The following is a 135,682-nucleotide window of genomic DNA, read 5'->3' on the forward strand; positions in this document are numbered from 1 at the left end:
AAAAAAAAAAAAAAGAGAGAGTCCAGGGGCTGGAGCGATAGCACAGTGGGTAAGGCATCTGCCTTGCACATGGCTGACCCGGGTTCGATTCCCAGCATCCCATATGGACCCCCGAGTACCGCCAGGGGTAATTCCTGAGTGCAGAGCCAGGAGCAACCCCTGAGCATCATGGCTGGGTGTGACCCAAAGAAAAAGAAAAAAAAAGAAAAAAAAAGAAAAAGAGAGAGTCCTGGTAAGCCTAGCGGGGAGCAGCCTCCAGGGTCAGGACAGGCCTGAGGTGCGGCTGTGTGTCCTGGCAGGCTGTGTGTCCATCCACTTCTGACCTGGGCAGAGGTAGGCAGGAAGGTGGGTGTGCGCTGCCCACCTGGCAGTCTAGTGCTGGGGCCCCTCTGGGCCGTGGCGTAAGGTCTGAGTCGGTGCCCACGCTGGCTCACGGTGGACCGGCTGGGCTGTGAGAGGGGCCACGCCAGGACCAGGCTGCACGAGAGCCCGGGCAGGGACCCGCTTCCTTGGGCCTCGCGTCAGGGTTGCTTCTCAGAGGAAAGCTGGGCCTGGGACAAAGGAAGGCGCTTGGAGCGTGAGCACGGGCCCCGGCCCGGCTGAGGAGTCCCCAAGTGCTCCTGACCCTGCCCTGCCTTTGCAGCAGGACCTGCTGGCCGTGCTTCTGTGGCGCCCAGGGGGGCTCAGGTGCGGGCCACCGGGAGGCCCAGGACAGCCCCCGTCACACCGGCCTGTCCTCCGAGGGCGGCGCCCAGTGTGCGCCCAGCCTGGGTGGGAAACGCGGCCGCCGGGACACAGGGGAGCCGGCGCGGGGAGGGGCCGCAGGGGCAGAATCCTGCTGGACTGGGGCTCGGACAGGCTCCTGCTTCTGGGGGGGGGTCTGGCGCCCCCAGGCCTGCAGACTGCCCCGTGCTACGCCCCCCCAGGTCCCACCCAGGGCGCCCCGAACCTGAGGCCCCCACCGCGGGGTCCCGGGCTGAGCCCCTCTCCCGTCCTCCCCCCTCGGTGACAGCCGCGGGTGCGACAGCCCAGGGCCTGGGGACGGTCCCCCCGCAGACACTGAGAGTGGGGGGCTCGATCCCGGGCTGAGGGCACGGCCAAGGTCACGGTCCTGGCTGGGCGCTCGCGGCACCCGCGGCGCCGGTGAGCATCTTCCCAGGGCTCAGGACTCGGCCTGACAGCGCGGGGAGAGGGTGGGCGGCCCCGGGTTCTCCCGCTTTCTCGAGCGGTCGCCCGGGGCGGGGGTCCGGGCCACCCGGGCGGGGCGGGGCTCAGGGGCTCCTCCCGGCGGGGCTGGGGGCCGCGGGGGTCCAGACGGGCGGGGGGGGCGGCCCTTCCCGCGTGCCCGGGACGGCGAGAACAAAGCCGGGCCGCGGGCGTGGGCGGCGGGACCCTCGGCTCCACAGACGCCCGCGCCGGGCGCTCGGGGCGCGGCGACAGCGGCCGCCGCCCAGCCTGTGGCCGCGCGGCCCCGGCACGTCGCCGCGTCGCGCGCCCACGGGCCCGGCCGCGCACTGTGACCCGCCCCGCCGGAGCGCCGGGGCCCAGAGAGGCCGCGCGGCCGCGCCAAGGTCACACAGCGCGGCCGCGGCGGGGCCGGGGGCCGCGCCGACGGCGACCCCCCGCGCCGCGCCCACGCGCGGAAGCGAGTCGCGCCGGGCCGGGCGGCCTCGCCCCGCACCGCGCCGCGCGCGAGCCGCGCGAACAAAAGCCGCGGGATCCGGCCCGGGTTTTCCGCCTCGCCCGCCGCCCCCCGGCTCGGGTTCCCCGCGCCCCCGCCCCGGGACCCCTGAGGGGGCGGCCCCGCGCGAGCGACAGCCGCGGGGGGCGGGGCCGCGCCGGATTGGGGCCGCGGCACAATCGCGGGCCGAGGAGCGGCCGCGCGGCCAATCGGCGGCGGGGGCGGGCCCGGCCGGCGCGGCTGTCGCGAGAGGCGGCCGCCCCGCCCACTCGCGCCCCGTCCCGGCGCCCGGCAGCAGCGCAGCGGCGCGCTCGCGGATCCGTCCGCCGCGCGGGAGCCGAGCGCGAGGCCCGCGGATCCCTCCGCCGCCGCCGCCGCCGCCGCCGCCGCCCGCGCGTCCCGCCGCCTCCGCCGCCGCCCGCCGCGCTCGCCGCCCGCTCCCGGCGCCGCCCAGCGCCGCGGCCTCCCCCCGGGTAACGGCCGGCCCGGCCGAGGCGCGGCGGCGGCGCGGCGGCATGGCCCGGGCGGCTCCGTCGGGGGGCGGCCCGCAGTGACGGACCCTGCGGCGCGGGGGGCGATGGGGGCGGCCGCCTCCCGGGCGACGACGACGACGACGACGACGACGCCGCCGCCGCCGCCGACGCGGACGCCGAGCCGCCACCGCCGCGCACCGGCCGCCGCCGGGGACGGGCGCGGGCCAGCCGCCTGCCCGTGAGCGGGGGCCCCGCCGCCGCTCGCCGCTCCCGGCCGCCCCGGCCGCCCCGGGCCGGCCCCTGGCGGGGGTCCCGCCCGCGCCCCCCCCGCGCCCCCGCCGCCGCCGCCGCCGCCGCCGCCGCGCCCCGCCGCGCCCGCCCGGCCTCGCCCGGCCGCGGCCCGCGCGCGCCGCCCCGGCCCGCGGCGCCCCCGGCCCGCGCCCGCCCGCGCGCCCGGCCCCGGCCCCGGCCCCGGCCCGGCCGCGGCGGCGGGGGCGCGGGGGGGCCGCGGCGCGGGCGGCAGCATGGTGGAGAAGCGCTGCCCGCTGCAGAGGGACGGCGTGTACCGCTGGTTCGCCGAGCTGCCGTCGCCGCAGCGCGTGGAGTTCCTGTGCGGGCTGCTGGACCTGTGCATCCCGCTCGAGCTGCGCTTCCTGGGCTCGTGCCTCGAGGACCTGGCGCGCAAGGACTACCACTCGCTGCGCGACTCGGAGATCAAGGCCAACAACCCCGCCGACCTGGGCAGCCTCACCAACCTCACGGACGAGGTGGTGCGCAGCAAGCTGCTGGTGTCGCTGGCGCTGCTGGGCTCGGAGCAGCGCGAGGCGGCGGGCGTGCTGTACCGCACGCTCACGCACATCGACTCCATCATCCACAACTACGGGCTGCAGCTCAACGAGGGCCGCACGGGCGATGAGTTCCTGCTGCTCTTCACCATGGCCTCCAACCACCCGGCCTTCAGCTTCCACCAGAAGCAGGTGCTGCGCCAGGAGCTCACGCAGATCCAGAGCAGCCTGAGCGGCGGCGGCGGCGGCGGCCCGGCCAAGGGCGCGCTGCCCACCTGCCCGGCCTGCCACAAGGTGCGCGCGCGGGGGGCGGCGGGCGGCGGGGCGGCGGCGGCTGGACGCGGCCCCCTGCGGCTCTCGCCTGTGGTCGCCGCGGGGTTTCGATCTGCGCCGCATCTTCCCCGGTGGCGCCCGCCGCGGAAGCGGGTTGGAAGCGGGTTTCCGCCAAGCGCGCGCGGGCGCCGCTGCAGAGCCTGCGGCGGGGATGCTGCTCCCGGCTGGACGCGGCCCTCCCGGGAGGGACTCCTGAGCATTGCCGGCGTGGCCCCTGAAAACAGCCCCCCCCCCCCCCCCCCCGCCCAGCATCCCACCGGCAGAGTTCTTCCAGCTAGCCGGGAACCCGAAGGAACGGATGAGGGGCCGGACCCCCCATCCCGCCCGGCCAGGGTCCTGGTCTAACGGCCACCTGGAGGCTGCCTTGTCCGTCCTGGGAGCGCCTGCCCCCGCGCCAGTGCTGTCTGCGCCTCTGAGCACACAGTCTGGCTCTTCCCTAGACCGACCCGTCACATCCCAACTGCCCTTTGTTGCTTCAAAGTCAAGACCCGACGTGGTCTGATGTTTGGGTGGTTGGCGGAATAGTGTCCCCTGTTGTGCCTCCGTAGTCGTAAGGTCCGGCGAGAGAAACCCTGGGGGCTGGGAGTGATACCAGCGGGAGGGTGCTTGCCCTGCATGTGGCCAACCCGGGTTTGAGTTCAGTCTCTGGCATCCCATATGGTCCCCTGAGCATCACCAAGAGTAACCCCTGAGCATTGCCGGGTGTGACCCAAAAAGCCAAAAAAAAAAAACCAGGAGAAATCTTGAGGGTCAGGGGGAGCACAGCCCCATTGAAGCTTTTCCATTTCCTTTGTAAGCAGATATGTATGTATGTATGTATGTAATAAACACACATGTATAATTGGTTCCGGGCCACACCCAGCGATGCTCAGGGTGGGGCCCCAGACCAATCTTATGTAGACATATGTGTGTATGCGTGTCTGTACACACTCCCACTGTTGTGGTTTTGCTCAGGACTCTGAGTTTAGAGACTGCCTTATCTCGGAGATGAAGACGTGCTGTGTCCTTGGCTTGGGGGCCTCCTGGCTTAGTCCTTCCCGCGGCCGTCCCGTCCTCGCCGAGCCTTCCTGTGGCCCCTGTGCGGTTTTGAGGGATTTTCTTTTGTTTCTTTTGGGTCCTTATTTCATGTGCTGCTGTTTTAAACTGTTTTCTGATGTCGTTATAGCGGCTTCCCCAAAGCCTCACTCTGTCACTCTCTGCAGAGGGCAGCCGGCTGTTCCCGGCACCCCAGGGAGGGACCCCCGCGTGCTCAGGTGTGCCCATCCTCAAGAAATCTTAGTTGCTCTGAGCATCTGTAGGAGTTTAGACACGGAGGAACGTGAACCAGGCGTTTCAGTTGACCAGCGTTGCTGGTGGTCCAGGGAGTCGTGGCCGGGAATAGCCTGGTTGGCTTTACTCAGATACAGGCTGGCCTCTGGGCCAAGTTTACCCTCCCTCCCTCCCTCCCTCCCTCCTGCCCGCCCTCCCTCCCTCCCTTTTTCCCTCCCTCCCTTTCTCCCTCCCTTCCTTCCTCCCTCCCTCCCTTCCTCCCTCCCTTTCTCCCTCCCTCCTCCCTCCCTCCCTCTCTCCCTCCCTCCATCCCTCCCTCCCTTTCTCCCTCCCTCCTTCCCTTTCTCCCTTCCTCCCTTTCTCCATCCCTCCCTTCCTCCCTCCCTCCTTTCCTTTCCTTCCCCCTCCCTTCCCTCCTCCCTTCCGTTCTCCCTTCTTCCCACCCTTTCTCCCTTCCTCCCTCCCTTTTTCCTTTCTCCCTTCCTGCCTTTTCCCCTCCCTCTCTCTGTCCTCACTTCCTCCTCTCTCTCTCCCTTTCCTGTGTTGGGGCCGCCCTGGCGGACGGTGGGACACTCCTCCTTTGTGCGTGTGTAGCTCAGGGATACATGCGGTGGTTAATGGACTTGGAGTTCATGACACCGTGTTTGCGTCGCCCTAGAAGAGACCCTGTCCCCTGCCGTCACTTCCCAGCCCCGAGCCCTCCTCGGACGCCTCCCGTCTGCAGAAGCTCAGGGCGGCCTTGAGCCCGTGGGCACTGCCCGCTGTCTGTGATCTGCAGCAGGTATTCCGGACTGTCTGCGTCTGTCACATCTTTGTTCTGTGTGCTGGGCTGGCTGTGTCGTCCCCCGCCTCCCCTGCGCGGATGCCCTTCAGAGTGCCATCATCGGGTGGCACGCCAGGTGCCTCTCCAGACAGGAAGTGCCTGCTCGCACCCGGGAGGGAGGAGGGAGCCGGGGCAGCCTCAGCTGGCTGCTCTGCCAGGGGGTTCTTAAGAGACGCACACGAGAGGAGAGGGGAGAGGAGAGGGTTGCCGAGAGGAGAGGGTAGAGGAGAGGGTTGCCGAGAGGAGAGGGTAGAGGAGAGGGTTGCCGGGAGGAGAGGGGAGAGGAGAGGGTTGCCGGGAGGAGAGGGGAGAGGAGAGGGTTGCCGGGAGGAGAGGGGAGAGGAGAGGGTTGCCGAGAGGAGAGGGTAGAGGAGAGGGTTGCCGAGAGGAGAGGGGAGAGGAGAGGGTTGCCGAGAGGAGAGGGGAGAGGAGAGGGTTGCCGAGAGGAGAGGGGAGAGGAGAGGGTTGCCGAGAGGAGAGGGGAGAGGAGAGGGTTGCCGAGAGGAGAGGGGAGAGGAGAGGGTTGCCGGGAGGAGAGGGGAGAGGAGAGGGTTGCCGGGAGGAGAGGGGAGAGGAGAGGGTTGCCGGGAGGAGAGGGGAGAGGAGAGGGTTGCCGGGAGGAGAGGGGAGAGGAGAGGGTTGCCGGGAGGAGAGGGGAGAGGAGAGGGTTGCCGGGAGGAGAGGGGAGAGGAGAGGGTTGCCGGGAGGAGAGGGGAGAGGAGAGGGTTGCCGGGAGGAGAGGGGAGAGGAGAGGGTTGCCGGGAGGAGAGGGGAGAGGAGAGGGTTGCCGGGAGGAGAGGGGAGAGGAGAGGGTTGCCGGGGCTTTTGTTTTTAAGAGCTTAGTGGGGGTGGGAGGGCGGCGCCTCAGCCTTTGGCTCAGCCCCGTCTTGTGCCCGCGGCTTCTCTGGCGTGCCCTGGGACAGGTCCTGTGGAGTCGATGCCACCTCTGCTTTCCCCGGGCAGCTGTGGCCTGGGTCTGCGTGCCGGCCAGGGGCTCCAGCTCCGCTCTCAGTGCTCTGGGCACTTGGGCACACGCTGCAGGGTGCCCGGGTCTGATCTGGGTCTGCTGCTGGCGTCCAGGCTGCCCCTCCGGGGGGAGGTCCTGCAGCGCCTTGGGGCCCTTCCTCGGTCGTCACTCGGGCATCACCCCTTGGGGGGGCGGTGCCCCCCAGCCTGCCGTGCCCTCCCCGTGTTGCGCCGAGCACTGGCACCGCCTGGCCCTCAGCTCTGCGCTGCTCCCAGCGAGGGTTGGCCCTTGTGGTTCCGGGGGCCACGCCAGCCAGCGGTTTGGAGACTAGTGTTGGCCGGTCTCAGCCCTCTCCAGAGGTTTGTACGTGAAGAGCCCTCACGCGCGCTGAGAGCGTTTCCTGTGGGAAGCAGGAGCGCCACGGAGAGAACTAAATAGGGGAATTCTCCGGCAGCGCGCTCGGTCCTGGACGTGGCCTGCAGGGCCGGGAGGCTGCCGCAGCGACCGCTGTCCCGTCACCCGTGGCCGGCGAGCCTCAGGCACGGTCAGCAGGCCACGTCGCTGGAGGCTGGAGGCTGTCAAGCCCTGGGGGGTTTTCGGGTGGCAAGTTCTTAGAAAACTCTCTGGCCTGGACACGGTCTGGGCAGGGCCTGTCCGTCCTTCTCTCCTGTGTCCGTCCCCCCTCGCTGCCGTTCTGCTCCCTCTTTCTGTCTCCTCGGGACGTTCCTGGGCCTGGTGTTGGCACTGTGACTTCCTGCCTCCCCTGCCCCCTCCCTCCACGCGTGGCCTCACCCTCTTCGCTCGCTCCTTTCATTCCTTTGAACTGGCAGGGCGGTGGGTTTGGGGGCGCCCAGCTGTAGTCGGCGATCCCTCTGGCAGACGGGGGTCGGACCAGTTCCCCATACGAGCAGGGGCCTTCTCCTGTGTCGTCTCTCCGTCCCGCTTTTCCCTTCCTTTTCTCTGTCATCTCTTGGTCACCAGCCCCTCCCCAACCCTCAAACAAGGACCCGCCTGTCACCTCCCAGATGTCTTTGCTTTTGTTCTGGGGCCACACCAGGCCTGTGGTTTTCAGGGTTCCTGGTCCTCTCGAGGGGTCTCTCCTGCCAGGGCTCGGGGTGCTGTCTTCTCTCCGGCCCGAGAGTCCTGTGCCCTCCTCCCATCTGAGCTAAGGAGCACTCGCACCCTTGGACGCCCTGGCACCGGTGTGTTTAAGCGTTTACGTGCGATGGTGCGAGAGGGGCTGGGGGGTGTCCAAGCTGCTCCTGGTTCCCGAGCTTCCCCTTAACCCTCCCCAAACCTGGAACCCAGCTTGGCCCCAGCTTCTAGCGGTGTTTACTAGAAAGCAATACCTAGTCCCTTTTTAAATTTTCCTTTTCCATAAAAGAATAGTTTGGGGCGCCCTGCCTGGCAGTGCCCCCTGAACAACTCCCGATTGCTCAGGAGTCTGCCGGAAGACCTGTGTGGTGCCGAGGCCCTCCCAGGGCTCGCCCCGTGCACAGAGGTGCCTTCCCTCTGTCTCCCTGGCCCCGGGCGGGACGCGCCCCTGCCTCGCGTGTGTGAGGCCCCAGGAGGAGAGAGGAAGGAGTGCCTAGCAAAGGCATTGCTCGCGCACCCTGCCCCCCCAGACCTGGAAGGTCGCACACGCAAGGTTTCGGCACATCCAGTTTCTTTGTTTGTTTCTGTGTCACACCTCGGTTTGCTTGGGGCTCATCCTATCTCTGCCTTCACAGGTTGCCCCTCGGGGTGCTGCGGATTGGCCCTGGCTTGGCTGCGTGCAGCGTAGGCGCCCTTCCGCCGTAACTATCCCTCTGGCTCCGTCTGATTTCTTTCTTTATTTTCCTTAAAATTTTCCTTTCCTTTTCTTTTTTTCTTTTTGGGTCCCACCCGGCGATGCACAGGGGTCACTCCTGGCTCATGCACTCAGGAATCACCCCTGGCGGTGCTCAGGGGACCCTATGGGATGCTGGGATTTAAACCCGGGTCGGCCGCGTGCAAGGCAAATGCCCTACCCGCTGTGCTATCACTCCAGCCCCTCCTTTCCGGTTTTTTTTTTTAGGGGGGGGTGGTCACACCTGGCGATGCACAGGGGTTACTCCAGGCTCTGCACTCAGGAATTACTCCTGGGGGTGCTCAGGGGACCATATGGGATGCTGGGAATAGAACCCGAGTCTGGCTGCATGCAAGGCAAATGCCCTACCTGGTCTGCTATTGCTCCAGCCCCTACTTTATTATAAAGTTGTTCGCAATAATTTATTACATTCAATATTCCAACACCAGTCTCACCACCAGTACATCTTCCCACCACCAGTATTTCGAATTTTCCCCACCACCACACAGCCTGTTCCAATAGCAGGCCCTAAGTAATTTATTTTGTATCGCTTGTTATGAACAATCTACTAAGAATGATCAGTTTCTGTAGAAGAAAGTGTGTGAAGATTGTATCTCCGCCTGGAGCCATTAAGCCCTTGTGTAAGAGATTTACTCACGTGCTGTTACAGGTTGAGCCAAGATCAGTTACCTTCTACTTGACACCCCGTCCGGATCTGTCAGGTGTAGAGTATGAGATGCTGCGCTCTCTAGAAATTGTAAAATTTTAAACAGGTTGGCACAGCTGGAGTTGTCTCTAACTGGGTGGTGCCTGTGGGGGCCGGAGGCACCTCTGCAGTGTGTTGCTCTCTTGAGAGATTTATTTGTGAGTCTCTGGATCGTGGCCGTTAATGAGCTTATATGGCACCAGAGGCAGTTCCCAGGTGTGACTGCCAGGCTCCCGGAGCAGGTGGCCTGTCCCCGACTCCCTGCAAGCCTGGAGATTTCCGTCACAAAACCCACGTGCTAGAGTTTTCAGCAGATTCACTCATGGGTCTCACCTGGGCCTGTGAAGACGGGCTGCAAGCATGGTGGTGATTTAGTTCTGGAGGTTTCCGGCTGCCAGGGCTCTGTTGGGGCGGCGAATCCCCCTCCTCACTCCCCACTCTGAGCTGCCCTGGGTGTGAGGCCCAGCCTGGGCAGGTCCAGAGTAATGTCTCTGTCTGATTTGATTACTTGCATGTTGGCGACTTTCATTTCACACCAAATGACTAAAACCCCGTCCTTGGGCCGGAGCGATCGTACAGTGGCTCAGGTGCTTGCCTTTGGTCCCGGCACCCCGTATGGTCCTGAACCCCACCAGGAGTAAGCCCTGGGTACTGCCAAGTATGGCCCCTCAAAAGCAACAACTTAAAGACAAAGTCCCTTCTCCTTTCCTCAGCCACCTAGCTTCATCTCCTCCTCTGCTCGTTGTAGAACCCAGGACTGACCTCTCCCTGCCCCAGTCTGCCCAGGCTTGGTCCCGGGAGAGCAGTGCTGGGTCACGGAGCTGCCTGCGGTGGCTGGTTCTGCGTGGAGACCCCACAGTGCTGCTCACGGGCCGCTCCCAAGAGTCAGGGGGACCGTGTGGTTCTGGGGAGGGCACCGGGCCTCCTCACTGTCTGCTGGCCCTGCTGTTGGAAGCCACTCACAGACGGCCCCAGCGGCCCTGAGACGCTGCTGGGGTCCGGCTGTCCTTACGTGGCAGAAATGGTCTCTGTTCTGGATCGTTCTCAGAGACCGGTGTTGCGCACTCACCTTGGGGCAGTGAACCTTCCCCACCTTTGGGTCTTGGGCCTCTGAACCCATGCCAGCGTGCCCGTGTTTCAGGGAAACGGTCCTCTTGCCCCTGACAGGACCTAGAAGCTTGATTTTCCGCCTCTGTGCTCATCTTTTGACTTGGGCCCCGGTGATGTTTCTGTTTGGTATGGGACTCCCACGCAGTGCTCAGTTGGCCCTGGGCCCACTTTTGTCCCCGTCGTGCTCAGGGCCTTGTGCAGTCCTGTTCGGGCTCTCTGTGCCTCTGAGGCTCGGGTCCTGGTGACGTGCGCTCTGCTCTGGCCATGCTGTGGTCGTGACCTGCATGTCTGTGCCTCGTGTGAGGGTCACGCTCCACACGCTTGCTCTCCGCCACGCCGCGCCTCCTAGTGGGTGCGGGCATTCTGTCCCACGCGCCCGTCACAGTGCTTGGCCTGTACTTGTTTCCCAGTGGACGGCCCCGAGGCCCGGGGCCATTTGAGGAAGCCATCTCTCTCCCGGTGTGAAGGGATGTCCCCCGTCTGCTGGGCTGTGCTCTCTGCTTCGCTTCCCCCTTTCTGCCAGACTCCAGACTTCCATCTCACGTGCTGTGGCTCTTCCAAGAGGAAGAACCTTCCCTGCCCCCAGCCTGCCCTTCGTTGGTGCTTCCCGGGCACACTGGGCTGGGGCTCACAGGTCCCACCCTGCCACCTCAGAGCCAGGATGTGGGGAGCTTAAAATCAGGTTTGGCCGCCCAGTGCCTCTCCAGCTGCGGGCCTCGGTCACTTCCTCCGCGCCCTGGGTGTCCTCCTCCCCTGCTGCGTGTTCACAGTCTTCATCTGCCCGATGGCAGGGTGACACTTCCCTGGCTTCTTTCTTCCTGCCTTGCCATCTGTGACCTTCACAGCTGTTTGTCCAGATGGTCCTTCTGTCCTGCAGCTTTCCCAGTGGGAGCAGGTGCCCGTCTCGGGCCGCTCCTCCCTCCTGGTCTCCTCCTGGGCTGTGCCGCCATGCCAGGCTGATGCAGTTTGTGCCCACTGGCTGTGCCAGGGAACCAGGGCATTGACAGAACAGCCCTGAGGGAAGCTGTTCCTCTGCCCAGATCCGCTCACCCTGGCTTCTAAAGCACAGCTTTGAAAACCGGGCTGGGGGCCCAGAGAGAATGCAGTGACGTTGTCGCCCCCCACTGGACGTGCTCTGGTCGCCCTGCCTGCTCGGGCTGCCTGACCCCCCCCCCGGCTCTCGGGACCGTAGCAGCCAGCACACCTGACCCCCCCTGAGTCCAGCTGCCGTCCTCGCCTTGCTGCTGCCTGTTTCACTCTCCGGCCGTCACCCAGGCCCCCTGCTGCCCGGGCACACGCGGACCATGACTGCCAGGGGCTTCCCGTGATGGGAGGGCTCCCGCAGACAGCTGGCTTGGTCTCCCGCTGGCGCTCCCTCGCTCTGGCCACCAGCTCTCGGCACCCTTGACGCTTCTCTTGTCTGGGACTGCTGCACACTGTGGCACCCGTGGGTGTCTTATCCCCTGGAGGCTGGTCTGCCGAGGCCCTGGGGAAGAGCTGAACTCCATAGGCGCTGTTTTCCCAGACGCTGGAGACAGGTTTCGGGACGAGCCTGTCCCGGGGAGGCACCGTGCTCCCAGGAAACTGGTGGGTGGCCAGTGCTCTCCAGTGCCCTGGGCATCGGAGCAGGACTTGAGTCTAGTCCCCTTTGTCCTCACAGTGACAGGTCGTGGGGATCTGCCTGGGGACTGGAGTAAACGGATGAACTTCATCCAGTTAGAGTTTAGTGTAGTGGCAGTAGATTAATTGCAGAAGGAAGATCATCATAGAATTCAGTCCTGATTGTTTGGGGCTTTGATATAAAAACTTCAATAGAATTACTAGAAAGAAATTATGACCTCAGGTTTCATACTGATTCACAGTGATCCTAATTAAAATATGTATATGTAGAAACTAATTGAGTCGAAACTCAAAAGGGTCACTTTCTTTTTCTTTTTTTTTTAATTTTTTTTTCCTTTCTTTTATTAGTTCACCATGTGGAAAGTTACAAAGCTTTCAGGTTTAAGTCTCAGTTATACAATGCTCAAACACCCGTCCCTTCACCAGTGCACATATTCCACCACCAAGAATCATAATATACCTCCCCCCTTCCCCCCCCTTTTTCTTTTTGGGTCACACCCAGTGTTGCTTAGGGGTTACTTCTGGCTCTGCACTCAGGAATTACTCCTGACGGTGCTCAGGGCTGCTATGGAATGCCGGGGATCAAACCTGGGTTGGCCACGTGCAAGGCAAACGCCCTCCCCACTGTACTATTGCTCCAGCCCTGAAAGAGTCACTTTTGGAAAGTGAGAGGGCTGGAGAATAATTCAGCCGGTAGGTCTGAACGTGCATGTCTTGGTCTGCATGTGCCCCCCACCCCCCGGCACCCCACAGGGCCCCCTGACCTCCATCAGGAGTGAGTCTGAGTGCAAAGCCAGGGGTGCAGCGGAAACAAAGGGACAGAATTGGAGATGCAGGTCGTGGAATACAGGGGATAGGGCACTTGCTCTCCGCGTGGCCAAGTGCAGCCTGAGCCCTGGAACCTCGTGGTCCCCATCACTGCTAGGGATACCCTTCGCATCCCTGCAGTAGCCCGGGCAACACGGACCCAAACACAAACGGGAAAGGATCAGCTAAAGGAATCGGCTCCCTCCCTCTTCTCGTGGAGCGTTTAAATAGGATTTGAGAGCTCGGGAGTATGTGGCCGATAGTCAGATGAGGGAGCTACTTACAAACACAGAGAACCAGCGTTCTGTGGGAAGCGGCGTGTGGCTTGGAGCCTCGAGGGAGAGGGGCCTGCTCTCAGGACAGCAGGGGAGGTGCTGGCTTCGAAGTGGCCGAGCCTCCCTAGGAGTGAGCCCTGAGCACTGCCGGTGGCTCCGGAGAGGGTGGCTTCTGCCTCCGGTACTTTTCCTGTGGCTTGTTTGCCAGCAGCACTGGCCCGAGGGGTGCCCGTGGGTGGGGGTGTGTCACCGGTGCTCTGGCCGCAACCTCTGCCTTGACTGGCCTGTCTTTTTTTTTTTTTTTTTTTTGGTTTTTGAGTCACACCCGGCGATGCACAGGGGTTACTCCTTGCTCTGCACTCAGGAATTATCCCTGGTGGTGCTCGGGGGACCATGTGGGATGCCGGGAATCGAACCTGGGTCGGCCGCATGCAAGGTAAACGCCCTCCCCGCTGTGCTATCGCTGCAGCCCCTCGTCTGTCATTTTTAACTGTCCCCCCACCCCCGTTAGCTGGGGCAGCGGGGTGGGGCTACGTGTTCACCCCGAGCTCACACTGACGTGATGCGCACTGAGATGTGTGCTCCTGGGGCACACTGTTGGGGGTCGCCCCCAGCGGTGTTTAGGGGCCCGTGCATCGCAGGGAATCAGACTTGGGGCTCCCACGTCAGAGCATGCAGCCTCGCCCCGGCCCTCTCTGGCTCAAGGCTCTTGGCTGTTAATCAGTTTGCCCGAAAGTGGAGGGTGCTGGTCACCGAGGGACGGCAGCAGCGCTGACTGTGGCTCTCTGCTGGTGACGCGGCAGGTGACGGGAAGGCGGTGTCCCTCAGCCGCCCCCTGCCCTGAGCCCCACACGGCTGCTTCCTGGGAGTCAGTCCCAGCCCCCCGCCCCCTGCAGCCTTTGTCTGGGGCAGCGTCTCGCCGTGGCCTCCTGGGCCGGGCTGTCTGGGTGGCTGTCGTTTTGGGGGAGTTTCTCTGCCTCTGCTGGGACCCTCGGGCTCGCCCTCAGCAGCTGCTTCTCCTTTGGTTCCTGAGCCTCCCGCGGGGCGGCGGCCGCTCCTGTCTGCTCTGGTGCCGGGGCCCGTCAGCCGCCCCGTCCTGTGGGCCTGTCTCCTCCCCTGCACAGTGACTGGGGCTGGCTGGTCCTGAGGTGAGCTGTCCCCCTTGGCCCCTCTGGCTGCCTCCTGCTCGCTGAGGCCCCCCTGTCGGGGCTCCTGCTGACTCCCAGAATCCCCCTCGACAGGGGGCCGAGGCGCGTGGGGCCTGCCGCAGGGCCCGCTGACCTGGTGCCCCTCTTGTTCAGGAGCCCCTGCTGTCCTCCCTCGCTACTGTCTCTTTTCTTTCTAAATTGTTTTTGGGCCACACCCGACAGTACTCAGGGCTCAGGGCTCTGTGCTCGGGGATTGAGCCTCGGCCAGCTGCTCACCGGCACGTGCCCACTGTACTGTCTCTCTGGTGCCGCGACTTATTTACTTATACATAAATTACTTAGGTGTGAGAAGAGAGGAAAAGGAATACTGGTCAAGAGGCAGCACGATGGAAAGCAGCTCAAGGGAGCAGCCGGCCTGAGAGGTGTCCAGGGAGCTGTCTCCTGGGACAGGGCTGGTGGCCAGGTGCCCGGCACTGCTGTGACGCTGCCTTCGATGAGAGGGGCTGGCGGGCTTTGAGGAGGGGCAGTCCTTCCTCCCCCAGCCCCAACGGAGTGGGCCTGGAGTCGGGGGTGGGGCCTGTGGCTCTGGGGGAAGCCGTGACCTTCACCGTGACCCTGTGCGCAGTCAGGAGTCTGCAGTGCTCCAGGAGCAGCAGACTGGGGGCGCACCGCAAGGCGGGAGGCAGCTCCTGGGGCCCCTGGGCGGTGCAGAGGGACAGTTGCCCGAGGACCTTTGGCAGGAGTCCGCTGTGGTCTCACTGTCCAGGAGCCAGGGCTTAAGTACTCAATGTGTTTTGCTGAGATTTTGAACAGTAATTCTTTTTCTTTTTTTCTGATAAGTTGAGCTGTAGGGTAAGAAATAACAAGGAATCAAAAAAATTTTTTATGTGGGAAACAGTTTTTAGTGAGCATTGGCGTTCCCTGGGCTAAGTCAGCGAATAGCTTTCGTTATTAAAGCGTCTGCCCGTTGGGGCCCCGGAGACATGCGATCGCCATTCCGGGAAGATGCTTACGCAGCACTTTTCTTTCTGATTTCATGTATTTTTGTTCCGTTGACTTAGAAGTGTTTAACAGATGTTGTTCTTTCCTCCTTGGAGGTGGTTTGCCTGGAATGTGAGCAGGGCTGCAGTGGCTGCTGGCCCACGCTGGGCTCGTGTTCGCACTGCCGTGTCTGCTGCCCGCGGCGCTGGCAGACCACCCCCCACTGGCTCTGCCCCCTGCCCCGGCCCTGTCTGCTCCCTCGGGCAGCCCCCAGCTTGGCATATCCTTGGTTTGTGGAGTTTGCTCCTGTTTACTTTCGTGCTGTTCATTTCTTGTACAAAGGTGCTTACATGGAGATTGAGCATCTTTAACTTCTCTGGCTCTTGTGGCTGTTAATCACTCAGAGTGGAAGGCCTTTTTTTAAATGTTTGCTTTTTGGGTCACACCCGGCAATGCACAGGGATTACTCCTGGCTCTGCACTCAGGAATCACCCCTGGTGGTGCTCAGAGGACCTTACGGGATGCTGGGAATCGAACCTGGGTCGGCCGCGTGCAAGGCAAACGCCCTCCCCGCTGTGCTGTCGCTCCAGCCCCAGTGGAAGACCATTAATGCTGCATTTTCTTCTTTTTTTCAGTGCCTCCTTGTTGGACATGTGATTGATATGTCAGAAATTGTACGTTGCTTCACTTATCTGTGTATTCCTTTCTTTTTTTGTTTTGTTTTAAATTTTGGGTCACATCATCGATGCCTAGGGGTTACTCTTGGCTTTGCACTCAGGAATTACTCCTGGTGGTGTTCAGGGGACCATGTTGGATGCTGGGGATCGAACACGGGTTGGCCTCATGCTACGCAAATGCCCTCCTGACCTCCTTGTGTATTTCTGAAACTTTTTGTGGAATATTTTTAAAACCACATGATGTTTAATAATACGTATATAAGTTTGTTTAAATATTCATGTTGATGGATAATTATGTGGTTAGACGTAATTTTTATCTTTGTTGAGGTTCTGTGATTTACAATATTATTAATGGGGGTTTCCTGTGTACAATACCAAACCCACTGCCAGTGCACCCACCTTCCTCCCCCAAGTCCCCAACCCCCCTTCTTTTCAGCTCCCCCCAACCCCCCAATAAACTCAGATGTGTGGATCTGTTCTTCTGTTGTGTTGCTTGGGGCACTTTGTTGCTGCCTTGCCATGTGTCTTCACGTGCCCCTGTAGATTATTCTTTTGTATCCATCCCTTGGACTTCACTCAGCTTGAGATCCCTTGCTTCAGCTGTAGCTACCAAGGACATGATTTTGTCCTTTTCAGAACTGTATAGTATTCCATTGTGTGCAAATCCCACAGCTTTTTTTTTTTTTTTTTTTTTTTGGTCTTTGGGTCACACCTGGCTCATGCTCGGGGATCCCTCCTGGCTCTGCGCTCAGGGGTCACTCCTGGTAGGTTCAGGACCATTTGTGGTGCTGGGGATTGAACCCAGGTTGGCTGCGTACTGCGCAAGCCCCCTCCCCTCCCTGTTGTACCGTCTCCTCAGCTCCTCCCACAGTTCAAAATTTTTTTTTAATTTAATATAGAAAAAAGTGGCAACTGTTGATGCAGAGATAACAAAGTTGTGATATTAATATCAGTAGATCTAGAAGACAGGCTTATGTGACCATTGTTATATTCGACTGAAGGATTGGAAGTCCTTGCCTAAGAACTTACTGAGATCTTCATGCTTCAGGGTGTGTCTGCACAGTCCAGTCCCTTCCAGATCTGTGGTTCGGGCTGAAGAGTGGACAGGGAGGCAGGCGTGGTGGGCTGGGAGAGGGTACTCACCCCGACTCCGAGAAAAACCCGGATTCTCAGCCTGGGCGCCGGGACTTGAAATTATTCAGGAATCGGTGTCTGCGAGAGTATCCATGAGGTGGTGGGGTTGAGCCCTTGGCCTGGCGGTAGTGGTGGTCATGTGTGTTGATCCGGGGCCATTGACGGGATCCGGCCCGTCTGCCCCCATGGGTGTGAGGGGCTTTTCAGCAGCGACTTGCACAATTTCTGGGTGCATTTGTATTTGGACACTTGGGTTGTTCCGTCTCCTTGGCTGTTGTGCGAAGCTGTGATGCGCACCGTGTGCTCGGTCCTTGGCATGAATGTTTCTGTGTTCGGGGACGGATGCCAAGAAGTGGTCCTGCCGGGTCGTGGGGGAGTGCCGGCCTGTTTTTTAGATTGTTTTCCGTAGATGACCCAGATGACGTTCCCGCCAAAAGTGGATGAGAGTTTCTTTCTCACACAGCCCACCGACACTGGCTGTTTCCGGACTCTTACGGTTTTGTTTCCGGCCACACGGGGCGGTGCTGGGGCTCGTTCCCGACTGCACTCACGATCACTTCTGGCAGTGCCCGGGATCAGACCCAGGTGGGCCTCGTGGAGGCCAGGGCCCTGCCAGTCTCACGGCCCTCTGGCTCTCTCTTGATTTCTGCTAGCAGGCATTTAAGTTTCACCGTAGAAACCCTTCACCTCCCTGGGTGAGCTGGTTCCTAGCTTTGGAATCATTTTTGTCTGGTCACTGCTTTAAAGAGACAACCCTTTCCGTTTCTTTCCCCTGGTTCTTTATTCGCATGCAGAAATGTCATGGCTTTATGTGTATCAGCTTTGTGACCTGCTGCTGTTCCGTATGGGTCCTTGTGGCTGTATTTCCACCGACTGGGTGCGGTCCCTCTCTCACTGCACCCCTGCCCACACTGGTCATTTCTGGAGTTTCTGGTGCTGTTCTCGCGGTGGAGAGATGACAGCTCAGCACCATTTTCATCATCTTGTAACAAGTGACGTGAGCACGTGTCCCCCCGTGCTTGCCTGTTCTCCGTGTGTGTCTGCTCGGTGATGCTGAACCCGTGTGTGCTGCACAGGCCAGGGCACACGCTGCCGCGACATTCTGCCTCCCAGCGAACCACGTGGTGCTCCTGGGGCTGGAGGGGCCCGCACCCCTCCCACAGCTTCAGCTGGACAGAGCCTCCCCCTTGCAGCGCTGGGCTGTCCCCTGGCCCAGTGACCTTGGCGGGCGAGACCGTGGGCCCGCTGCAGGGACCTCAGGAGGGCGGTGTGTGCACGCGTGGCTGGACAGGCGCCGGGAGCTGTGGGAAGAGCAGCTGGCACGCGTGTTGCCCAGGCACCTGGCACCTGCTTAGACTTAGCTGCGGCCTGCTGTGCCCCTCGCAGGCTCTGCTGCCCCACCTGGCTCCCGGGGACTCCGACCTGGGCCTTCAGTGCTGTGGGGGTGTCCGAGTCTAGAACCAGAGTGTAGGACTTGGCTCGCTGGGAAAGGCAGGCCGGGGGCTTCCCCGGGCGCCGAGCAGCTGCTGCCCGGCTGCGGGGCACACAGGCCTTGGGTTCTCAGAGTGGTCACAGTGCTCTGCGGGCCTGTCCTCACCCCTGGGCCTCTGCGACGCTGCCTGTCGGGGACCTGTTGCCACCTGCCCCTGTTGGGTCACGGGAGGGGCCGGTGCTGGGGTTTGTCCTCCGGCACGTCAGGCAGGGAAGGCGGCTCCTGGGCTCTCGTGCCGTGAGGAGGAAAGGCCCCGTGCAGATCCCTCTCTGGTCACACAAGTCCTGGGGCCACCTGCACTGGACCCGAACCACTGGGCTGTCGTCTCGGGAGGGTGGTCTGGCTGGTGAACTGACCCACGGCAGAGCCAGGACAGCCGTGAGGCGCGTCGGCGCCCGAAGCACCTGCGAGGCGTCACAGAGGGGTGTCCTGTCCCCTCCACTGCTCCGGCACCCCCGCCCTGGGTGCTCCTGAGCCGCAGGGCTGTTACCTGGTCAGTGTTGTCCCGCACGGTGCCGGTGTCCACGCCACCTGAGCCCTGGGCCCTGGGTCGGGTGTCACGGTTGTGCCCCGGTCCCCGTGGACGCTGGGGAACGGCTGTGCTCCTGCTCCGTCTAGTTCGGTGGGTGCTGGGGACTCAGGAGGGTGTCTCGGCACTGCGAGTGTCCCCAGGGGCTTGGACAGAGCGCGTGGCTCTGGCCCGGCACCCGGCCTGGTGTCCAGATGCTTTCTGACCGACCTCAGGGCCACCCTGGCCGTGTGCCCGAGCACGGGTCTCCCAGTCTGGCTCGGAGCCGCAGTGCGCCTGGTCTGTGGGTGGGTGGTGAGTGTTGGCTGGAGCGCCAGGGAGAGCCTCAGTGGGTGTGCCGCACCCAGGCGCCTTCTTCCTCCATCCACAGTGGCACTGAGGTCTGGTGAGCAGCACCCTGCGCGTAAGGTGCCCGCGGGAAGTGCTGGGAGGCCACCGTGGTGGGGGGGTGAGCTTGGCAGCCCCTCCCTGGGAGGAGGGCGTCCGTGGGGGGGGCCAAGCTTGGCAGCCCCTCCCTGGGAGGAGGGCGTCCGTGGTGGGGGCTGGGCTTGGCAGCCCCTCCCGGGGAGGAGGGTGTCCGTGGTGGGGGGCCAAGCTTGGCAGCCCCTCCAGGGGAGGAGGGCATCCGTGGGGGGGGCGAGCTTGGCAGCCCCTCCCTGGGAGGAGGGCGTCTGTGGTGGGGGGCCAAGCTTGGCAGCCCCTCCCTGGGAGGAGGGCGTCCGTGGTGGGGGCCGGGCTTGGCAGCCCCTCCCAGGGAGGAGGGCGTCCGTGTCGGCACTGGGCCTCCCGCCCGGAAGCCAGCGGAGCAGCGGGAGGGCCGTGGTCTGGGGGCGAGCCTGGTGGCCAGCCAGTGGCCACAGCTCGCCCCCCCTGCGCCCGCAGCACCGCCGGGGAGCGTGAGTCAGAGAGCATTTGAGTTGAACGTCGTAGGTCACATGGGACAAATTAACTCAACCAAAAATAACCCCCAAAACAGCCTTTCTGGGAAAGGCAAGGGAAGAGCATTTCCAGTGTAAACAGGCCAGAGAGCAGACGGCGGCTTGGGAAGCGAAGGCGGAGGCCGCGGCTCCTCCCCAGGCCCCCCCCCAGGCCCCCCGTGCCGGCCGGTCAGGTCGCCCCTTCTGCTGTGGCCCTTGCAGCGGCTCCAGAGAAGCCCCCTGCCCCCGGGCACTTCCTGTTCCCTGGTGCTCCCGCGGGCTGTAACTGACCCGAAGGGGTCTGCCCTGTGCTCCCATCCCCCACGTGCTAGCCTTGGGGGTGGGGCCTGCACGCAGCCGGGCTCTCCGGCTGCTCAGGACTCGGTGCTCCGGCACCAGGCACAGTGACTGCCAGCCTCTGTGTGCTGAGGGCTGTCTCGGACCCAGGACTTGGGGTCACCGGTTAGGGTGAGGGGAGCGCCCAGCCACATAGGACAGGACCTGTGGTGAGTGGGTGGCAGGGGCGGTTCCCAAAGGGATGGTGGCTGTCGGGGCCGTGTCCTGCTCTGAGTCTGCACGTGGCGAGGGGCTTCTCTCTGTCCGAGGGGCTCAGACCACCGGCCAGGTCTGAGGGCAGCGACCCAGTGTTGTGATGAGAGGAATGAAAATTCTGACTTTCCTGATGGCATCTTAGTGATTTAGCAACAGAATTGGCTCTGGGGAGGTGTGCTGGGCTAGATTTATTTCCCTGAGTTCATGCGTGTTCCACACTGACCAGGCTCAGGGATGTGTGTGTGTTGAGGGGGGACCTACGGGTGCTGTGCCCTTGGGGAGCCAGGGAAGAGGGGTGCTGGTGGTGTTCGGCTGTCTTAGGGTGACCAGCCTGAGTGCTGGTGCCAGTCACTCAGGAGGCTGTCTGGTGCCCAGGGGACTCGGTGACAGTGACGGTCTCACTCAGGGCCCAGGGGACTCGCTGACACTGTCTCAGGGCCCCCAGGGGGACTCACTGACACTGTCTCAGGGCCCCCAGGGGACTCAGTGATACTGTCTCAGGGTCCCAGGGGACTCACTGACACTGTCTCAGGGCCCCCAGGGGGACTCACTGACACTGTCTCAGGGTCCCAGGGGACTCACTGACACTGTCTCAGGGCCCCAGGGGGACTTGCTGACACTGTCTCAGGGTCCCAGGGGACTTGCTGACACTGTCTCAGGGTCCCAGGGGGACTCACTGACACTGTCTCAGGGCCCCCAGGGGGACTCACTGACACTGTCTCAGGGCCCCCAGGGGGACTCGCTGACACTGTCTCAGGGCCCCCAGGGGGACTCACTGACACTGTCTCAGGGCCCCCAGGGGACTCAGTGATACTGTCTCAGGGTCCCAGGGGACTCACTGACACTGTCTCAGGGCCCCCAGGGGGACTCACTGACACTGTCTCAGGGCCCCAGGGGACTCAGTGATACTGTCTCAGGGCCCCCAGGGGGACTCGCTGACACTGTCTCAGGGCTCCAGGGGGACTCACTGACACTGTCTCAGGGCCCCAGGGGACTCGCTGACACTGTCTCAGGGCCCCAGGGGGACTCGCTGACACTGTCTCAGGGCCCCCAGGGGGACTCACTGACACTGTCTCAGGGCCCCCAGGGGGACTCACTGACACTGTCTCAGGGCTCCAGGGGGACTCACTGACACTGTCTCAGGGCCCCCAGGGGGACTCGCTGACACTGTCTCAGGGCCCCCAGAGGACTTGCTGACACTGTCTCAGGGCCCAGGGGGACTTGCTGACACTGTCTCAGGGCCCAGGGGGAATTGCAAGCTCCCAGGGGGAGTTGGTGACAGGACTGTGTTGGGACCAGAGCTAACTCCTCTTCCGCATTTGGGGACTTTCTTTACTTTAAAAGGATTAAAAATGCATTTTTCTCTACTTTGAGCATCTGATAACTTACACTGATTACTCTGATTGGATAATTATGTTTATTATATAAACATTTATCAAACATTCTATATCATGATCATGTTTATTTGCCCCAATCCTCCAAGCGACGACTGGGCTCTGGCTGTGACCCCCTTCCCCTGCGCACTGCCCTGCAGTTCTCTCTCCGGAGAGCGCGGGCTCAAGGGAGTGCACTGCACAGCCCCCTTCCTGCCAGCCTGCCCCATGCCCTGCCACTGTCATTAGTGGCATCCTGTCCTCTGCGCACCATGACTTGGAGGCGCTGCGCTGGGACGCGTACCCACTGCTCGGGGTCTCCAGGACACGGCTGAGTCTGGCGGTGTGACTAAGTGTCCCGGGAACTGCGGGCTGGAGGAGTGACATTCTGACCCGCCTGGCACGTCATGCGCCTTCCTGTGTTTGGGCGCTGTGTGTCCTGGGGCCGGCCAGAGAGGATGGCGGTTTGTCTGCCCAGAGCCTGCTCCTTGCACCAGCTGCGAGAGAGCGGGAGCGGTGACTGACAGCCTTGTGAGTGCTGTAGTGGAGACGAGGTGACGGTCTTTGTTCCTCTAGGTCGCCCCGAGAAGTGAGGCCCCCAGCAGCAGCGGGAGCAGCAGCTTGGAGAAGGCGCTGCCCACGTCGGCACATTCCACGGAGGAGGCCCTGCCCAAGAGGCCGGGCAGCAAGCACAGCAAAGGTGTGTTCCGGTGCGGGTGGGCGGGCACGGCAGTTGGCGCAGCTGCCGGTCCTGAGAACGTTCTTGAAGGCTCAGAGGGCCAGAGCACAGGCGCTGGTGCGGAGCTCGGCGCCTGTCAGGCCGGGATCCTGAGCACTGCCAGGTAAGGCCCCAGAACAAAGACCGAGAGCTGTGGAAGCTCGCTGCCCCCGCGGAGCTCCTGGGCCTGGGTCTCGTCCCTGTGTGCCCGCCCGCAGGGCCACGAGCTGAGCGTGAGGAGACTCAGGTGGGTCCTTACTGGCCACTCCACCACGCAGCTGGTCTCTGCTCCTGTTCGGTGTGAGTCTGAGAACTGATGCCATTTGACCGTTAGTGCAGCTGCTCTCAGGCGTTCGGAAGCCCTGGGCTTCTGCACAGGTCCCAACGGGAGCCACCCCCCTCCCTAATGGCAGGAGCCCACCAGGACCCACTCCTAGTAAGGCCTGGGAACAGACTCTGCACCCGCCTTGGCAGGACTGGGGGTCTGTTCCTGGTGGCGTGCCGGGACTGCACCCACCTCTTCCGGCACAGCCTGTGCTGCTGCTCGAGCCGGGCCCGGATCCCTGGGCTGTCCTCCGTGCCCAGGACACTGTGGAATGCTGGGGATCCAACCGGGGTCAGTCGCACGCGAGGGAGGCAGCCTGAGCCCTGGCCCTGGAGTTGGTCGGCTCGGGCAGGGGTAGGGCAGCGGAGGCCTCTCCGTGTCACTGCCGGGGGACTCCCACGGGGCTGAGCTCACGCCCCACTTAGCCAGAGAGGCAGGCCGAGAAGACTGGGGCCACATACCTGCTTGCTCCGACATGTACACGGTGTCCCCACAGCCCTGCTATGGAAGTGACACTGTGACCCATGTTTGTTCTCCTGTCTTAGGCCTCCCCTGAGGCCCCTCCAACCTCTCTGAAGAGGTTCTGGGCCCCCCGCCCCCCTCCTGTCACCGCTGGTGCCTCCTGGGTCAGGCTCGGGGCTTCTGTCTCTGAACTGTACAGCCTCGTATGGACGAGAGCTGGGCTTGATGCTGGTCCAGCTGATGTGTTCCGGCTCCTACTGCCCTGGAACTTTCCTTGTGCCCACCTCCGCTGTCCAGCGTGGGCCTTTGAGTCTCCGGCTCTTGATTCTCCCCACCTTGTCTCCAGCGCCCCTGCTGTGAGTCCAGTGACGGTCCTTCCCCACATCCTCCTGTGGCGCCGTGGCCTGGACCAGGAGCAGGCTCAGTGGGCCGCGTGGTCTGTGTGAGGCGCGCCCAGTGGGAGGGCAAGCGTGGTCTTCAGTGTTTCTGACAGAACTGGATGTAACTGCTTGTTTCTGGGCCACACTTGGTGCTTGGACATTAGTCCTGGCTCTGTGCTCAGAGCCGCATGTCGTCCAGAGGCTGGAACCCGCCTCCCGCTGCGGGGCCTATGCCCAGCACGCCAGGCCAGCGCTGCTGCCCTTAGCAGGGGATTTCCTCCCCGTCTCTTGGCTGCCGTCTCAGGGACCAGCACGGCCTGGTTGTGGTGCTTGCCGGGGTCTCCCACTTGCTCGCAGTGCCCCAGGCACCCCCACACTGTCCTGGCGTCACAGGGGCCCCAGGTAGCAATGCCAGCAGGACGCACTTGGCCATGGCCAGTGCCAGCATTGGGTGTGCAGCCTTGTGGCTCTGGGTCGCTGCCAGGATGGCCCCCGGTGTGCCGGTGTGACTGATGCCGTGAGTGTGTGTGGTTCTGCCAGGTAGGAACGGGGCACTTGCCTCCTTCTCGCATAGTCTCTGCTCACGTTTTTTTTTTTTTTTGGCTTTTTGGGTCACGCCCGGCAATGCACAGGGTTTACTCCTGGCTCTGCACTCAGGAATGCCCTACCCGCTGTGCTGTGGCTTCAGCCCCTGCCTCACGTTCTTTTAGCTTCCTTGATTCATTCTCTGAAGAGGCTTTTTATTATTGGAGTGATGGTTAGTAAAAGAAACATCTGACGAGTAACTGCTGCCCCGACCCCCAGTTCCTGCGGAAGAGTGGGTAGGTGGCAGAGCGGTCCCGGCCGACCTGGCCAGGCTCTGGGGCCCTCAGATCCCGGGCTCTGACTTTCGTCCATCTGCTTATGGCCCTTAGGGCAACAGAGACAGGACTGCCCTCCGTGGAAATGCAGAGGACTTGTCCCTGGGCCAGGCTTGGCGGCCTCCTGCCCATCCGTGGGCTTCTGGGATCGTTGTCAGCCCTTGCCGACCCCATGCACGGGTCGCCAGGCACCGTGGACGTGCTGTTTCTCCACTCACCTGGATTTCCTTCTTCTGGCAACATTTATTCTCTCCACTTCGTTCAAACCCCCGTTTTTTGGCGGGACTTCCTAAACGATGCTCAGGAGGCCTGGGGCCCACTCCCAACAGCAGGTCGGTGGTTGCGTTGGAGGGTCTGAGGGTGTGGCAGTGCCCATTTCCTGCAGCACGAGGGCCTGCCCAGTTCACACCCAGTGGTGCCACCGGTGGAACCCGCGTGTCTCAGCCCTGTCTGTCTCTGTAAGGTTCAGGGAGGGTAGCTCCCAGCCGTCGCCAACCCACCCTCATCCCCATAAACGCCCCAGTTAGAACGGCCTTCCCTCCCACCTGGCTCCCTCTGTTTGCAGGCTGGGAGCTGCTTTGGTCGGTCAGTTCACTTGAGCTGTTTCTGTGCCACAGTTGAGCCAGGCACTTATCTCTCCTGGCTCCTCTGCCTGCTGTCCGTGGTTCCCTGAGCCTGCGACTGGCCATGCCCCTGGCCTCTGAGCAGCCGCATACATCTTTGGCATCCTGGGACCCTCCCAGCTTCTCGCTCCTACTTTTCTCTCGCAGCTGCTCCCTGCCACTTGCACAGATGCTCCCCAGGACAGGCTGCTGCGAGGGGAGGCGACTCGGCCATCCAGCAGTCCAGACTGTTGAGGGACTGGAGAGATAGTACAGTGGGTAGGGCACTTGCCTGCAGTTGGCCAACCCGGCTTCGATCTCTACCCGCATTCGGCCCCTCACACTTACCGGAGCCATCCCTTAGCACGAGCAGGACTAAGCCCTGAGCACTGCCAGATGTGGCCCCCAAACAAGACCAGAGTCAAGCAGAGCAGAGATGGTGAGTGCTGGGAAGGGTACGCTCAGGGCCTAGAGGGTTGTTGTCTCTGGATGAGGGGCCGGTGCTCCCCACAGAGCACCCTCAGTGCTCCGGAGTCTCCTGCTGATGGTGTTTGGAAGCCACAGGTGCCAGGAGTTTGTCAGGTTCTTCATTCCTGTGCTTCGGCTACTGAAGGACAGAAGTAGAGGCGTGTTTGGCTAGGCGCCGGAGTGGAGGGGCTGTGCCCGTCCCAGCCAGAGCAGGGTTGCGGGCGTGCCCCGCAGGGAGATGCAGCACACTCCAAGCAGCGGGTGCAGAGGGCACGGTAGAACCGCAGACAGGCACCGCTTCTCCGAGCGCGCAGAGACCTCCCGGGAGCAAGACCGGAGGCCACGTTGCTGCCTGCCTGGGAGGTGAGGTGTGCGTGTCGGCTGCGGGGAAGGGGCCAGGCTCAGCAAGGAAACAGCATCGGCGGGAGAGGTGGGGAGCACGGCAACGCAGAGCCACCTCGTCCTGAGGGTGAGAATGTCTGCGAGCTCTACCCAGGAAGGGCTCATGTCCACGGTGCACGAGGAAGTCGTGTCTCAGCAGCGAAAGCCACGGTCTGATTTGAAAGGGCATGAAGAATTTGGGTATTCCACTAACACATAGGATTGGACAGGGCATAGGAGATTTTTTTTTTTCTCTTTTTGGGTCCAGTAGTTACTCCTGGCTTTGACTCAGGAATTACACCTGGGAGTGCTCAGGGGACCAGATGGGATCCTGGGAATCGAACCCGGGTCCTCTGCGTGCAAGGCAAATGTCCTACCCGCTGTGCTATTGCTTCAGCCTCAGGATATGTTTGTTTTCTTGAATTATAGCAGAAATGAGGAAAGCCACCCAGTTGGGAGAACGGCTGTTCTTATGGAGACAAGAACAAGCAGGTTCAAGAGTATGAGGGAGAAGAGGGCCCGGTCATTCGTGGGGGGAGGTTTCACGCGTCCTGTGGAGAGCAGTCTGGAAACGTCCCCAGAGTCAAGGCTGGGGGTACTTGGGCTCTGAGGGCTCTACTTCTGGGGGCTTATTCGAAGGAAGCAGGAGAGGCTCCAAAGGACTCGTGTGCCCATGTGTGTGGCTGCCGAGATCCGGAGACACACCAGGTGCCCAGCAGGGACGAGGGGCTGAAGGTGGGGGCCGTGTGTGCTCAGGTCTGAGGAAAGCTGATTTCCTGCCACTTGCATCAGTGTGGACGACCTTGAGGAGTGAATGAAGTCAGACACGTGGGGCCTAAGGAGTTGCGGGCAGGGGCCAAGGGAGGCTGTGTCCAGTCCCTGGCACCACACAGTCCCGAGTGCCACAGAGCAGGGAGCTGCCCCCTGAGCACGAGGCCGGAGGTGCCTGGGCAGCATGAGTCAGGTCCTGGGGCACAGTCAGGTCCTGGGCTCCCGGTGGGCCAGATGCAGGCGCTTCCCTGCCCGTGTCCTTGCTGTGTGCCCCCTACCACATTGTGTGTTACGGGAAACACTGACACAGCGTACAGATGTGGAATTGAACCCCGGTGCTGGAACTCAGGTGACCTGGGCATTGGTGGAGGCAGGCAGCTCCCGGCCTGTGTTAGGGGTCTTGGGGCTGCTCCCACTGACCATCCTGGGGGCCTCCTGTATGGCCCTGGCACTGTCGGGGCCTCCGGAACTGCACCCAGCAATGCTTGGTCCACGTGGCACCAGGACCAAGCTGCAGTTGGCATGTGCAAGCCTTCATGCCCTCGTGTTATCTTCCCAGCCCCTAAAGTATTCCCTTTTTTAAAATTAAAATTTTTTTCCCTTTTTTAAAAATTTATTATTTTATTTTATTTATTTATTTATTTTTGCTTTTTGGGTCACACCTGACGATGCACAGGGGTCACTCCTGGCTCTGCACTCAGGAATTACTCCTGGTGGTGCTCGGGATGATATGGGATGCTGGGAATCGAACCCGGGCCGGCTGCGTGCAAGGCAAACACCCTACCACTGTGCTATCGCTCCGGCTCCCTATTATCTTATTTTTTAGTATGGAAGGAGATTCCAGATGTCTCAAGACGTCTCGTTAGATAAGAGAGTTTACTATCTTCTTCCTGTAATTTAGCACAGTGGGTAGGGTGTTTGCTTTGCATGCGGCCAACCCAGGATCGATTCCTCTGTCCCTCTCGGAGAGCCCGGCAAGCTACCGAGAGTATCCCGCCCGCATGGCAGAGCCTGGCAAACTACCCGTGGTGTATTCAATATGCCAAAAACAGTAACAAGTCTCACAATGGAGACGTTACTGGTGCCCGCTTGAACAAATCAGTGAGCAATGGGATGACAGTGACAGTGATTTTTTGTTTCTTTTTGGGCCACACCTGGTTGTGCTTGGGGCTTCCTCCTGACTCTGCTCAGGGCTCACTCCTGACGGACTCGGGGCCATGTGAGGTGCAGGCATCTCAGTTGGGTCGGCCGTGTACAAGGCAAGCACCGTACTGAATTATCACTCTGGTCCAGGTATTCCTTCTTCAGAAGTGCCCTTACAAGTTGTAAAGGACTTACAGTTGCAATTTTGTAAGTGCAATTCAAGTGAAATGAGTTGTATTTACAGACACACTGAACAGGGGCTGGAGGTGGCACAGTGGGCAGGGCCTGCGTCTCTGGCCCCCCAGAGGGCTCCTGGAGCACTGTCAGGAGTGATCCCTGAGCATAGAGCCAGGAGTGAGCCTGAGCATAACTGGGTGTTGCCCCCAAACCAAATACAAAATTTCAAAAAATTTAAATTTTGTTCTATTTTAAAAAAAGAACAAAATACCTCAGACGTTATTAGAGACACTCAGGACCAGCCGGGTTCCCACATGCAGCTGGAGGGGCGGAAACACTCCCCCGAGAGCACCAGTGTTGGTGGTTTTGGTTTCTGAGAAGCACCTGGTTCTCCTCAAGGGTCCTCCTGGGTGCGGGACTGAGCCCACCTGCAGTGCTTGTGCTCTGGCCCGTGGAATTTTCTCTTTACTCCTTGCATCTAATCCAAGAGAGGGTAGCCAGGGTGGGTTGCCGTCAGCGTCTCCTGAGAGCCTGCCGTGGAAGCGGGTGTGTGCAGCCACTCTCAGCAGTGGATGCACGTCCAGCGAGAGGACCGCAGGGAAGGCGCTTGTCCTGCACACGTCTGACCTCAGTCTGATCCCTGGCATCCCGTGTGGCCCCTCGAGCCCCCCAGGAGTGAGCCCTGAGTGCTGCTGGGTGTGGACCCAAACCGAAAAGTGCCAGATGCCTGGATCAGAGGCGGAGTCCCCCACGTATGTGCTGATTGGAAGAAGCTGGGTCCGAGGACAGACACGAGGCTTTCCTTCGCTGCCGGTGCTTAATCACCGCTGGCTGGGCACATTGCCTGCAGCGGGACGCAGCCGGACACTGGATACGTTTGTTCCTGCTGTAGAAGGGCGTTTGCCTTGCATGCAGTCCACCTGGGGTTGGTCCCCAGCATCCGTGTGGTTCCCCAAGCACCGCCAGGAGTAGCCCTGATGGTCGCTAGGTGTGACCCAAGAAATGGAAAAATGAAAAGAAATGCTGTCAGCTAGTGGCTGGCCATGCTCCCTCCTGCAGCTCCGCAGTCTGTGCTCACCACGGCCGTGTGCGAGGGCGGGGCATCATGCCCAGCCACAGAAAGGACAGGAACGGGCGCGTGTGGCCTGTCTGCTGCCTGGGCCCAGCGGGGGGCACGATGGCCATCAGAGTGTCCAGTGTGAACATTCTCTTCGTGCCTGTCCTGACAGTGTCTGGGAGGCGGAGGGGACGTGTCCCCCCACCTGCCCACCTGGTGCTGTGGGGCTGGCCAGCCTGCTCCGGGAGGGCGCCACAGCCAGTGCTTCTGTGGTCACGGGTCACTGTGGTCTCTGTGACATTACGAACAGCAGCAGCTCTTCACGGCAGTACCAACAGCTCGGGACTCCTAGGAGTACAGACGCCAGGCAGGCTGGTCTGGGGACTGTCCTGATGAACTCCTTAATACACCGAACACCCTTTCTGTGTTTGGAGTAAACGGTCCCCAAGAGCGTTTCTGAGAAGGGGATTCCCACTCCTGCTGCACGCCAGGCACTTTCTGGCCGTGCCCCCCATCTGTGCCCGAAACTCAGGCTCTCCATATAGCACCAGCAATTAGGTAGGTGTTGGTTTCAAAATGAAAATTTCTTTGTGTAACAGTCACGATTGAGCTTATTTTGGGGTTTGGTATCTAGACAAAGACCGTTGTTCTGGCTGTGCCCGACTCCGGGCCTCTGCCCTTGACTACAGGCCAGCGCAGTGTCTACCAGCTGGTCACCCCTAGGCAGTAGTACAGCGGGTAGGGCACCTGCCTTGCAGCCGCTGACCTGGGTTCGATCCCTAGCACCCCATATGGTCTCCTGAACACACAGGAGTGATTCCTGAGTGCAGAGCCAGGAGGAGCCCCCGAGCATCTTCCAGTATGGCCCAAACCCTGAAAGAAGAAGAAGAGCCGGTGCTGAAACATCGCTGCCGGTTCCGCAGCTGAGGCGCGGGGCCAGGGCTCTGCAGGCCCGGCTCTGCCGCCGCTGGGGGCGCCCGACATGCTTGGCGCCTCCCGTCTGTGAGGCTGTGGTGGGGGAACGTGGATTCACACAGCAGTGCAGCTCTGGCCAAGGGGAGGGCGTGCCTTCGTCTGCAGCCGCCCCGGGCTAGTCCCTGGCGTCCCAGTGGGTCCCCCGAGCACCACCAGGAGTGACCCCTGGACGTTGCGGGGTATGATTCAAAAAGTCTTTAAAGAAAATACAAGTAAGACTTCTCCGGGAGCACGTGATGGTATGCTGTGGTTTCTGACTCGGTTCCCCTCCGACCTCAGTGCGAGGTATGTCACACTCGCGCCTTGGGGCCGCAGTGCCGGCCTGTGTGTCTGGGGAGCAGGTCGCTCTCCGGCTGTCCTGGTGTCAGTCGGGCCTGCCCCCGAGTGCCTGCTGGCTGTCCTTTCACTCTGCCCCCGACTCCTGGGGCTGGGATCGTGGTTCCCCCAGTCGGGCTGCTGGTGCCCCTGAGGTTTGCGTCCCTTCCTGCTGTCCCTGTCAGGGAGACGGCCACTGCCCGGGCTCCTGTGGACACTCACTCAAACCTACGTTCTGTGGCCGGTTCAGGCAGCGCCGCTGACGGGCCGTTCCTGCTGCTCCTCTAGCAGCGCCTCCCTTCCCCTCCACTCCAGTCCCCTGCAGACCCCGAGGGAGCCCAGGAGCACGTGCGGGCGAGTTGCGCTGCTCCAAACCCGCCCTGGGAAGCCGTGTTTTCTCTTCGGCTTTCCTGGCAGATTTGGAACCACAGCGCCCTGGAGTCTTCCCCGCTGCAGGGCCCTGGGCCCACAGGGTGTCTGTGGCCCACAGAGGCCACTCCAGACACCGGCCCAGGCCCTTCCCGCCTTCCGGATCCTAAACGGCTGAACCCAGGCTAGGCCGTGCCCAGATCCACCCTGGCCGTTCCCATGTGCCGGAAGAAACTCCCTCGTGACAGCAGCCTGCAGGTGAAAGGCGGCCTCAGTTTCTCTCCCCTGCCGTCGTCTGCAGCGCGGGGGCGTGGCTCTGCGAGTACTTGGCTGTTGAACCTGGTTCTCGTAAGTTCAGCGACGCTGTCTGGCGCGTACTGTGCGGCTCACTCGGCTGCTGTCGTGCCAGGATGGATCTTCTGTGAGTCTGGGAAACGTTCAGCTGCTGCCGCTCTGGCCCCCGGGTTTCTTCTCCCTCCCCGGAGACGCAGGCTGCACGGGGAGGTGGGCCCTGGCTTGGCCCCCCACCGCCTGTGTGCAGCTGATCCCGTGGGGCAGGGAGAGCCGCAGTGTGACTGGCTCTTCCCTTTGAGGAGAGTTTCCCCAGAGCGCCAGGTGGGTTAGATTAGAATGCAAAGCTATTCATTGATAAATTACTTACTTGTAATCTCGGACTTAATCCCGAGAGTAAGTCCAGAGGCATGGCCTTTGTCTTGCACACCGCTGACCTCTGCGTGATTCCTGCATGGTCTCCTAAGCACTGCCAGGTGTGGACCCAACAACCCCCTCATAGAGAAGCTCCAGCCTTTTCATGAGTGTTTGAGCAGTTGAGTAGCCTGCATGCAGGCCTTGGCGTGCAGGGTTCCCGCCTCTCCACCTCCAAAGCACCAAACCCTCCGCAGTTGTCCCTGTCACCCCAGGCTCCCTCTCCTGCTCCCTCCCCTGGACTTGTCCCTTGCACCCCACGTAAGTGAGGTGCCTGGTGTCTGCCACCGCCTTGACTCCTGCGACCCCCCGGCTTCACGCTGTAGCTACGGGCAGGACCCCCTTGCGGCTGAGCAGAGCCGGCCCTCTGCCCTGCTGCTCGGGCTGTTTGTGGTCTGCACGGCGCGCCTGTCTACTGCGGTGCTTCTGTGCTCGTGGGGGCGGACCCTCGCTGAGTCACGTGGGAGCCCGTTTCGATGTTGCGGCATGGCCACACTGGTGTCCTTGGAGGCTGAGGCAGATGTGTCTCACCAGCAGTGGGCGCGGGTTCCGCTCTCGCCGAGTCCCGCCAGCCCGGTGGTTTCTGGCCTTCTGACTGTTTGTTGGAGCCACACTGCGTCTGTCCCCTGGCGCCCCTGTCCCCTGCCCTCTCGCTAGCCCGTCTGGGCGGGGGGCCCTGATGGCGGCTCTCAGCGGTCTGCACAGCTCCTCTCCCGTTTCTCTTGGTTTTGGTTTTTGTTTGGGGCCACGCCTGACTGTGCTCAGGGCTCACTCCTGGCTCTGCACGTGGGGCTAACTCCTGGCGGTGCTGGGGGACCGTATGGGGAGCCGGGGATTGAACCCGGGTCTGCTGCGTGCCAGGCAGCTCCCTGCCTGCTGCTCTTGCTCCGGCCCCTCCCCTGTCTTCTCATGGAGTGCTTTGGTTGAGCCTTGTGGTTTCTTGGGGGAGAGGATGCTCCCAAACAGTGCTCCCAGCATCTGGGGACCAATTTGACCCTCCAGTGGCACTGTGGAGCTTGTGTTGGGGCCGCCAGGGCTGCCCTCCCTCCAGGTACCAGGCACCTGGCCGGTGGTACCCTGCCCCGGCTCGCCCACGGGGGGCTTTGTTCTTGTTCAGGTCCCTCATTTGTTGTTGAAATGGGAGTTCCGGCTCAGGTCTTCCTGTTGCTGCTGTTTTTGCTGTGGAGGCGGTGGCGAGGCCGGGTGGGCTTGCTGTGCTGGTAGAGACAGACCCCCCTGTGTTCTCCCCGCAGACACGGTGTGAGGGAGCACTGAGAAGCAGTGAGGCCACGGGAAGGAAAGGCCTCCGGGGAGCCTCTTAGGGCGGGTGTCTCAGAACTGAGGCAGAGTCCGGGCGGGAGGGAGCAGTTGTGAGGGTCTGAGACGGACAGTGTTGGTGGCTCCATCAGGATCGGGCTGGCCTGGCGGACGGTCTCTCTGGTTCTGGGGGGGCTTGGACACTCCTGCTGTCCAGCGAGGACTCGGGCTGGGCCTGCTCTGAGATGTGGCCAGTGTCCTTCCCTGTCACCTGCTTGGTGGCATCCCAGCAGCGGGGAGACGTGAAGGCCTTACCCTGAGCACAGCATGGACGTCGGAGGCTCAGGGGCTCAGTGCTCCCCTGGGCTCAGCCAGCCCGCCCCCACCCCGGCCAGAACCTCCCAAGCTTATCTGTTTACTAGATCACTCTATGGGGGGGGGGAGCGGACTGGCAGTGCTGCTCAGGGGTTACTCCTGGCTCTGCACTCGGGAGTTGCTCGTGGCGGTGCCCGGGGACCGCATGGGATGCCGGGGAGTGAACTGGGTGGGTTGCGGGAGAGCACCCACCCCACTGTGCTTCGCACCGACCCTTACCTGCCCGATTCTCAGAAATCTCTCACGTACACACAGAAAGTGCCCCGGGTAGGTGGGGCACCCCGGGGTGTGCTGGCGCAGGAGCCTCCCTCTGCTCGGGCACCGAGGCTGCCTTCTCCGGTCTCGTTCCGGCGATGGAAAGGGGTCCCTGGCCCCAGAGGCTGATCTCGGTTAGGTGCTTATGGGCTGTCTCAGTGGGCGTGGCGTTGTCCCGTGCGATTGCTGAGTGGTGGCAGTCGGGGGCTGCTGTGGGACTTGCTGCTTTACTGTAACCAAAGATTGAGGGGCCACAGTTGTCCCCAGAGCCCAGCTTCATCCCCAGCCCCTGTCGTCCTCGCAGTTCTGGCCCACGGCTCCATGCAAGCCGGTGGCTGTGGGTAGGAGCCGCGCGCGACTCTCCTTGGGCCAGAAGCCACATCTGCTGGGCAGGACGTGCTTCAGGGCTGGAGGCAGCCGCCTGCCCCCGCCTTCCACGACTCCCATCTTCCCTCTGCTCCCCGCCGTGGCTCAGTTTGCCGACTTTCAGGAAAACCTTGGGCAGACCTGGGCAGTTTGTTGCCCCAGCCCACAGCTCCCGGCCGGATGGGAGTCACCCCGCTCTCTGGCCTGTCTGGGCTTAGGCTCCTGTTCCCTAGGTGTGGTGGCGGTGGCGGGTCCTGTCCTGTGTCCCAGGGAGGTGCGCAGGGGCTGAGCCCGGGAGCACGGGGAAGGGGTGTCTTGGTCCTGCCGGGAAAGGAAGCATTCTTTGTTCAGAGCAGTGCTTCCTGGGAGAGCTGTCTGGGCACAGAATCCTGTGCCCAGTGTCCCCTGCCAGGGCAGGAGCTGAGGTGAGAACCACCCATGACCCCCTGCAGAGCACCCCCGGGGCCCGAGTGCCAGGGACTGGCCTGCATGTGTGTCCCCTGGCCTCCAGCAGGCAGCACTGCCGAGCTCCGGGCAGTGCCAGCTGGACCCCTCTCCCCGCCCCCGCGCTGGGGGAGGGAGGGCCTGTGGCCCCAGGAGCAGGCTGGCCTCGCTTTGCTGGTGCCACCGCTGGGTGCAGCCCTGGTGACCCCTCCAGCGGGTCGGCTGCCACGGGCTCTGGGCCCGCGAGAGACCCAGACTGGCTTCAGGACGAGCCCTGCGACGGGCTGTGGGCCGTCTCGCGCCCGGGCGCCCGAGCTCCTTACAGAAACGGGCCCTCGTGCCCGAGTGGACGGAGCTGCTGTCTCATCCTTTGGGTCATCTCTGCTGCGGCCGCGCCCTCCCCCGCTTCCCACGCCAGGGCGTCTCAGGTGAGGCAGAGGCCCCGCAGCTCTCGCACACCCAGGGAGTCGCGTCACCTGCCGCTTCGTGTGGTTCGGGGGCCACCGCTAGTGCATGGCCAGGGCCCTCCCTGCTCTGCCGTCTGTCCCCCGCCCCTTTCCTGAGAAACGCAGCCCAGGTGAGTGGCCAGAGCCCCTTGGCTCTGGGGTGTGGGCACTGTGGAGCGGCCCCGCGTCCGTCCTGAGGTGTGACGTCCCCGTGGGTTCCCGCCCCTGTGGCGGAGTCGTCGCCTGCGCGTGGGACGCGGCTTTGGAGTCCGGCCGGCCGGGACTCCCGCTGGCCACTGTGCTGAGTCTGCTCCCCGCGCGCTCGGCCCTTCACTCCCGCCCCAGTGCTCACGTGATGTCGTCCGTGTCCAGCTCCTTGACTGCTCGCGCCCGTGCGGCCTGAGAGCTAGACCTCGGGTTGCTTCTTCGCTGTCATTCTGCTCATTGCTGTTGTTTTTGCTTTTGCAGCGAGTGTTGAAAAGATAGACCTGAAGGGACTATCCCACACAAAAAATGAAAGGAATGTTGAGTGTTCCTTCGAGGTAAGGCACCAAGTTTTCTTACCTTTCTCCTCTGAGGGCAGGAAGGGACCCTTCGTGGGTAGAGACTTGCTTGGCTCGGGTGCCAGACAGTGGGGTTGGCTGGGGCGGTGGGGGGAGCCTTGGGGGCCCCTCTAGACAGCCGGACCCCCTTGCTCTGGACCCTGTGCCTGGTCACTGTCACTGGAGGTGGAGGGTCGCACCCCCTATGGAGAGGCCAGGCACAGCGTCCGGACCAGGGGTCTCTCCCTCGGAGTCTGCAGCGGGGACCCTGGAGGGGCAGCTTTGCCCCTTGGAAGGAGCCTGGGGCTGCCCAGAGCCGCAGCCAGGCCCGTGGCGGGGAGCCTGGGGAGCTTGAGGACAGGCGCCTCCACTTGGCTTGAATGAGCTCCCTAAGGCACACCAGGCCCAGACAGGAAGAGCTGGGGACTCTGTGTGTGTGTGTGTATGTGTGTGTGTGTGTGTGTGTGTGTGTGTGTGTGTAGAGCTGGGCGTGTGTGTGAAGAGCTAGGGACTTTGTATGTGTGTGCGTGCGAAGAGCTGGGGACTGTGTGTGTGAGAGAGCGAGCAGAGGCATGTGTGTGTGAAGAGCTGAGGTGTGTTTTGTGTGTGTGAAGAACTGAGTGTGTGGGAAGAGCTGAGTGTGTGTGAAGAGCTGGGCATATGTGTGGGAGGAGCTGAGTGTGTGAAGAGCTGGGTGTGTGTGAAGATCTGGGCGTGTGTATGAAGATCTGGGCATGTGTATGAAGATCTGGGCATGTGTGTGAAGAGCTGGGCGTGTGTGTGAAGAGCTGGGCGTGTGTGTGAAGAGCTGGGCGTGTGTGTGAAGAGCTGGGAGTGAGTGTGAGGAGCTGGGTGTGTGTGTGTATGAAGAGTTAGGGAGTATGTGTGCACACGCACATGTGCTTGCGTCCACATGTTCCTCAGGCTACTGAGTGCTGCTGACCGGACAGTCGCCTCGAGACCTCTGAGGCACTGGCTGTGGCGCGTCCTGGCCGCTCGGGCAGAGGCTGTCTGGGAGTAGCTCCCCGTGTGCACCAGTCGCCGAGGGCCTCGTGCAGTGCTGAGCGGGAGATGTATTTGCACCCGTGTGAGTGTGAGAGTGGCCACAGTGGGCTGGGCGCTGGCCTTGTCTGGGGGTTTGAAGTGACTGCCACCGGAGCTTCCCCGCATCTTGATCCTGTCGGGGGACCCAGAGTTCTGGGGGCTGGCAGGTTCTCGCCTGGCCCTCTCCTGTCTCGTCCCTGGGTCTCCTCCGGGGCCACGGGGCAGCGCTGGCCTTCCAGGTGGTGGCTCTAAGGCATGGTGGGAGGGCCACCTGGGGCTCTCTGCATGAGGTGGGGCGTGGACAGGCTGCTGCACACCCCAGCCCAGGCTGCTTCCCTCTGTGCGGTGAGGACGGGGCCCGGTGCAGGGGGGAGGCGGCGGCGAGCGGCTGCATGGTTGCACGGGAGCGTCACCTCTGCTCATGTCACTCGATGCTGGCGCCTTTGGGCAGCCCCAGCCGTCTGCTCTGGCATCGCTGGGCTCTTCTCGTTGGCCCTAGGAGGCGGCTGTGGGTTCTGACGCTGACGGCGTCTGTGCTGAGATTTGGGCTCAGTGGGGCTCCTCTCTGGTTGTGTGGCTCCTGCCCCTTCCCCTGGTCCTGTGCCCGGGTTCTGACGGGCATGGGGCGGTCAGCACTGGAAAGGGTGTCCCACCCTCTGCCCCTCATTCCGCCGCGGGCTTGCAGTCTGCCAGGGAGCAGGGAGACCAGGGTGAGGAATGCGGCACGCAAGACACCCCCCTGCAGATGCCCAAACGGCCCCGTCCAGCCCTGCCCCGGGAGGGATCTGAGCGTCACCGCTCCTGCGTGACCTTTCCCAGGAAGCGGATGAAGGAAGGCAGTGACCGAGTGAGAGACCCGTCCTGGCTCCCCTGGTGCTCACTGCCCGCTGGCCAGGGAGACGCAGGCGGGGCTGTGGCTGAGGGAGAGCGCAGAGCCAGGGGCTCGGAGGGTAAGTGAGCAGCCCCGCCAGGGGACACCTGTGCCGGTGTGAGGACACGGACGGGGCTCCTGACTGCCCAGAGCCGGCCCCGGGCCCCTCGTGTCGGCGGAGCCTGTGCTGGCCCGGCCGCCCGGAAGCACTTTCTTACCAACGTGGACTCGCCGCAGTGCATGGCCTGCGCCCCTCCCCTGGGGAGAAAAGCTCACGTCCGCGCGTCTGTCCCAGTGGGCTGGGCGCTGGCCTTGTGCACGGGCCGCCTGGCTCCGTCCTCGGCAGCACAGGGGGTCCCAAGCTCCCCGCCAGGAGTGATCCCTGAGCACCGCCGCTGTAGCCCCAACAACAAAGGTCTGCGTGCGAGTGCTGTGACTGTGTGCAGGGAGGTGCCGTCCGCTCTCCTTCACGGGAACGCCGGGGCGCCCACCCCACAGGACAAAGCGCACGGCGGAATCCTTCTGGCGCGGCGGGAGGCACGGGGCCTTGGGCCGGCTCAGGTCCAGGAGAGCGGGCGTGTATGCGCTCAGATGGCGCCCTGCGTTACGGCACCTGTGGATTGCGGCCACATGCGGCCTCCCCGCTGTAGCCCTTCGAGAGGCAGTTCATTGTGAGGCCAGGACGTGGCGCGAGCTGACCAGTCAGCCTTTCCTTCTCCTGACTCGTGATCGGGCCAGAGCAGCAGGTCCAGCTTACCTGCTTTCCGTCCCCAGCACCACCAGGAGTGATCTCCGAGCATAGCGCCAGGGAACTCCTGAGTACTGTTGGGACCCAGAGCCCCCCAAAGCGAAAGCAATCCCTGAAGGAAGGCTCAGTTTCACGCGCGTGTGCGCCGACTTTCGGGGGGGGAATGTGTATGTGTGTGCTTGTGTGTGTGTGTGTGTGTGTGTGTGTGCGGGCGCATGTGTGCGTGCTTACGGAGGTGTGTGCTTGGCTGACTCCAGGCTCTGCGCTCAGGGATCCTGGTGGGCTCAGGGACCGTATGGGGGGTGGGGACTGAGCCAGGTGGGCCACCCTTGGCCCTGTTGCTCCAGCCCCTCAGTTGTTGATCGTATTTGGAAGTGGCTTAGCGGCGCCAGAGTCCGTGCTTGTCAGGGTCAGGGGGCCAGGGGACACAGGTGCTCTACAGCCAGAGCTGCAGTCTTCCTGCCCCGGGAGTTGGGAGCTGGTTTTGTTGTCCTGTCATTTGCTCCCTTGTGAGAAAGTCGCAGCCAGGTACAGAATTGAGCCCTTCCTGTCGCAGACTGCACAGAGGGGTGGCAGCGCCAAGGGGGACGGATTTGTCCAACTTGGGCATCTCGAAGGCCCTTTGACTTTTCTCTGAGACTGTGGGGTGCCTAGAAAGGGCGGAGTCTCTCCCCTGGGGGCCCACCGTGGGCCAGAACACATCTCCCGGTGTCACTTGGGCACTGAGTAGAGTGAACAAGCAAGAGAGAAATTTCAGCGGGTATGGAAATGTGAAGTTTTCTCGAACCCTGCAGAACTGTCGGCTTTTAATTTTCCCTTATTTTGTGTGGGGCTCACCCAGTGGTGCTCAGGACTTGGTGGGCAGGAGGGACCAGATGGCATGCCGGGGCGAAGCTGGAGTGCCCTTCCCGCTGGCCCCATCCAGCTCTGTAATGAAGAGGCTTCCTTCCCCGCAGAGAGTCCCCAAGACACCGGCAGGGCCAGGGACCCTTGCGGAGCCCGTGGTGCCGTCCATCCTGCCTGGGGCCCCAGGCCACTCGGGCCGCTCCTTGGTGGGCTCAGAGGGCCACAGGCCACTGCTCAGGAACTGAACTCAGCCTCGTGCTCCGGCCCTGGGTGTCTCTGTGCTCCCTGCAGTGTACCTTGAGGTGCACGTGAGGGTGGTCGCCACGGCAGACTTGCCTTCCAGTACCCGCATTCTCTCTGCCCCTCGCCCCGCTCTGTGGGCCTGAGGCCCAGTGTTACCCGGGCCCCGTTCTGTCTGGGCTTGTCCCTTGCCTGTAGCGGTTGATCTGGGGCCAGAGACGGGACAGGGAAGGGTGACCTTGCATGCGGCCCACTCAGATTCACAACCCGGCATTGCAGAATAATTCCAGCACACTGCAGGGTGACCCAAGACCCTCCAAAGAAAGAACAGGAAAGGCAAGGCCCTGGGAGGCGCAGTCCTGGCAGCTGTGTCTGGGGCTGTCCCCCGGCGGGGGGGGGGGGGTTCCCAGGCCGCTGCGTCTGTGCCCTTAGGAGCCCCTGGTTTGGCACCGAGGGGCATGCCTCTGGGGGTGGAAGTTACGTTCTCGTGTGCCGGCCCGGGTCTGGGGGAGGCCTGCAGCCCACCCTCCGCGTCGGGAGATGGGCGCGGGGGCTGCCGGGAGGCCTGCGCTGTGCAGAGACCAGGGCCAGGTGTGTGAGGGAGAGGAGACTCTCCCGAGATGAACCCCAGACAGGCCCAGGGTGCTTGGTTGTTTCTGGGGGGAGGCCCACACCCAGCAGTGCTCAGGGCTTACTCCTAGCTCTGTGCTCAGAGGTGGAACCCAGGTTGCTGCGCGCAGGCAGACACCCTCCCTGCTGTACCAGGTGACCTTGGAGCGGCTCATCCCTGGCCGGCTGCCGAAGGGCACCTTGCGGGCTGGCCAGTCTGGAGGCGGTAGGCAGAGCTTGCTGGCGCTCCCCCGCGAGCCTCCAGGGCTGCTCTCGGCAGGGCGCCTGCCTCTCCCAGCTCCTCGCTCACAGCAGGGCAGCCGTGCCCCTACCCATCCTGCCCCCGCGGTGCCTGGCGGGATGTGTCTACTTCTAAGACGGTCGGTTGGTTTGTTTTCAAGGTCTTGTGGTCTGATTCCTCAGTGACGTCAGTAACCAAGTCTTCTTCTGAAGTGACCGAATTTATCTCAAAGGTAAGGCCCAAGGCTGCCTCCCACAGTTCCTCCCGCCAGCCGGGGACAGCAGGGGGCCAGGTCACACCCTCTATACGCTCCCGCACCTGCACACTCACCCGCACGCGGGCACCTCGGCCCCTCTCCCCTTCCCTCCCTCCCTCCTTCCCTCCCTCCCTCCTCTTTGCTTCCCTCCTCTCCTCCTCCCTCTCCTTCTCTGCCCTGGCCCCGTCCCTCCCCGGCTCCTCGATGCTTCCTGGCCCTGAGCGCTCCTTGGGATGCTCAGCCTCTTCCGGAGAATCAGGCCCTGATGCGTCCTTCCGGTCCGGGGCCCACAGTGAGCGGGTGGCACCTATGGGGGTGCCCGTGTGGGTCGGCCGACAGCCCACCTCGCTCTCGCCCCGCAGCTCTCACAGCTGCACCCTGAGGACAGCCTGGAGAAGTTCACCCCCTGCGTGGCTGGCGCGGACTCTTTCTACGGAGGGCGCAACCACACGGACCTGGAGGCGGATCTGAGGTAGCGTGGGCAGGCCCGGTGGGCTCCTGAGGAAGGAGGCCTACCCCCGCGGCCCACCTGGGCGCAGGCGACCCTTCGCGCTGCGCAGTCCCCTCAGGGCTTGCGAGCCTGGGGACTGTGAAGGAGGAGCGAGACGGGGCCCCGCCGCCTCGGCCTGGCTCCTGAGGCCCTGCTTGCTCCCAGGTGTCTGACCTCACTCCCCGCCCACGTCCTGCGGAACGAGCACGCCAGGGGCTTCTTTAGCACCTCGTCTCCCGCCCAACAGCTTCAAAGTCCAAGTGAGTGTGTGGCAGGGCGGGTGTGGCCGGGCGCCTTCTGCCAGCGTCACGGTCCTTGTTCCCCTCCAGGCCCCAGCACCCCAGCCCTCGCGAAAGTTGGCACCACCGTGGGCACGTCTGGGAGGTGAGCGGCTGCTCCGTGTCTGTCTGGGGACGGGTGACTCGGGGGCCAGCAGAGGTTGGGCGAGAGGGGAGGGGCCGGGGCTGACCCTCAGCACCCAGAAGCAAAGTGCAGGAAACGCCTCCGTCCTGTCGTGCCGTCCCACAGGGGACCTGGCCTCGGGCTGCCTCCAGAAGGAGGGGGGGTGCACCTCCACAGCACACCTCTGCCCGCAGGGCCCCGGGCAGCCTGAGGGCTCAGACACGTGCACAGAGCGTGCACACCGACACGCTCACAGGCACATATGCAGATGTGTATGCACACGCAGATGCACACATTCACAGGCACATGACAGATGCGTGAGCACACGCAGGCACTCTTACTCACACGTGCGGACACGCCTGGACTCCGAGCCTGGCTCAGGGGGGTGTGACGGCCGCTAGCCCTGTGCGGTGTGTCGCCCACAGGCCCGTGTGTGGAGTGGCGGGGATCCCGTCGGCCCAGAGCAGCGCCCAGCATCACCTGCAGCACACGGCCAGCGCCGCCGCCGTGCCACACTGCTCACACTCGGGGGCGCCTGGCGCGGCGCTGGCTTACCGTGCGCAGATGGACCCCTCGCCCGCGCTCCTCATGCCTTCTGGCCTGCAGCCCGCCCCACCCCAGGAGCAGAACGGGATCTTAGACTGGCTGAGGAAGCTGCGTCTGCACAAGTACTACCCGGTCTTCAAGCAGCTCACGATGGAGAAGGTGAGTCTGCGGGGCGGGCTCTGCCCACCCATCGCTGTGTCTGCATTTGCTTGGAGTGCATAAAGGAGCCAGCTTGCCGTGGCAGCAGCCTTGGGGGCAGAGGGCACGGGCACTGGTGCCGCACCCACTCCCCAAAGCCCGGCCCTGCCATTCCCCCCACCTGCCCTGTGATCACTGTGCCAGGTCTCCGGCAGCCGGTCCTGCGGAGGGAGATGGTGCCCAGTAGCTCTGGCCTGCACCCTGCCTGTGCATGCGGATGCCCGCAGTCAGGCTCCCCTGGACAGTGCCGGGGTCTTCACAGACCAATGAGACCAGACGTGCTCTGTGTCTGAACCCTGAGGGTGCCCAGTGAGGTGCCGCTGTACCTTGGGACAGTCATGGCCCCTGTCTGGGAAGGGGCCTCTGCTCTGCGTGACCTTCTGGTAACTGTGTCTTACCTCCTTGTGAAGTTTCTGAGCCTCACTGAGGAAGATCTGAACAAATTTGAATCCCTCACCATGGGGGCAAAGAAAAAGCTCAAGACTCAGCTGGAGCTGGAGAAGTAAGTGGGGCACTGGGCAGGGGTGCGTCCCGGGCTGGCGGGCTCGCCCTCACTCCTTCCTGCTTGCTGGGCACAGGGAGAAGTCGGAGAAGCGGTGCCTGAACCCCTCGACGGCGCCCCCAGTCAGCAGCGGCGTGGCCCGGGTGCCCCCCACCAGCCACGTGGGCCCCGTGCAGGCTGTGCGGGGGGGCAGCCCCGCTGCCGGTGAGTGTCCCTGGGAGCAGAGGCACCGGCTCTGCGGGAGGGCGCGGGAGAATCGGAAACACGAGGGGTGAGACGCCCAGGGAGGGGCCGAGCGTCCCGCGAGACTGTGCTGGGTCTCCCGTCTGCGCCCGGCTCGCCCTCCATGGCCCGGGGCCTGCAGCCGTGCCTGTTTCCCGCAGCGCTGCGGGTGGAGGTGGAGCCGCCCCCTCACCAGGCCGCCCGGGAAGGCAGCTCGTCTGAGTGCTCCAGCTCCTCCCCAAGCCCCATGGGGGTGCAGGCCCGGGAAGAGAGCTCCGATAGCGCTGAGGAGAACGAAAGACGTAAGGCCGCCCGCCGGGCCCTGCCGCCATGCCCCACCCCGCCCCGCCCCGCCGCTGTGCTGACGCTGTCCCCTGTGCAGGTGTGGAGCTTCCCCTGGAGGGCGCCTGCGACAAGGAGAAGCCCGTGACGCTGCTCAGCCACTTCGCTGCGCCCTCCACCAGGCCCACGGCCCAGGTCCTCCCGGTGCAGAACGAGGCGAGCTCCAACCCACCGGCCCACCCGCCCCTGGCCCCGCCGCTGCTGCCCGCAGCCCCCCACCTGACGCCCCTGCGCATGCTGAGCTCCGTGCACAAGGCCGAGCGGGGCAGCGCCGACACGCAGCTCCTCCCGGCCTCGGTGCACTCGCTGCTGGCCCTCGAGGACAGGGGCAAGGTCTCGGGACCGAGGAGCGGCCTGAAAGTGGACAAGAGCTTCGGCAGTGCCGTGCTGGACGTGCTGCCCACGGCTGCCTCCCACCAGCCCGTGCAGGTCCTCTCCGGACTCGCTGAGGGCAGCTCTGTGCCCGCCACCATCTCCTTTGGACCCCGGGCCAAGGTCATGCCCGCTGCTGCCCTGGACAGAGTGCTGAAGCCCGCAGCACCGCCTGTCCTGGGCACAGAGACCAGCAGCGCAGCCTCGGGGACCGCCAGTGCTGTCTTCCACGTGGCCCGGCCACCTGTCAAGCTGCTGGTGTCGGCCTCTGTGCCCGCCGAGTCTGCGCCCTCGAACAGCGTGCAGATAAGCGTGCCCCCGGCCATTGTCCCCCCGCGGACGGCTCTGTACACGGCCAGCACCAAAGCTGCTTTCCCTGCCATGGGCCCCCTGCAGGGCAGCTTCTGCACGGGCAGCGGCTCCGCAGCCCCCAGCAGCCACGCCCCGGCCTCCTTCTCCAGCATGGCCGCGGCGCCCAGCTGCCCGGCGCCCAGCTCCAGCCCTGCGCTCTCCTCTGCCCCCGACAGCAGCTTCTACAGCGGCGGCAGCGGCTCCCCCGGGAACATTCCTGCCTCCAGCCAGGGCCATCACCACCACCATGCGCCTGCCCCGCAGCAGCCCGCGCCCGCCCCGCCGCCCGGCTGCGTGGTCTGTACCTCCTGCGGCTGCAGCGGGAGCTGTGGGTCCAGCGGCCTGACCGTCAGCTACGCCAACTACTTCCAGCACCCCTTCTCCGGGCCCTCGGTCTTCCCCTTCCCCTTCCTGCCCTTCAGCCCTGTGTGTGGTGGCGGCTATGTGGGTGCGCAGCAGTACGGCAGTGGCGCCTTCCCGGCCGTGCACTCGCCCTACGGTGGCGGCGTGGCGCCCGAGCCGGTGCTGGGGGGCCAGTCGTCCTTCGCGGTGCCGCCCATGCGCAGCTTCCTGGGGGCGGGCATGTACCAGGCCCAGGGACTGGTGGGCACCAGCAACGGCTCTGGCCACAAAAAGAGCGGGAACCTGTCGTGTTACAACTGTGGGGCCACAGGCCACCGCGCGCATGACTGCAAGCAGCCGTCCATGGACTTCAACCGGCAAGGTAAAGGCCGCCGGGCAAGGGCAGACAGAGGCCCGCGTCGCCCTCTTAGCACAGACGGCGCCTTGGGCCGGCCAGGCTGGGCTGTCCCCACGGCCTCTGGTTCTCGTTCCGCAGTGGGACCGGATGGCAGGGAAGGGGCCGGCTGCCCCCCTGGCCTGGGCCTGTGAGTTCCTTCCCCCACCAGCATAGCCCAGGCTGCAGGTGGCTCCCTTCTCCTGTGGCCTGTCACCTGGCGTCACGCCTGTACCTGGTACTGTGCCCCCCTCTCCTGCTCCCTTCCCTGCCCCCCCACCCCGTGCCCGCTTGTCTCCAGAGTGGGGCTGGGGGCTTCTCATCATCTTTCACTGAGTCTGCTTCTTGCCGTTGGGTTTGCGGGTGAACATGACACGTTCAGTCACTGCCACCTTGGTGCTCTGCTCAGAGACGGCTGAGACGCGGCCGCGGCTGCTGTGCGGGCTCTGCTGAGACGGTCTCTCTTCTCTGCAGGTACTTTCAGGTTGAAATACGCGCCTCCAGCCGAGAGTCTGGACTCCACAGACTGACGCTTCCGCGGGCAGCAGAACACTCCTGAGCCGTGGGGACACGAGGAAGGTCGAGCACAGCCCTGAGGGTGCTGCCTCACGCTTCCTCTTCTTATCCCAAAGGTGCTTCACTTCACTGGACTGGCTGGAGGCCTGGCACGGGCGAGCGTCCTGCTGGGCACTGCCAGCCCCTGGCCGGAGCTGGACGGCAGGACTCGCCCAGCGGGTGGGCTCCACAGCCCCAGGCTCACGCAGTTCCAGGGCAGCTACGAGGCGGGCTCGGGGCTGAAGGGGGGAGACCTCCCAGGCCCGCTCCGCTCAGGGACGGCGCCGTCTCGGTTCCGTCTTATTCCGAAGGTGGTGGGCTCTCGGGGGCGCGCTGAAGTCTGTAGACCCCTGCCAGTCTCTGCAGCGCGAGCACTCAGAGAACCCCTTTTTAAAGAGTCGGCACCAGCAGGCGATGTGTCCTAGTCCAGCAGACACTTAGGGCCCCCCCGCCCTCCCCAGAAGCACTAGCAGCAGTTCCAGTTGGAAGACGTTTCTCTGCCAACACAGCCCAACCCCAGCGTTCAGTAGACACATCTGCTCGCAGCACCTGGATTTCTAAGGGTCCAAGTCAGAGTCCCGCGTCCTCAGACCTCGGGGTCACCGGGGCCCTCAAGGGTGCGACGCGGCTCGTCCTCCTCAGCAGAGTGGGCTTGTGCCCTCACCCCCGAGGACCTCCAGGACTCTTGCCAGTCACCCAGACGGATGCTTGGACACTGTCCACTGCAGTAGGAGGGGCGTTCTCCCGGCAGCTTCTCTGAGGCTGTGAAGAACTGTCCCGCCTCAAGGACCAGGAAAGCTCTGCAGGAGGTGCTCAGGCCCGGCCGGAGGCCACCCGGGCAGGGCAGCCCCTGGCAAGTCGGGCTCGGCACACGTGCTCCCCGGCTCCAGACCCCGCGGCCGCAGGGAGAGCCGCGAGGTCCGGAACGGGGCTTCCGTCTCCAAGGCTAAAGGGAATTTTCCTGGTCAAATAATGTTCCTTTAGATGCTAAAAGCCTTCGATATTAAAATACTGACTGGGAAGACCTGCCCAGGGATTTTTCTAGTTGAATGCTTAGAAAAAGAAAGTCACGGTTCAGAATCTTCTTCAGTGGGACAATCAGCCTCCTGCCTGCTGTGCCTCGGGCCTGCGGTGGGCCTGGGCCGGCCTGGCGGGACGAAGCAGAAACTGGTTGCTTTTGCAAAAGGCTTTTAGTGGAGTGTTTTCATTTTCTTTCAGTCCTTTTATTTCTATGCAATACAGCGGTGGCGGGCCTGTGTCTCTGGCTTCCCCGACACGGTGTCAGGGCTTGGGAGGAGGCAGGGCAGCGGCTTGGGGGGATGTCACATTGGTCTTGTGAATGATGAAACAGACAAAATGTCAAATTAACGAGATGTGACACAACTTTGCCTTAAAGAGTACCTGACTGGAACTTGTCGCATATGTTCAAGGAAGATTTAGAGTATTTGCTGATGTTTACGATTTTAATATTTCTGAAGGCCATTAACAGTGGCCTGGATATGTGCTGAGAGCCAAACTTTTAAATTTTTTGGTTTTTTAAACAAAGAAATATTTTAAATAAATCCTATTTCAACAGTGAAATTGTTGAAAACTATCTCACGACGAGAAAAAAAAAACCTAGGTTTTTTTGTTTTAGTGGTCAGTATTGGGGAATGAGTACCTGCTGTTTCTCTTCTACTGTGGTGAATACCAGAGGTTGGCGTCCAGTGCAGCGGAGGAAGAGGAACCTTGTGGGTGGAAGATGCCATTAGGATTGAGGCGAGCGCATCCGGGGCCTCGGGAGCTGTGGGGGCACTCGCGGGCACAGGCCGCACCGGCCCATCTGCTCATCTTCGTCGGTTCTCCTGAACTCCGGGTGGGCTCAGTGCCCCCTTGCTCAGACCTTTGGACAGACCCATCCCCTGCCTCCCTAGTTTTCATTTCCGGGAACAGGGATGGTAGAATGTACAGACCCACGTGGGCAGTGGGGCAGAACTGTTGACCCTTTTCTTGTTTTTAAGCAAACCCTCCATTTTCTACCTTGTTTCTAGTAATTATTTCCTGGTTTAATGTTGAAAATCGGAAAGTCTGAATGTTCCCCACTCCTCGTTGCTAAGGAGCACGGAGGGAATGGGAGCCGGCGTGGACCGCGGGAGATTAGGCATTTGCACGGTGAGGGTGCCCGCCCCGCTGGGACCCACGGCAGGACACCAAGCCCCAAGGTGGCCCCTCCCTCCTGTCTGGTCACTTCTGCTTCCGCAGGGTCAGCTGGTCCCTGCTCAGCCCGTCCACCTTCGAAGCCTTCCCAGCCTCATCTGCTGAGGTCCCAGCGTCTCTGACGAGCCCTCGGCCGAGGCCAGAGGGCCCTGTCGCTGCCAGGAAGGGGCCAGGAGTCTGCAGCCCCCTGTGACAGTCCCAGCTGTGTGCCCGAACAGGACTCTGGCTGGAGCCATTGCAGTTTCTGTGGACATTTTGTTTTTAGGAATGAAGGAAAACAGCGCCGTTCTTGAGCCATTCTTTCATGTCAGTTCTACAAGATTGCATGTAACTTTATAAATATTTTTAAGAGATATAGTTTTGTAAATATTTAATATTCTGCTAATTTGATTTTGAATTGTAAATGTCAAGTATTCTGTTTTTGGGGTTTTTATGTTTTATTATACTTTGTTAAAAAAATTGTACATTTTTAGAATGTTTTTATGAGTAAATTTAATGTACTGAAAATTAAAATGAAAAAAAAAAAACTGTTCCTTGGTTATTTGTCACAGAAAATGAAGCACATTTTCCCAATTACAATAATTTATCTCCAAACTAGGGAGCCAGCCCTTCCTGCCTTCTTCCAGCCCCAGAAGGCACACCTGCCCGTAAGCCCACCCAGCTTGATTCGAGACGTGCCCTGGGTGTCGGGGAAGTGCACGCACCCCCACACACAGCTGCACAGGCGTCTGAGTGCTGCAGGTCCCTCATCCTCAGGCATGTTCTCACTGTCCGCCTCCCCACACCCTCAGCTGGTCTGGCCGGGGTGGCAAAAGGGGCTGTCTGCCTCCCCACACCCTCAGCTGGTCTGGCCGGGGTGGCAGAAGGGGCGGGTGATGTGAGGCGGCTGGGTTGGCTCCACACACCAGAGGCTGAAGCTGGAGCCAGAGGCCAGTTTCCTTTTCTTTTTGGTTTTGGGGCCACACCCAGAGGTGCTCAGGTCTGACTCCTGGCTCTACACTCACGGGACCACTGGTGGGCTCAGGACCGTATGGGGTGCTGGGGATCAAACCTGGCTTGGCCAGGTGCGAGGCAAATAGCTTCCCTGCTGTGCTGGCCCGGGCTGGCCAGCCGGATCTTCCGGCCTGTGGCTCAGCCTCTTGGGTCTTTGCACTCTCATCCCAAAGCTGTCTGCCCGCCTTGCCCGCCCAGATCTCCTCGGCGACCCGGCAGCCTGCCGTTAGGTGAAGCACAGCTGAATCTCGGCCGTGACCCACCACAGACCTTCAGCTGTGCTGTCCTGCCACCTGGCCACCCCCATGCCAGAGCCAGGCCACTGCTGTCCAGCAAATGACCACGGCCTCACACTGACCAAACAAGTTCCGGTGAGTTTCTAGTGCCCGCATTCACTCACCTAAGTTTGTGAGAAATGTCTTGCTTTAAAGATGCAAAAGCCCTGTTTTAAAACTTAAAATGATGGGGTTGGAGGCTACTCCACTGGGGAGGACGCCAGCATCCTCCACGGCCTCCTGGAGCCCCGCTCCCAAACCAAAACTCATCTTGAAGTTGCCTGCTCCCTCTGGGGACCATCACCCCTCAGCAGGGTTTTTTAGAAAAACAGGTTTCTCCTGCGACTCTGGTGCTGTGGTTGTACGGTCGGCCCTGATGAGTTCGTCTGAGCAAGGCGGGCTGCGTGCATGTGGCGACGTCAAGCCAGCTCATGTGCCTGCCGCCCCACCTCAGCTGAAACCACGTGGGCTCTCCAGGAGACCCCCACAAAACCAAATGTGGGACCCAGGCGGGAGGTGCCCAACTTTAGCTATGTCTCAACTGGATTTCTTCACAGTGGATGTGCACTAGCCAACGGGGTTCTGGGGGTTCCGTGGGCCCCTCCCGGTGGCGGAGCCCAGAGGGGAGAGCATGCCCTCCGCACTCGCCGGGATGCACCGCCCAGGAGGGACAGCGGCGCTTTCCAGGGGGCCTCCCGCTACCCCCCCCAAAGAATGGGTCTTACTGGGGGCTCAGGGCCTCGGCCTGACGACTTGGTGGTCCAGTGGCCTTTCTCTGAGCTCGCGAGAAGACCGGGCCGCGTTCAACCCTCAAACTGCAGGTCTGGGCGAGCCTGGGAAGAAGCGGAAGGCCGAGTGTATTGGCAACTGAAAGGCAAAGGACTTTATTTCTGAACTTCTACCTTTGAAAACGAGACAGCCGAGTTAAATAATAAGTCTCCAAAGCGTGATGTGCTCATCTGGAGCTCAGGCTTCCTGCGACACACAAGAAACTTCCTAAACTCCCAGCAGAAATGCTGCGGCCGGGTGGTCCGTGGCTGGTGGCGGGGCCCCGCCAGTGACATCCCTGTCTCCTGGGCTCGGGTCGAACCGTGGAGGCCCCAGGCCCCGCCTCACACGCGCGGCTCAGCCCCAAACGTCTCCTGCGAGGCGTACACCATGTACAGGAAGCCATCCTCGTCCTTCTCGCGCTCATACACCTCAGAGATGGGCGTGGACACGCTCACCATGCTGTGTCCGCTGACCAGCAGGAAGAAGGCCTGGTTAGCGTTGAGCTGCAGTCGCCGTCTGAGGAAACAACGTGAAGCACAGTGAGTCGTGGGCGCCGAGAGACGACAGCCAGACTACCACAGCGCCCGTGCCGCCCCTGGAGGTCACGCGGCCCACAGGCAGGAGGAGGGGACGTACCTGATGATCTTGATGAGTTCACTCATGTTCACGTGGTCGGGGACGAGGAACTTGGTTTTATCCAGAACAGGAAGCTGCTTCTCCCCCTTATATCGCTCTATGATCACCTGCAGGAGCCAGAAAGGGGGCACGGGGGCGCCACTGACCCGGGCACCAGCGCCCTCCGCGGCCTCCCAGCACGAGAAGCGGACATCGGCCCACAGTGGGTCCCCCACCAGCGGGCAACGAGTCCCGTCTCCAGAGTCACCAAATCCACCTCAGAGCAGCAGACGAGGCAGCACAGGGACCCCGAGGTCAATCCTGGCACCGCACTGTCCGAGCTCTGCCAGGAGCGGCTCCAAGCCCCCCGCCCCCGATAAATGAATGTCTTGTACCAGTGCTGCTGGGCTCAGGGGCCCGGCCTGGGCTGGCTGTGTGCAAGGCAGATGCCTCGCCTGCTCTGCTACAGCTCCCGGCCTTGGAAATGGGGAGAAACAATCTGACTTGGGGCTCAGGGAGCTCGTACAGCAGAGGAGGGCATTTCCCCTGCGCCCGAGCGTGGGCACTGCACGGCAAGCTCAGAGACTGGACCAGGAGTGCTGGTGGCCCCAGAGGCAGGCCCCGCCACCTACCGGGATCTTGGCGGGGTGCTGCTCCCGGATGAGGCGGACATCCTCCACTCTCTGCTCTGCAGGGAAGGGAGAGGCGGCTGTCGCGGCTGTTCATGTGACAGCCCAGACTGACGACGCTGAGCTCAGTTCCCTGCTCAGGCCCCACGGGTCACCGGGACCCCACAGGGCAGAGCCGAAGCAGGGGACGCCGGGCTGCGGCACGGAGTGCACCCACAGCAGACGCCCCACCTGCCCATCTTGATGAATCTCGCTGTGGGAGTCAGTACAGAAATCCTTCATAAACCACAGGGATGCTCCTCCAGGCAGTGCTCCTGGATTACCCTAGCCTTCGGTCCTTGCTTAGACGAAATGCCCAGAGAAAGGAATGTGGGGGAGAGCACCTGGGTTTGAGTTCTGAATCCTCTGCACAAGAGAAACAAGTTTCAAGTACAAAGTCTGGGGGCCAGAGAAGTAGGCGGGGGTCTAAGTGCGAGGGGCCAGTCCTACAACCCCGATTCCATCCCTCTGGCCTGCCAAGAGTGACCCCAGAGCAGAGGCAGGATTAAGCCAGAGCATCGCAGGTTGTGGCCCCAAACTCAAAACTTAAGTACGAAGTTGGACCTGGGCAGCACAGCGGGCGACGGCGCCTGCCCTCAGAGCAGCCAGGCCGAGCTGGGTTCCATCCCTGGCAGCACACAGGGCCCCGAAGCCCTGCCAGGAGTAACCCCGGAGCACTGCTGGGTGTGGCCCCAAAACAAAACAAAAGTAAGGTGCAAAGGGGCCAGAGCAAAAGCACAGCGGGGAGGGCGTTTGCCTTGTTTGCGGCCGGCCCGGGTTCGATCCCCGGCATCCCATATGGTCCCCCAAGCACTGCCGGGAGTAATTCCTGAGTGCAGAGCCAGCAGTAACCCCTGAGCATTGCTGGGTGTGACCCAAAAAGGAAAAAAAAACGCCAAGTCCATTGGTGAGTGTTTTCAGAACGTTCCTGCATCCTCCCTTTCCCCGGAATCGCTGATTTAGGTTTTTAACAACTGTACTCTGGGAACAGACCCCCCGGCCCTGCTCTGGGGAAGGCCGTGTCCGACAGGCCGTGCAGGGCACAAATGACGACTTCCCGAGGTTTTCGCAAAAGCACCTGGCTCTGCTCCGGGGCCTTCCCGGCGGGTCTGGCCAGGAGGGCGTTTACCCGCGGCCGGGTCATGCCGACGCCGTCTGGGTTCCAGGAATCCCTAACGGCTGAAGCGGCTCCTGTGCTGAGATCCCCCTTCTGCTCCCGGCCCGGCAGCTCCCCGGGAAGCCATCCTGCGAGTGGACACACCTGTGCCGGGGGCCAGGCCTGCTGTCCACACGGGCGGGTGGGGCGGACTCGGCCCCAGGCCCTGGGCCCAGCCATCGCCAAGGCTGCCCCCTCCTCGCCTATCTGCTCCTCCATCCTGCCTCAAGCCCCCGCTCCCCGGCCTGGACAGAGGCGTCCCCCGCGGCTCCCGCAAGGGCCAGAGGGCCAGCGGGGGCGCCGGCCTGGCACGTGCCCGGCTCGCCCCCCCCCGCCCCCACGGGGCCCAAGCACAGCCGGGTGCGCCGCAGGACACAGAAACACAGACGCCCTAGGCGGGGCGCACCCAGCGGCGCTCGGGGGCACTCCCGGCTCAGTGCTCGGGGTCCCACGGGCTGCCGGGACCGACCCGGGCCGGCCAGGCGCACGAACATCCCGGGCCTGGGCTTCTGACGGCCCGACGGCCCGGCCCAGCGCGGCACCGCGGGCAGCCCCGACCCGGCCCAGCCCAGCGCGGCACCGCGGGCAGCCCCGACCCGACCCGGCCCGGCCCGGCCCGGCCCGACCCAGCGCGGCACCGCGGGCAGCCCCGACCCGGCCCGGCCCGACCCAGGGCGGCACCGCGGACAGCCCCGGCCCGGCCCGGCCCAGCGCGGCACCGCGGGCAGCCCCGGCCCGGCCCGGCCCGGCCCAGCGCGGCACCGCGGACAGCCCCGGCCCGGCCCGGCCCAGCGCGGCACCGCGGGCAGCCCCGGCCCGGCCCGGCCCAGCGCGGCACCGCGGGCAGCCCCGGCCCGGCCCGGCCCAGCGCGGCACCGCGGGCAGCCCCGGCCCGGCCCGGCCCAGCGCGGCACCGCGGGCAGCCCCGACCCGGCCCGGCCCAGCGCGGCACCGCGGGCAACCCCGACCCGGCCCGGCCCAGCGCGGCACCGCGGGCAGCCCCGACCCGGCCCGGCCCGGCCCGGCCCGACCCAGCGCGGCACCGCGGGCAGCCCCGGCCCAGCTCGGCGGCGCGAGGCTCGGCGCCGGGTCACGTCCGCACCGGCCACTAGGCGGACGCGAGGCCCGCCGGGCCCGACCCCGAGCGGCGCCGCGGGCAGGGCCGAGCGGCTCGGACCCCGGCGCGCGCCCCCCGCCGCACGCACCGAAGCTGCGGCGCTGCTTGAAGCTCTTCTCCGACGGCATCGCGGCCAGGCGGCTCCGGGCGGCGGCGCGGACTGCGGCGGTGGCGGCTCCCGGCGGCTCCGAGCCCGCAGCCCGGTCAGGTGACCCGTGTCGCGCCGCGGGGGGCGGGGCCGGGGCTGGCCGCCGCCGCCATGACGGGCGTGGCGGAAACGGGCGGCGGCCGCGCCGTGGGCGGGGCCGGGCCTGCGCGCGTGCGCGCCCCCGCTGCTCGGCCGCGCCGCTCCGGGGGTGGGGCCGCTCCCGGGCGCGACGCGGTCTCCGGGCCCCTCCGCGGGCGCGCGTGGGTGGGGCGGCTCTCCCGGAACCCTCTCCTGCAGCCCCGCGCGCCCCCTCCCTCCCGGCCCTCCTCATCCCTCCCCATTCCTCCTCTCTCGGGCCCTGCCCCACCCCACCGCCCCTCCCCCCGCCTCTGCCGCCCTCCCACTCCCTCCTCCCCCCCTAAGTTCTCCGGTTACACTGGCCCCAGAGGAAGCTTCTGCGCCCCGAATGTGCGCCCTCGCTCAGTTATTTTGTGTGTGTTTTGCAAGGACTGAAACACACCCCGGCCCGCGAGTGCTTATTAAGTACCTCCTGGGAACAAGGCCGGGCGTGGGACCCCCGCGGCTGCCGCCCGCCCCTTAATTGCTGCCTTGCAGGAGCCGAGCTTTTGTTCGGGCTGCAAGGGCAGAGCCGGGTCCTGGCAGCTGGAGGCTCTCCTGGGCCCCAGGCATCCAGCGGCTTTAGGGATCAGCAGGGAGCGCAGGAGGCACAGGCAGGGTCCTGGGGCCCCCAAGCCCCAGCGGCTGTTCCACCCGGCTGAGTGGAGCCCCAGAGCGTCCTGTCCCTGCGTGTCTGCCTCACGGCCTGCTGGAATGCGCCCGAGAGCAAAGGCTTTACCCCCAGGCCTGGGGTCCGCGGCCGGCTGTCCCAGTAGCAGCCACCTGGGCAAAGAGCACTGCCCCGCGAGCATCACCAGCAAATCCAAAGGAGAATGTGTTCTCCTCCCTCCCTCCCCCCTCCCTCCCCTTCCTCAAAGTTTCTAAATAAAATCTTTCAGGGAATAGTGTGTTCACTGGGCGACACGTGTCACAGGCAAAGCTGGCTGCTGTCTGTATACAAACAACCTCCGTTAGGAGGCCGGGCCGGCGGGTGGGAAGCTGCTGGCTTCGCCTGTGCCCCGGGGTCCGGCCCCACGTGGCCCCGAGCACGCCAGGCTGGCCCCCAGACCAACCAGAGCAGCAGGGCAGGGAGGAGGCTGGCCCTGCACACAGCTGACCCCTGAGCACTGCGGGGAGTGGCCTTGGCAGCGCCAGGGCCCGGGAAGATGACTCAGGGCTGCAGCGATAGCACAGCGGGTGGGGCGTTTGCCTTGCACGTGGCCGACCGGGGTTCGATTCCCAGCAGCACCGCCAGGAGTAATTCCTGAGCGCAGAGCCAGGAGTAACCTGTGCATCGCCGGGTGTGACCCAAAAAGAGAAAGAAAAGCAGCTCTGCCCACACCTCACAGCTCCCCAAGCTGCAGCCGGAGAGGCCCCGAGCACTGTGGGCAGGAGCTGGCCCCGCTGGGCGCGCGCACACAGCACCTCGCGCCGCGGAATGGAGCCTCGACAGTGCGGCACGTGTGACCTGTGTCCTGCCTCCGGGTCACGCCCGGCGGTGCTCGGGCTGGACGTGCAGGCAGCGCCCCCGCCGTGTCCCTTCTCACGGACGCGACACCTGTCTGGGGGCTGCTCCGCTCAGGGTCAGGCCTGGCGACGCGCCCCCCGCCCAAGTCGGCAGCTCCCCAGGGCCAAAGACTCGCCCCGCTTCACGGAACCCCCGGCCCGCCCCGCAGGAACCGGCCGTCGGGCGGGGCTAAGGGCTGAGGCGGGGCTGGGTCCGCCGGCCCCGCGCCCGGCCCGCGCCCGCCACACCCAGCATGGCCGGAGCCGCCGGCCCAGCTGGCCCCGCCTCCCGCAGGCTGATTGGGGGAGCGCCCCCACCCGCCTCGCTGTCCGCGCTTCCTATTGGCCAGTCTCCCAGTCAATCCCGGGTCGTCGCCCTGCGCTTCAGAACAAGTAAACAAGTGCGTCTGGCTCGGTGCTGGCCGCCGGGTGGCCGCCCTGTGGCCGCCGGGTGCTGGGGGCTCGGCGGCCTGTGCTGTCGGGACCCCGCCCGCCGGGGCCCTCGGCCTCCGCTCCGGTCGTTTGCAGCTTTCTTTGGGGGCGATCACACCAGGCGATGCACAGGGGTCGCTGCTGGCTCTGCACTCAGGAATCACTCCTGGCGGTGCTGGGAGGACCATGTGGGAATCGAACTGGGTCGGCCGCATGCAAGGCAAACGCCCTGTCCGCTGTGCTATCGCTCCAGCCCCTAATTTGCAGCTTTGAGGCGGTGGTGCCCTGGGCGTCCCCTGGGCTCAGAGCCTGGGGCCCTTCCTGGGTGTCCTTGGACACTGGGCAGCCTGAGCTGGCCCTCGGTCCCCCGATGGGCTCTATCCGAGCAGCGAGCAGGTGGCGCGCGCAGGGCCTGGGTCAGGGGAGCGGACGCCACGGGCCCTGCTGGCCTCGGCCTCTCCGCCAGAGAGGGTGCTGGGACTCGCTGCCCCCTTTCTGCCCTTCCCTCTGCCCGCCCAGGTATGCTCCTGGGGGCTGCAGCTGCTGCTGGGCGCCCGAACTCTCAGGTGGGGAATTTCCCACCCTTTCCGTGGCTTCCCACCGCTCAGCCGCACCCTCCGCAGGGCTCTGACCCACACCTTCTCAGCAAGGACCCGCAATGGCACCCCCGGGCACTCTCAGAGCCGCCCTGGCGTCCCTCAGCACAGCAGCTGGGGGTGTCCAGCAGCACCAGCAAGACGGGCAGATATGGGGTAAATATGGAGATTAAGCCACATCTTTTATTTTCGGGGAGTGGGACACTCGGGTTACCCCTGGTGCCTGCCAGGGGACTGACGTGATTATTCACCCCGTTGGTGGCCACTAGCCACGTGTGTGTTGTCCTGTGTCTCCTCTGCCAGGAGAAGATTGGGCTTTATTATTTTTTCATGCCTAGCTCGGAACCAGAATGAGACTAGCAGTTTCCGGGCCTTGGCCCATCCAAACCCTCCCAGCCTCACTCCAGCCTGGGCGAGGGGCTGGCCGGGCGCCGGGCAGTTCTCCAAAGCAACTATTTCTCTTCCTTGCCTTTTATTTAGTTTATTTTGTTGTGGCCACACCCAGTGGTGTTTAGGGCCTAATCCTGGTTCTGTGTTCGGGGATCACTCCTGCTGGGGCTCGGGGGGATATGGGGTGCCAGGATTGAACCTAGGCTGACTCTGTCCCTCTCGGAGAGCCCGGAAAGCTACCGAGAGTATCCCGCCCGCACGGCAGAGCCTGGCAAGCTACCCGTGGCGTATTCGATATGCCAGAAACAGTCACGACAAGTCTCACCATGGAGATGTTACATGGAGACGTTACTGGTGCCCACTCGAGCAAATCGATGAACAATGGGACGACAGTGCTACAGTGCTTTTTAAATTTAACTTAAAAAATAAACCCTTCTGTTTCAACAAACACTGAGTCAAGCTTCTATTGCACGGCTTGTTGGCACACCAGGTGCCAGAATGCCTGTTGTGAGTGTGGTGACAACAAGGGACCACCTTGGAGCTGGAGCTGTAGGACAGTGGCAGCCTGGCTCACAGGGAGGGCACAGGGTCCTCTGAGCACTGCTAAGATGATCCCTGAGCCCGGAGCCAGGAGTAAGAGATGAGCACTCCTGGGTGTGGCCCCAGAATGGAAAGGAACATCCCTCTCTGAAAGAGACCATCCTCCGTCAAGGGGGTGCGGGGTCTTCTCTGGCAGGGGGGCAGTTGTGGACTTTTGTTCTACAATGAAGTTACCTGTTATCCTCAGTGGCACAGAGCGGGAGGCAGCGGAGACGGCGCTGTGTGAGGGAAGGCGCGGAGCTGTGACAAGCCGGGCTGAGTCTTGGTGAAGGAATCCTGTGGCAGCTGGGTGGAGGTGGATGGGTCAGCAATGCGGCCTGACCTGAGTGTGACCTGGTAAAGAGTCACGCGTTGGCCAGCTCACATGTGACTTCTGGGAACAGCACGGGACGGATGGAACAAAAGTGAGACAGGAGGACACGGGGTGGCGCCACCGGAGCTGGGAGCCCAGGCCGGCTTCGTCATCCCTGTGTCCAGAGATGTGTCTTCTGTCTCCTGCGTGTTTAGGACCCAGGGCTGAGGGACAGGGCAGCAGCTGCCCCGTCCCTGTATGCAGGTCGAGGCCTTGTGTGCGGGGCCGTGGACTTGTGAGTAGGTCTCCTGGTGAGGGGCCCTGGACAGCCGCTGCCCAGCCTCGGACCTCTGACACCCCCCAGTTACCTGGTGCGCCTGCTCTGCCCGCGGGGCAGGAGGGGTCTCATCTCCCAGCTCTGCGGACTGAGCAGGACAACCAGTGACTTTGTGACGGACGAAGGAGCTCGTGGGGGAGAAGCAGTGGTGCAGGATCGAGCCCAGAGCCTCACAGGTGCTGGGCACGAGCCACATTCCAGGTCTTCTTTGTGGTGAGCAAGGCTGTGACCAACGGGGCAAGACCGTGCCACCACACATTCCAGTGGGCGGATGTGCGCCTGGAGCCCAGACATCAGTAGGCAGGATTCCCCGATTCCCCGGCTGTGTTGTCAGTGGGCTCTGGGGAGGGCCACTGTGATGGGGGGGGGGGGGGACTGCACCTGCTGGTGCTTCTCTCAGCCTCTGGGGCAGTCAGCCGCAGCCCCCGGGGAACAGCTGCAAAGGGAGGCCCCTCTCTCTGGAGGCCAGAGCGAGACTGCTGGGCAGTGGGTGTCAAAAGGCTGGGGTGCACGGCGTGTGTGTGTGTGTGTGTGTGTGTGTGTGTGTGTGTGTCTGCTCTGCAGGAATCAGGTGCCCCAAAGCACTGACACGGGATTTGACTCTAAGTACCAGTGGGTGGGCCCCAGAACCAGGACGGAAATATTTGCATAATTCCTGTGATCACTTGAGACAGCCTTTCTGCAGCACCCTCCTGGAGTCCTAAGGACGGGAGGGGGTCTATAGGCATCTGGGGGGCTGTGGGGACGCCTAAAGGATTGATCCGAGGGTTGATCTTCAAATTATGCGCACGTGTTTGTCCGGAAAGGGGCGGCCTCCTGCCTCGAGGGTCACTGCCCTGCGCAAGTTCTGGAGCACAGGGGTCAGCGGGACAGGGGAGCGGGGCTCTCTGTGGGTGGGGCCGGCGACCTCTCGTTCCTCTGGGACGGGGCTCGACCCCACAGAGGTGGGGCTCGTCCCTCGCGTGGGGTCGCTGTTCCTGTGTGGCTCTCGTTTGGGGCGTGTCCCGGCCGTCCGGGGTGTGTCCGGGTCCCCGAGGGGCGTGGCTCTCCCCCAGGGGCGTGTCCCGGCCGTTCGGGGCGTGTCCGGGCCCTCGAGGGGCGTGGCTCTCCCCCAGGGGCGTGTCCCGGCCGTCCGGGGCGTGTCCGGGTCCCCGAGGGGCGTGTCCCGGCCGTCCGGGGTGTGTCCGGGTCCCCGAGGGGCGTGGCTCTCCCCCAGGGGCGTGTCCCGGCCGTCCGGGGCGGGTCCGGGTCCCCGAGGGGCGTGTCCAGGCCGTCCGGGGCGGGTCCCGGCTCCCGAGGGACGTGGCTCTCCCCCCCGAGGGGCGTGTCCCGGCCGTCCGGGGCGGGCCCCGGCCCCGAGGGGCGTGCCCGGCGGGCGGGGGCGGGGCCGCGCGCGCGCGTGCGCAGAGGCGCGGCGGCCGTCAGCGGCGGCATGGCGGTGTGCGCGCGGCTCTGCGGCGTCGGGCCGGCGCGGGGATGCCGGCGGCGCCAGCAGCGGCGGGACGCGGCCGAGCCCGCGGCGGCCGACAGCGGGCCGGACACGGACCCCGAGGAGGAGCGCATCGAGGCGGGCCCCGCGGCGGGCCCGCGCCGCTCGCTGCTGGAGCTGCCGCCCGAGCTGCTGGTGGAGATCTTCGCGGCGCTGCCCGGGCCCGACCTGCCGCGCCTGGCCCAGGTCTGCTCGCGCTTCCGGCGGCTGCTGCGCACCGACACCATCTGGAGGCGCCGCTGCCGCGAGGGTGAGCCGGGTGGGCCCCGCCGCGACCCCGCGCGCCTGCGAGCCGGCCCCCCCCCCCCGCCACGACCCCGCGGGCCTGCGAGCCGGCCCCCGCCACGACCCCGCGGGCCTGCGAGCCGGCCCCCGCCACGACCCCGCGGGCCTGCGAGCCGGCCCCCGCCACGACCCCGCGGGCCTGCGAGCCGGCCCCCGCCACGACCCCGCGGGCCTGCGAGCCGGCCCCCGCCACGACCCCGCGCGCCTGCGAGCCGGCCCCCGCCACGACCCCGCGGGCCTGCGAGCCGCCCCCCCCCCCGCCACGATCCCCCGCGGCCTGCGAGCCGGCCCCCGCCCCCCGGGGTTGTGTTTGGGGCCACACCCGCGGGGACACCCTCCGCGGCCCCTCCGCGGGCCCCGTTAGCGCCGCGGGGCAGGGCAGGTGGGAGCGGGCGGCGCGGCCCCCGCCTCCGGGCTGGCCCCCGCCCCCCACCCTGCGGGGCTGCTGGCAGTGCTGCGCGGCCTGGCACAGGGTCAGCGGTGGTCCCTGCAGGGTGAATCAGCAGAGCTGGGCTTGTTTTGTTTTTGTTTTTTTGTCACATCCTGCGATGCTCAGGGGCCACTTCTGGGGGTGCTCGGACGACCCTACGGGATGCCGGGGATCGAACCCAGGCCGGCTGCATGCAAGGCAAACGCCCTCCCCGCTGTCCTGTTGTTCCGGCCCCTTGGTGCTGCTTGTGGGGTGGGGGGAGAAGGGACCCCCTGGAGCTCTGGGCAAGTCCCCTTGTCCCATGGGGCCAGGCTCTGTCCAGGGCTGAGGGGCTGTGGGGTCCTCCCAGCCGGGCTGGCAGGGCCAGTGACAAGTCACGGTCCCTGGGAGGGGTGCTGGGCACTCTGCCCCTTTGACCCAGAGCCATTTTCCTGCCTCCTGCTCGGGCACTCCTGGCGTGCTGGCGTCCGCCCAGGGCTGACGCGGCCGAGTCCGGCCCAGCCTCTGCGGTGGCAGCGGGTCGGCGAGGCCCAGGGAGCACCACCCACCGTCTCAGGGGACCCTGCAGTGCCGGGACCAAGCCTGGGTCCGCCGCATGCAAGGCGCACGCCCGCCCCGCTCCCGCTCTCAGCCCCCACTGTGACTCTGGTGGCTCAGTCCCTCGTGGATGCAGTCTGCATGCTGCCCCTGGCCGGCCTGCGTCCAGATCCCTGGACCACGGAGGGCCCTCCCTGAGCACAGAGCCAGGAGTACGCCCAGAGCATCTGGTCTGTGGCCCAACGCCAGGTTTTCTGAGAGGAAGGGGAGGAGGAAGGAAGGAAAGGAGGAGGCAGGGCTCTCAGCTGGTGCTCCCGTGCCCGCGTGCCCCTTCGCCCCTTCCCTGTCACCTGGTCATCGGCAGGCGCAGGGCCCACTGGACTGGTTTCGGCTGCAGGAGCACATGCCTCTGTGGCCTGGCACCTGTCTGGATTCAGGCCGTTTTGGTGTCCTGGGCGGCTGCTGGGAGGGAGGGTGGCACCACTGGCCGCTGTCCCGTGGGGACCTGGCCTCCTTTCCGTGCCTTGTTTGGAGCCACACCCAGCTGTGCCTGGGGCTCTCTCCCGCCTCTGTGCTCGGGGCTGACTCCCGGCTCTGTGCTCGGGGCTCACTCCCACCTCTGTGCTCGGGGCTCTCTCCCGGCTCTGTGCTCGGGGCTCACTCCTGCCTCTGTGCTCGGGGCTCTCTCCCGGCTCTGTGCTCGGGGCTCACTCCTGCCTCTGTGCTCGGGGCTCTCTCCTGCCTCTGTGCTCAGGGCTCACTCCTGCCTCTGTGCTCGGGGCTGATTCCCGCCTCTGTGCTCGGGGCTCACTCCTGCCTCTGTGCTCGGGGCTCTCTCCTGCCTCTGTGCTCGGGGCTGACTCCCGGCTCTGTGCTCGGGGCTGACTCCCGGCTCTACTCCTGTCGATGCTTTGGGGCCTCCAGGCTGACTCTGTGCAAGGCGCCCCCCGCCATACTGGGCCCCGGACTCTGTCCCGAGTTGCTTCCAGCCCCACCTCCTGCCGGGACCCTGCGGTGTGCGTGGTCCCCCTCACGGCTTTCCTGCTGCCGTCTGCAGCAGACTCCATTCTGCCTGAGGTGTGGGAGGTGCTGCCACCCCAGGGTGCCCTGGGAGGCCGGAGTGTCCAGGGGCCCAGGGGACGGGGTTGGCCCCCGCCCCATGCTGCGTGGACAGCATGGCCATCCAGCCCTGCGCTGCCCCCTGTTCTTGGGGATCTTCTGGGTGTTTGGGGGCCTGTGGCACGTGCAGGTGCTGGGTGCCCCAGTGTCCATGTCCCTCTGGGTGTCACAGCCCTGGCCTGCTGGCCTTCCTGCTGTGCCCCCCCCCCCCGGTGCCAGGCTCCTAGAAGGGAAGAGCACTGTGTGCGTGTGTGTGCGTGTGCGTGTAGGCACTCTGTGCATGTGTGTGCACTGGCGTTCTCTGCGCGTGTGTGCACGTGTGCATACTGGCACTGTCTGTGTGTGTGCGTGTAGGCACCCTCTGCGTGTATGTGTGCACACGCGGGCACCCTCTGCGTGTGTGTGTTTGTGTGTGTGTGCGCCAGGCACCCTCCATGTATGGGCGTGGACGCTGCCTGTGCGTGTGGGGGCGGGGCGGGTGCCCTGCGGCAGGCCGTGCTGGGCTCCACGCCCATCCCCAGCCCAGCTGCAGAGTGGACCGTGCCCCTCCCCGCTCAGCCTCGCGGTGGCCGTGGCTGTGGCCTCTGAGGCGGCCTTCTTGCTGACCGCCCGGTAGCGAGTGCGGTCTGGGCTCTCGGCGCGGCCCATTGTGGGGTCTTCACAGTCCCTAGAACGTTCCGTCTCCCCAGAGCCCGTCAGTCCCTAGTGCCCGGCCCCCCGAGCTCCCTCCCACCCAGTGGGGAGTCGTGCAGGGCCCTTGTCTACAGCTGCTCTGGGCCCAGCTCCCCGCCCCCCCACGGCCCCTGACCAGCCCCGTGCTCCTCTCCCCAGAGGCCTGGGCAGTGGGCAGCGGCTCTGTGGGTCTGTGCGTCTGTGCAGGGTGGGGGGGCCAAGGGGGGTGGTCTCGGCCGGGGTCTCTGGCGCACTCGTGCCAGCCTGCGCTTCTTCCGTGCAGAGTATGGGGCCTGCGAGGACCTGCGGGGGCTGGAGGTTGCGGGCGTGTCCTGCAGGGACGTCTACGCTAAGCGTGAGTACAGAGGGTGCCCGGGGCAGACCCCGCCGGCCGCAGCCGAGGGCGCCTGTGTCCGGGAGCTCCGGGCACCGGTGCCAAGTCAGCCTTGTGCCAGGAAGTCAGCAGAGACTGGGCACCTCCCCGACACCGCCCCCCGGGGGGCGTCAACCACACGAGCTCAAGGGGCGGCCGGTGGCATGCAAGGCACCCCTGCGTGCTGGCTGAGCTGAGGGCGCGGCCACCGACTGGAGCCCAGGCACTGGCTGTGGGGGCGAGGGAGGCCCAGGGGCCAGGACTGAGTAGAGCCGACACCGGCCCGGCCCGGCCCGTGTGTCCCCCAAGGCTGCGGGCAGCATCCACGGTTCCTGCTCCCTGGACTGGCCTGTCTGCTGACCCCGTCCCCCGCTCACTCCCGCCCCGTCTGCGCCCTGTCACACAGATGCCTTCCGGGCTGGGTCCCTGGAGTCGGAGCCTGAGCGGGGAGGGTGGACGGAGGCCCGCCGCTGCCGTCCTGCTCTGGGAGGCCTGCCTGCCGTTCAGCCTGTTGGGGCCACACCCGGGGGTTGCATGGCAGGAGCGGGGCCCACGCTTGAGCCATTCTCTGCCTGGTACTCTCTCCCCAGTGCTCCACCGCTACAGACACATCCTGGGGCTGTGGCAGCCGGACATCGGGCCGTACGGGGGGCTGCTCAACGTGGTGGTGAGTGCCGGGCCCCGGCTGCTCCGGGTCTGGGTCGCCCCCTCAGGCACCAGCCCTGGGAATGCACAGGTGTTGCGAACCCACCAGGGACTCAGGGGGCCTGTGGCCGGCACGCCTGCCGCATCGGCACTTGGCGTCTCCCCAAGGCTGCGCGGCTCTCGCCGTGAGGGGGCCGGAGGGGCAGGACGGTCCAGCCGCCTCGGGTGCTGGCGCCCGTCCTCGAGCCTCGCCCCCCTGTGCTGGGACAGCTGGGACGGGGTGGCCCTCGGGAACCCCGGGCCAGCAGCCACACAGTGTTTGTTCCCAGTGCTTATGGGGGCGCTTGAGCAGCCTTCCCTGCAGTGCCAGAGTCGGGGCCCACCCTTGGGCCTGGCGCCTGTAGCTGGCCTTCAGCCCTGCCCCTGCACGTGGAGTGCTCCCGTACTCAGGCCCCGTGAGCCCCAGCGCTGCTCCCCGGAGGCCTGGAGGAGGCGCACACAGCTCCTGGGGGTCCCGTCTGTGCCGGTCGAGTGACCCGGGCCATCAGCCTGCCGGGAGGCCCCTGCTGCCCTCCCTGGCAGTGCCCGGGGCTCCTCCTGGCTGTGCACTCGGGAGTCACTCCTGGCGGTGCTCGGGGACCGTATGGGTGCTGGGGACCGACCCTGGGCGGGTGTGCGCGAGGCAGACGCCCCCTGTCCTGTCGCTCCGGCCCCTCACCTCCATCTTCTGGGGGCATGTTTTTGCTGAGCGTTTCTGTGCGGGGCCGGGTTCAGTGGGTGGGGCTGCCCCCCTGCTGGCGTGGGCCCTCCACTGCCCCTGAGCCCGCGTGCGCACCCTTGTGCCGGCCAGGTGGACGGCGTGGTCATCGTCGGCTGGATGTACCTGCCGCCCCATGACCCCCATGTGGACGACCCCATGCGCTTCAAGCCCTTGTTCCGGATCCACCTGGTGGAGCAGAAGGGGGCCACCGTGGAGTGCATGTACGGCCACCACGGGCCCCACAACGGCCACATCCAGGTGAGAGCCGCTGCCCGGGCCCTGTGCGCCCAGCTCCTCCCGAGTCCTGGGGCAGGAGGCCCCGCCTCTGCTTGGGTCTGGCCAACGGACGCCCGGCACGTCGCCGGGTAGCGCGGCTCCTCGTCCTGCTCTGTTGGGGGCGCAGGCTTGGACCGGCCCCCTGCTGCTCCCGTGCTGGCCGCCCACTCGGCACAGTGACGGGCCAGCTGCCCTTCCCTCCTGGCCGTGCAGATCGTGAAGAAGGACGAGTTTTCTACCAAGTGCAACGAGACTGACCATCACAGAATGCCCGGCGGGAGGCAGGAGGTGAGCCCCCTCCCCCGTGCGGCCCGCCCGCCCCGGCCCGCCCCGGCCCGCCCCGCCCGCCGCCCCGCTGACCGCGCCCTTGCAGGAGTTCCGCACGTGGCTGCGGGAGGAGTGGGGCCGCACGCTGGAGGACATCTTCCACGAGCACATGCAGGAGCTCATCCTCATGAAGTTCATCTACACCAGCCAGTACGAGTGAGTGTCCCCGCGGCCGCCGCCCGCACCCCCGCCGGGCCCGCTCGGGCCGGCCCCTCACTGCCTCCCCCTCGCCCGCAGCAACTGCCTGACCTACCGGCGCATCTACCTCCCGCCCAGCCGCCCCGACGACCTCATCCCGCCCGGCCTCTTCAAAGGCACCTACGGCAGCCACGGCCTGGAGATCGTCATGCTCAGCTTCCACGGGCAGCGGGCCCGGGGCACCAAGGTCACGGTGAGTCCCGCGGGACCGGCCGGGGCGGGGGCGCGTCTCCCGGCCCCCCACCCTGGCCGGGCGCGCTCAGCCAGCCCCTGCTCCTAGGGCGACCCCAACATCCCCGCCGGGCAGCAGACGGTGGAGGTGGACCTGGCGCGCCGCATCCAGCTGCCCGGGGGCGAGCAGCAGCACAGCTTCAGCGAGCTCAGCCGCCTGGTGCTGGAGGTGCGGGAGCAGGTGCGCCAGCAGCAGGAGGGCGCGCCCGAGGACAGCGAGGACAACGCGCCCCCGCCCGCCGCCCCGGGCCCCGCGCCGCCCGCGCCCGGCCAGGGCCAGCCCTTCGTGCTGCCCGCGGGCGTCAGCTCCAGGAACGAGGGCTACCCGCGCACCTGCAGGGCCTGGTGAGGGCCGGGGCGGGCCGGGGTCCGCGCGCTGGTGGGCGGAGGGGCCACCCCGTGCGCGCTCTCGCTCACCCGGCCGCCCACCCACCCGCCCCCGCAGCTTCTACGGCACGGGCCTCATCGCGGGCCACGGCTTCACCAGCCCCGAACGCACGCCCGGCGTCTTCGTCCTGTTCGACCAGGACCGCTTCGGCTTCATCTGGCTGGAGCTCAAGTCCTTCAGCCTGTACAGCAGGGTCCAGGTGGCCTTCCGCCACGCCGACGCGCCGTCCCCGCAGGCCTTCGAGGACATGCTCAAGAACATCCAGGCGCTCACCTCCTGACCCCCCGCCCGCCGGGACTCCCCGCGCCCCCTCCCCGCGCCGCAGGCTGCGCGGGACGCCGCCTCCCCGGGCCCGGCCCTTCTGCAGAGGGACACCCCCGCCCCGAGTGTCATGGAGAGGGTGTGTGCACGCGCGAGTATGCATGGACATGTGCCTGCACGCGTGAGTATGCATGAACGTGTGTGTGTGAGCTTGGGTGTGCGCACGTGTTGGCGGCCCCGGGGCCGCGGCCGAGTGAGGAGGGGCCCGGGGGCAGCCGGGCAGCCTGGGGCGGGGTCAGGAGGCTCCGTCGCTCTGCACCTTCGCTTGAGTTGACTTTTCTTTTGCCAGGGACAGACCCTGGGTCCTCGCGTACCTGCGAGCAGCCTGGCTCTGCCCGACCCACGGGCTGGAGCGTTTCGGCCCTGACTCCCGCTTCCGGGGAAGGGGCCACGTGACAGGCCGCGGGCCACGTGACAGGCCGCGGGCCACCGCCTCGCCCTCCGGCTTGAGAACCAATCTCCGCTCCAGCCCTGTGTGCCGCCCCCAGGCCCCTGCGGGCTCCCCACACCTGCAGGGGCGCGGGGCCGGGGCGGGGCGGTGAGAGGCCGCCAGGCCTCGTCCCCGGGAGTGGGCGGGGCTGACACACCCAGTTAGGACCTGGCGGTTCCCGCAGGGGCCAGGAGGGTCCCTGCGCGTCCTACACTCCCCCTCACATTGTAATAAAAGTGCCCCCGCCTTCCAGCACGTCTGAGCTCCTGTGTCCAGCACCACGAGCCCCGCGCACCACCCCAGCCGGGAGTGGTTGGTACCCAAGCGTCACCCCCCACCGGGCAGGGTCTGTCCCTCTTACACTGAGAGACCAAGTCTGGGTCCTGGTGCCCTGTCCCCTCTGAGGGACATGGGGCAGCCACAGGCCGGTGGGGGAACAGGGGCAGTCATAGGGCGCCCCTCAACTGCTCCCATGAGCTCAATTTGCACCTTGGGGCAGTGGGGGGCTCCGGCCCCCCCCATGCAGTGGGTACTCCCCACCGCGCTCACGGGCCCTTCTGGGGGGGTCTGCCCCCCTCCCCATGCAGTGGGTGCTTCCCGCCGCCCTCATGGGCCCGGTGGTCACCATGGAGCTTCTGTCCCCAACATTCCGTGTTCTCCCTGAGGACACTGGGTAAAGCCGGGCGAGGCCTGGCCATGGTCCATGCCCCAGGGTTGATGCTGGCCACTGCAGGGGGCAGACACCAGCGTGTCCAGCAGCGGGCAGCAGGAGGCAGTGAGGAAGGGCAGGGCCACCCAGAGCGAGGCCGCGGGGCAGCATGAAGCCCCTGGTGCTCCCGGGGAAGAGTAAGAGCGGGGAGCCCCGCGGGTTCCTCAGGACTAACGCCCAGGCCCTCCAGGACGCGGGGCTCCTGCGGGCAGACCTGTGACCACTGCAGGTCTGGGAGGACTAACGCCCAGGCCCTCCAGGACGCGGGGCTCCTGCGGGCAGACCTGTGACCACTGCAGGTCTGGGGGCTGTTGTGGCTCTGGGTGCCGAGACGGGTCGCGCCGTGAAGCCCTCTGGGTGTTGGCTGTGCCCGGTGATGGACCCGTGCTCAGTCCTCCGCGTCCCCGGGGTGTCCGGGGGGCAGGGGAGGAAGGTCATGCCACAGCAGCAAGTGTCCGGGGGCCGCGGCGGGGCCGGGGCCGGGCTGGCCCGAGTGTGGAGGGCGGCGGGTCGCACAGGCCAGGGCGAGTGCCCAGTGCCGGTCACAGGCTGCCCCCGCCGGGTCGGCAGCCGGGGCAGCACCGGGTCAGCACCGGGCCCGTTGCAGGGAAACGACGCGCGGCGCTGAAGGCGAACGTGGCCCAGACCCGGCGCGGGACGCCCCCCCGGGCGTCGGCCCCGCGCTCCGAGACCCCGGCCCGGGGAACCGCAGGCCCCTCCGCGGGAAACGGTGAGTGGGCGCTCCGCGACCCCGCCCCCGGCTCCCAGCGGCGCCCGCTCGCCCCGCCCACGCCTCGGTCCAGGCCAATCAGGGCCCAGCAGGTCACATGACTAGAAGTCAGCAGTCGATTGGTGGGGCCTGAACCAATCAACGGCGCCTGCGCCGGGCCGGAAGGGGCGGGGCTCGGGCGCGCCCCCGTTATCTGGGCTGGGGTCCCTCGGGCCTCGCCGCCGCCCCCACCGTCGCTCCCGACCCCACACTGCCAGGGCCCCATGTGCCCCGCGTCCCCGCCTGTCCCCTACAGAAGCCCCCTCGTCCCAGGCCCCTGTGCGCCCTGGCGTCTCCCTGGGCCCCGCCCACGGCCACGCCCTCCCGGGGGCGGGGCCCGCAGAGCCCGTCCCCTGGCAGCTCGCGGTCCTGCGTGTTCTTAGGTGAACCACGGCCCCGAGTTTCCCAGTTTGCGAGCATGCCCGACCCCACAGGTGCAGGGTTGCGGGGTAGGTCTGAGAAGGGGGGGGCTTGCCTAGCTCTGAGCACCCACTGCTGGTCACAGAGTCTGAACTTTCTGAACCTCCTGGTCTTCTAGGAAAAGCCTGGGCCACACCCCAGGGGAGGACGCAAGCCCTGAGGACCCCCTGGTAAGGCAACATCTGGATCAGGCATGCTAGCGTGGGGTGTGGGGGCGTCTGGGGTAAGGGATGTGGGGTGTAGGGGTGTGGGACAGGGCTGTGTGGGTGTCTGGGCTAAGAGGGGTGGGGAGTGGGGTACAGCGATGCAGAGGTGTGGGGTTGTGGGATACAGAGGTGCAGGGGTGGAGAGTACAGGGGTGTGGGGTGCGGGGGTGTGGGGCGCAGGGGTACAGGGGTGGGGGTGCAGGGGTGTGGGGTGCAGGGGTGTCGGGTGCAGGCAGAGCATTTGCGGGGGTGAGGTGAAGCTGGGAGGGGTGGGGCGGGGCCTTCCTGCCCCTGGCCCCTCCCTCCCTCCCAGGTGGCACATGCTTGTTTCAGGGGGCGGCGACCTGCTGCCCCCGGCCCCCGCCCCTCGTGGCAGGTCTCCAGGCCCAGGGCTCTGCCTGACTTTGGGGGCCCCTGTCCCCACGGTGGGGGCCGGCGAGGCCCACGCGAGCTGGTGGGTCTGTTCTGACTCTCGCTCAGGTGTGCCCTGTCTCCAGCAGCGCCGACCGAAGGGCCGCCAGCTGTGGGTGCCTCGGCGGGCTCGGGGGCCGCCTGCCGGTGCCCAGGGCCGAGGTGGCGCTGCCTTACTGGGTCCCCGTGTCCCTGAGACCCCGCCAGCAGGTAGGCGTCGTGCGGTGGTGTGGGGTGGCGGTAGGGCGGGCTGCGGGCACTGCCCTGCCTCCCGCTGCTCTCTGGGGTGCGGCGGGGCGGGGAGGGCGCCTCACTTCCTCCCCGGGACCACCCCGCGCGGCTGGCCACCGAGTCAGGGGCTCGGAGGGCGGGGGCGGCTGGCCGTCCAGCCCAGAGTCCGCGGCCCTGACCCCCTTTGGATGCTGCCCGGTGCTGGACCGGGGCGGGGGAGGGGCCCAGCTTGCTCCAGCTCCGCCCGTGGGACTGTCCGCCAGGTGCTCGGAAATCGGGGCGGGGGCCGGGCAGCCTGGCAGCCACTGCTCTCCCTCCCAGGTCCCGAAGGCGGCCAGGGCCTGCCCCTGCCCCTGCCACCGCTTCGGGGGGCGCTTCCCGGCTCCCCGGGACCAGGCGGTGCTGCCCTACTGGGTGCCCCCAGTCCTGCGGTTCCCCCGGAAGGTAAGAGCGGCTTCTCCCGGGGCGCCCGAGCCCGAGGCATCCAGCTTAACTCCCGGCTCTGCGGTGGGGGGGGGACCCTGCGGGGTGCTGGGCACCGAGTCCGCTCGCCCCCGCCTGCCTCTGGCCCACAGCAGAAACGCTTCTCAGAGGGCCCTGGGCCCCGCGGGGTGGTGGCGGAGCCTCTGGCCTGGCCTCCTGTCCTCCTGTCCTTCCCTTCCAGGCGCCCAGGCGAGCCCCAGGAGCCCAGGGCAGCCACGGCGACGGCGACGGTGACGGCCGCCCGGCTCTGAGCTGCCTGGCCCCCGCAGACCGCCCCCCGGACGCCTGTCCCTGCTACGGGCGCTGGCGGGTCCTGCTCAGGGGGCGGCAGCTGTGGGCGCTGCGGGCCGCGGGCTGGGCGGCGAGTGGCCTGGCCCCGCTGCTGCCCCTCGGCCTGCTCGCCCTCCTGCAGGCCCTGCTGCGCCTCGTCCTGGCCCTGCGGTGAGCGGCCGGCCGGCTGGACCCAGGCCTCCCCGGCGGGTGGGGCCGCAGCCGGGCGTCCCTCTGGGCGTGGACGCGGGTGAGTCTGGGCTCCGGCGGGGCCCCCGGCAGCCCCCGTCTCTGCCTTCCAGACATTTCTTCTGGGTCTGACGTGGGACCTTCAGCCCAGCAGGAGCATGACGGCCGCGGAATGTCGGACGCCGCGGCCCCCGGACCTCCGCCTCCCGGCAGCCTGGGCAGTGCGTCACCGTGATGGGGCCGGGAGCCGGGAGTTTGTTCTCAGTTCTCCAATAAATGTTATTTGCAGAACCCCGGGTGCCCCCCCAGAGCAGGTGACCTCTAACTTCTGACCCCGCTAGCTGCTTCTCCTCTGGGCCCCCGGATGGCGTGTCAGCGTCTGTGCCCGAGGCCCGTGTCCAGGGGGCTCGTGCTGTTGTCTGGGGCATCCCCCGTCCCGGCCCCCAGAGCCGCCGGCCTCCATCTTGCCTTCCGGGCCCGCCCACGGCTGTCACGGCTGCTCTGCAGGGGGACAGACACGCTCCTGGGGTGACGGTCGGGGTCGTGCCAGAGTGTGGGGGCAGGGACAGCCGCCGTGGCCGCCTTGCTGATGCCCGTTGCACCTCCTGCCCGCCTGACCGAGTGTCTCCGTGTGGCCTCAGGCCCTGACAGTGCTCGGGAGAACCGAGTCCAGAAGCGGGGAGGTGCAGGTGGGCGCAGAGCTGCAGGGAGGCGGGAGGGAGAGGCGGGGCTCGGCGGAGCGGCCCGCGGCCACCCTGCCTCGCATTGGGGCCCCCCCGGCTCCCGAGCTGCACCTGAACAGGGGCTGAGTGGTCAGTTCCGCCCACGCGATTCACCGCAGGCGGAGGGGCACTTGCCTGGCCCGCCCCCACTGGGCTCCGTTCCCGGCACCCACCGGTCCCCAACCCCCAACAGTGCGGCTGCCTCATGGCAGCTGGGTGTGGGCCCTTGGGGCCTCACGAGCCCTGGGGGCCCCCAGGGGCTCCCCAATGGCTGTGGGCGTAGCAGGGACCCCCAGTGCCAGGGGTCTGTGTGACGTGTCCCTCGGGGGAGCCCTGTGGCAGGGCTGACCCTCAAGAGTGAGGTTCTGTGTCACTGACAGGGAGGAGGAGCGTGGAGGAGAGCACTCGAGGGGAGCAGGGCAGGGCTGGCTCTGCTCCTCGGGGAGGGCTGGGCTCCTTACCCATCCGTCCAGTCACCACCCACCACCCCGGCCCCCACAAGGTGTGCCCTGCTGGGGCCTGTTGCCGCCAGCCCTGATGATGTCCTGGGGTCCGTCTCAGCCACAGGGGCGCGGGGCTGGAGCCCCGACACAGCTGGGGGCCAGGGTGCCCACCCAGTCTGTGTGGCTCGGAGCCTCGGGAGGGCGTGAAGGCTGGGGGCTCCGGGGGAGTCCGTCCTTTCTCACGTCCAGTCTCGTCTGCCTTTGGCAGGGCCTCTGCTGCCGTGTCACCCCAGGAGCAGGGACCCCCGGCTGCCGCCTCTCGCCGGCTCTGAGCCCGGTGCTGACGTCGGCCTCTGGGGGTCGAATCTGCTGCTGCTGCTGGGTCGGGAAGGGGGCAGGCGGCGGCCGGGCCCATCCGAGTGTCCACTGTGTCCGCGGCACACGGGCCTGTGTCCCGGCCCCTCATTCCTTCTGTGCGGGCCTGGCCTGTGTCCTAACCGCCCCTCGCCGGCCTCGCCTCGGGGACTGCCCTGCGCCCACTGGCCAGCAGGTGGCGCCGCCCGAGAGCTGGGAACCGCCTCCAGCCAGTGCCGTGGGGTCGGGGACAGCGGGCGCCTGGGGGTGCAGGAGTCCACAGGTGCCCTGCGGGGGGTGGGGTCGTGTCTGCAGACCCTGCCCAGGTGGCCGACGGGCCTCAGAGGCGAGACCGTCTGTGTTCCACCGTCCTGTGCTTCCTCCTGGCGCTGCTCGGGACCATCGGACCCTGGCCAGCGCCCTCCCCCGGGGGGGGGACAGGACAGTACTCCCCTCGCACCCGAGTCCCCAGGCCGACCCCTGGCGTCCTGAGCAGAGGGCACCCGGCCTGACCTGGGGCAGGGGAAGGAGCCCCGTGGCGGCCGTGGTGTGTGGGTTGGGCCTCTGGATTCTGGGAGCTGGACGGGGCAGACGCCAGGCCTGGGGCCGGCCGAGGTCCAGCAGGGGGCGTCACTCCCCTCCGAGCCGAGAGGGGCCATCCTGGCCCTCACGCAGCGGCTGACTGCGCCTGCAGCCGGGAGCGGCACTTCCGGCCCACGCCGGTGGCTCCCCGAGATGCCTTCGGCCCTAGTTTCCGCTTTGGGCTCACACCTCGTGTGCTCGGGCTCTCCCGGCAGTGCTCCGAGGGTGGTGGGGTGTGGGCCGACCGTGGGCCCGCGGCCGCGCTGTGAAGTTCGGCCCCGCCGTGTCGATTCACTCCGGGTTTGACACTTTAGGGCAAAGTCCTTTCTCTTTGGGGGCCGCCTCCCGGTGGAGCTCAGGGGTGAGGCGCCATGAGTCGGGTCCTCCCCGCGTGCCCCGCCCCTGTGGGCCCCTTGCAGCTTTCCGCCTCTCACTGATTTTCTCTTTCTTGCTTTCTTTAACGCATTTGGTCTGAGCACGGAGAAAACAAGCATTTATTTAGGGCCTCTTTATTTTCAGGAGAGACTGGGGACTTGAAACAAAGTACAAAGCCCTGATTCAGGTCCGGAGGCTGGAAAGGGGGAGAGGACGAGGCCGGCAGCGCTCAGACGGGGGTGGGGGCCGTGCACACACGGGGGGCACTCAGCTCAGCGACTCCCCCAGAGCCACAGGCAGAGGCTGCAGGGAGTGTCCCTGCCTTGGGCTGGGCCTGGAGCAGTGAGTCAGAGGGTCTTCGAGGGTCCGCACTCTCCCGTGGCCTCCGAGCGAAGTGCTGAGCCCCGAGGGGGGCCCGGACCCTGGGCCTCAGTTTCCCTGCGGTCGCTGCCAGCCTTCTCCCGGAGAGGACCCAGCCCTCCTGGAGCGGGAAGAGGCCGAGGGCCGGCAGACAGGTCCCCCCACCCCCCACACACACACCCGGGAAATCGGCTTTCACTGTTGTGCAGACGGTGACACCTGAGGCGCCCACTAGGCCGCTGCCTCACTGACGCCGCAGAACTGGCCGAATTCACAGGAACCGCCCGTTTCTGTACAGTGAGCGGGCGGGCAGGGGAGCTCTTCCCTGGACGCCCCCCCCACATGGCCTCTCCGGTGCCTCTGGGCTCTGCCTCTGGCGTGCTGCCGGCCCCTCCCAACCCCCCACCGACCTGCAAGCCCGGCCTGGCCTGGAGAGACGGGCACTGGCCAGCTCAGGGCTGCCGGGAGCGGCGGGGGGCTGAGAACACGCCCCCACCCGAGAGCAGCCTCTGGGCAGACAGGAAGCGGTGTTGGCCTGTGGAAGGGCAGAAGGTCGAGGCTGGTGGTTTTCCATCAAGGAAACTGGCCCGGGGGTTGGGGACTCCGTGCACGACTGGGGGCCGTCGCCCGCCCCGAGCAGACCCAGCTCAGGCTGCTCCCACGGCCGTGCCCATGGGCCTCGCGTTGGCAGGGCCGGTGGAGAGGCTGCGACCTTGGCACTGCCCAGGGCCCCTGCCCAGCACCCCTCCTGCCCCTCTCCAGAGCTGGGGCCGAGGAAGAGGGAGGGAACCGTCAGTGGCCAGCGGCCCTCGGGCACCAGCTCTGCCCACTGTCCAAACCGCCGCCCTCCTCAGGCCCGGGTGGGCCACACAGGCACCACTGCCCACCCTCCGGGCGCGGCCAAGTGATTCTCCCAAGAAAGACACTCCGGGATCTGGCCTGCAGGGCTCAGGGGCTCTGCACGTGCACAACCCCCGTTCACTCCCTGGCACTGCTGGGCAGCGGCATTGAGAACGGAACCACTCGAGCATGGCATCAGATCACTGCTGGGAGAGTCCACCCCTGCCTCAGCCTGGCTACAGAGCACTGCTTGCAGAGTCTCAGTCCAGCTTCAAAGCACTGCTGGGAGAGTCTGTCCCCCGCCCCAGCCGGGCTTGGAAAGCCCCCTTCCCCAAAAAAGTATATTTTGCCTGAATTTGGGGGCCTTGGTCTAGAGCACAGCTGAGCACGCTAGCGCCCGCTTCCTGGGCGGGGAGGACCTGCCACGGCGCCCACCACCACACAGCCCCTCCGGCCGGGGGGCCCTGCTGGCGGCACCCAGAACTTGGGCTTGGCTGACCCCAGGCCCAGCCGCCCGGCCGCACCTCCTTCCTGCCCCGTCTGCTCGCGCCTTCCCAGCCCGGAGTCACGCGGCCCCTGCCCTGGTCCGGGCAGCCTTTTCCACAGGAGGGGGAGCCGGAGCCTTCCTCGAGCCCGCACCCCCGTCTCCCGAGCCTGTTCGTCTCCCCAGCACGTGGGACGCCAGGAAGCAGCGGGGGCCGCCAGCGAGCCCTGGGGGGCAGCGGCCTGAGGGCTGGGGGGCAGCAGCCTGAGGGCTGGGGGGCAGCGGCCTGAGGGCTGGGGGGCAGCAGCCTGAGGGCTGGGGGCAGCGGCCTGAGGGTTGGGGGGCAGCGGCCTGAGGCTTTGCTTCCCGCCCCTGGGGCTGCAGCCGGCCAGGAGGAGCGGGCAGGAGAGCGGTGAGCACCGTGAGCACCGTGGACCCAGGGGCCGCGCTCGGGGCCCGGCTTCTGGTCTGTTCTGTCTGGGGGACACGTCCCAGGAGGGGGGGACCCAAGGGCGCGGTGCTGGGGGTCCCAGGACCATCCCGACGGTGCGCCTGCCTCCAGCCCCCACTCTGACCCCCACGGTCTGTCCCTACCCGGCCGCTCCTCCTCGGGCCGTACAGGGGGCGGGCCCGGGCCCCACAAGAGCATGTCCAGGGGCGCTGGGCCGCTCCCATGGGCCCGGGGTGTCATCTGCCCCCGCCCCCCTGGCCCCCCACCTCCACACTCACCAACACCGCGCCCACACTCAGACATGCGTGCTTACACACACACACACACACACACACACACACACACACACGCCCGCGAGCACACGCGTGGTGCCCACGTGCACAGAGTATGTACGCTCACACTCCTGACGTGCCTGTGTGTGAATCCTCTCACAAATGCACATACATGCTTCTCCACATGGATGTGTCCTCACACACTCATGTACTCACGCCAGCTTGCACTCACACACGCCCCCTTGCCGCTCCCTGCGCCCTTCGGTCTCGGCCTCCGTCCCGGGGGGCCTTCCCTCCTGCTCGCAGCCGTGCCGGGCTGTGCTGACCCGGGCTGGCTGCCCCTCCTGGAGCTGCACTTGGGCCGGCCTGGCCAGTGAGTCAGCAGCCCACCCCGGGTGCTGTGTGCGGCCACCCGGGCTTCCGGCTGTGTGTGGGCGCCCTGTTCACCCTTCCCGGTGTGGGGGAGCCGCGGCCCTGCAGCCCCCCACTGCGAGTCCTCAGTGAGGGCGAGAGAGCGGCTACACTCACCTCCGGGGACATTGCGCTGGGCCCGCACACCACCCCCACCCCACCGCTCTCAGGCCGCTTCCTTTCAGCCTCGACTGACCGGGAGCTGGGCAGTGAGGCAGGAGCCCGAGGGGACGAGGGGGGGGCTGAGCCGCCTGTTTGCAGTGACTGATGGGCCCTGGTGAGGAGGCCGGCTCCTCCTCTGGCGCCGGGTGCGCTGGCGGGCGTCTGTCTGAGCTTCAGAGTTTCCTGAATAAATCATGGAAAGGTCTCAGTGCTGCGTGGAATGTCTCCATCGGCACATGGTCCACACCTTCATCACCACCACTGTGATCATCACCATCGTCACACCATATCACTACAGCACTACACGACCTGCCACCAACAGCATGACCACCACCATCACCACCACCACCATCACCACCATCACCATCATCACCACCACCATCACCACCACCACCATCACCATCATCACCATTATCACCACCATCACCACCACCACCACCATCACCACCACCATCACCAACACCATCACCATCATCACCACCATCACCACCACCACCACCACCACCATCACCATCACCACCATCACCAACACCATCACCATCACCACCACCACCACCATCACCACCACCACCACCATCACCACCACCACCATCACCACCACCACCATCATCACCATCACCATCACCACCACCACTATCACCACCACCATCACCATCATCACCACCACCACCGTCACATCACCACCACCATCACTATCACCACCATCACCATCACCATCACCCTCACCACCACCACCATCACCATCATCACCATCACCACCACCATCATCACCATCACCACCATCACTACCCTCACCACCATCACCAGTACCACTACCATTTTTGGGATTTTCAGAATCAGTGAATGTGTCCCAGGCGGGGCACACCCTCCACAGTTCCGGCACGTCTGCCGGGAGGAGGAAGCCCCTGCGAGCCCTGCCGGGATGCCGGGCATGGAGGCGTGAGTGTGTGGCTTGTCCCTCACCTCCTGGGCCGCAGCATTACCCGGCGGGAGGGGCAGGCTCTGCAGCGAGCAGCAGAGGGTGGGCCACGGCGGCCCCCTGACAGGAACCTCTGTCCTCCCCCACGAGGCCGTGGGGGTCCAGTGCAGCCACGGCCCGGAGAGGGAGCCGGGACTGGGCGGGGAGCACGCAGGGGAGGGGGACTTGGCCGGCCCAGAGGCTCGGGGCCAGCTGGGCGGGAGCGGCTGCAGTTCCTGACCTGGGGACCCAGCGGGAACGGGGCTCACTCGGGGCGGGGGCAGCGGGGCCTGGGTCCTGCCTCGGGGGGTTGGGGTGGATCCCCGCCAGGACCTCACGCGGCTGTGGGGTTGCCCTGCCTGGCCCGACCCCCAACTCCTGACGCTGCACCCCGGGAGCCTCCTCACAGAACCCCACACCTCACCCCACAGTGCTCCTGGGGTCCGAGCCTGCACGAAGCCACGCAGAGCTGCCCTCCAGGGCCCCCGTCCCACATGTGGAACGAGCCTGTCGCCTGCCCCTGGGGCGGCCGAGGTGGCAAGCCCTGCACGGAGCCGGGGAACGCCCCCAGAGCCCCTGTTGGGGGCCTCAGCCCGAGTTACCGCCAGGGGCTGTTCCCGCCTACCGGGGCTCGAGAGCCAGCCAGGCCGAGACTGCCGGGACTTCAGGCCCAAAGCGGAAGATACGAAAGGGAGCTGGCGCGGCTGGCAGGGAGCAGACGCCACAGCCAGGTGGGCGGAGTGGGGGGGCCACTCGGGAGCCCCTGTAAGGAAGAAGGGGCGGGGGCAGCAGACGGGGCAGCCCTTCCGAGTGGGGCACCGCGTCCCCTCCTGGCCCCACCCCACGGACCAGCGGCCCTGGTGTGGCTGCCATGGAAATGAGAAGCACTTTGCAAACCTCTGGCCTGGGGTTTCCGCTTCTAGAAACATCCAGGAAGGTCTCACACACACACACACACACACACACACACACACACACACACACACACACACACACACAGACTGGCCACAGTGCCTGCGGCAAACCCGCGTCAGGGACAAGCAGGGCAGGGGCTGCTGCCCGGAGTGGGCCATCCAGGGTAGTGACCGTCCCTGGGTAGTTACCGTCCCTGGGATAGTGACCGTCCCTGGGGTAGTGACCATCCCTGGGTAGTGACCGTCCCCGGGGTAGTGACCGTCCCTGGGTAGTGACCGTCCCCGGGGTAGTGACCATCCCTGAGTAATGACCGCCCCGGGGTAGTGGCTCTCCCCGGGTAGTGACCGTCCAGGGTAGTGACCGTCCAGGATAGTGGGCATCTCCAGGTAGTGACCGTCCAGGGCAGTGGCCGTCCCTGCAGTAGTGGTCAGACATCAGCAAGCAGGAGTCCAGCACGGCTGCAGTGCGGTTCCGGCCTGGCAGAGCCCTCCCGGGAGCCCACACGCCCTCACACCGCCTCTGCTTCCAGCTGGCGGGAACGGGCAGGGGGACCAGACCCCTCCTCCCACGGCGGGGGAGACTCCGGCCAGCTCAGAAGCCCCCAAAGGCTTCCTGTGGCGAGTGCCTTGGCCGGGCCCGGGAGCGGCCGGTGTGTGGCGAGGCTGTGTCGTGTCCAGGCCCAGGCGAGGCTCAGCGCAGCATCAGCCTGCAGTGCTCCGGGAGCAAGCAGGGAAGAGGGGAAGCGCTGACACGAGGTGGCGTGCTGGGGTGGGTGGGAGCTGCTGGACCCAGGGACGCCTCTGGGGACACTGGAAACCAGAGCTGGACGGGGTGACGGACACTCGCGGAGGTGGGGAAAATACTGCCTCTGCACCCCTGAACAAGCGTAGGGACAGCGCAGTGGACGCCCACGACTGCTGGCCAGCGGGTGTGACCCCCCGGGGAGATGCTCAGGCACGTCCCCACTGTGCCCCCAGGCTCGGGCCGGCCTTGTGGGTGGGTCCCAGGGGCCCTTTGCCTGCTTCGCTGAGGCCCACCCGCCCGCCCCTGGGGGTCCCCCCTGTGGAGCTGGCCCAGCCTCAAGCCCAAGGACGAGAAAACAAGGGCTCTGGGCTGCAGAGGTGAGCGTCCCGCTGCGGAACAGCCCCGCGGGCGCCGGCCCAGCCTCACGTTTGCTCCCGCCCCGTTTGCCCTTGGTGGACCTACAGGAAAACAGGGGAAAGATCAGAACATGAGTCGCCTCTGCATGCGGTCCCGCCGCCTGCCGGACCCTCTGCCCGGGTCTGTGGGTCCTGGGGACGGGCCTGGGGGCTGCAGGGCTCGGGCTGAGGGCGGGAGGGCAGGGCGCCACGTCCCTGCCCCGGGGCCGCACGAGAACGTCTTTCCTTTTGAAAAAGAATCTCCCAAACGGTGCTCAGGGCTCCAGGGAGGCTCCGCCCAGGGGCAGGCAGCTCAGTGCCAGGTGCGGGGCGGGGGCCTCTGGGTGCCCCCAGTGATGCCCGGGACCCGGGTGCAGGGGCGGAGCCTGGCTCAGAGCAACCTCTCAGCCCTGTGCTTCCTGACCCTCACCCCTGCGCTTTCACCCAGAAGGAGGTACCCCTGCCCCAGCCCCGTGTGGGTGTGAGTCTCTACACCTCACTGAGGGGCCGGGTGTGTATGTATGTGTGTGCGTGTGTCACTGTGTGTGTGCAAGAGTGCATGTATGTGTCAGTGTGTATATAGTGTGTGTGCATATGTGAGTATTTGAATGTGTGCCTGTCAGTGTGCGTATGTATATATGTGTGTGAATGTGTCAATGTGATTGTGTGCAAGTGTGCATATGTGAGTATGTGTATGTGTGTGTGCCTGTCAGTGTGTGTATGTATGTGTGTCCATGAGTGTATGTGTATGTGTGCATGTGTATCTGTCAGTGTGTCAGTGTGAGTGTATGTGTATGTGTGTACATGTATGTGTGTGCGTACGTATGTGTGTATGTGTGTATATGTGAGTGTATGTGTATGTGCATGTATATGTGTGCATGTATGTGTGTACGTATATATATGCGTGTGTGTATGTATATGTATGTGTGTACATGTGCATATGTGTATGTGTGAGTGCTCCCATACCTCTGCCACCAAGAGTACCCAGCTCCCATGGCGGGCGCCTCTGCAGAGGGCAGGGGTCCCCGCGCCCGGTCGGCCTCCCTGGGGACGGGCAGTGGGAGAGCTGCTGCGGCGCTTCTGGAACCTTCCGTGGGGCGCCGCATCCTGGCTGTGGCGGGAGGGGCGCTCAGCCTCTCCGAATGCGGCTCGGGCCGCCGGGACACGAGCGTGGCCAAGACCCCTGGGCCCGCCCTGGCCTGCCCAGACTCCGACCAGGGCTGAGTTTCTGCCTACAGAGTGGGGAGGCCTGGGGGCTCAGGGCCTGCCGCGCCTCATTGGCCGGCTCGGCCCCAGTCCGCGCCTCATTGGCCGGCTCAGCCCCAGGCCGTACCTCATAGGCCCGCTCAGCCCCAAGCCACACCTCATTGGCTCCTCTGAGAGTCAGGTCGCGCCTCATTGGCTCCGCTCAGCCCCAGGCCACTTCTCATTGGCCTGCTCAGCCCCAGGCTGCTTCTCATTGGCCGACTCGGCCCCAGGCCGCGTCTCATTGGCCGGCTCAGCCCCAGGCCGCGTCTCATTGGCAGGCTCAGCCCCAGGCCGTACCTCATAGGCCCGCTCAGCCTCAAGCCACACGTCATTGGCGCCTCTCAGAGTCAGGTCGTGCCTCATTGGCTCCGCTCAGCCCCAGGCTGCTTCTCATTGGCCTGCTCAGCCCTAAGCCCCGCCTGCTTGGCTCCGCTCATCGCGGCCGCTCTTGCTTCTGCCCTTCACGCGCCCCTGCAGCCCCAGCCGCGGGACCCTGCCTCTGGGGGGCTAGCGCAGGGTCCACAGGGATGGCCGAGGGCAGCACGGCCGCCTTGGGCCCGTGACCCAGCCTGCCGCCCCGCCAGCACGGACAGGGGCCTGTGGCACAGTGGCCACGCCCGGAGGCCCCGCGGTGCCCGGTGCCCAGTGCCCTCGTGGTGCCTGAGCCTGGGCGCTGGGAGGGGAGCGCGGGGCCGGGGGGACCCCCAGCCTCCCGCGGCGCCTGTTTGGGCCCGCGAAGCCCTCAGCGAGGGGCCCAGAGCGGAGAGAGGCAGCGGGGAGCCCGGCGAGGCTCGCTGGAACTTCCAACCGAGCATATGCACATGCGTGTGCACGACACACGTGCACGTGTACCATTCACACGTGTGATCCCAAGGCCGGGAGAGAGTGCGAATGCACGAGTGTTTGTGTGAGTTCATGTGTGAATGCCTGGCTGTGTCCATGAGGGCGTGACTGCGGGGTGTGAATGTACACGTGGGTTAGTGTGTGAATGCACGTGTGAGTGTGAATGTGTGTGAGTGAATGCAGGAGTATGAACTGTGAGTAGGGAATGTATGAGTTGTATGTGTGTCAGTCTGAATTCATGAGTGTATATAGACAGTGACTGTGTGTGAATATGTGCAGGGATGTGTTTGTATGTGTGAGTATGTGAGTGTGTCTGTATGCCTAAGTGTGGGAGTATATGTGAATATGTGTGTGTGAGTGTGTGTGTATATGAGTGTATGTGAGTGTGTGAGTGGATGTGTGTGTGTGAGTGGATGTGTGTGAGTGGATGTGTGTATGTGAGTGGATGTGTGCGTATGAGTGTATGTGAGTGTGTGTGAGTGGATGTGTGTGTATGAGTGTATGTGTGGATGTGTGTGTGAGTGGATGTGTGTGAGTGAATGTGAGTGTATGAGTGGATGTGTGTGTGTGAGTGCATGTGTGTGTGAGTGCATGTGTGTGTGAGTGCATGTGTGTGTGTGAGTGCATGTGAGTGTGTGCATGTGAGTGTGTGTGTGTGGTGCTCATGTGGCCACCCGGCCAGCTGAATCGAGTGAATGGTCCCAGCTGTCCCCTCTTGCTGGAACTTTCCTGAACTCCCCTCTTCATGTGTGACCTTCCTTCAAGCCGCAGGGGACTGCTGGGGGCAGTGTGGCCTCAGGCGGGTTGGGGGTCACAGACGTTGCCTCTGAGGCTTGGGGGAAGGAATGAAGGCGCCTCCCGGTGTCCAGGGCTGGGGGGTGGGCAGAGATGTCCGCCAGGCAAGACTGATGCGGGGTCCCAGGGGGAACTGTCCACGTGGGCAAAGGCCTCCTCCCGCTCCACAGAGCCAGTGGCCGCCCCAGGGTGCCCCTGAGGCTCATGCCCGGACAGCCTCTAAGACGTCAGCCTCGCGCCTGGCAGCAGCTGTCCCAGCCCCTCCCCTGCGTGGCCCCCAGATGCCCTGCCAGGGGCCGTCCAGCCATCCCGTCAGGGGGTGTTTGTCTCGTGGCGGGAGTAGCTTCTGCAGCCGCGACCTTGCTCCCCGGGAGAGCAGGATTCTTGGCTGACCTCTCACCTACAGATGACTGAACTCGCAGGTGCTGGCGTGGTGGTCACTGCGGGCCTGGCCAGTGCGAGCTCAGCCTTGGCTCAGAGAGCCGCCCGGTGTGCGGGACTCCAGGGCCGGGGTCCCTGGCCGCTTCAGACCTGGGGCCTCCCTCAGCACTGCGGGGGGCCGTGGCATGTGTCCGGGCTGGCGCGTCCTCGAGTGCCCGGCCGGGGGGGGCTGAGACAGTGCTCACGAGCCGCCCTGTCGGCCGGAATTCTCTGCATTCCTCACATTTCTCTCCCCGTGGGTTTGGCTCGTTTCCTGGCTCTGACGTTCCTTCGGGAGGTCTCAGGGCCGCTGCGGTCCTCACTGGGACCATGGCCGGGTCCCGTCCGGCGCACGCGCCCCTGAGAGGCCCTCCCCCCCTCCCACAGCCCTGCTCAGGGCCCAGGAGCCCCCCTCGCTGCTGGCTGCCCAGCCTGTGCATCTGCCCGCACACCCCTGCCTGGAGCTGCCCCGCCTGCTGTCGCCCCCTGGTGGAGTCACGGCTGCAGAACAGGCTGCCCCCGAACCCCCGCCCGCCACAGCAGGGCTCGCACCGCCTGGCCTGCGTCCGTCCGTCTGTCGGTGCCCCGTGCTGGCGCTTCCCGCGGGGCTGTGCCGGTGGTGGCTGGAGCAGCCGGGACGGCTCACGTGGGCGGACACGGCGCTCTCAGTCCCGGCCAGGCCTTCCGTTGGGGGTGACCCAGCTTGGGGGCGCGAACTCCTGGGTGGTGCAGGGGTCTGGACAAAGCCTCCCCGGCTGCCCCGCCCGCTCCGGCCTGCAGACCCCTCCCTGCTCCCCAGGCTCCTCGCCGGGAGCCGGCGCCCGCCCTGCAGCTGGGAGCTCCTCTCTTTTACGAGCTTCATAAACCGTGACTTGAGTATTTGGCCGCCCCGGGAGGCCGAGGCCCCTCGTCCAGCCCGTCAGGCGCCTAATGAGCGGCCGCAGGTCCCCAGAAGCCCACTCCGCCCTGCCAGGGACAGATCCCAGCCGGCGGCAGGGAGACCCGCGGTCAGACCCCCTCGCTCTCCCGCACTCCACACAGCCTGCAGTGAAGCCAGCGTTCTAGAAGGTTCCGGCAGAGGGGCGGTGGGGAACGCCTTTGCTGACCCTGAGCAGAGTAGCCCCCTGAGAGTCCCAGCAGGGTGTGGCGGGCCTGCAGGCGGGACGGGTGGTCTCGAGAGGGCGTGTGGGGAGTGTGTGTGACGTGTGCGTTGTGTCCTGTGTTGCCTGTTGCCTTTGTGTGTTGCTGCACGTGTGCCTGGGGTATGGGTGCTGGGTCACATGTGCCTCCTCCTTGTCCCTGTCCTGTCTGCCTGGCCACGCTGGACGGCACCTGGACGCTGCGAGAGGAGGCTCCGAGGTGCTGGGCAGGCGCCAGCCGGGATTCTGCACCCTCGGGGCGGCCGGCCAGGCTCCCCCCCCCCGGGGGAGAGAGGGGCGCGGGCCTGTCCTCCCTGGACGTCCAGAGGAGGCCGGCGGGGGTCGGCTCCCTGGACAGAGAGGGCCGCTCTCACGGAAGGCTAGTGAGCCCCTCTGTTCACCCCGGATTTATTCTTGCTCAGCTCCCCCAAACCTGGCGGCCCCCTGCCCCCCCCCCCCGGGCCCCAGCGGCTTCTTCCCCTGTGCGCAATTCAGTGAGTGAGTGAGCCCCTCACCCCAGCCCTGAGGAGATGCAGCCCGGAGTCAGACGATAGACAGACGGACAGACGGACGGACAGACAGGTGGGCAGACGCAAACAGCCAGACAGAGGGACAGACGGGCAACACACAGACGCCGACCACGCTGAGTCTCGGGACGCTTGTGGCCCGGCTGAGTCCCGTTCCCCGCCCCCAGCTGCGCCTGTCAGCTGTCCCGGGCCCCTGGACGCCGGACAGGAAGGGGCCCTTAACCCCGCAGGGCCTTCACTTCTCATTTTCAGGCCCCCAGTGAGGGAGAAAGTGAACAGAGGGGCCGGCTGGTTTATCTCAGGGGCGCATGGCGAGTCCCCACTGAATTTTCTTAATAAAAGTGCATTAAAAATTTCATTAAAAAATTTCATTTTCTCATTTCATTCCAGCAGAAAACACGCTCGCCTTTATAATGTCCAGATCTTTCAAACTCTGTTGAGTGAGAAATTAAGTTACAAAATGTAAATACTTTGGCCTATCCACATGCATCTAGAATCTATGTATGGAATGAAGCCCTGTAACACAATAGGCCTGGCCAGGTCCCTAGAATGAGGCAACATTTTTTTTTCTATGATATGTAATAAAGAGAACTGTGAGGGGCTGGAGCAATAGCACAGCGGGGAGGACGTTTGCCTTGCATGTGGCTGACCCGGGTTCGATTCCCAGTATTCCATATGGTCCCCTGAGCACCGCCAGGAGTAATTCCTGAGTGCAGAGTCAGAAGTAAACCCTGTGCATCACCAGGTGTGACCCCCCCAAAAAAAAGAGAACTATGATCAGTAAAATGTTTCTTCTTTAAAATAGTCACTATCACTATCACTGTCATCCCGTTGATCGTCAGTTTCCTGGAGCCGTCTCAGTAACGTCTCCATTCGTCCTGGCCCTGAGATTTTAGCAGCCTCTTTTTACTCGTCCTTCCCAATGGTGCCACATTAGAGGCTCTTTCAGGGTCAGGAGAACGAGACCCATCTTGTTGCTGTATTGGGCATATGAATACGCCACGGGAGCTTGCCAGGCTCTGCCCTGTGGGCAGGAAGCTCTCGGTAGCTTGTCAGGCTCTTCGAGAGGGAGAACTAGGCTATAGGATGGCTCTAAGCACCTGGGAGCTTGTTTTACAGTCCCTGGATGTTGGCAGTTGATGGGGGCAGCTTGTGGGTGTGACTGTCACAGTAGGAAAAAATGCGTATATAAGTGCCTTTTACCTTGGCACCCCCAAGAAGCCCAAGGCCAGAGGTGCCAGCCCGCTCTCTGCCCCAGTCTCACATCCTGCTGACTCAGTGTCGCTCCACAGGGGGCCCCTCCATCCCCCAGCACTGCCAGGTGTGGCCCCAAACAAGGAGGCCCCAGGGAGCATCTGCAGGCATGGCCGAGCCCTCTGCCTGGGCCCCGGCTCAAACGCCCAGTCCCCAGAGACGTGTCCCCACTCCTACTGAGAACAGCGTCACGGGCAGAGGCCCCACACGTGCACAGGCCCCTTCACCCGCCAAGGCCAGGACCGAACCTTCGCAGGCGCCTGAACCGACCCAAACCCACAGCATCTACCCTCTGCCCTGACGGTATTTCCAGCCAGTTCCACCAGATCCCTGCCCGGGGCTGGGGGCTGGGGGCAGCCACTCTAAAAGGCCAGAAGACACATGACCCGGCCCGAGGCACCCTGCAGTGGGTGGAGCATTTGTGGTGATAATAACTTCAACTGTTACTTCCATTTGTTAACCCAAGTTGTTGGTTAAAAACAAACAAACCACAATTTCTGAACTTTTGTCAAATAGCCGGAGAATGGGGAAGAAAGCACATGCACTCTCGGAGCCCCCAGCCTCTGCAGAGGGCGGCCCGGCCCCCAGCACCCCGCCTGGCTTCCAGGGAAGGCGAGGCACGCTCTGGATTCCGCAAGCGCAGGCGTCGGGCAGCTGGACTCAGGAGAGGGTGGGACAGGGCGGGTGGCTCCAGGGAGGCCAGAGCGGCCACACACGTGCGGCTGCGCTCGGGGGGAAGCTGAAAGCACAAAGCAGCAGCTGCCCTGTTTCGAACTCGGAACAGAGTTCAGACTCGGATTCGGATTAGCCAGCTTCCCTCAGCCCTGTTAACGACCCCAAAGGTGAGAACGCTTGCTTGCGTGTCTGCAGATATACATGCATGTGTGTCCATATGCACATATGCTGTGCACACGTGCCTTTCTGGACATCTACATACATGTTTATCTGCAGAAAATCCAGAAAGGACATCAGGCAGACATGAATACATGTACCTGCATGTATGTATACATGGTTCTGTGCACACATATCTTCATGTGTGTGCACAATGTGCCTACAGGCACACAGGGGTATGCACATGTGCATGCATATGTTTACATGTGTCTATACACATGGCTGCACAGTGTCCACGTATATCTATATCGCATGGGTATATCGCACGTATATCGCACATGGGTATGAGAGTACATGTGTACATGTGTGTTCATGCATGTGTACGCACATGTTTGTGCCTACATGCGTGTGTATGTGTGTGCCAGGGGACATTTCTATTCATCTCCCTAGCCCCTCGCCATCCTCGCCAGGTAGAGACGGAAAACATTGACTCCAGAAATGTTGAAGACATACGAACTCTTAGAAGTGAAACAGCATTTTCCTGACTCTTAGGGGGCTGCAGGGGGGCAGTGGGGGTCGGTCTCGCAGCGCCCTGTTCCCCCCAGGAGCTGCTCGCACCCTTGTCTCCTACTGGCCTGGCCCCGCGGCGTGGGCGGGAGGCGGCCTTCCCTCGGGCGCGTCCCCTGCTGCCCGGCAGGTGGCGATGTTACTTTAGCGTTGTCTCTGAGCCACCCTGGGCCCCTGCTCCCACCTCCCTGCAGGGTGCCCGCCAGCGCCCAGAGCCGGGCCCTGGAGGCCCCGCGGTGGCCGGGGGCAGCGCCCAGCTGGGTTTCCAGAAACACCAGGGCTTTGCACGCTCTCAGTGATGCCGTCTGCTGCCCGTGCTGGGAAGGGCCGCAGTGCGCAGCCTCTCCAGGCTCGGGAGGGCGGGGCAGGCTCAGGCCGCGTCCCTGGGGCCCGAAGGGCGGCCGGCCAGGGCAGGGTCCTCCCCGGGGAATGCCACAAACGCTGAAGCTCCCTCCCCGGCTTCCGAGCGTCCAGCAGTGGTGAGGGCGGGTGAGGCGGGCTCCACTAGGCCGTTCCTGCCGGACACTGCAGGGCCAGACCCCGGACCGCGAGGGCCAAGCCGGTTCTTCCAATGGGAAAAGAAATCGGCTGCGTGTGGCAGCTCCTGAGGCAGGCGGAAGCGGCCAGAGCAGAAAGATCCGCTTCCTTTCCTACGAGGGATGTGATTTACTCCTGGGGAGGTGGGAGGGGGAAGTCGGTCAGCTCCGGAGCGTGCCAGACTCTGGGGCCTCGAGATGGAGATGGGTGAGGCCTGGGAGGCGAGACGTTCCCTCCACTGCAACCCCTGGAAGGGCTGTTCCGCCAGGGCCTCCGAGCAGTAGGCCCCCCACACACACACACCACGCTGCGTAAGACACTCACCCATAAAAAGATAAACGTGGCTTCTTGAGCCACGTCCGTGCGGAGGAGCCTCTGGGGAAGGTTGGGGCGAACAGGTGGGTGCTGGTACTGTGTTCTCCGGCCGTGAGCACTGGTTGCAGCGACACGAGGAGTCGAGAGGCAGCAGAACGGACGGCGGGCAGGAGCGAGCCCCAGATCCGCGGGAGCTGGAGATGCTGGGTTGGCGCCAGGGGGCTTTCTCGGGCTGCGTCCCACCTGCCCCTCGCCCCAGCCGCGCCTTCTCCCCCAGGGCCAGCCAGCTCCCGAGGCCAGCACGGAAAAGTATGCAGGGTGCTGGGGACATGGGCGCTGGGTGCTGGGGTCATGGGCGCTGGGTGCTGGGGTCACGGGCGCGAGGTGCTGGGGACACGGGCGTGGGGTGCTGGGGACACAGCTCGGGGTGCTGGGGACACGGGCGCAGGGTGCTGGGGACACAGGCGCGGGGTGCTGGGGACACAGGCGCGGGGTGCTGGGGACATGGGTGCGGGGTTTCTGGGAGTCGCAGGGTGCTGGGCTCTCTGCAGCCCAGTCACCCCTCACCTGGCCTGTCTGTGGCACCCAGGACTCGCGTGGGGACATTCTGGGGACTCTGCAGACCGCATGTCTGTGGACACACACAGGTTTGCGTCTATGGGGGGGTCCCTTGGGTACCCTGATCTTTTTCCTCATCACAAAGCCTCATCACACAATGTGCACGCATGTACAGCCATACACACACGCACACATACGTGTTAATACTTGCACACACAGTGCACATACACATTAACATGCATGCACACAAGCCACATGCAACACCTGTTCATATATATGCATGTTCACACAAGCCACATGTACACATGTGCAAGTTACTAAAACACACACATTCCAACTGAATGGGCTACTCCCCCTTTGGCAGGTGGGGAAACTGAGGCACGGTGCCTGCAGGTCTGGTGTCAGACAGGGGTTGCAAGGCTACGGGGTCCCAGCTCCCAGGTGCCTCCCCCAGGGCAGCTTCTGGAGCTGGGGTGTGGGGGCTGTTTTCTCGTTCCTGCAGGCTTGGGGGGGGCGTGAGAACCTGGGAATTCTCTTATCTCTGCTGCGCAGGGCCCGCCCCGCCCCCGCGCCCCACACCGTGATGAGTCTGCAGATTCCTGGGCCTGTGCGGCAGCCCACTTTGGGGGGGCATGTTTTGGTTCCCAGGCCCCTCGCTGCCCGGCGGGCCGGTCCCTGGCCTCAGCTGTTCGCTCCGAGCCGGCTGCCGCAGTGACAGGCCGGGTTGAGTTCCTGCCTGGCCGTTTCCGTCCATTCTTCGCGTGGGGGTGGGGGCTCCCGCCAGGGAGGGGCCTGGGGGCCTGCAGTGCCCGGCCAGGCCCTCGGGCGCGGTCCTGGGGCTGGGGCCTGCGCCCTTTCTGAAAGATGCTGCCCCAGGACTGGACAGGGAGACTAGGGTGGGGGTGGGGCGGAGGTGGGGTGGGGTTGGGGGCGGGGGTGAGGGTGGGGGCGGGTGTGTGTGTGTGTGTGTGTGTGTGTGTGTGTGTGTGTGTGTGCGCGCGCGCGCGCGGGTGGGGGGTGGCTCCCTCGGGGCCTGTGAGTAGGTATTGGGGTTCCCTGTGGCTGTGGGTGGGGATAGAGGGCTGCGGCTGCCGAGGGGCTGCCGTGTGTCGGCCGAGTGGGGGGGGGCTCTCCACACACCCACAGGGGGCTGAGTGTGGGGGGGGGGCTCTCCACACACCCACAGGGCGAAGCAGGTCGTGAATCCCAAGGGCCTCGGGCCAGTCCTCGCTCCTGCCCCACCACCCTGACATCCTGTGTGGCCTTAGGGAAGCCGCTGGGTCTATCTGTGCTGTCTCTGGGCTCCTCTGAGCGGAACAATAAGCTCAGGGACTGGGCCCACACCCCCACCTCACGCAGCCGTGGGCTGGGGACCTTGGCAGGAGGCCGCTGTGGGTGGGGGTCCCGCCGGTGCCCGCCCGTCTCCCACCCGGGCAGGGCCTCCCAGGCTCCTGTGCTCTTGCCCCGGGGGGGGGGGGGGGAGGGGGGAGGGGGGGGTCGCCCGTTTGTGTGGCCGTTTGTCGGGGCGGGGCGGAGTTCAAGGCTGGTCTCCTGCGGGTCGGCGTGGGTTCGGGTTTCACAGGCTGGTGGCCGCCCTTAGCCCTTAGCAGCCACCTGGTCCTCACACCATTTGGTGCGGCCGAGGCGGCCCCGTGCAGGGGCCGGGCGCCGGGAGCCGCGGTAACCAGGAGCACCTGCTTCCCGCGGCCGGCGGCGTGGGGAGCTCCCGGCACATCCCCCTGCAATATGGAAGTGTTTAAGCGGGTTCGGGCCGGGCCGGGGAGCCGAGATCTGAACCTTTAAATTACAGCCATTCCCGGGCCGAGGAAAAAAAAATAAACAGCTCACAGCTGTGGCCGCTCACGGTGCGGCCTGATTGCCCGGGTGATTAAGTGCGAACGTGAGCCGGGAGGGACGCTGGGGGCTGCCCAGCACCTCCGAACCCCAGATTAACCCCCACACGGCCGGCGGGCCCCAGCCCTGGGACAGGCTGTGCTCAGGGGCCCCCGGGGGCTTCAGCCCAGCGACCCCTGTTCTCGCTGGGAGCGGCAGTGCCGGAGGTCGGAGGTCGGGCCAGCCTCTCGCATTCAGCCCAGCCAGGCGACACAGCCAGGGGCAGAACCTGGAGAAGGGGGTGGGCCCTAGTCTCTCCTGTGTGGGCTGCAGAGAACCAGGCCCCTCTGCCCCCCTGGGCCTCCTGTCACCCTGCTTCCCTTCGGGGGCTGCAGTGGGCCCGCAGACTCCAGGCCAGCCAGTCGGCCGATGTGTCTGTGACCAGCTGTTTAAAGACCCAGATTCGAGTCCACATCCAGCATCCATTGCTGTGTGACCTTGGTCCAGTTGCTTAGTCTCTCTGGGCCCCAATTTCTTGAGTGTGAAACGCAGATACAGCAAGCAAAGGCCGAAGGTTGGCCAGAAAAGTGCCTGCAGCTTCCTGGGCCTCCCTGGGAGGCTCCCTGGGTGGGGGCAGGAGAGAAGCCCATCTGAGTCCCAGCACTGGGAACCTGCCAGAAGGAGCGGTGTGCGCCCTCGACAGCTGGTGCGGACCCCACCCGAGAGCTACCGTTTGCCAGGAGGGGCGGCCAAGAGAAAGCCTGGGAGGCGGGTTAGGGACCCCCCCCAGGGCCTCAGTTTCCCTGTGTGCAGGCTGGAGGCCACATCCTCTCCCGAGGAGGGCCTGTGGCAGGACCCCAGCCCGGCGGGACACAGACCCCCTGGCAGGGTGAGCGCTGGGGAGTCTGCGTCCATGGCCCTGATGGCCGCGGAGGGGGTGGACAGGAGGTGTAGGGGAGAGGGGTGTGGGGGTAGACGGGTGCACGGGGTGAGCTGTGCTGTCAGCTGGGCTCTGAGGGTGGGGCCCAGGGCACGGTGTGAGGGCCTTCCTGCCCCGAACAGAGGGGCTGCAGGGTGCGGGGTGCAGAGGGGCTGTGTAGGGTGCGAGGTGCAGGGGTGCGGGGTGCAGAGGGGCTGCAGGGTGTGGGGTGCAGAGGGGCTGTGCGGGGTGCGGGGTGTGGGGTGCAGAGGGGCTGTGCAGGGTGCGGGGTGCGGGGGTGCGGGGTGCAGGGGTGCGGGGTGCAGGGGTGCAGGGGTGCGGGGTGCAGGGGTGCAGGAGTGCGGGGTGCGGGGTGCAGGAGTGCGGGGTGCAGGGGTGCAGGGGTGCGGGGTGCAGGGTGTAGGGGTGCGGGGTGCGGGGTGCGGGGTGCAGGGGTGCGGGGTGCAGGGGTGCGGGGCTCCAGCCAACGAGCCTGGCATGGCACCGGCCTGCCGAGGGGGTGGCAGGGCTCTGTCATGCTGTGAGTGACACACTGTCACCCATATGACACGCATCTCCCCTGCATCTGCCACGGGGACGCTCAGTCCCGTGCCCTCCTGCGCCCCAGTGAACGCACCAGATGACACGTGAAGACCGTGAGAACAGCCCGTGTTCCCGTCCTGCCCAGGTGCAGGTGGGGTGTCTAGCTGATGCCCTGGAACTGGGGGCAGCGGGGGTGTGAGTGGGGGACCCAGGCCCACTGTTGTGTTCTGAGCAGGGGCCCCGAGGGGGGCTGGGGCCGCCCTGGGGGGACGGGGCACTGGGCCCTGCGTGTTCCCAGCCCACCCTGCCAGTGAGCGTGGTGGGTGCACACTTGGGTGTCCGCCCGCAGGCCCAGAGGGGAGCAGAGCCCTGCCCAGTGCCCCCGGCGGGCCCCACCCTGCTCCCCCATCTCGGGCACCCTCGCCCTCCCCGGAGCTGGGGCTGTCTGGTTCTGGGTGTCCCGACCCTCTGGGGCTGGTTCCGGAGTTGCCGACGTGGGTCTGGCCTGTGCCGTTGCCTCTGCGGTTACCAGGCGCGGGGCAAGGGCTGGGCCCCAGGCTGGCCCGGCGGGGTCCACCTCCTTGCTGCAGGCCTTTGGGCCTTTGAGGTGCTGTGATGTCTGGGTGGCTGCCCTGGTCTCAGCCCAGAGTCAGTCGACTGGCCGGCACAGGCCCAGGGGGGCAGCACATGAGACTTGGTGGGCTTCGTGCTCCGGCTGGCTGCAGGAAGCAGGCACAACGGCATGGACGTGAGCACGCGTGGCTCTGTGCCAATAAAACTTTATTTATAAACACAAGTGGGGGGCCAGATTTGGGCCCTAGGCGCCAGTCTTCTGGGCCCTGCCTTCAACTTCCGAGTATTTTCCAAGCCTCACGGACTGCGAAGACCCCCTTCCCGCGCACACGTGTCATTCAGAGGGGCTGGTGTCTCTCTCCCTGTCCCTCCTGGAGCACGTGTTGGGATGACAGAGGTGGTGAGGCTCATGCACGCCAGGAGGAACAGTCCCTGGTTCAGACGTGACCCTAAGTGCCCGCTTTGCCTGTGCGGGCTCGTGCGGGAACCCGGTTCTCCGTGGCCGGTAGCGTCTGCACCATGCCCAGGTGTGGCGCAGGCCACGCGTCCTCCCAGGGCCGGCGGTGGCCAGAGGGGGCACTGGCTGCCCAGGTGTGTCGGTTTTCTGCTGCTGACTTCAAAGTTCAAACACGTCCAGATCCGCGTGCTCACGACGGCCCGAAAAATACCCTCAATTCCAGACAAACTGGGGCTAGAAAACTAGACTCACCAGCCCTGTGTCTGAACTGAGTACTTGGAATTATCCCCTGATCTCCCCCTGCTCCTCCGTGAGTTAACTTTGGAAGGGCTGGAAGGAAATGTGGATTTTGTTTTATTTTTTTCAGAAAGGAACATTCTTTACAAGAAGGTCCTAAGTGAACTGGGGCTTGTGCTCTGGGTGGTGGGCGGGGCCAGTGGGGGTCTCGTGGCCCCCTGCCCCCCACGGCACCTGGCTCCGTCCGAGGCCCCTGCTGGACATGGCCGTCTTGCTTGCCTGAAGGGTGCAGGCCCAGGCCCTGGCCCGTGAGGTGGGCAGAGGGGCCCGGTCGCAGGGGACAGAGGGACCCTCCTGCAGAAGCTGCTGCTCCTCGTGGCGGGCGCCGAGCAGACAGGCCCGCCCGCCCCCCCTCGCCCTCCCTGTGACCCGGCTTCCCTTCCTCGGGTGGTCTCTGCGGTGACGTCACAGCCTGGGAATGCGGGGTCGAGGTGCAGGCCCAGCCCTGGCTCTGCAGCAGCTCCCCTGGGGCAGTGCTGGCGCGGGGGCCGGGCCTGCGGAATTCACTGTCCCCTCGCCAGAGTGACCCTCCTTCCAGATCCTTCCAGATCCTTCCAGATCCTTCCAGAAATAGCCTCCAGCCACATGTCTCCCTCTGGCCCCTGGTGGGGGTAGGAGTGCCGCCCCCCCACCACCCCGGCCCTGCAGGCGGCCGTCCCACCGCTGCCCCCGTGCAGGGCTGGCAGGAGCAGGCATGGGCGTTTCAGAGCCGAGGGCCGAGGCCCAGCAGCCGGCCACTGGCCTTGGCGGAGTCCAGAGCCCTCAGGCACCAGGGCCGTCGCGGAAAACGCCTTCAAATGCAGCATTCCCAGTCAAACCGCGAGAGTGGGGGAATCCAGGAATAAGCACCCAGGAGCCGGCCCTGAGAGAGGGCGGGGCCCCTCCCGCTGGCTCAGGGAATCCCTCACCCGCCCACCCTCCCTGGGACCCTCCCCCAGGGACGCTCCCGGGTCAGGCTCTCAGGGGTCCCTGCCCAGCCCGCAGCACAGGGACCCCCCCCATCCTCAGAAGCTCTGCCTTCGGGGCGGGCACTGCGGGGGGCTGTGCAGGACTCGGGCACCGAGGCGCGTGTGGGGGGTGGCGTGCCCACAGCCCCCACAGCCCCCAGGTCTGGGCTCCATCCGGCCGGGCTTGGCTGCTGCCTGCCCAGAGCTCTGGGGGTCCACACGACATGGGGGCTCCCTCGGCCGACCTAGGGGCCACACTGCTCGACCCGAGCCCCCTGCCCCTGTGGTGGCTGCCCAGGCTGTGGAGCCCGCCCCGCCCCGCACCCCTGCTCAGGCCCAGCCCGGCTGCCTGCACCCTGGGCCTCAGTTTCCCTTCTGTGCTGGGGCTGACGCATGTCGGATGGGCCCGGGTCCTCCCCTCTCCCAGGGAGGTGGGCAAGGGCACTCTGGCCGGGGTGCATCCGCGCAGGGAGTCCCCGCGGTCCGTGCTCCAGAGCCGTTTATAGCAGTTCCTGTTTCCATGCGCTGGCAGCTTGCTGATACGGAGGGAACGTTTCAGGCCTCTGCCGTATAAATTTAGTTCACATTTTATTGCTTGTGACTCTTTTATCACACAACTTTTGTTTCTCATTAAATCACTGAATGAGATTTACTAATAAGCCAAGAGAAATCTAATTAGGGCAGGGGCCCTTTCCTGGAGAACTGGTCTCCCGCGGACCCACAGATGTCAGGAATCCGGGGGGGCTCGCACGCACGCCTCGCTCTGAGCACAAAAGCTGGTCTGATTTCATAGCTGGGTTTCCTGACATGAATATTAGTTGCCTCAAGGATCAGAACCAAAAATAGGTAGAAAGGACAGCGGTGCTGGCCGGCTGGAGCAGGCCCCCGCTGGGCGCCCTCGCTGGTGCTCACCGCAGAGAGATTCTAGACTGACGAGGGGCTCTGTCGGCCACCGGAGAGACGACGGACCTGCCGGCTTCCGTGTGCTCTCACCTGCACACACGGGGCACACCGCGCAAGCCTGGTACCCCCTGCACACACCTGCACACGCCTGCACACACCTGCACACGCCTGCACACGCCTGCAACCCCCTGCACACGCCTGCACACGCCTGCAACCCCCTGCACACGCCTGCAACCCCCTGCACACACCTGCACACGCCTGCAACCCCCTGCACACACCTGCACACGCCTGCAACCCCCTGCACACACCTGCACACACCTGCAACCCCCTGCACACGCCTGCAACCCCCTGCACACACCTGCACACGCCTAGAACTCCCTGCACACACCTGCACATGCCTGCAAACCCCTGCACATACCTGCACACGCCTGCAACCTCCTACACACACCTGCACACGCCTAGAACCCCCTGCATACCCCTGCACATGCCTAGAACTCCCTGAACACACCTGCACACGCCTGCAACCCCCTGCACACACCTGTGCACGCCTGCAACCCTCACCCGCGCACGCCTGCCACCCCTGCTCACAACCGCACACGTCTGGAACCCCCCGCACACACCTGCACATGCCTGCACATGCCTGAACATACCTATACACACCTGCACACGCCTGCACACACCTGTAAGCCCCCCCGCACACACCTGTGCAGGCGCTCACCTGGACACACTGGATGGGCCTGCACACGCCTGCACAGGCACCGTCTGGGTCACATACCTGTGGCCTAAACAGGACTCGAGTGTTTCTAGAACTTTCTTTCCTTCATCCTGCGCCGCGCTGCCCAGGCCGTGCTTTCCCAGGAGTGCCTCCGCCTTGCCGCGTCCTTTCTCCTTTCCTCCTGGCCCAGGGTCTGCGCCCGGCACCTGCTCTGCCTCTCGGCTCCCTCTGCCCAAGGAGCGGCAGGGGTGCTCGCATCCGGCTCTCCCAGGAAGGCCGGGGCTCGGTCAGCGGCCTCTCTCCTCCGGCGGCCACGCTGAAACTGGAGGGAAACTGAGGCACAGAGAGCCGAGGCCTGTGCCTGGGTGACACACAGCTGGGAACCGTGGCCTGGCCATGCCTCATCAGACCCATCTCAGAAATTGCTGGGCCGCGGGTTCACGGGAGGTGTGAGGGCTGGCTAATGGGGTCCATATGCCTGGGCTGGGGTCTCTGCTGGGTGGGCTTCCGTCAGCTGCCTAGAATAACAGGGACGCGGCCACGGGGCTCAGGCCGATCCCGAAGGCAGCTGAATAGATAAGGCCACAGCCTCCCTCCCCTCCCCCTCCCCGTCCCTTCCCCCTCCCCTCCCCCTTCCTCCCCCTCCCTCCCCCCTCCCCTCCTCTCCCCCCCTCCCCTCCCTCCCCTCCCCCCCTCCTCTCATGGCTCCCTCTTCTTCCTCGCTCCTCTCTCCTCTGCCTCCTCTCCTTCCTCCTTTTCCTCCTCCCCTGCAGTGAGTGGCTGTTCTGGGGACGCCCCCAGCTGGGTTTTGCCCTCCTGTGGGGGCCGCAGGGGCCCAGTTCTGCTCCTGGCGAGGGCGGGCCCCGTGCCTTCACCCAGCAGTCGGGAGAGGGGTGGGGCACCCCCCGGAGCGCCCAGCTGACACCCCATCACCTATGCCGAGTGCCTCCCTCACGCGAGCCCCACGTGCTCCTCGACTCGGGCTTCCGGGGCCGCCTCTGCCTCTCCTGCTCTGTGCCTCAGTTTCCCTGCCCCGGAGCTGGCTCACAGCTGCGGGAGACGGGCCAGGGGGGATGCGGCGTGCGCCCTCCCCCCGGGCCCTGGACCCCCCAGCCGGGCCCGCAGGCCACACAGGGGTCGAGTCTGACCATGTGGCCCCGGGTCTAAATATAGCACAGGGGGTCTCCGGGCTCCCCGCCGGCCCGGGGCCCGGTCAAGTATATGTGACCTTGCTAAGTTGATTAGCTGACCTCTGACCTCTGGCCTCCACATCTGCACTTGGTCCCCGAGCAGTCGGACAAAGGCGGTGTGGGGGGGCCTGGGCTCGGCCCTCCTGCTCCGGGGCTGCGGAGGGTGCGGGCGCGGGCTGGGGGTGCTGAGGGGCCCCCCAGGCCCCCCACAGGCCACGTGGGCTCTGATGGCGCCAGTTCCCGGGGCTCCCACGGTCACGCCGCCTTTGGGGTCCAAGGAAGCCGTTGGGCCCCCGCAGCAGCCTGCGCGCCTCCCGCTGTCAGGGCCGCGTGGCCCCTTCCCGGGCGGGCAGCACGGCGCGCCCTGCTCCCCGGACAAACGCCCCGTGGGAGCTGACGCCTGGCACGGAGGGCTCGGGGACTGCTGCGGAGGGGTGACTGCCGCTGCCTCCAGGGGCCTGGGTGGTGGCGCCTCTTCCTGTGGGGGGACAGTCCCTCCAAGTAGGGCCCCTCTTGCAAGCCACAGTGCCATTCCGGCTCTAGCCATCTGCTCAGAAGGAGCCTCAGAGGCCTCCCCTCGCCCCTCCCTCTCACCTCCCCTCAGACACCCTCAGGTCTCACAGCCCCGCCTCACTCACCTCCCTCAGGCATGCCTCAGTCTCTGCCTCACCCTCACCTCAGACTCGCCTCAGACTCAGCTCCCCTCAGGCACCTCCCCTCATTCACTCCCCTGCCTACCTCCTCACACTCCCCTCCCCTCACACACCTGCCTTCAGACATCCCTAAGACCTCCTCACACTCACCTCCTCCTTCTCACCTCCCCTCAGTCATCTCCCCTCACTCCCCTCCCTACAGAAACCTCACACTCACCCCTCCTCAGACACCTTCCCTCAGACAACTCCTTACACACCTCCCCACCTCTCCCAACATCTCTCACCTCCTCATACTCACCCTCACACAACTCCCCACTCACCTCCCTGCAGACATCCCACACTCACCTCCTCTCACACACCTCCCCTCCCCCCACTCCCCCTCACACACCTCTCCTCCCCCTCCCCTCCCCCTCCCCCTCACACACCTCTCCTCCCCCTCTCCTCCCCCTCCCCCCACTCCCCCACACCTCTCCTCTCCTCTCACCTCTCCTCTCCCCTCTCCTCTCCCCTCCTCCACTCCCCCTCACACACCTCTCCTCTCCCCTCTCCTCTCCCCTCCCCCCCCACACCTCTCCTCCCTCGGACACTCCCCGCTCACTCCCCCCATTCCAGGCAGAGCTGGGCCGGTGCTCCCTGGAAACTGCCCCTGGACACCGCCCCGCAGCTCAGGGTTCCTGTCAGGGGAGCCCAGCGCGGCCCTGACAGCCCAGCACGCCCCCAAATTCCCCAAATTGCTTCCAGATGCCGCGGCAGCCCCTTGTCTGGGACTGGCTGGGCCCGGCGGGTGCCCGCGGGTTCTGGGGGGTCTGGCCCGTGCCAGCCGCCCGCGCGCTCTGGCTTTCGGGGGCCACCTGGGCCTACCCGGGGGCCGCCCGCCTTCCCGCTGGGGGCGCGGGTTCAGCATCTCCTGCCGAGGAGAGCGCGGGGCTGGCGGGGCTGCCGCCTGGGACTCAGCGGTCACTTTGGGTGGCAGCCAGCATTCCAGAACCTTCTCCGGCCTGTCTGGGGGCTCGCCAGGACGCTGCGGCAGCACTGTGCGGTGTGGGCCTGGGCCAGGCGTGCCAGGGGGCCGGTTCCTGCTGGGGTGACCCTGTGGCCCGGGGGCCGGCCCCAGGCGGGTGTCGTCCCTGTGTCTGTAGACGCGGGTCTGTTTCCGCCTGCCGCCCGGCCAGCAACAACATCTCGGGCCTCAGTTTCCCTGCCCAGCGGGGGGGCAGAGCCGCGTGCCATCGTGTCCACCATGAGCCCCACTGCCCGCCGGCTACTCAGCCAGGCAGCCCGAGCACGGCTGGGGGAGCAACAGGTGGGGCCCTGTCAGCCGGGCCTGCCCCTGTGGCTCCTGCCTCCCTCCTTCTTACCCCTCCCCTCCCCTCCCCTCCCTCCTCTCCCCCGGCCCGGCCAGAGTCTGGGGCTGGGGGCATGGAGGGGGAGTCGTTGCTGCTTCGGGCCTCCTGCCCCAGGCTCAGTGCCCGGGGGTCCGGCCAGGGCAGCCAGGGCCAGGCGCTGTGTCCACTGCCTGAGCCCCGAGCCCCACAGCCCAGGGCGGTCAGCTGGGAAGTCGGTTGGTCACGAGGAGGCCTTGGTCCCGCCCACTGCTGCTGCTGTCGAGCAAAGGCACCTGCGTGGGGGGACATGGTGTCCTCGGGGGCCACAATTCACGGGCCCACAGAGCTGGTGTTGCTGGGGCCCAGGGCGCAGCTTGCCCGGCCTGGCAGGACTCGGGGCCGAGGGGCTTCAGGCGGGGAGGGGCCAGGCAGGGCCTTGGAGCAGGGAGGGGCTGGCGGGGCAGGCAGAGGCCAGGCCCAGGGGCCCGGGGCCCAGCGGCCGCAGGGTGGAAACAGGCTGTCCGTCCCGCCTCGGCCAAGGCTGCTCCGGAAAGGCCGAGTCTGCGGCAGCCGGCTGGAACCTGAGCGGGAGGGCAGGAAGCAGGGCCGCGCCCCCGCCGCCCCTCCACACCCCCGCAGTGCTGACGCTGTGCTGGAGGGATCAGCAGAGCGGGTGCGGGGTGGGGAGGGGGCTCTGGAGGCGCCTGCACGACCCTCCCGGCCCGAGCCTGGCTGGCCTGTCCACTCCCAGGTGGGCAATGGGCCGTGTCCTGGCCCCTCTGGCGTGGACGCCTGTCCCTGGCCCCCCAGTGCTCCGCCCTGTCCTCAGCCCCCCCCAGAGGGGCAAACGCTGACCTGCAGCACAGGGGAGTCAGAGGGCAGCCCTGTGCCTCGGCCTCCCGGGGCCTCTTGGGCCGAGAGCCACGGCCCCCTCCCTCCGTGGCACCCCCACGCCTCCCCCTGCAGCCCCCTCCATGCTCCTACCCCCCCTCCCCCCCAGCCCCGCCCAGAAGGCTCATGCCCCTCAGTCCTCTCACGCGGACCGCGGGGCCCTCCCCGTGCCCTGAGTCCTCGCGCGTGACTGACCCGCTCCCTCTCCCGACAGGCTGGCACGGGCTGAGGCCTGGGGGCATCTCCGCCTGCTGACCCTGCCCAGCTCTGGGCCTGTCCTCAGCCTCCAGGGTGCGCCCAGTGCCCGAGGCCGTGGTGCCCAGCCCCGGGGGCACGGCGCTGACCCCCAGCCCCCTGGCCGGCCAGGGCTGGCCGCTCTCCCGCGGGCCTTCCTGCTCTGCTCCTGTGGAAACAGGCGCTTCTGTTGTTGGACGGTTTCAAAGGCCTGGTGGCCGGTGACCCCTCGTTTATGAAAATACCGGCCGCTTTGAAGGGCCCGTGGGAGCGTGTGTCCCGGGGCCCTGCTCGCTGCCCGGCACCCCGTGGCCACGTCCGGCCCGGCAGGTGCCAGGAAACAGAACTGGCGGCGAGTCTGGTCTTGACCTGGCGCTGGAGCCACCCTCTGTCCCGCGGCTGGCCAGGGAACCTTCCAGAAGGGCGGGGGCCGCGCCGGGTCCTCTGTGGGGTGTGTTGGGGCTGCCCAGGCTGGGCACCAGCAGGGCACAGACTTTCTCTTTCGCGTTTGTTTTTGGGCCCTGCCTGGCGGTGCTCAGGGCTGACTCCAGGCTCTGTGCTCAGAGCTGACTCCTGGCTCTGTGCTCAGGGCTGACTCCTGGCTCTGTGCTCAGGGCTGACTCCTGGGGGGCTGGGCTTGAAGCTGGGTCGGCCGCGGTTGGCCCAGTGCCCTCCCCGCCGTGTCCTCTCTCCCGGGCTCGGTGGCTCTCTGTGCCATGCGTCCCCGCCCCCTCCCCAGCCCATCCCCCACTGCTGCCCCCAGGGCTCCCCCCTCGCTCGTCCCGAGACCCCCCAGCCCCTCCTCCTCTTCAACCGTCCTTCCTCTCAACCCCTCCCCTTCCTGACCTCCCCCGCCCTTGCTCCCTGCTCAGTGCTCACACAGCTGACCCTGTGGGCTCCGTGGGCAGTGCTCTTGGTGTGGGTGAGGTATGGGAAGGAGGGCCCAGGCGTGTGGTATCTGGGTCATCGCTGAGGAGAGGCCGCAGCGGAGGCCGGGGAAGACTGCCGGGGTGTGAGCCGGGAGGAACCGCCCCGAGCACGTCTGAGCCTTATCGCGTGTCCCAGGACCCGAGACAGTGCCACAGAGTCACAGCACGGGCAGCAGGAGTCGCCAGACATGATGGGTGCAAGGGGGCGCACACCCAGCCCTGCCCTCACGCGTGTCTGAGCAGAGGCCAGCGGAAGGCCCGGGTGGACGCGGGCAGAACTCAGAGACTCAGAGCCACCAGCTGACCCGGGATCCCTGATGGGGGGCGGGGAGTCCAGGGCTCGGGGCCAGCCGGGCACCCGGGGGGGGGCCGGGCATGGCTCTGGAAGGGGGGCCCGGGGGCACCGCTGCACCCACACCCCGCTGTCATGGGACCCCGAGTGGGGGAGCGAGGGCATGGTCCCAGGGGCTGGGTCCAGCGGGAGTGGCCTGTCCCACCGGCCACGGGGCCGCGTGCCCCGCCCCGGGCGGGCCTCTGCGGAACCCAGCAGCTCCTGTGCCTGGCCCGCGAGGCCCGCCAGCACCTGCTGCACGGGGTGGGCACGAAGGCAAGCAGCCCAGCCGGGTGGCACCGCCAGGCAGGGCAGGAGAGGCGGCCCTCCGGACCACGGGGCCCTGGGGGGACCCAGCACTGCGCCCTCCCAGCTGGCCGGAAACGGGCTGTGCAGGGGCAGCGCTGGCCGTGAGAAAGGGCGGGGCAGCCTGCACTCAGGCAGAGTCGCAGCAGGCCCACGCGCGTGCCCACACACACACACAAACGCGCACACACACACACACGCACACACACGCACACACGCGCACACACACGCGCACACACACACGCACACACACACGCACACACGCGCGCGCACACACACGCACACACACACGCGCACACACACACGCACACACGCACACACATGCACGCACACACGCACACACACGCACACACACACGCGCGCACACGCACACACACACGCACATGCATACACTGGTGTGCTTGCATGCCTCTGGACCTGAGGGCCTGCTTTGTGGTGGGTGAGGGGAGGTGACAGGGAGGGGAGGGGTGGCAGGGTGGGGAGGGAGAGGGGAGGGATGGTGAGCAGGGGGTGGGGGTCAGAGGGAGCCGAGAGGGAGGGGAGGGGAGCGGTGTGCTGTCCTGTGTCCCTGGCGGTGATCTGCGCTCTCCACAGCCCCTCAGCACCAGGTGCCCACCTGCGCAACTGTCCTGCCGGGCAGTGTCCACAGCTGCTCCTGGCCCGAGAGCCGCAGGGGCCGGGCCTGGGTCCCCACTGGAGCGGCTTCCTGTGGAGCAGAGGGGGCCTTTGAAGCCCGACTGCCTTCTCCTGGGTGGCGGGGGGGGGGGGCGTGCCACACCCCAGGATTTATGGCCTCCCCCTGCCCGACTTTTGGACTCACTGTTGAGCGGGGAAGGGTCAGGGGTTATCTCTGGGGGCAGCTGGGGGTCGCCTGCGGCATCTGCTAGAAGCATTAGGGCCCCTCCCTCGGGCCCCATGGCCGACTCCGGCTCAGGTTACGGACCCCCAGCCTCCCCCAGGCCCTTGGAGCGGGCGAGGGCATCTTATGACAGGCACAGAGACAGCCCCTGGGGACAGCCGAGGCCCCTGGACGGCTGAGGGACAGGGGGCGGGGGGCCGGGGCGGGCTGGGGTGTCGCTGCCTGCGGGGGTCTTCCCCGAGTGTTGGGGGCAGAGACGGCTGTGGGCGAGGCCTGGGGCCTGGGGCCTCCCGGAGGGGCTTCAGGGGCCCTCCCGCGTGCAGAGCCCCGCCCGGTGTGGGGTCCCCTCCCCCAGCCCACCCGCAGCCCCCACAGGTTCCCAGGCGGCTCGTCCCGGGGCTCCCCCGGCCCGTCTGTGCGGGGCTTTGATTGAACGTCCGTGGCTGCTTCCCCGACGCCTTGAACCTGGACGCTGCCCTTTCTCAGGCCTCGAGGGAGGGCCCGCCCGCCGCCCGCCCGCCATGAGATCGAGGCGGCTTCATTACCGCCCATCAGTCATGCCCGCCCCCCAGACAGTGCCCAGGGCCTGCCGCTGCCCGCCTGCCCGGCCCGTGCTGCCCTGCCTGTCTCGGGACTGTGGCCATGTGCCTGCGCCTCCCCATCCCCCCATTCGCTTGTGTGTCCCTCATCCAAGGTGACGCATCCCAAGCACCCCTGGGTGGGCCCCGCTCCCCCCACTCTGCTGGTGCAAATTCTGGGGGCCGCCGTCACCCTCCAGAGCCCTTGGCCGCCACCCAGAGCCCCCAGGCCCGAGTCCTGAGCCCCGTGAGCGGGCAGCTGCTCAGCGCCCGGCCTCCCCCCGGCACTGCCCGCAATGGCACGGGGGGTGTGGACGGGGTGTCCCTTGGTGGCACATGGGCTGGCGCTGTAGGAGCCCTCAGGAGTGCCAGGCGGGAGACCCCCGGGTGCCGTGTGGCCGGCGTGTGGGAGCCCTGCCCTTCTGAGCCCCCAGGGCCCTGTCCACTGAAGCTGGCCTCATGCTGCCTGGCCTCTCACTTCCGGGAGGGCCTCAGGGCTGCCCGGCTCTGCGGTGTGTCCAGCGAGGTGACAGAGTCCCTCTGTCCCCAGCGGCTGCGTTTCCTGCAGGCACGGGAGGGGGCCTCAGTGAGGGCCGCGGGGGGCCGGCTTTCTCCAGACTCCCGCCCCAAGTGTCCATCAGTGCCCGGCCCACCTGTGACCCGAGGCTGGGAACCCCGAGCTCCCCCTGTTACCACGTGAAGATTTACCGCGTGTGACAGCCGGAGCCTTTTATGGCTGCCTGGCGCCGACCCTCCCTTCCCGACCCTCCCTTCCCGGCTGGCCGCGGGGGGGGCCTTTATGGCCAGCAGGGTCCCATCTGCTGTGCTGGATGCTGACGGCTGGCCTGCTGGCCGCGGACTGAAACTTCGCTTCAGCCCCTGCAGGGCGTTGTGAGCGGGGCCGGCCCCCGCTGCCCGTACGGCAGGACCCAACTCTGCCCCTTCGTCTGTGCGGCGTGCCGGCCGCCCACAGGGGCTGTCCGTCTCGTGCAACGCCCGGCGACAGCTACTAAGGGCCCGTCACACACGAACTGCGGGCCACTTGGAAGTTCTTTTGGAGGGGTCCCCCGAGCAGTCTGCAGGGAGCCTGGGGGGTCACTCCCGGTGACAACAGGCCCACAGGTCAAACAGTCTCAGGCTTGGCCAGACCAGGCAGCGGGGCCCGCGGGTGCTGGGGCCCCACTCACGCCCACACAGGCACGTGGGCTGCAGCCTGGGGCTCAGCCCTCCCCATCCGGGACGTCTGAAAGGAAGCCCAGGGCTGTGCCACAGCAGCTGGGGTGGCAGTGCCCGGCCAGCGGGGTGGGGCCAAACTGCTCCCGCTGCAGACACAGGGCCTGCCTGTCCCCGGGGCGCCCCGCTTCCCCCTGAGCATCTGGGCTGGGCAGGGCAGCGGGGAGGGGGCTTCAGCGAGGACCTTGCCACCCACCCGCCACAGGGGCTGGAGTCATATGCTGGGGTGAGGCGGGGCCGAACCCGGTTCCCACATGGGGCAGGGCACCCCAGCATGCATGGCTGGGCCCTGGGCCCCCGGGGGACAGACACAGAGCAGCCCGCCCTCCCCTCCCCCCTCAGTCCTGGGGGTGCAGGGCTGACCCAGGGCACTGCCCTCGCCTGTCTGGCGGCCTTGGTCCGGGCATGACTGCACGTGGGAAGCAGCTCGCCCGGGCACAGCCTCCCCTAGGCCCCAGCCTTCCTGGGGGCTCAGAGACGGGGGTGCAGCTGGAGCGAGCCCCCACAAGCACCCAGCAGAACTGACCCCTCAGCCGGCAGTCTGCACACTGGCCTGAGGCCCCAACTCGGGGACCACCAAGGCGGCCTTAGGGACGCGGATGGAAAGGGACATTCTCAACTCTGGGACAACGGGGTGGAATCACCCCAGAGCAGAAAGCCCCCTGGACCCTGCAAAGACGCAGCTCGTGCTGGTCCCACAGGAGGCTCTTGCTGGGCCCGAGCCCCCCGCCTGGAAAGGCGAGACGGGGCTCCAGAGGAGGGTGGACCAGGCGCCGAGAATGGTGGGCGGGGGCTCCGAGGGCGGTGGGCGGGGGCTCCGAGGGCGGTGGGCGGGGCTCCGAGGGCGGTGGGTGGGGCTCCGAGGTGGTGGGCGGGGCTCCGAGGGTGGTGGGCGGGACTCAGAGGTGGTGGGTGGGGCTCCGAGGGCGGTGGGCGGGGCTCTGCGGGTGGCGGGCGGGGCTCCGAGGGCGGTGGGCGGGCTCCGAGGGCGGTGGGAGGGGCTCCGAGGGCGGTGGGCAGGACTTTCTCCAAATGCTGGGCGTGCCCCTGTGGTGGAGAGGGCCCAGCGGCTGGAGGCTGTAGTGACCCACGTAGTCCACTCACTGCAGGGTCCAGGCAGAGGAAACAGGCTCGCCATCCCGACAGCCCCTGCAGTCTGAGTCACAGGCCACGCAAAGCTCCGCAGCCCGTGGGCGCCGGCCGCGCAGCGGGGACAGGGCCACTTTCTGCCCTGCTGGACGGGCCCGCAGCGCGCTGGTCCGGGGGACCCCCAGCCTCCCCAGGGGCTTGTCCGAGACAATGGCCGGAACCAGCTGCTCCCTGGCGCGGGGCTGCATTCCCCGCATTCTCGCCCGCTGGCACGGTGCGGGGAGCGGGGCTGGGGAAGGAACCGCGAGGCCAGCCCTGTCCTGACTCACTTCCTGTGGCCTCCCTGACCTGGCCACAGCAGCCCGGACCTGCCTAGGGGCAAAGTTCAGCACGGGAGGGTCTGGGCGGGCCATGGGGGGCGTCAGCGAGAAACCCGGCTGCTCTGAGAGAGGCTTCCAGGGCGGCACCGGGCGACCCTGCTCTTGGTGCCGCGGGCCCCTGCCCGTCCCTCCGCGGGGCCTGGCCCCGGGTGCGAGCACCACCAGGGTCCCAGCCCCCACGCCCAGCTGGGCGGAGGCAGGCCCGTGGGCCCCGTTGGGCGGGGGGCGAGGCGCATGTGGAGGCCACCCACGCTGCTCGGCCACCCCGAGGATGTGGGGAAGGGGGCCCTGGCGCGGAGGAGGGCAGGTGCCCACTGAGCTGTCTGGGTCTCTCTCAAATGGAGGCGGGCGCTGAGGTCTCTGCCACCCTGGAGGCTGGCACAGGGGACTCTGCTGACAGTGATTGCCGAGACCCTCAGCGGGAAACCATCCAGTGTGCCTGGGGGCTGTGTGCGTGTGTGTGCGTGTGTGTGTGCATGTGGGGTGGCTGTGTGTGTGTCCCGAGACTGTGTGTGTGTGTGTGCGTGGGAGGAGGTGGCTGTGTGTGTATCCTGGGGCTGTGTATGGGGGGGTTGAGTGTGGAGTGTGTGTGTATGGAAGTTGTGTGCATGTGTATGTGGGGTGTGTGTGTGCATGTGTGCGTGTGTGCATGTGTGTGTGCGCGTGTGTGCATGTGTGCGTGTGTGTGTCTGTGTGTGCATGAGGGGCTGTGTGTGTGCCCGGGAGCTATGTGTCACCCGTGGCTCAGGCTGGGAATAGCACAGGGCAGTGCCCTCAGGCTGGGGTCGCAGTGGCCCCCCAACCCCCCGGCTGGCCTGCGGGTCCTCCCGTGAGCCCCAGCGCTCGGCCCTGTGTGTTGTGGGAAGGGCCCCCAGCTCCCGGGCCAGTCGGGAGCTTGGTGGGCTGGGCTGGGGCCTGTCCCCATAGGCCTGGTGGACCTCGGCGCCCGGAGTCACTGTCCCACGTCTGACTCCGTGCTCGTCCCACTGCTGGGATCAGGCGCGGCTTTCCTGGCCCCAGCACCAAGGCTTTGCCCATGTCCGGGCCAAGGGCGGCAGCTGCCCACGGAACGGGCTGTCCAGGGGTGGGCGGGGCAGCCGCAGCCAGGCGGAACCCGTTGAGGACAGGGGCCGTCTGTCCCACGTCTCAGATGAGAATGGCAGTGACGGGCGCGTGAGGCTGAGGCCTCGGCTGAGCAGCCGGTGGGGGTGGGGCAGTGCTGGGGCTGCCCCCACTGGAGAGGAGGAGTGAAAACGCTCCCGGGGCTGCCCGAGACTGACGGTGCTGCTGGTGGCGGGAGGAACAGGCCCGGAGACGGGACTCACCTGCCCCGGGTCCCGCCAAGCCGAGGCTCAGGCTGGGGCCAGCCCCGAGCAGTGGGGCACAGGCGGGCCCTGACCTGGTCTCCCCGTGAGCCCGGGCGGGCGGGGTCAGGCCCTGGGCAGCGGGCCGGCTCCTGAAACAAATGACCTAATTTAGTGCTCAGACACCTAGAATTTACTATTCTCATCTGTCAAGTCACCAGCGCGGCCGGAGCGCGGTCAGCCGGCCCAGCGGGAGGAGCCCCGCCAAGGCCCCGCGGAACAAACGGCTGCTGCAGAGGCCCGAGCCGCCCTCCACCTCGTCCCGCTCTCTCGGGGACGGTGGGCTGTGGCCGGGAGGGGGAAGTCGGGGACGGGAGGACGAGGCCGTGCGTGGCCGTTGCGTGGCCGGGTGGACTCGCGGGCTGCGGGCGGCCGGCTGCCCCTCCTCTCGCCAGCGGCTGGGACGTTCCGCCCGGAATGCAGGACGGAGGCCCGGAAACCTGCCCCGTCCGCGGCCCAGGCCTTGCCCTGTGTTTTGACAGGATGACGAGAAAGGACCCCAGTCGACCTCCGGGCCCGGGGTCCCGGGAAGGACAATGGAAGCGTTATGAAGGCGGCCCTGGGGCCTCGCCCCTCATCTGGACAGCTGTCTGTTGACGCTGAGAGGCGCGAGCTTCCCGCGCAAGGTCCATCTGGTTCTCGCATCAGGCTGGGCCAGAGTCCCGGGGAGCCGCCCGCACCTCCAAGTGTTTACGTTGCATTTGCATTAATGCTTCCTCGAGTTTATTTTCAAAGAGGAGAGGGAGCGGCGATGCCCCGCGGCTCTCGAACCCAAACAGAATCCGTGGAAAGTTCGCGTGGGGCTGGAGGGCGTCTGTCTCCTGTTCCAAGGGGCCCCCTGCGCGGGGCGTGGGGGCCGGGCGCTGGCGGGCGGGGAGGGCCGTGCGGGCTGCATATGGAACGGATTAGGCGCGAGCCCGACGTGGGTGTTCCTCGGCCTGCGCTGGGCCCTGCTTTGCTTTTTATAACGGCAGGAAGTGCTGCTGGCAGACCACATGTGAGGAGCCGTGGGAACGGCGGGAGGGCCGGCCCCGCGGGGAAGGTCAGTGGGGTGTGGACACGGACAGGCCTGGGCGAGACCGAGTCACGGGGGTCTCCGAGGTCAGGCGCTGTGGCACTGGCTGCTTCCCGGGAAGTTCCGTGTCGGTGCCCACGGGCACAGGGGGTGGCAGGAGGCGCTCGACGTGCTCGGCCGGGGACAGGAGCGGGTGCGGGCACCCGGCTGGGTCTCGGGCACCGGGGTCCCCCCGGGCCGAACTCAGCCACAGCCGCCTGCTTGGCCCACGTGGCTCCGGTGGCAGGACGTGGCCTGGGCCGGCCGGAGCCCAGGGGTGGGCGGGCTGCAGACAGGCGCCTCCCCGTGCGACCGTGTCCTCTGTGGTCCCATCCCCTGCACGCTGGGGGCGAAGGTCACGCCCGCCCTGCCCGGACCTGGGCTCTGCAGAGCAGCCGCTGAGCTGGGCTTGGCAGGCCGAGGGCAGGGACTGCACGGGAAAGGTGCGTGTGCATATGTGTGCAGGCACGCTGTATGGGGAAATGTGTACATGTGTTTACACGTGCCTCTGTGTGCTGTGCCAGGAATGTGTACATGTGTTTGCATGTATGTGCACATGTGTGCAGTACCTGGGTGGGATGTACATGTGTGCATATGTGCTGTATGTGGGACCCGGGTGTGCTCTGTCTGGGTGAGTCATGTGTGCCTGTGTGCAATATTGGGTGAGGTGTGCATGTGGTTCCTCCCACGGGAGCCGCAGGGACCAAACGCTGCTCCCACATGTGGGGGGAGAGGCAGGAGCAGGACCCCCTCAGCCCCGTCAGCCCACGCCAGGGCCATGCTGTGCTCACGTGCCCCAGGGCACCCCTGCACCCAACAGGCTCCACCTGCAGAACCGGCCCTGGGGAGCCGCGGCCCTCCCGGCCCGCAGGGTTCCTGGCCCGGAGCTGGCCGCCCACTGCCCGGCCCGGACAGCACCCAGGGAGGCCCAGGGTGGGGTCCTGGGGGCCGCCCCCGGACCTGGCTGTGGGAGTGGAGACGCCCAGGCCTCGCCCAGCCGGAGGAGAGTGGGAGTGTAAGATGCCGCGGGAGGGCTGTGAGCCTGACGGTCCCCCGGTCATCAGGTTTCAGGACGGGCGTTTGGACAGCTGTGGGCCCAGGCCTCAGGGGACACGGCCCTCCTGTCCGTCAACGAAGGCTCAAGCCTGGGGGGCTCCTGGCCCTCCAGCCGTGGGTCACGCAGCCACGGAGGGTCCATCGGGCGGGGGCGGGGGCAGCAGGGGCCACGCTCCCGCCCGGCGGCCTGTTCTGGGGGCCACACACGCGGGGCGCAGCAGGGGCCACGCTCCCGCCCGGCGGCCTGTTCTGGGGACCACACACGCGGGGGGCCGCAGCGGCTGTTTCGCTGGGCGGCCGGGTGCCGCCTCTCTGCCCCATCTCTCGCGGGTCACCACAGACGCGGCTCAGGAAGGCGGAACAGGGCGATGCGTGTGCTCGCGTGTGCCCCATGCTGCGGGGGGGCAGCTGCCCCCGTGTCCTGGCCTCTCCACCCGCCGCCTCCTGCCCTAGGGCCCCTCGGCACAGCGCCCCTGCACTCTGCCCCCTCCTGTTCACGTCTCTCCCGAGGGGACACGGCCTGGGGCCAACCCCTCCCACTGACCCCCATGGCCTCACCCCGTGGCCACACCAGGGAGCCCCAGCTCTGCAGGTCGCCACTCCTCTGTGCTGTGGGCAGCCAGGCCAGCCGCACCTCAGGCCTCACCCGGGAGGCGTCTCCTAAAGCCAGCGCTCCTCCCCTCAGAGAGCGAACCTGTGGGGAGAGCACTTTGCTGGCTCTCTGGGGAGGTGGGGGAGGTGAGGTGGGAGGGGAGGTGAGGGCAGGGGCGCAGAGGGTGAGGGTAGGAGTGCAGGGGTGAGGGCAGGGGTGCAGGCAGGGGTACAGGGGTGAGGGCAGGGGTACAGAGGGTGAGGGTAGGAGTGCAGGGGTGAGGGCAGGGGTGCAGGCAGGGGTACAGGGGTGAGGGCAGGGGTGCAGAGGGTGAGGGTAGGAGTGCAGGGGTGAGGGCAGGGGTGCAGGCAGGGGTACAGGGGTGAGGGCAGGGGTGCAGGGGTGCAGGCAGGGGTACAGGGGTGAGGGTAGGAGTGCAGGGGTGAGGGCAGGGGTGCGGGGTGCGGGTAGGGGTGCAGGGGTGCAGGCAGGGGTACAGGGGTGAGGGCAGGGGTGTGGGGGTGCAGGCAGGGGTACAGGGGTGAGGGCAGGGGTGCAGGGGATAAAGGCAGGGATGTAGGGGGTGAGGGCAGGGATGCAGGGGGTGTGGGCAGGGGTGCAGGGGTGAGGGTAGGAGTGTGGAGGTGCGGGCAGGGGTGTGCCCCAACCTGTCTCCCCCGCCCTCTCTCCGCCGTCAGCGCCAGGGCCTTCCTGCCGGAGACACGCGTCCTCGTGGGTCCGAGCCCGCCTGGCGCCCGAGCCCAGTCCACCGGCCGCTCAGCCGTGCACCCCAGGTCTGACCGTTCCCTCGGGTGCCCAGGTGCTCCCCAGTCCTGGCCCTGCCCGGGACCCCTTGCCGGGACCCCCAGCTGGAGCTCGGGTCTGAGCAGGGAGCACTGGCCGGTCCGCAGAGGCCCGGAAGGTGGACGGTGCTGTGGCCCCGCCTCCCTCTGGTCTCGTCTTGAATCCCTGAGGGGCCGGAGCCATGGCGCGGCGGGGCGGGCGCCGGCCCTGCATGCGGCCGACCGGGTTCGACTGGGACCAGAACATGGAGCTGCCTCCCATGACCCAGCGTCACCCAGGTGACCTGGGGTGGCGGCTCCGTGGGGTGTCCACACTGAGCAGCCCAGCCGAGGGTCACTGGGAATCCCCCGGGCCCCGAGTCCCAATCCTAGTTTCCCTCAAACTCGCCTGGCACGTGGAGCATCGCGGAGCCCCCGCGGAGCAGCCGGGCAGCTGGCCGCCTCCCCCCCCCATCTCGGCAGGCCCCGCGCCCCCCGCCCAGCAGCACGGCCAGCACCCAGCCCCAGGGAGATAGCAACATAGAATCTTCTGGAAGCTCCTCTTAGAGAACATGGGTCTGCTCCTCTGGCCACGTGCATGAGAACAGACAAGGTGACAGTCGGGCAGGAGAGAGTCAGAGGCTGATCCCCAGCAGTGAGAATATGGGAGGAGGGACGGGGGAGGCAGGATGGAGAGGAGAAATGAGGAGGAGGGATGAGGAGGAGGGACGGGGAGGAAGGTCGGGGAGGAGGGACAGGGAGGAGGGATGGAGAGGAGGGAGAAGAGGGAGAGGGATGGGGAAGAGTGACGGGGAGGAGGGATAGAGAGGAGAAATGAGGAGGAGGGACGGGGAGGAGGGATGGGGAGGAGGGGAAGGAGGAGGGACGGGGAAGAGGGATGGGGAGGAGGGAGAAGAGGGGGAGGGGCGGGGAGGAGGGATGGAGAGGAGGGATGGGGAGTAGGGACGGGGAGGAGGAGGGACGGGGAGGATGGAGAGCACCACCCAGTGTGGGGGAAGCAGGTCTCGCCTCAGGAGCTGGTGTCTCTCTCCTGGGGCTCCCAGAGCCTCTGGTGACCTGCCCGAGCCCAGAGTCGGGGGGACACCCTGCCGTGGGCTCACGTGAGCGCCCCCACTGGAGTGAGTGTGGGTCTCCCTGACCCGTGCCCACCCTGCAGGGAGTCCCCTGCATGCAGCTGAGGACACACGTGGGGCAGGTATGTGTGTGATGGGGCATGTGCCCGCATGCTGGGGCATGTCCCCATGTGCTGGGCGTGTGCCTTGTGCTGTAGCATGTGCCATGTGCTGGGCATGTGCCTCTGTGTCAGGGCGTGTCCCCGTGTGCCGGGGCATGTCCCCGTGTGCCGTGCGTGTCCCTGTGTGCTGGGGTGTGTCCCTGTGTGCTGGGGCATGTGCCATGTGCTGGGCATGTGCCTGTGTTGGGGCGTGTCCCTGTGTGTTGGGGTGAGTGCCGTGTGCCGGGGCGTGTCCCCGTGTGCCGGGGCGTGTCCCGTGTGCTGCCTGGCCGCCCGCTGCCCGGCACCAGGCTCTCTGAGCGCACGGCAGCCGGTGGTGCCCGCGCCTCGTCTGCTTCTCGTCTGCGTCTCGCTTTGTGTCTGTCTGTTTCTCGTCCGGTAAACACGGCAGGAGCCCGGGGCGACGGGGGGCCGGAGTCCCCGCGCCTGGTGTGCGGGCGCTCCCAGGGCCCCCAAAGGGCGAGTGTTTCTCTGACGGCGACATGAAAGGATCTGAGCAGACGCAGCCTGAGAGCATTAGCAGGAGGGTGAGCTGCCTCCCCACCCCCGCCTCTCAGCGGCCTCAGTTTCCCCATCTGTTCAATGGGGTGGTTCTAGCTTCCTGCTCACAAGGTGATTCTGAAGCAGGGAGTCCAGACTGGCAGGTCTCTCCACAGCCCCCCCGGCCCGGCCCACCCTACGCCACACCGCCTCGGGCGGGAGCACCCGGCCGCACTGCAGGGTCCCAGGCGGGCAGTGGGAAGTGGTGGGGGAGCGGCCAGCCCCAGCTGCCCGGTGGACTGTAGGGTCACCCCCCAGCTGCCTGGGGTTCTTTCTCCTGGAAGGGACGTGGGCCAGCAGGGGACGGTGGAGGCTGCTCCAGCTCCCTCCGCCGACAGGGCCGGGGGGGCCCGAGGAGCCGCACCCCAGCATGAGCCAGCCCAGGTCTGACGGTGTGGTGCAGGCAGGGCCAGAGCCGGCACCCCTGCAGGGCGGGGCTCTGCGGGGGGGCTCATCCTCAGGGCAGCCCCCCCCCCGCCTCGGCGCTCGGGACAGACGCCCTGTGCCCTGCTGGCCGTGGGGTGCGCAGAGCCAGGGCCGTCGTGGCACGGAGGAACAGGGTGCGGGCAGGGCGGTGACCCCAGGGTGGAGGCGGGTGGGCAGGCGGTGCTGGGGAGAAACAGCTGAGGCCGTGGCCTCCGTGACAGTCAGAACGGGGTGCCAGGTCCCTCTTTTCTGTCTGCCACCCGGCCGTGTGTCTGTGCTGGGCCGGCAGAGGGGGCCACGCGGGCCGCGTCACCGTCGCTTGTCCCCAGGGCTCCTCTGCAGTCTGGCGGCTCTGCCCCGGGCTCGCGGTTGCGGGGCCCTACCCTTGGCTCGCAGCCTGTGTCCTGAGGGCGGCCCTGCCCGAGGCCCCGTCGGGGGTCACAGTCAGTCCTCTCTGTGCGGGGACACGCCTTTGTGCCAGCCTGGGCGGGGCACCATGGGCCGGCGTGCCCCGCCCCTTACTGGCCGTCCCTGTTTGGGGCCAGCGGGAAATCCGTGTGTGGGAATCCCCGCTGGCAGCTGGGCGCCCCGAGCACGGCAAACAGCTGGAGTGGGGCCGCGGTCAGGCTCGGGGCGAGCGGGGCAGAGGTGACGCCACAGCTGGGCCCGGAATGCCGGGAGCCGCTTCCTGAGGCCGCGCAGAGGAGCGTGGACAGCGCGGCCTGCAGGGGGCCGTGCCGGGCCGGTGCTGGCTCTGGCGGTGGTGGTGGTGGCTTTGGTGGGGGCTGCAGTGCTGGTGCGGTGCCCCCCCCCCCGAGGCGCAGGGCATGGTGGGTGTGGTGACACCAGCAGCCACCGGGAACCCGAGGGCCAAGCGAGCACGCGCGTGGGCGGGCGTCAGTGACGCCCACGCCCCACGCCAGACGAGGGATCTAGGCCTGCCAACAGGAGCAACAACTTTCCTTTTTCCCTGTGATTTATCTATTTTAAACACGCTTCCCTCTCGCTGAGGAAACTGGACTCTAGAAATGGAACACCCCGGCTTGGCGCCCCTTCCGGCCGGTCAGCTGACAGCCGCCCTCTGGCACATGGGCTAGCGGCTGGGAGGGTATTTTTAGCAGCAGCACTGGCCCGCCCTCCCCCGGCAGGCTGGCGTGCTCTGTGCCAGCCGTGCTTCGTCGTGCAAATGCATTCTCATTCGTTTTGCTTTTCTGTTTGTTTAGAGGGACGTGCTTCTCTGCAATTCTGCATGTATTTTAAGACCTGTGCCGGGCTCGGCCTCAACACTGGGACCTCACTAGGGACCCAGGGAGGACACCGTGGCCCGTGTACAAAACCCCCTCCGGGCCACGCAGGCTGAGGGCTGCTGCTCACAAGCTGTAGCTAGTGACATGGTTCCCCTCAGTAATGGCGCGGTGCTGGTGGTGTTGACAGTAGTGATGGTGGTGGTGGTGATGGTGGTGGTGATAGTGATGGTGATGGTGGTGATGGTGATGGTGGTGGTGGTGGTGATGGTGGTGGTGGTTATGGTATTGGTGATGGTGGTGGTGGTGATGGTGGTGGTGGTGATGGTGGTGATGTTGGTGATGGTGATGGTGGTGGTGATTATGGTGGTGACGGTGGTGGTGATGGTGGTGATGTGATGTTGGTGATGGTGGTGATGGTGGTGGTGGTGATGGTGGTGGAGGTGATGGTGGTGGTGATGGTGGTGATGGTGGTGGTGATGGTGATGGTGGTGGTGATGGTGAGGTGGTGGTGGTGGTGATGGTGGTGGTGATGGTGGTGATGATGGTGATGGTGTTGGTGGTGGTTCTGATGCTAGTGTGCTGTGGTGCTGGTGCTGGTGACAGTGACTTTGATGGTGATGCTGGCGGTGGTGTGGTTGATGGTCTCGATAATGATGTTCTTATTACTGTGGCCGAGGCAGAAACCCTGGAGCTACAGAGCTGCCCTGGCTGTGGTGTCTCTGGAGCGTGTCCTAGCCTGCGCCAGGCCCACCTGGAAGAGCAGCTGCTGTGTGGCCCCGAGGGGGGACCAAGGGGTGAGTCTGGGGTCCGGACGCGAGATCTGAGCCCTAGAAGCGAGGGGCTGGGCCTGCCTGCAGCTGCCGCCGCTGCCTGGCACCGAGCACTCACCCCTGGCAGGGATAAGGGGTGGGGACCCAGCAGGAAGCCCCGGGGCCACAGCCTGGTTCTCTGCTGGTCCCTCAGGGCACCACAGCGTCCCCTGGCCCCCAGTCTGCAAACCACTACCCCTCACCTCTCCTCGGGGCCTTTGCAGCTGTGGGAGGCTGGTGGAGCTCAGGGCCCCGGGTGGTGGGGAGCAGGCTGGGCCCACTGGGCAAGACCGAAGCGTGGAGAGGGAGAGTTTCTCCCCGGGTCTGTCCTGCTGGCCTCAGGGGACATGCGCTCCTCGCTGCTGCAGGGCTGCTGGGCGTGTGGGGCTGGGTGGGTGGTGCTGGCGGGGGGGGGGTGCTGGCGGGGACTTTCCATGGCAGCATCCGGGGGCCACTGGCTCTGAGTCTGAGAGCAAGTCAACAGGAAGAGGGTCGCGGCCTGTGGGGTGGGGGCAGTGTCCGTCCGCCTGGTCCGCACTGGCTCACTGTGGGTGCTGGGCGCTGGGCGCTGAGCTCTGGGCCCGAGGATTTTCCGTCGGGCGCAGGAGGCAGGGGGGGCCCGGGCACAAGCGGGCTCAGCCAGAGGCAGGGCCTGGGGCTCCCCGGGCTTCTCCTTCCCAAGACAGAACAGGTGCCCTGATGTGGCACCCAGGGGCAGGCACGGAGCCTTCCTTGTCGTGTGGACTCCAAACCCTCCACAACCAGCTTCTCTCTGGCCAACTAGATTCACCGAGAACTTCTAGAACCTTCTGCCCATGTGCTCCTGTGGGGTGAGGTCCCAGGTCGGGACCTGGAAACATTTTCCTCCCCCGAGACAGTGCACGGGGCCTGATGTGGCTCAGGGGAGCCAGGGATTGGGTCATGTCGGGGACCAGCACCCGCCTCGAGTGTCCTGCACTGTCCCGAGGGCCGGGAACAGCAGGACAGAAGGGAAACGGCCTCCAGGGGGTGAAGGATACCGGGGGAGATGTCCAGGGGTGGGGGACGCCCAGGGGAGATGTCCAGGGTGTGAGGGACGCCTGGGGGAGATGTCCAGGGGTGGAGGACGCCCAGGGGAGATGTCCAGGGGGTGAGGGACGCCAGAGGAAGATGTCCAGGGGTGGGGGACGCCCGGGGGAGATGTCCAGGGGGTGAGGGACGCCCGGGGGAGATGTCCAGGGGGTGAGGGACGCCCGGGGGAGATGTCCAGGGGGTGAGGGACGCCCAGGGGAGATGTCCAGGGGTGAGGGACGCCCAGGGGAGATGTCCAGGGGTGAGGGACACCCGGGGGAGATGTCCAGGGGTGAGGGACGCCCGGGGGAGATGTCCAGGGTGAGGGACGCCCGGGGGAGATGTCCAGGGGTGAGGGACGCCCGGGGGAGATGTCCAGGGGTGAGGGACGCCCGGGGGAGATGTCCAGGGGTGAGGGACGCCCGGGGGAGATGTCCAGGGGGTGAGGGATGCCCAGGGGAGATGTCCAGGGGGTGAGGGACACCCTGGGGAGATGTCCTGGGGTGGGGGACACCCAGGGGAGATGTCCAGGGGTGAGGGACGCCCAGGGGAGATGTCCAGGGGGTGAGGGACGCCAGAGGAAGATGTCCAGGGGTGGGGGACGCCCGGGGGAGATGTCCAGGGGGTGAGGGACGCCCGGGGGAGATGTCCAGGGGGTGAGGGACGCCCGGGGGAGATGTCCAGGGGGTGAGGGACGCCCGGGGGAGATGTCCAGGGGTGAGGGACGCCCGGGGGAGATGTCCAGGGGTGAGGGACACCCGGGGGAGATGTCCAGGGGTGAGGGACGCCCGGGGGAGATGTCCAGGGTGAGGGACGCCCGGGGGAGATGTCCAGGGGTGAGGGACGCCCGGGGGAGATGTCCAGGGGTGAGGGACGCCCGGGGGAGATGTCCTGGGGTGAGGGACGCCCGGGGGAGATGTCCAGGGGGTGAGGGACGCCCAGGGGAGATGTCCAGGGGGTGAGGGACACCCTGGGGAGATGTCCTGGGGTGGGGGACACCCAGGGGAGATGTCCAGGGGTGAGGGACGCCCAGGGGAGATGTCCAGGGGGTGAGGGACGCCCAGGGGAGATGTCCTGGGGTGGGGGACACCCAGGGGAGATGTCCAGGGGGTGAGGGACGCCCAGGGGAGATGTCCTGGGGTGGGGGACACCCAGGGGAGATGTCCAGGGGTGAGGGACGCCCAGGCGAGATGTCCAGGGGGTGAGGGACGCCCAGGGGAGATGTCCAGGGGTGAGGGACGCCCGGGGGAGATGTCCAGGGGTGAGGGACGCCCAGGGGAGATGTCCAGGGGGTGAGGGACACCTGGGGAGATGTCTAGGGGTGATGGACACAGTGGGAGATATCCTGGGGTGGGGGACGCCCGGGGCAGCAGGGCCATCCAGGACACCCGGGCTGGCAGGCTTTCCAGAGTGACGGGGACATCAGTGGTGACTGTGAGTGACAGGGCTGTCCGGGGGTAGGTGGAGGGAGTCTCGGGGTCCCGGGTCGTGTCCAGGACGGCAGCTCTGCTCTCGGCCCTGTCAGTAGCAGGAGCTGTGTCCGGCCCAGTAGGCTAAAGGCCCCGACCGAGCAGGCGGCCTGTGTGTCATGGGGAAGCGGGGACAGCGAGAGGGCAGGGCCACCCCTGCTTCCTGCACACGCCAGCCCAGACTTCCACTCGCCCGCTGCCTCCCCGCGGTGCCCAGGGCTCCGGGTGGCTGGGCCTCCTGGACCCCATTGTCCCCGCCTCAAACTGGGCCTTCCTGGATCGGGTATGGGGGTGCAGGCGGGCAGGGCTGGGGCGGGAGCCTGGGCCGGGGTCCCAGTCGCCCGAAGGTCAGCCCGGGCGGGGGTTCTGGGCTGTGTGAGCATGAGGAGGGAGCCAGCCTTGCAGGGGGCTGGCCCGGGTTCGAGCCCCAGCATCCCACATGGTCCACTGAGCACTGCCAGGAGTGACCCCTGTGTTCAGAGCTCAGTCCTGAGCACCCCGGGTGTGGCCTCAGCCGAGTGAATGAATGGACGACTGAAGGCAGCGAGGCCGGAGTCCGTGCGTGACGCTGGATATTCTCGCGGCGGCTGAGAGCCTGACAGAGGCTCGGAGGAAACAGGACTCGGCCAGGGAGGACGTGTGAGGGGACGAGCTGGGGCGGGTCTGGGAGGGCCGGGCACCCCCGAACCCCAGCAGCCACAGAGACCACGCGAGGGCCACCCCGAGGCCCTGGGCACACACGGGCCGTGGCTGTGAGAGGTCCCACGGGACTTTCCAGCCTCAGCTCGGGCTGTGCCGGCCCGGCCCTGAGTCTAGCTCCAAACTGCAGGTGCTCTTGGCGGGGGGCGGGGCGTGGCAGCTCCCCCATTTGGTGGCCATTTGGTCTGTTTCACGAGGAGAGGGGCTGCGGGCAGCCGTTTGGCGAGTCAGGGTCCAGCGCTGATGGATGGGGCCCGGTCGGGCCCCGGGGCTCCGGGAGGCTCCGCCCCCTGGCCGCCCGCCAGTGCTCAGCCCGGGGCAGAGCTCGCCGCGGGCACACCCCAGCTCCCTGACGGCCTTTGCAGCGCAGGGACCCAGACTCCCCCCAGCCACGCCCCAGCCCAGCCGCTAACAGCGCGTGGGGACAGAGCCCGCCACCACCCCAGGCTGCTCTGGGCACTCGTGCCAAAGGCCGGACCCTCCGGAAGGTCCTCATGCACGTGGTCACCAGCCCACTCCCCGCCGTGTCAGTTTCCCTGCTGGGGCCGATGCTGGGGCCTCAGAGGCCACGGAGGAGGGGGTGGTCTGCCCAGCAAGTGGGGGGCACACTTGGCAGGAGAGGCTGGCCAGAGGGTCAGCGGCAGGCCAGCAGGGGGGGCCCGGATTGGGAGGGGGGCGGGGATGGGGGCGGGAGCCAGGGGCGGCCCTGCCAGCGTCCGGATCTGGTGGCAGCTCATATTTCTGGCCTTGGCTTGGCAGGTGAGCGCAGAGGCGCCCGGGTCGCCCCCTCCCAGGCTCCGCCAGGGCCTCACCCCTGCGGATTCCTGACTCCGAGATTTCCCATCCCGAGACCTAACTCGGCCCCTGCCAGCACAGGCCCGGGGGGCAGGGGAGAACATGACAGTGTTGCAGGTGGGGGCCCGGGAAGGAACACCCTCTCCCCTCCGCCGCCATGCAGGGGTGGGGCAGCGCGGACCTGCTGCAGTCTTGCTCGCGGCGCTGAGGCGGGAATGAACGGCCGCTCCAGGCGCTTTTCTCCCAGGTCAGAGTAAAGGTGTGGGTGCGGCTGGGTCGGGCTGGCTCCGGTGAGCACTGGGCCCCGGGCTCCCGGCATCTGGACTGCAGTAAAGGTCAAGCAAATGCCTATTCCACAATCTTCTGTCAAATCTAAGGGAAAGTTGTTGAAATTAAGAAAAGGAAAACTGGGTCTGGTTTTGCTATTTCTTTACTACAAGTAGGATCATTGAAAGGATATTCCCAAGGACACAGATGAAGGAACAGATCTGGTGTGCCAAGTGAGTTTTACGGGTCACCACCACCATCCTCATCCTCACTGTCCACCTTGTCACCACCACCGTAACCATCAACCGTCACCACCACTGTAGCCACCAACCATCACCATAACATCAACTGTCACCACCGCCATAATCAACAGTCACCACCACAATAAACATCAACCATCACCACCACTGTGACCATCAACCATCACCACCACCATCACCATCAACCATCACCACCAACATAACCATCAACCATCACCACCAACATAACCATCAACCATCATCACCACCATAACCATCAACTGTCACCACCACTGGAACCAACAGTCCCACCGTTGTGCCACCATCACATCATGGTTGGCATCATCATCATCACCATCGTTACATCAACACTGTCACCTCCTCACGGTCTATGCAGCCATCAGCCTAGTCACCTCCGTCAGTCACCACCACCATCACACCATTGTCATCACCACCATCACCTCATCTCCACCAACTCTTCACCAGGAATCCTGACCCTGGCTCCGAGTTGACCCTTCCGTGCAATCACAGCTGCCCCCTCTCCGTCTCTGCCCCCACGTTTCCCAGGACACGCATCTCCACTGGGCCTCACATGGCAGCCTGTTGGGTGGTGGGTTCTGCTGGGTGTCCGTCTTCCCTGCACCCACGGTGCAAACGTGCAAACGCTCTCCTGCGTGGTGGGCTTTTACTGGCGACCGCGGAGTGCAGCCAAGAGCCCAGCGCAGGGCAGGTGGGGATGGCAGTGCGGGCACGAGAGACGCCGGTACAGCAGCAGGGCAGGGACAGGCCGCCGGGAGGCACAGACACAGGCGCACGGCCCGCAGAACTGGACTGCCACTTCATGCTACTGCTTCTGTTTGGGGCCACACCCGGCAGTGCTCAGGGGTCACGCAGGGCTCGGGGGACCCTCCGGATGCCGGGGATTGAACCAGCACGGGAGGCAAACGCCCCCACCGTCCTCTGGCCGCAGTCCTCCCTCCAGCCCGCTTGGGGGACGGAGCCAGCGGCTCCCAGGGTCTCGGACCCCAGCTTAGGTTTCCGGAGCAAACAGATGCCTCTGCCTCTCCTGGCCGACAGCGGGAGGGACAGTCGGGTGCGAAGCCACCCGGGGCGGCCTCCAAAGTGCCTCAGGGCTGTCCAAGTGCAGCCATCTGCCAGGGCAGGCGCAGATGAAGGGTGACTGACAGACTCTAATTAAGCCCCAATTTATAATCTGACAGCCAAGAGCCGACAGGTCGTAAAGGACTTTGATCCCAGAGGCCCGGCTAATTCACAAGCCCTGTGGGGGCATTTCTGCCTCACCTCCAGAGGGCCCGGCAGGCATTGAAAACAGATTAGCTCCCTGCAGGGGGGACGAACCCCCGGGGTTGAGCTGGGGACCCGGGGTGGTGCCACATGGTGCTGGTTGGGCTGCAGTTCAGCCCAGGGGGGCTCGGGCTCGCTCCGGAGGTCCGGGGGGGATTTCAGAGACCAGCAAATCAGAGAGATGGTGGGTCGGCCAGCTTCGATTTCGTCCAGTACAATGACAGCCATTCGTCCCGAAACGGACAGGAACAGCCACTGCCACCCACCTTCTAAGCAAGCATTTGGTTTTGAAAAAAAAAGTTTAATTTTTGGTGTTGGGGGAACAGCTGGAGGGCTCAGTGCTCAGGGAGGGCTCAGGGCTCGGTGCTCAGGGAGGGCTCAGGGCTCGGTGCTCAGGGCAGCATTTCTCACCCTGGCGCCGGGCCGCGTGTCCCCACCCAGTGCCAGAGGGGAGCCTGAGTGAGATGGGTGGGTGGGCTGTGTGCGAGGGCCCAGACGGGCAGGCCATGGGGACCGGCTGGGGCGGCACCAGCTGGAGGCGGCAGCGAGGGCGGTGACGTGACGTGAGGAGGAGGAGGGGGAGGAGGAGGTGGCGGTGCTGATGGCGCGAGCGAGTGCACCTGTGCCCGGGAGGGGGCGGGCAGGGCTGGGTGCGGAGAGAGGGGTCCTGTGGCCCCGCGCCTGCAGGGGAGGGGCTCCGGCGCCTTATTCTCTCGCCCGTCTCCGCCCTTCGCCTTCTTAGCTTACGGGATGGCCCCGGCCCGGCCGAGTGTGGAGGCCTCGCCCGCGCCCTCCTGCCCGCCCGCGGCAGCCCACGGCCCCGGACGGCCCGAGGCAGGGGAGGGCGGGGCCCACCAGCCTCACCTCTGAGCAGCCTCGGGCACGCACAGCCGCCCCGTCCTCTGAGGGGCACAGGGCACTGCCGGACGCCGAGACCTTCCTGCAGGGCACCCAGAGGCCGTGGCCGCGCTGGGTCCAAGCCCCGGGGACCCCGGCGAGGTGACCTCCTGGCCGGGGCCGCCTGAGCTCAGAGCAGCCGTGCACACGACTCCAGGCCCAGGGGTGTCCGTGGGGGTGGGCCCGGAGCCTGTGAGAGGCGGCTGGGCGGGCGGCCGAGGGCACATGCCCACAGAGGTGGGGGCAGCCGGCAGGGAGGACAAGCACCCAGCACCCAGCACCCAGCCCCTACCACCCAGCCCCCAGCACCCAGGCCCTAGCACCCAGCACCCAGCCCCTAGCACTCAGTACCCAGGCCCTAGCACCCAGCACCCAGCACCCAGCAACCAATCCCCAGCACCCAGCCCCGGCACCCAGCCCCTGCCACTTTCTGGCCCTGTCACTCCAGCTTTGGGGCTCAAGGAAGCACAGAGCAGGGGGCTGGGACTTGTTTTCCGCACGAGGACGGGCAGGGACAGAGATGCCCCCAGGGGCTCCTACTCCACGCGTGTCCCCAGGTCCCGCTGTGCACAGGAGCCCGTGAGGGAGTGTCCCGTAGAGGGGCTGCTGAGCCCGCCCTGCCGAGAGCAGGCGCTGCGGGAGACTCCAGCCCCCGTCTCTCAGGGCTGGGCTGCAGCCCCCCGCGCCTCTGGCAGCCCCCCAGCAAGAGAGGCGGCCAAGTGCCCGGCCGCTGGGCCCCAGGGGCCTAGGGACGCAGGGGTTAACTGCATCCACCAAGGTCCTCGGCGGGCTCAGGCTGGCCCCGGTGTCCGGTTTCCAGCCCGGGTCACGCTTGTCGACCTTGGCTTACGCGGATTAACACGGCTCCTGCCGCTCCCACTCGTCTGCGCCCACTCTCGCCCCCACCCCACACCCACGGCCGTGTCCACTCGGGCAGCCCTCTGCTTCTCGGGGGATGGGCAGGTCCTCAGGGGGCCTGGGGCTGGCCTTTCCCTCTGCCACCAAGGCTCCTGGAGACTCGAACTCGGTGCCCAGGAGGGCGGGACAAGCTGGGTCAGACCTTCCTTCACCCTGGCTTGGGGTGGGGGGCACCGCTTGGACATGGCCAGGTGGGCACTAGTGGGCAGAGACCAGGTGTGGGGACCAAATGGAGGGACTCAAGCCTGGGGTCTCAGGTGTGGGGGCAGGTGTGGGGTCTCAGGTGTGGGGGCAGGTGTGGGGTCTCAGGTGTGGGGTCTCAGGTGTGGGGTCTCAGGTGTGGGGGCAGGTGTGGGGTCTCAGGTGTGGGGTCTCAGGTGTGGGGGGAGGTGTGGGGGCAGGTGTGGGGTCTCAGGTGTGGGGTCTCAGGTGTGGGGTCTCAGGTGTGGGGGCAGGTGTGGGGTCTCAGGTGTGGGGTCTCAGGTGTGGGGGGAGGTGTGGGGGCAGGTGTGGGGTCTCAGGTGTGGGGTCTCAGGTGTGGGGTCTCAGGTGTGGGGGCAGGTGTGGGGGAGGTGTGGGGGCAGGTGTGGGGTCTCAGGTGTGGGAGCAGGTATGGGGGCAGGTGTGGGGGCAGGTGTGGGGTCTTAGGTGTGGGGTCTCAGGTGTGGGGGCAGGTGTGGGGGCAGGTGTGGGGTCTCAGGTGTGGGGGCAGGTGTAGGGGGAGGTGTGGGGGCAGGTGTGGGGTCTCAGGTGTGGGGTCTCAGGTGTGGGGGCAGGTGTGGAGGCAGGTGTGGAGGCAGGTGTGGGGGCAGGTGTGGGGGCAGGTGTGGGGTCTCAGGTGTGGGGGCAGTTGTGGGGTCTCAGGTGTGCGGTCTCAGGTGTGGGAGCAGGTATGCGGCCGGGAGTTGCACCCCAAGGACGCGGGTCTCTGGCTCTCCTGCAAAGCTGACCCGCAGAACTGAGGTGGGGCGGGAGCACAGAGCTTTGGAGTCTCTGGGTCTTCCTGGTGGAGGTGTTGAAGTGACGTAAGCACGAGATCATTGTTAACAGGATCGTAAATCGCAGAAACTCAAGAAAGATTTTTCTTAGCCCCAGAAATGTAAATGTGCTGCTTCAGTTCCCAGCCCCGAGGCCTGGGAGGACAGTGTGTGCCCCGGGCACTGGGGGCGCCCGCCGCCTCCCGTGTTCTCTGGGCGTGTTCCCGCAGCCACACAGGGTCACGCACAGCCTGGGGACCCTCCCCCTCCCCCGCTGGTCCTTCTCTAGTCGCTCTGGCCACCAGCCTCCTGCTCTGTGACCAAGTGCCTCTCCCTCCAGCCCGGGACTTCTCACGGGCTCCTGGTGGACGGTGGGGGCTGGGCCCGGCCCTCGCGCTCCTGCTTTGTTCACGGCCACTGCCGGGCGCTCGGGCATGCCAGGAAAGTCCCCTCCCGTGTGCAGGGCCACTCTGTGTGTCTCCACACGGGACACTGGGCAGCCCAGCCACGGCCCGCGGGCCTCACTCCCCTGCTGTCGGCCCGCCCGTGCATCCATCTGTCCGTCCACCAGGCCTCCTGCCATCCGTCCTTTCATCTATCTGTCCATCTGCCAATTCAACCATTAATCTGTCCACCACCACCCACCCACCCACCCACTCGCCCATCCGTCCCCCTGTCTGTCCGTCCACCCACCCACCCACTCGCCCATCCGTCCCCCTGTCTGTCCATCCATCCACCCACCCACTCGCCCATCCGTCCCCCTGTCTGTCCATCCATCCACCCACCCACTCGCCCATCCGTCCCCCTGTCTGTCTGTCCATCCACCCACCCACTCGCCCATCCGTCCCCCTGTCTGTCCATCCATCCACCCACCCACTCGCCCATCCGTCCCCCTGTCTGTCCATCCATTCACCCACTCACTCGCCCATCCGTCCCCCTGTCTGTCCGTCCATCCACCCACCCACTTGCCCATCCGTCCGTCCGTCTGTCTGGCCAACCAGAATTGTACGCGGAATCATGAGCAGGGTTGGTTTCCAGCCTGTCGTGCCCTCTGACCTCAGGGACACGTCCCTCCCGCCTCGGGGGCTGGGCCGAGCATCTGGGCTCACCGTTTCCCTGGGGAGACATCAGGCCCTCAGCTGCCCAGACCCCCAGAGGCCCTGGGGCACATCTGCTCTGCAGACCCTGCGTGGGGGTGCCCCTCCAGCCTGGGCCAGACGCACAGGGAGGGTCACGACCTCCACACGGGGACCCGGGTCCAGTGCAGGGCTGCAGGGCCCCCCGAGGAGGGCTGGCCAGGATGCGGCCAGTGCTCTGCCCCGGGTGCCGCGGTGCTCCCGGAGCCGGCCAGGGGTGGCCCCGACAGCGCCGGCACAGCCAGCTGAGCTCCCTGGCACCCCAAGGCTGAGGCGTGTCCCCTCCCAGAGGCCCCCATCGAGAGACACTGTCGTCAGCTTGCCCGGCCCCTGTCGCGGGTGTTCTGACCTGGGGGCTCGTGAGGAAGGCCAAGCGTGGCCCCCAGGCCAGGGAGCACGAGCAGCCCTGCGGCCGCCTCTCTGTGCAGACGTGTGTGCCGGCCCGGTGGGCAGCAGGGAGCGCCCCACACGCCACGCACAGACACGCTGCACATGGCTGCACATGGCGGCACACGGCCAGGGGAGGGGGCGGGGCACTGCTGGGGGCCGGGCTCCCCAGTGGTGGGTGCCGGCTGAGGGAGGGGCGGGGGGCGCACGGTGGACGCCCGTTTGCAGAGTCGCACAAAGAGCCCAGAGCTTCTTGGCGTGGACTCGTCCCCCCGACCCTCCCCAGGCCCCCGCGGCCGGGCTGCAGCAGAGACCCCCCGGCCACAGTTCCGGGGAGTCCAGGGCCTCACCCAAGTCCTTCAGCCCAGCCAGCCCGGGGACGTGCAGGACAGCCCAGGGCACGCCTGGTGGGCAGAGCCAGGCCAGAGTCCCGAGCCCAGGGCACACGCGGGACACACCCGCAGGGCCCAGATGCCGGAGAGAGAGGCAGGGAATGCACCGGGGCGGCCAGCAGGCGGGCTGGGGGGGCGGGGGACGGGCGTCTGGGCTGGCACGGACCTTGGGGCAGATGGGTGTGTCTGGGCCACACTGCCCTGGCCTGCGGGTGGATGGCACCTTCCCGGGGGCCAGGAGCGGGGCAGCACTTGGGGGTCGTGGCCGGGAGGGCCGAGGCTGGGGCACCCGTGTCCGTAGCGAGCCCCGGGGAAGCCCTGCCTTGCGTGGACCCTGGTTTCCAGGGCTGGGGGACGCGGCCGACCAGGGCCAGCATGACGGGCCCCACCGCCCCCACCGCAGGTCCGGGGCCTGGAGCCAGGCACTGCACGTTTCCCCGAGTCGCCGGAGCCACCACTGACCAGGAGCAGCCACACCGTACGGCAAGACTGACCTCGGTGGCCTGGGACCCGCTGACCCGGCGCCCAGCCCACGTGGCCGCCGCTGCCCAGAGCTGCGGGAGGAGCTGGTCCCGGTGCCCGGTGGCCCCCCAGGAGGGTGGGTCTGCGCCCCACACCGTGATTAACTGCGGACAAAGGACGGGCGGACAAGGCCACATTCCTGCCCCGTGAGGGACGGCCACACAGTTGTTTGCTTTCCATCAGGTCCGGCGGCCCCTGCGCTGCGCTGCCCGTGAGTTCATCGGCCTGGTATGTGCGGCGCCGTCCCGGGGCCAGGGGTGAGGAGCCCAATTAGCCGCGGCTCAATTTATTAAAGAGCAAAACACACCGAGAGGCTGTGGGAGGGAGGGGGGAGGGGAAAGGCTGAGTGACGGCACGCGTTACAGTGCATGTGTGCATGACTGAGTGCATGTGTGCACACACGTGTACACGTAAATCATGTGTGAGAGCATGTGTACATGCATGTGTATGCAAGTACATGTGTGTATATATGTGTGCCTCACTGCATATTTACACACATGCATGTGAGAGTGCATATGTGTGTATATGCGTATTCATGAGTGCATGTGTATGAGTGCATGTGTGTCCATATGAGTGCATGTGTGTATATGTGCGTGCGTGAGTGCAGGGGTGTGTATGTGCATATGTGAGTGCATGTGTGTACATGTGTATGTGTGAGTGCGTGTGTGTACATGTGTATGTGTGAGTACAGGGGTATATGTGCGTGTGTGAGTGCATGTGTGTACGTGTGTATGTGTGAGTGCGTGTGTGTACATGTGTATGTGTGAGTACAGGGGTATATGTGCGTGTGTGAGTGCATGTGTGTACATGTGTATGTGTGAGTGCGTGTGTGTACATGTGCATGTGTGAGCGCACGTCTGGCTCCTGGAGCCAGTGGGTCGCAGCCTCAGCGTGTCACCGCGGCCTCCCAGCTTTCTCCTCTCTGTGGCCGCAGGCGCCCAGGATGGGCCTCCCCAGCCCTGGTCCCCGGAACCTCGGGGCCTGGGGGCGCTGCAGGGTGTCCCCAGCAGGGACCCTGGCTGGGACTGAGGGGAGGTGGGGGCTGCGGGGGCCCAAGTGAAAGGGGTGCAGGCACTGGCCCCTGACCCCGCAGCCGGGCTGTCCCTCTGCCCCTCCCGGCCGCTCGGCTGGTTCCAGGCCTCCCCTGCACGTGCGGCCCCGTCTGACGGGGGCTCGAGGGGCTGCGCTGAGGGGAGCGAGTGCTCCCGTCGCTTCTCCCCGAGACGCTTCCTTAGAGGAACCGGGAGCCCAGCCCGCTCCGGCACGCTCCCCGGGGGCTTCCTGAGATGCTGCACCAAGGGCCACGGCAGGCTCCGGGGGGCAGGAGGGGCAGAGCCGGGCCCTTGGCCCCACGCCTGGGAAGGGCAGCTGGGATGCGCTTGACAGGAGGAGGATTAGGGCCCCTGTGAGAGTCGGGCCGGGGGGCGTTAAGAAGCTGCTGGTCACTGATAAGGTTAATCCCGGGCAGGGGAGCCTCTCCAGGTAATTAACATTCCCGCCTCAGTTTCCCTGCCTCAGCCCCATGTGCTCTGCGGGAAAGCCGTCTCCCGTGAGGCTTCTGTTCCTGCCACCCCGCTGGGTCTGCAGGGACCGGAGGGACAGACCCGGGCCAGGGAAGAAGCGTCTCCGCCGTCTGCTGCTCCCTTCCTGCCAGCAGGCACCGCCCCAGGCAGACCCCAACTTTCCCCTCCTGTGGGGAAAGCCTGTCCCCACTCACTGTCCGTCCCCACCCACGGCCTGTTCCTGCTGCTCCGCCTGTGATGGGCCACGCTCGCTGTGATGGGCGATCGTGCTGTGTCTCTGTTCTCCAAACCTACACACACACACACACGCACACACGCGCACACGCACACACGCACACAAGCACGCACACATACATGCACACACGCACACACGCACACACACGCGCACACACGCACACACACGCACACATACATGCACACACGCACACACACGCGCACACACGCACACACGCGCACACACGCACACATACGTACACACATGCACGCACACACGCACACATGCACACACACGCACATACACGCACACACACGCACACACACGCACACATACGTACACACATGCACGCACACATGCACACATGCACACACACGCACATACACGCACACACACGCACACACACGCACACATACGTACACACATGCACGCACACACGCACACATGCACACACACGCACATACACGCACACACACGCACACACACGCACACATACGTACACACATGCACGCACACATGCACACACGCACACACACACAGAACCGTGGAAGAAGCGCCAGACCCCCGGGCATTCTGGTCTCGAGAGCTGTCCTGGAGGGCACCGGCCCTGCGGCCAGCCTGGTCCCACCCGTCCTCAAGGCTCAGCCCCGCTGGGTCCCCAGGCCCCGGGGCCCGCAGCAGCTGGAGGCGGACTTTTCCAGAGGCTGGGCGGGAGCGAGTGCTGACTCCCCGCTGGGGCCTCACTCTCCCGTGCCCCGCAGACCCCAGGCCCTGAGGGGTGAGCACTCGGCGGGCAGCAGCCGGGGCAGGCGCTGAGCCCGTGTGAGGGGCGTCTCCGGGCGCCTGGGCGCCCAGGGTTGCGGGACCACCTGCTGCCCCAGACCAGCTCCATTTGCCCCCCGGGAGCAATCCTGCCATCCACTTCCTCTCCGAAGACAGGCCGGACGGTGCCCGCTGGGAAGTGACATGAGGCCCTGGTGGGGGTGGGGCGGGGCAGCGCAGCCCCCACTTGCCCCTGGAATCTCACGTGGCAGCCAGTCTGCCTGCGATGACCCCTCTCACCCAGCCCACGGACCCCCACGTTTCCACCCACGTCCCCAGCCCGTCACTGCCCTCTGCCCAGCAACGCCACCGGCCAACTCTCAAGCCAGCTATTACTCGTGACGTCATCAAAGCACATACACATCGATGTCACGTCTGTCTTGTCCACATCTATGTTTATCTTACCCGCATCCTAATCTGCTCAGCCCACCGGTTCCATTTCTCTGGAGAAAACGGGGACACAGTAAAGCATGTTACTTGTTTGCAAACCCCAGAAGCAGAACTCTAGACCTGTGTTTGGCACACATGCATGTACTCATGCATGCATATATGCACACACACATAGTCACACATATATATCCACACACATACACACATGTACATTTATGTATGCATGCATGTGTGCTCGTGCATGTGCCCATGCATGTACACATGTATGCACACATGTGTGCTCATGCATGAACACATGCTCATACAACCAAACACGGATGCACACAGCCACCCATGTGTACAAGCCTTTGGAGAGAAACTGCCAAGCATTCACAGGGGAGCAGGAGGGGCCGTGCCCATCCTACCCTGCTCACGGGGGTGCTGCAACTGTCCCGCGCCCGTCACTCTGCCGCCGTGCCCTCTGGCTCGCTCACCGGCCTGCCGCACCCCCTTTGAGCCAAAGCCCACGGCATCACCTCAGAGAGAGGCTGGCAGAGGGCGGGGGGGCCCAGAGCAGAGCTCCAGGCCAGAGACAGCCCACCGCCCCCTCGGGCGCCTGCCAGCCCCGGCTGCAGCATCTCGGACCCTCCACGCCACACCCACCCCAAAGAGCTCGACCTCACTTCCCCGCCCGCCTCTCCCCAGCGAGGGCGCGGGGCCCTTCCGTCTGTCTGTCTGTCCATCCCGTGGACCAGCCTGCTCCTCTCCTTTCCCCTCCTCCCCCTCCCCGCCCCTGCTTCTCCCGCTCCTGGAGGGAGCCAGGCCTGGGGGGGCGGGGGGGCGGCCTCAGTGCAGTTTATATTCCTTTTGAACAAGCGTTTCACCCCTGGGAAATCGCCTTTCCAGAATAATGAGCAGCCACACTGAGTCTGCCCCCCACAGTGCGGCCAGCTAGGCCCGGGCAGCCGGGCCGGTAGCCGGGCTCCCAGGGCCCCGGGGACGCCCCCCCCCCCGGTGCAGAGGTGCGGGGGGGTGTGCTGGGGTTAGGGCCACTCGGCGGAGGCAGAGGCGGAGGGGCCGGCGGGGCTGCTCTGGGCCTGCCGCTGCCCACTGGCTCCGGCGGGCTGCCCGGCTGCACACGGCCTGACCGGGTCAGCCCTGGACGGACAGGCCCGGCTGCTGGCACCCACCCACCCACGGGGGGCAGGAGAGGCGGCCCAGGAAGTTGGGGACGGTCGGGGCGCGGGAGGCCCACGGCCCCGTCTGGGTTCCCGTGGACACAGCGTGCCCAGGCCGGGCTCGCGCCAGCTGGCCCGGCCCCCCTCGACTTTCCCTCCGCCGTGGCCCTGGCTCTTCTCGCCTCCGTCCTCGCGGCACGGGCCAGCGGGGAGGGGCTGCAGCCCGGCTGGGGGAACCGGGCTCAGCACGAAGCCGGGCTGCCCTGGCAGAAGGTTCTGGACCACCTGCGTCGGGGCCTCGGCTCTGCTGGCCGTCAGGGTGGGCGCTCTGGCCACACGCACCCACCCCTCCCGGAGGGACACTCCTCGGGCTGGGTCTGCGGCCACCTCCGCCACCAGTGCTCCCGGGCCCACGCCGAGAAACCGGCCCGCTCGCCACAGCCCTGGCAGCGTCTGGCAGCCGAGTCTTCACAGGGGGCGGGGGCAGCGCTGGGGCCAGGCCTTGGGGGTCAGGAGCACCGAGAGCTCCACACCGGGGCCAGGGGCACCTCCCGACCAGGCGCGGAGCCCCGGGCCGGCCCCTCGGCATGGCCCCAGCCGAAGGCCTGACGCTTGCAGACGTGCTGGCAGCTGCCGGGGTCCATGTCCCGCCTCGACCGGGCCTGCGAGCCTCAGCTCGGCCCCTCCCCCATGCCCCCCGACTCAGAGACCCCAGACCCTGACCGCCTCCCCACAGCTGGAGGCGAGGTGTCGGGAAGGACAGGACAGTCCCTTCACAGCACCAACACACACCCAGGGACATGGCTCCCACACACAACACACGCATGTACCAACACACAGACCCACACATGCATGCACACCATCTCACACAACACATGGACACACATGAGCATCTTATGCACACAGACTCACCCCTACTTACACTATACACATACATGACTTACACACATGTGTGCACACAAAACATGCATGTTCATCTCTCCCCATAAAAAAACCACAATAATAATAACATGCATTCACATACAGCCAATATACACATGGCATACACACATGCCAATTTGCGGTCCACACATGTTATCCACAGTGCCTCTCAGACATGCCACACGCACCCATCTACACACACGACTGCCGTGACACAGAACCCTCTCGACAATAGTGGGTGTACACCGTCTCACATACATGCACACACAACACGCATAAACACATGCACACGTGCCGCATGTGGGCGCTGGTGCTGGCAGAACCCGGCGGGGCTGTTCCTGCTGCGTGCCGGGCCTGGGGAAGGAGGCGCCTGGGACTGAGGGGCAGAGGCAGCCGCGCAGTGCTGCGGGAGAAGCTTCCGGAACTCTGGAGGCCTCCCAGGGCTCAGAGACACACTCAGGCAAGCCAGAGCCTCTCCCGCTTGACCAGGTACCGGCCTCGCCCTCCACCACGCCCCCGCCTGGCCTCGCCCCCGCACCCCCAGCCCGGCCTCACCCCTGCGCCCCCCCACCTGGCCTCACCCTCCACCACACCCCCCGCCCGGCCTCACCCCTGCACCCCCTGCCAGGCCTTCACCCCCGAGCCCCTCGCCCGGCCTCACCCCTGCACCACCTGCCAGGCCCTCACCCCCACGCCCCCCGCCCGGCCTCACCCTCCACCACGCCCCCCGCCCGGCCCTCACCCCTGCGCCCCCCGCCCGGCTCTCTCCACAGCCGCCTCCACAGCCTCCCCGGCTCCCCCAGAAAGGGCCTCTGGCTGCAGCATCCACGGCGTGTGCAGTGGCTGCACGTTCTCTACCCGCCCCTGCACCAGCGGGGCACTGGGGGCCTCGTGCTGGGAAGCCGGACAGGAAGGGCCGACCGCCCACCTCGAGGGGCCTTTCCCGAGGTCACTGGGTGGCCGGCATGTGGACGCCAGCCCGGGCTGCCCGGCTGGTGACAGCGCGGGGGCTGGTCATTAGCGGCTTCCGCGTGCCCTGAATCTGTCAGCCCCTCGTGTCCAGGCTCCCAGAGGGGCCGGCGCAGCCCGGGTGGGGGCAGGAAGCGGGACCCCGAGCAGGGAGCAGCTCTGGCACTGGGCCGAGACACAGCCCGTGTGTGCGTGCATGTGCGTGTGTTTGTGTGCATGTGTGTGCACATGTGTGTGTACACATGTGTCTGTGTTTGTGTGCGTGTGTGTGCGTGTGCATGTGTGGGCATGTGGGCATGTGTGTGGGCGTGTGTGTCTGTGTATGCATATGTGCGTGTGTGTGCATGTGCGTGTATGTGTGTGTGTGTGTGTGTAGGAGGGAGCCTGGGGTGCCCAGGGCTGAGCAAGCTGGACAGAGGCACTGACCCTCCCCCTTGGCCCCACGCACCCCCAGGTGCCTCCAGGAGCCCGGCCTGCCCACTCCACAGGAGGCCCCCCCCCCCGGGTGCTCCTGCTCCGTCCCCATGTCACCCTGCCCCTGTTGTCACGTGCAGACACACGTGTCGCCCCAGTGTGGGCACAGCTGGGAGGACAGGGACTGGGCCCAACTGCCGGCTCCACGCTGACCCGGAGACTGAAAGGGGGCGGAAAAGGTCACCCCCACGTGCGTGGACAGGCCTGGTCCCGGGGCAGCTTGTTTGTCTCATTGGTGGCAGCTGAGCCACATGGTCACCCCAAAGGACAGGATAGGAGGAAGGGGAAGGGGCCGACAGCGTGGGGGGGGCAGACGGGTCAGGGGGCGGGGAGAGGAGAGGCTGGGGGGTGGGAGGATGGCCGTCTGGACAGATGTGCAGGGACAAGGGGTGGACAGGCCCCGGCGGATGGACAGGGGTGTGGAGAGGGATGGATGGACGGAGGTGGACACTGGGAGTGATGCGCTGGACAGACGGGTCCTGAGTGGGCGGGAGAAGCAGGTGGCTGGCTGGAGGGGAGGGGACAAGGGTTCAGGCCCGGCCCGCGCTGGGAGGAGGCGGGGCCCTGGGCCCGGGCGAGGCCTGGGCGGCCAGCGGGGGTGGTCGTGCTCCCCCGGGCGCCTTCCTCTGCCGGCACTGGCCGGTGTCCTGTGCCCAGGCCCAGTCCGAGCTGGAAAGACCCTGCCGGCCTGGCAGAGCTTCCCACAGCACCGTGGCTCTGGCTCCCGATCGCAGGGGTTGGGGGCCCGAGGAGGGCAGGTGTGCGGCGTGGACAGGGCAGGTGTGCGGCGTGGACAGCGCCGGGGCCGCGGCTCCCGGTCACGGGCCAACAGGCCTCGGGCAGAACGTGGGTTTCTGAGAGTGTTGGGATGCGTGTTGAGCAGTGCAGCCGGGGGTCCGGTAGAAGGTCCCGGACACGGGGGCTCCAGGGCCAGGTCCCCCCTTGCCCCCGTCCTGTGGGCCACGCCCTGGCCGGGCTCTCGGGCCGGCCCGTGTCCACTGTCCTCCTAATGGACAACGTAGGTCTGGAGCCTCTCCGGGGCCCGTGAGGTTAGGGGCTGGGCAGGGGGTCTGGGGGGCTCTGGGAGGCCGGGGCTGGAGTGGGGAGCCCCCCACTTTGTAGCGACAGGAACTGGGGGCCCCCCTTCCCGCTCCCCGGGCACTGAGGGGCAGTGTCCAGGGGCCGGCCTGCCCGCCTTTGCCCCTCAGCCCTGGTGCCCACACGCCGTCTCCTCTGACCTCTGGTCTGTGCCCCCGCCCCTAACACACGCCTTTGCCCCCCCAGCACCCCCCAGCCGGCCTGAAAAGGCCTTTCACAGCCGCTTTCCAGGGCGCAGCCGCGGTTCTCTGGCCTTCACCGTATTTCCTGCGCTAATGGTCTCTGAACGCGTTCCCAAACGTGCCTGCCGGCAGCTGCGCCTGCATCCAGGCGGGAGACGGAAAAAGTGACGAGCAGATGCCAGCGGGGCCTGCCAGGGCTGGGGCGCGGGGTTGGAGCAGGGCCGGGGTGCGGGGCTGGTGTGCAGTGCCGGGTTGCAGGGCTGGGGTGTGGGTGCAGGGCTGGGGTGCAGGGCTGGGGTGCAGGGCTGGGGTGCAGGGCTGGGGTGCAGGGCTGGGGCTGGGTTCGGGAGTCTCGTGGCACCAGGTGCCAGTTCTGTGCTCTGGAGGGTGCTGGGCTGTTGCAAAGTCAAGAGTTGAGCTTGGGGTCGGGCGCAGGGGTGGGGGGGTGGGGGGAGCCTGGGGGGGCTCCGACCCCCACACTTCGCTGACGCCCCTCGCGGGCCCACCGTCTGTCTGACTCCCCACACCGGGCCTGTCGTGGCCTCCCCTGGGGGCCCTCTGCTCTCCGGGTTCCAGGGCCCCGTGGCAGGGACGGTCTGCGTCAGCCAGTGTCCCAGGCCCGCGGGGCCAGAGGCAGGGCTGTGTGGGGGCACATGGGGCCCTGCTCTGTCTGCCGGCGCCACTTTCCAGGGGAGTCTGGGCCGCAGGGCCCCGGGCTCCCCCCCCACTCCCAAGCAGGGACCCAGGACACGGGGGCGGGCGAGTGGGGCCAAGAGGGCGCCCTGGCCTGGAGGTGTGGGAGTGACTGCCTCCTGCGGCCAGGCGCGGGCACCAGGTGGAGGGCAGCGCCCAGCCCTGCCTCGGCCGCCTCGCCCGTCTCCTCCGGCCGCACCGTGCACGGCCTGGTTCTGAGGCTGAGTCTGGCTCTGCTGGAGCAGGCGGCCCGTGTCGGGCTGAGTGCGGGTTTGGGCGGGTTCAGCTCCCACAGGCACCTCCGCCCCACGGCCTCCTCCCCGCAGCGGAGAGGACCCGGGATTCCCAGCGGCCCTCGGGCTGCTCAGCGCGTGAGGGTGCTTGTCTGTGTGTGGTGTGAGTGTGGACGTGTGTGAGTGCATGTCTGTGTGTGTGTATGTCTGTGTGCAAGCATGTGTGCATGTGTACACGTGTGCGTGTGTGCATGTCTGTATTGTGTGTACGTGTGTGCATGTCTGTATGTGTGTGTACGTGTGTGCATGTCTGTATGTGTGTGTACGTGTGTGCATGTCTGTATGTGTGTACGTGTGTGCATGTCTGTATGTGTGTGTACGTGTGTGCATGTCTGTATGTGTGTACGTGTGTGCATGTCTGTATGTGTGTATGTGTGTGCATGTCTGTATGTGTGTGTACGTGGAGGCCATGTCTGGGGTGGAAGGCCGGAAGAAGATGTCTGACGCAGCCAAGACTCCTGCCGCCCAGTGGAGGCCGTCACCGCACTCCTCACCTCCAGCCGGGGCTCCTGCCTTTCCAGCGTCCGGTGTGGGAGACCCCAGCCCGCCCCAGCATGGCCCTCCCACCCACGCCCCACCTCCAGCTGCCGTGACACAAAGTGGCCCCCACATGCTGTGGCCTTTCCATTAAATTCCGGTCGGTGTCCCCCCCCTCCAAAAAAAAGTGTGCATGTGTGCTATGTGCATGTCTGTGTGTGCATGTGTGTGCACGTGTGCATGTCTCTGTACATGTATGTGTGCATGTGCAGTTGTGCATGTCTGTGTGCATGTCTCTGTGTGCAGGTGTACGTGTGTGAATGTCTGTGCGCACACGTGTACACATGTGTATGTCTGTGTACATGTGTGTGCATGTCTGTGTGTACATGTGCGTATGTGTGTGTCTGTGTGTGCATCTGTGTGTTGTGGCTGTGCTGCCGTGTCCTGCCGTGGCTGCAGCTCGCTGCCACGCGTGTCGGCGCTGCAGAAGGCACACTGGCACGAGGGCTGCAGCTCGAGGCCCAGGGAGTCGTGTGTCTGCACGAGTTTGCAGGGGCCCGACGGCTGCCCGGGCACGCTGAGCCTGGCGTTCTGCTCTCAGCGGCGTGGTTCCTGCACCAGCATCCAGCGGGCACCCCCCGTGCCTCGGCTGCTGCTCCGGACCCGCTGGGCCACCCCCACAGTCTCCCGCGCCCCCAGCCCCTCTTCCCTGAGCCGCTGCTTCCTGCCCGAGCCGGGACCAAGGGTCCGACTAGTTCCTTTGTCACCTTCTGAGTCTGCAAAAGCCCCTCCCCCACCAGCTGCCCTCCGCTCTTCCTGACATATTTGCCCCATGGGCTTTTGTCTTTGTTTTTCAGTTTTAGGCCACACATGGTGGAGCTCAGGGCTGACTCATGCCTCTGTGCTCAGGGCTGACTCCTGCTCAGTGCTCAGGGCTCACTCCCGGCTCTATGCTCAGGGCTGACTCCTAGATGGGATCCAGGAACCCATGGGGCTCTGGGGATCAAACCCGGGTCAGCCATGTGCAAGGCAAGTGCTTTGCTGTCTCTCTGCGCCACCAGGCCTGGCTGTTCCTGTTTGGAGCAGAGGTGAGCGGGAGGACAGATGGGCTCTGTGAGCACTGGTGGGGCTCTGCAGGCTTGCGAGCAGTTTGCTCTCCCAGTCTCGGAGCCCCGGGACCCATGCTTCCGGGAGGGTCTCCTGGCTCCGGGTCGCTCCTGGGGTCTCTCAGGCCGGGACGGGAGTAGGGTTCTGTAGAGTGTGGTTCTCTTTCGCTTGTTTTGTTTGTGTTTGGGGTCACGTGGAAATGCTCAGGGCTTCCTCCTGCTCTGTGCTCGGGAATCATCCCTGGCAGTGCTCGGGGGACGGGACCCTGCTCAGCTGCCCGTGGCCGAGTGTCCCTCGTGCTGCTTTTTGACGCACTGGCAGAGCGGGTCATGTGGGCCGGCCTGCTGCCCGGCCCACCTGCCGCAGACCCGGCCGGGGCAGCCTCCGATTTCTCGCTGGCTGATCCACGTGCTGCTGGATTCCTGGATTCCTGCTTCTCTGTTCCGAGGGACACGGAGCCTCGGTTGCCCTCTGCTCCGCCTGCTTCGTGCCTGGACGAGCCCCCAGGGTTCCTCTGCCCATTCTCCGAGGCGTCCGCGCCCCGCTGGCGTGATCACTCTCCCACCTCTCACACCCAGCGCGGCCGCGGAGGTGCCCGCGAAGGTTTCTCAGGACGAGCGTCAGGGACGGTCGCGCCGGCTGCCTTGGCTTCAGGCCAAACCTGGCAGTGCCCGCTCGGGGGCTGGCCCGGGTCACACAGGCACGCCAAGGGCTGTGCCCGGCTGCTCGCTGCCTCAGCTGCGGGCTGGAGAGCTGCTGGCCTGGCCCTCTGACCGCCCGCCTCGCCCCGCCTGGACGGCCCCCCTTCCCCACGGCCCCCCCCAGCTGACCTGACCGCAGTGAGGAGACAGGGCTGCCTCCCGCCCACTGCAAGTGCCCCTTACGGCCTCAGGTGACACAGCGGGGCTGGGGGACAGCAGGCCCAGCGCCCTGGGCTCCGGGGGCAGCCATAGCCGCGGGCAGTGACGTGTCATCCCCAGACATGTGACCCGGGGAGCATGAGGGGGCCTGGGGTTGCTGGGCGGGCTGGGCCCTTCTCTCCCCCACCCCCAGACTTCCCAGGGGACGGTGGGCAGCAGGCCAGCCCCCCGCCGCCCCTAGCCCTGTGGTCGCTGGAACCGAGGGCCCAGCCCTGGCAGCACCAGCCGGGCCCTGGTCCAGGCCTCCACGGGCGAGAGTCAGGTTTGGGGTCTGGAACAACCTGCTCAGAGAAGATCAGCTTTTGAAGGGGCACTTTGGAAGCCCTGGTCTAAGGAAAGGTCTTTCCAGCCCCTCGGGAGGGACGTCAGCGCCCACCCGCCCATTGGCCCCGGCTCCACGGAGAATGTCACCCGCCCACCCTCGAGGCTGGGAGGAGGACGGGGTGTGGCTCGGGGGTCCCTGCTCAGGACAGGGTTTAGGTACGACTGTCCCATGGTCCCTTCACTCAGCTGCCCTGGGCTCCAGCCTGCCGCTCCCTTGCCCTTCCCCCAGAGCACAGGACAGGCCCCCAGCACCCACGGGACAGGCCCCCAGCACCCACGGGACAGGCCCCCAGCACCCACGGAACGGGCGGGCCCACACCCACGGGGCAGGTGAGCCCAGCACCCACGGGATGGGCCCCCAGCACCCACGGGACAGGCCCCCAGCACCCACGGGACAGGCCCCCAGCACCCACGGGACAGGAGGGCCCAGC

The 135,682-nt window shown here is 65.9% G+C and overlaps 4 protein-coding genes across 9 annotated transcripts; 3 read left to right on the forward strand and 1 right to left on the reverse strand.

Moving 5' to 3' along the window:
- The first annotated feature begins 2,623 nt into the window (after positions 1-2,623).
- ZCCHC14 (zinc finger CCHC-type containing 14) lies at positions 2,624-48,619 on the forward strand. The gene is made up of 13 exons (XM_055146203.1): positions 2,624-3,233; positions 22,057-22,180; positions 34,800-34,873; positions 39,633-39,704; positions 40,091-40,200; positions 40,384-40,478; positions 40,548-40,602; positions 41,046-41,325; positions 41,775-41,866; positions 41,943-42,070; positions 42,250-42,390; positions 42,471-43,877; positions 44,364-48,619. The coding sequence occupies exons 1-13, from the start codon at positions 2,679-2,681 to the stop codon at positions 44,417-44,419; spliced, it is 3,189 nt and encodes a 1,062-aa protein (XP_055002178.1). The 5' UTR covers positions 2,624-2,678; the 3' UTR covers positions 44,420-48,619.
- Positions 48,620-48,766: 147 nt separating this feature from the next.
- On the reverse strand, positions 48,767-52,480 carry MAP1LC3B (microtubule associated protein 1 light chain 3 beta). The gene is made up of 4 exons (XM_055146223.1): positions 52,324-52,480; positions 49,927-49,982; positions 49,316-49,422; positions 48,767-49,195 (listed from the first exon to the last, which is right to left on the reverse strand). Exons 1-4 carry the CDS (start codon positions 52,361-52,363, stop codon positions 49,021-49,023), a joined length of 378 nt encoding a protein of 125 aa, XP_055002198.1. The 5' UTR covers positions 52,364-52,480; the 3' UTR covers positions 48,767-49,020.
- Positions 52,481-58,061: 5,581 nt separating this feature from the next.
- FBXO31 (F-box protein 31) lies at positions 58,062-65,389 on the forward strand. Its single transcript, XM_055146207.1, has 9 exons — positions 58,062-58,392; positions 61,469-61,540; positions 62,149-62,225; positions 63,054-63,221; positions 63,453-63,527; positions 63,613-63,722; positions 63,804-63,957; positions 64,045-64,340; positions 64,441-65,389. Exons 1-9 carry the CDS (start codon positions 58,086-58,088, stop codon positions 64,661-64,663), a joined length of 1,482 nt encoding a protein of 493 aa, XP_055002182.1. The 5' UTR covers positions 58,062-58,085; the 3' UTR covers positions 64,664-65,389.
- Positions 65,390-66,752: 1,363 nt separating this feature from the next.
- On the forward strand, positions 66,753-69,132 carry C8H16orf95 (chromosome 8 C16orf95 homolog). 6 transcript variants are annotated; one of them, XM_055146221.1, is made up of 6 exons: positions 66,753-67,061; positions 67,151-67,202; positions 67,736-67,859; positions 68,202-68,324; positions 68,545-68,804; positions 68,936-69,132. In XM_055146221.1, the coding sequence occupies exons 1-6, from the start codon at positions 67,031-67,033 to the stop codon at positions 68,952-68,954; spliced, it is 609 nt and encodes a 202-aa protein (XP_055002196.1). In that variant the 5' UTR covers positions 66,753-67,030; the 3' UTR covers positions 68,955-69,132. The 6 variants fall into 6 exon arrangements, 4 of the variants coding, with proteins under 4 accessions (XP_055002196.1, XP_055002192.1, XP_055002194.1 ...); XR_008631286.1 differs by having other exon boundaries at positions 66,861-67,061; positions 68,545-68,883; positions 68,969-69,132; XR_008631287.1 differs by having other exon boundaries at positions 66,861-67,061; positions 68,545-68,883; positions 68,977-69,132.
- Positions 69,133-135,682: the final 66,550 nt, after the last annotated feature.

Source organism: Sorex araneus, chromosome 8, assembly GCF_027595985.1.
Source record: "Sorex araneus isolate mSorAra2 chromosome 8, mSorAra2.pri, whole genome shotgun sequence".
Taxonomy (NCBI): Eukaryota; Metazoa; Chordata; class Mammalia; order Eulipotyphla; family Soricidae; genus Sorex; species Sorex araneus.

Coding starts and splice junctions, on each gene's coding strand:
- C8H16orf95 (XM_055146221.1), top strand. CDS start 67,031: ATGCCCGACCCCACAGGTGCAGGGTTGCGGG. Junction 67,062..67,150: donor CACAGGTGCAGGGTTGCGGG/GTAGGTCTGAGA, acceptor CTGGTCTTCTAG/GAAAAGCCTGGGCCACACCC. Junction 67,203..67,735: donor CAAGCCCTGAGGACCCCCTG/GTAAGGCAACAT, acceptor CCCTGTCTCCAG/CAGCGCCGACCGAAGGGCCG.
- MAP1LC3B (XM_055146223.1), bottom strand. CDS start 52,363: ATGCCGTCGGAGAAGAGCTTCAAGCAGCGCCGCAGCTTCG. Junction 49,983..52,323: donor CAAGCAGCGCCGCAGCTTCG/GTGCGTGCGGCG, acceptor CCTTCCCTGCAG/AGCAGAGAGTGGAGGATGTC. Junction 49,423..49,926: donor AGCACCCCGCCAAGATCCCG/GTAGGTGGCGGG, acceptor TGGCTCCTGCAG/GTGATCATAGAGCGATATAA.
- ZCCHC14 (XM_055146203.1), top strand. CDS start 2,679: ATGGTGGAGAAGCGCTGCCCGCTGCAGAGGGACGGCGTGTACCGCTGG. Junction 39,705..40,090: donor TGACCGAATTTATCTCAAAG/GTAAGGCCCAAG, acceptor CTCGCCCCGCAG/CTCTCACAGCTGCACCCTGA. Junction 43,878..44,363: donor CATGGACTTCAACCGGCAAG/GTAAAGGCCGCC, acceptor TCTTCTCTGCAG/GTACTTTCAGGTTGAAATAC.
- FBXO31 (XM_055146207.1), top strand. CDS start 58,086: ATGGCGGTGTGCGCGCGGCTCTGCGGCGTCGGGCCGGCGCGGGGATGC. Junction 63,723..63,803: donor ATCTACACCAGCCAGTACGA/GTGAGTGTCCCC, acceptor CCTCGCCCGCAG/CAACTGCCTGACCTACCGGC. Junction 64,341..64,440: donor CCGCGCACCTGCAGGGCCTG/GTGAGGGCCGGG, acceptor CCGCCCCCGCAG/CTTCTACGGCACGGGCCTCA.